The following is a 140,541-nucleotide window of genomic DNA, read 5'->3' as shown; positions in this document are numbered from 1 at the left end:
TTAGATGGGATGATGGGACCGAGGGAGAAAGTTAAAGCTGGGTAATCCCCCTGAGAGGTGAAACTTTCACTCAACCTGCAACTGTCACTCCCTGATTGGAGTGATTTGTGTGTGAGGTGTCTTGTCTACACTTAATGCAATGTCACTTGGAGCCTTTGACGACTAGTTCAAGAATTGATATTGTCCTCTAAATCTCTTAAAGTCCTCTGCGAACTAGTGACAAGTAAATTTGTGCCCATTTCAGTGTGTACAGTAATTATCCCAAAAAATATTCTGTCGTTTCACAAAAACATCCTGTTTCAGTTTGTGAACAGAACAATGATACTTTTTCACTAATCCTTAAGAAAAACCTGAAGAGGCAGCAGTAATGTTGAATGACAAAAAGGAAACCTCATAGTTTACTAGTCTGCACCACTCATGAACTAGATTCTACTGGCAGCATGTTAGAGCTTCAGTAGATAGCTGCTAAACTGCATGAACCTTTCTACTGAATGTTAAAGGAGCAGTGTGTAAAATTTGGCCTGATTTACCATTTCTATATTGGTAAAAACGTAATATTCTGCCCATAAATACATTAATACATGTGTATACTCACAGTACAATAAAAGTCATTTGGTTTTCCTACCTATAGAACCGCTCTTATTTATATATAAGAATATATTTAGAGCAACAGTCTTACTCCCAGTTAGCTGCCGTCTTGTACCACCATATTTCTAAGGAAGCCTGACGTGGACAATTCAGCTGCCTCAGTGCGTTTCGTATTTAGGGTGAACGGTGGCATCCAAAGAAGGAGGTGGACGTGGTATCCAGGTTTGTGTGTGCAGGCCACCGTAGTTCACTGGCAAGTTTGGGAGAAGGAGGGTAAGTGAATAAGTGCTTCTCCTTTTAAGACAAACGGGTGAATTAGGTCCTGTTTTTAGTTTACAATGAAGCATAAACAGCTCAGTCTTTACTGATAAAAATCTTTTTATTTATTACAAAATATACTCGAAATATTCACCAGTTGTTGGAACAACAGAAAGACTCACTGTGACTGGATTCATTAACCACATCCCATGCAAACTGGGCATTAGATAACATTACAAAAACATCAAAAAAATAAATGGGAAAGTGATTTAAACTGCAGCCCGGCACATTAAAACCCCATAAAATGATGGATTACAGCACCTGATTTGAATTTCAAGTTTGTCCTCACGCACAACCACACAATGACATCTGTAGTTGATGAGCATCGAAACACATTGGTGTTCAGAGTCAATTCTGCTGCAGTGCAGTTCTCAAGACGGCAGTACAGGCACTTTGTGCTTCCTGTGCATGCAGGAGATCAGCTCAGCCTCTATGAGAGGGTTACAATTTTTCCAGTGCCACTGGGGGGGGGTTGATTCATTTTCATTCATTGTGTCATTTTGTTTTTTCCTCTTGGTCAGTCATGGGGAACCTTTCTGCCATGGCTTGGTGAAACCAGAACTCAAGTATGCTTTGCAACAATAATGAAAAGGATACCGATTGACAAGCATGGCACTATGGGCTCCAGTCAGCTCAATCCTCACCCTGACAGAGACCAAAAGATGCAAGCTCTGTGTGTGGTGGTACCTTTCAGAAATCATTTTAAGGTCGTAGATGTTTCATTTGAGCCTGAAATGTGTTTTGACATTATTGAATATGTAAATATAGTTAGCAGTAGTTTTTTTTTTTATGCATAATAATGAACAGAATTAGTCTGTATGGCTCCTTTACTTAACCGGAAGAGGCATAAAAGGATCCCATGTGTCTATTTGATGGCACATGAAAGACTTCAGTGTTTCTTGTTTTGTTTTTTTCCATTAAGAAAAAGTGATTAGTCTCTTTGAAGGTCTTTCTCTGGGGTTCCTTCTTCAGGCTGTGATTCACACTCAAGCACACTGCTGCTCAGGAGGCTTTCTTGGTGCACGTTCCTGGGGTTTCCTGTAGGTTCACCTTTGATCTGCAAACAGAACAGTTTGGTGAATGGTTAGTCATAGACACAGTTTCCATAAAATGTCAAGCCATTTTTAGCAAACGTTGGAAAGTTTACTTTAAGAAAGAAGAACTGTAATATAATAAATTAAGCATCGCTGGATGATCATATGTGGCTACTGGAAGAGGCAGAGATAAAGAAAACCATCAGAAGGTTGGAGGAAGGTGTTTATAGCAATTACACACACAAAACGCAGGTTAACTATACTTGTGCTAGGACATCGTCCAGATTTCTTCGTAAGAGTAGTGGAAACGGCTCATCGTTATATATATACATTAGATATATGTTAGAGTTAAAAGTTAAGTGTGTAATATTTCGATATTTTGAAGAAGACACAGCGACATCAAGTGGTTACGTTTTACATTGCAGCATCTTTCATTCTCCCTCCCTCTCCTGAGCTTGCCAATGAGCTACGGTGACCTGGGCACTCAAACCTGGACACCTCGTCCACCTTCTTCTTCTGTTGGTTTGTTTGAAGGTGCAAACAGTCACCCTTATTATGAAACCCACTGTGAGGCAGCTGGATTGTCCAATCCAGGCTTCCATAGAAATATGACGGTGCAAGATGGCAGCTAACTGGGAGTAAAACCCTTGCTCTATGTATATTCTTATAAATGTATAAGAACCGTTCTAAGGTTAGGAAAACCACATGATTTTTATTGTATTGCGATTATGCACTTTTATTAATGTATTTTTTTTTTATCATTTATGGGCTCCAAGCTTTCATGAATATAAAAATCGTAAATCAAACCAAATATGACACAAGGGACCTTTAAGTGAAGGCAGTATCTTTACGGTCATGCAAGTCATTTGCTGTGTACTCCAGGATTATCTATACCTGTTGTGTGTCATGTGACTCTTGACCAGGTGGCCGGCTGCGAGAGCGGCCATGAGCGAGAGCTCTCCGGCCATGACGGTGGAGCAGACGACGCGGGCCAGTTGCCGAGCGTTTTCCCCGGGGCAGTCCTGACTGGCTCCCTGCACACCCAGCATCTGCAAACACACACACACACACACAGGAACGCCTTCAATATTTGTGGGTGCGTGTGCGGGTCCGAACGCACAGATACACGATGCACATACCTGAAGGCAGGCTTGCTGGGGAGGCAGGTTGGTGCCCCCTCCCACAGTGCCCAGCTCGATAGAAGGCATGGTGCAGGTGATGTAGAGGTCCTCGCCTGTTGGCCCTGAGGCCTCCATCAAGGTGATGCAGTTGCTGCTGCCCACCGACTGCGCTGGATCCTTCGAGACACAAGCAAGAAAACAAAATGAGATGACTGAAAATTAATGACTGCAACCACGCTTCAACTATCTGTCTTCTATCTATCTATCTATCTATCTATCTATCTATCTGTCTATCTGTCTATCTGTCACTTTTACCTAGCTACCTGTCTGTAGCTTCATTTCCATTACCCTTAGAATTGCGCAAAACCTAAATATTGCAACAATAAACTGGTAATAGAAACACCTACATTTTGAAAAACCTTTCACATATGGCCGTTCTTTACAGCACACAAACGTGAACAAACAAAAGCAAACGTAATTCTCGTAAATCTCGCTGGAGAATTTCATCCTGCGAGAGTTACAAGAATTTTCACAGGACGAGATATTCTCACCTTTCAATGGAAACACCTGGAAATTGCAACTGTACTTTGTTGTAATTTTAGAAATATCACTTTTATTTTGCAAAAAACTGTAATGGAAACGCAGCTTTTCTCTCTGTCTGTCTGCCTGTCTGTCTGTCTGTCTTGTTACACCAGAAAGCACTCGTCAACCTGTTCTGATGCAACTCTTGTTATATCAAGCCACTTCCTCTTATTTGCTGTGTCTGATGCATGTTTTCCAGACACAAAAGAGGAAACATGGGACAATCCGTGATCACACTCGTGTCACCATGGAAACTGCTGCATTAAGTGCATTTACAGTACGTGAATTACATCTCCTCTCACTCACAATGTGTTTTTTTTTTGCGTACGAATCAGAGGCAGTAGCTCAACGGAAATACTTGATTATCTTACACACAGGGCTCAAACAAAGTAATGCAATGTAAATGGAGCTCATGCGAGGTAACCGAAGCCAACGTGGGGATGAAACTGAAGACGAAGTGAGCTTTCGGAATCTGATCCTAACAGCGTGATGTTGATTGAGCGAGGCAACGCTGACGACAGCTAACTTGAGCAGAAGACGACAAACTTAAGGTTATAGGAGCAAAGTGAAGCTAGCATTGACTTACCTGTCCGCAGGCTATGTAAATAGCAGCCACCAGGTTAGCTGCGTGTGCGTTGTATCCTCCAATGCTGCCGGCCATGGCTGAACCCACCAGGTTTTTACTGATGTTCACCTCCACCAGAGCTTCTGTGGACGTCTTTAAAATCTGCAGAAACAACACAGGCAATGTTCTTTTATTTTCCAAAGGTTTAACGTGCAAAAAGGTCGTAACAATACACCGGTAGAGGCAGTACAGGCCGCTGGCTGAGCTCCCAGTTCAAACTCTTCCTACCTCTCGGACTACTTTTGCAGGGATGGTGGCTTCACAGACGGCTGACTTGCCCCGTCCCTCAATCCAGTTGATTGCAGCAGGTTTCTTGTCGGTGCAGTAATTCCCACTAACAGCCACAACCTGCAGCTCTGGGAAGTGCTGCTTCAGTATGCACAGGGCCTGCTCTGTACCCTGTAAGCACAGATGGGGGTCACGTCAGTTAAGCGATACACAACAGCCAGAACTTTTGGATTGGTGACTGTGAAATTAATATCAAAGTGCACATCATTTTTGGCTAATTTCTGTCATTTCTGTAACACCTTGATTGGGGGGAACTGCCCATTGAGTCACAACCCAATCAGAGCAGCGCCATGACCCACTTTTGGGTTGCGACCCACCAGTTGAGGAAAGCTGCAGTAAAGCATAGCTACCTTCGAGATCATGTTCATTCCCATGGCATCGCCAGTCTTGGAGTGGAAGCGAATGTAGAGATTCCTGCCAGCGAGTCCAACCAGGAGCTTCTGCAGCCGAGCAAACCTGCCAACAACAACAGTGGCGGACCCTTCAACACACACATCACCAACAAGGTGTAGAGCAACTAACAGGGCAGAGGCAGGGCTACAGAGGTCGCGTTAAACAAATATTTTCCGTCATTGACGGGGTTTTTTTCAACGTTGATGGCAAAATCTGTCATTTGATTGTAATTTACACCCCTGACCACTTGGTGGTAACTGAAGTGACTCGGAACAACATAAAAACAGCCACAAGGAGTGTCAGAAGCAAAAGTCATATTTCATTGTGTTCATATGTCACAGTCTTTGTTGTCACTGTGAGCAGAGAAAAAGTTAGATATTCATCTGCTTGATACAGTTTGGATTTTCTGTTCAGCTAACTTTGGACTGAATATTAATTAAAAATGAATGAAAATAAAATGCTTTCAAAAAAGGACAGTGATTGTTAAAAACTGATTATGACAGGATTTTTATGACCCTGTCAGTCAAAATGACAGACAACGGGAAAAAGTCTAGAGTGACCTTTGCAGGGCTCCTCCTACCCTGGCTCTGACTTCAGGCGTTGGCTTTTACCTGCTTGTGTTATTGAAAGCCTCTTTGATAGCTTGAAAACCGTCGGTGCTCTCCAGCCAGGCCTTGACCTCAGCAGCCTGGCAGGCAGAGGGCAGCCTCACCACAGGTCCTCGAGTCATGCTGTCGGCCAAGATGCGACTGTTGGCTCCACCTCCCAGCTAGAGAGCGCACGGGACGGGGACATGGGTCAGACGCAATGTGTGTTGCAGCACGAGCCAGAATAAGGGCAAAAAAAGTACATAAAAAAGTACATAAAATGACCACAAAAACAAAATTTCAAGCCCAGATTAGAAATTAGGCCAAAATGTAGTGCGACACTGCACAATGATAATTATGTGACACAAAAGTGTTGATGAAAGAAATACCTTACAACAAAGCGCTAGATGTGTGATTTTGCTTCCTGCACCTACAGCTACTAATTATGTGAAACCTTTTTGTGCAGAAAAGTTTTATCTTAATTACGACAAACGTCCAGAGTAAACTGTAGTGTCCATCATAACAATAGAAATAATAGTGCTGTCAAACAATTCATCGCAGAATCCTTATAGTTAACCGCGATTAATCGCGGTTTGAATTGCATGTGTAAAATTCTGTTATTTTGAATTTCGAGGCTTCCGGTGTGAACCAGGACTCGCGTTTGAAATCCGATTTAAAAAAATTTACGCTTTAACGCGTTAAGGATTGCATTTAATTAATCACGATTAATGCGTTATTGCTGACAGCCCTAAACAATAATGATAATTTGTCATGTAGCTTTTTATTTGCACACCCTTCAAGGAACCCAAGGACGTGCGCAACAAAGTGCCTCAGTGAATCGGTCCTAAAAGGACGACAGCGTTCAAAGAATCACTCACAGCAATTGCGCGACACCCACGGTTGGTACTGGCGACCAAGCAGCCCTCCGTGGTCGCCAGCGGAACCTGGAACTGCTTGCCGTCTAGGAGCAGCGGTCCGGCCACGCCCACTGGAACTGGCATGTAGCCAATCACATTCTCGCAGCACGCACCCATCACCTGAGAGGATGGAACCACAGGTGAACTTCCAGAGACACACAGCATGTGCGTGTGTGTGTGTACAGCAGTCAGTGCATGCGCACACTTACCTTCGAGTAGTCATAGTCGGTGTAAGGCAGGGAGGAGAGTGCAGTCGGAGAGGGGAGCTTGGCAGAGATCATCTGTCTGCGTATGGCCACTCCCCGCTCAGGCCTCTCCATCAGCGCCTCCAGCTTGTAGGCGGGAATGTGTTTGGAGTTGACCAGCAGCATCACCTCGGCATCGCTCAGGAAACGAGGCCCCATCTGCAGGGACAGTTTGACGCATCGACTGAATGTTCATCGACAATACTGGTTCGACTGGCTTTTTGCACGATGAATGCAGGAGATGAAAACATCGTGAAAGTGTGTGCAAGAAAAAAGACAAGGAAATGAAGAGAAACTCTGTTCCTAAAATAATGCATGCAAGTTAATAACTTCAAGGTCCAGTCTGTAAAATTTTCCTGAATTATGCCTGATATGGTGTTTGGTATTTAGGGGACTATCTATCAGGCGGCTTCCTTAGAAATATGGTGGTGCAAGATGGCAGCTACCTGGGAGCAAGACCCTTATTGCTCTATGTATATTCTTATATACTCTACTGAATGTAGTGAAAGTATACACTTTTATTAATGTATTTATGGGCATTGTATTAAGCTTTTACCAATACAAAAATCAGAAATCAAGCCAAATTTTACAACCTGGACCTTTAAGTCAATGATAAAAAAGCCAGGCTAAAACATGCTGGTCATAGCATGTTTACATGTGGCTGTGAATGTCATTTTATATTCCATGCCTCACTGACTTTCTAGAAGCATCTCACTGGCATAATGTCCAGCGAAGAGTTATTGTTTCTTTACTCATAATGTTTTTATGCTATGACAGTTGAACAGTCCAGCTTTCATGCTAGCTGTTTTAGCTGTTTGCTATATAATAATTATGAACTACAAAACTGCAAGATCTTTTTTTTTTGTTGCATTAAGCGTCGCCTTTCTAATGATCGGACTTTTTCTGCCGAGAATTTTTTTCATTGCTGTGTGGGAGAAATTCATCCCAGCTTATCCAGCAAGTCTGAAAGGGTGCAAAGGTGAACTAAGTGGATGTGAGGACACAGCGTAACCAGCGCAAGTGTCTTTCCTACTGGCGTCACCATCTAATTGGTTCAGCCACTGAGCGATATTACCGTGACTAAGCTCATTATGCTGTAGTTAAATCTCACAACCGCTCCAAACCCTGCAGCTCTATTGGTGGAGGCAGAATGGCGGCCAGAAACACCTCGGGAGGGCGGGAATTAGGCCAGCATGGCATGACAGTTTGGTTAACGGCACTCCTTCAGTATCGTGTCTCACCTCGGGGTTGTTGAAGATCGACACACAGTCGTTGAGGCCTCTGGGCTGCACAGGGAGGCTCGCCTCAACCGCCTTTGGACAGGTTTTGGCATCCAGCTCGTCATCCCCGACCACAAACAGACTCTTTGGCGGGAGTTCATCAGCTGGGACAGACTGAGGCCGAATAACTTCATCTGGGGAAACGAGACACGGTTACAAGTCAGCTTGCTATGCCAGTCGGTCTACTTCACTCGCCAGTCGCTAGCAAGGTCCCCGCTGGCTTGTTGACATTCCCCTTAAATTTCCATTTGTGTCTTGGAGGTGTTTTTTTTAATAATTTTTTTTTTTAGCTTGCTTGAGATCGCTTTAGAGCCATTTAGCAAAAATTTGTAAAAAATGTTAAACTAAGAGCCGGAACAAAAGTGAGTAATTTGAGATAATTTAACACTGATGTCTATTAACTATTATCATTATTTTTTTGATTTTTATTTAAACACAACGTAGCTGGTGTCAGCAGTGAACAATAGCTATTTCCTGATGTCAAGACTGTGTGGACTTATAATTATTAATTGTTCAAGTTGTACAGTGTCGTGCAAACCACTTGTTTCACCACCTCGTACCACATCTACTCCTTCTGTAATTCCTGATAATAATTTTCTAGTGCATCGCTTGTACCCTCGACCTAAAACAGAAATACTGTATTTTTTCTGCTGCTTTTTTCGGCAGAAGTTTGAGTCGAAATAGAAACCAGAAACACACCCGTGCGTCCCTTGCTGACAGCGTCGAGGGCCGCCTCGGGCTGAGCGGGAGCCAGGGGCCGCGGGGCGCACGGCTCCGTCCTGCAGCAGGCCTCCATTGGCCGACGTGGCGTCAGGGCCGACGCTGACATGGTGATGGGGTTCTTCAGGGACAGCGTGGACTCCATTTCAACCTGCTCAAAGAAGATGTACTTGATGGCGAGCAGCAGAGCCAGCGCCAGACAGATGACTTGCTCGATGTCCATGGTGATCATCCTGGAGGAGAGGAGAGAGAGAAAGATATGAGGCATGATTTTTGATATCAGGAGTCATTAACAATCTTTTTGGGTTTTTTTTAGATTTGAGGCTCTTATTCTACGGTAGTGCAATGAAAAGATTATTCAGCCACATGAAACGTAAACTGCTTGCTCATAACCTGCATTTTACATTCAGCCAACTTCACTGTCAATACTTTCAAAAGTATCTACATAACAAAAATGCAGTCATCTTAGATTTGCGATATTATTTAAGTGTTATATGGAAAGTTCACTATGTATATATCAATATATTTATGTTGAGTTCAAATACAATGTGAGGTTTGGTCCATGTGGAAGACCTCAAAGTCAAGCTGGCGTATCTAATGTCTCACATTCCTCCTATGTAAAAGCAGATAACCATTCAATTGTTGTATGAAATTATCTCATTCGCGGTAGACTGCAAGAATTTGCCAGATATAGAAAAACGCCTCTGTGACACGTTGCTACGGTAGATCCAATAGACATGTCATTAAACATTAACCATGGTGACACATTCTTGTTGCAAAATACAAAAGGCGGCACCGCGTGGCACTCGCTGCTTTAAGGAACAGTATTCCTGACTGATAAATTTGCACCTAGACCCCTTTTACTGGATACATGCAGTGGTGCAGCGAGGTTTACTGTCACTGGCATAGCGCACAGCAAACACTTCAAACTCATATCTTTTATCATTTATCATTTTAACCAAAAGCCTGCATGTGAATAGACTCCATGCGGACTAATGCTCTGTTAAAAATTCACCGTTAGAAAAAAGCAAAACATGGATGTGTCTCTGATGCATGCATTTGTTCCTTATTGTTCAGCAATAACAATAATGAAAGTTGGAAACATCCTCTGCGTTGCGCATATAGTTTAAAAATATCGATGTATCTCAGCTGCATAGCAACACAGAGAAGCCACGTCGGTGTTCCATCCGTGGAAGCCTTCCGCCTCACCTTGTCAGATAGAAGTGCCACAGCGGTTTCTCCGGTTCGATCCTCCTGGGTGAGAGGTGGTCCAACCCAATGCCAACATCTGGGATGCCCATGGTTGTGTTGATAGACGAAGGCTCTGCGATCCAGCGACTGTGGGCGTGAACCATCACCAATCCCAAAGACTGCAACACAGAGGGTCGGGTCGGGTCACAATCGCATCCAAACCATAAAGAAAACTCCCTAAATGAAGAGAGGAAATGAGTTTTACCATGATCATCTTAACCCTCTGGGTGACAGGGTTGGGCTTGTTATCCTCCTCCTCCTCCATCACTCTGGAGAAGTGGCTCAACTGCCAGATTGGGTGGCCCTCCTGGCTCTCCCGGGATAGCTGGGTGGGAGGAGCACAACATGACAAGATGAGCGCGATGTTTGCACTAAAACTGCACACAGTCGGTTAAACGCGACTCTCTCACCTCCAGCACCAGTGACACGCACGCCGGGAAGAAGGTCATAAACACAAAGTAGTTGGCCAAGACGGACATGCAACCGAAGCAGCACATGATTTCCAGCTGCCGCACACCTGGAAGACCAAGGAGGACACGTTCACAAGATCAAATAATCCTCTGGGTGAATTCACTGAACGACTGGCCGTCGTTTACTGACCAGATCTGCATATTTTTATTCATTTATTTAAAAGGGACAGTGCATATTAATGAACACGTAAATGTAAATATGCCAGAATTAGCCAAAGGCTGCTTTCCATCTGCATCCCCTGGCAGGTCAGAAGAAATAACAATTCAATGAAAAATACAAAAAATGAACAATACCATGGAATAATTGGAGAACTGGCACTAACAAAGTAATAAAGACCACTAAGCTGATGCCTAAAAACTTAAATTTAAAATTAGTGCTGACAGGCCTGGTTTCTGAAACCAGGCCTGTCCACTTTTTTTTTTAGATTGACTTTAAAAGTGTTAAACACCTGATTACTGAAGGTTGTTTATTCTCCCACTGGTGCTGGATCTTATCATAATGAACTCCACCCAAATGTGGTGGAGCAGGTCTACGCAGGACCTTACATAAGCAGCAAGCAAGTTTCAACTTTTTTTAAAATGAGTGTGTGTACCTGACATCGTCCCCACTCCGATCACCAAGCACTCCACCAGAGCATCCAAAGTGAAGGTGGGCCCCAGTACTGCCATGCCACGTGAAATGTTATCCCTCACTTCATCCTGCAAGGCGGTTGCATGACAAACCGGTCAGGGCGGCGGCTTCAAACGTCGCGACACATAATGAGCGAGCATTTTTGTCGTACCTGAGAACTGGAGCTCAAGGCAAACTTGGCGAGGGCGCAGGCTTTCGAGAGATCGATGAGCAGCAGGAAGAAGGGCAGAGCCTCGCTAGAAAGCAAGAGAATCATTCTTTGTTGGTTGTGATCGTTTAAAGAATTGGGAGAAAAGATGGTGAAATAGGTGGACTTTTCCATACTTGAGACCCGTGAGCTCTTTGCCAAGGAAGTGGATGACCACCGTGCTGAATACAAAGCTCGAGAATATTGTAAACAGGCCTGCAATGCCTGCAAGAGAGCAGAGAAGGGACATTTACAGGGTGCATACTGAAAAACACGACTAAACATTAAATAAATATATATACATCACAAGTTAGTTAACTATATATATATATATATTATTATTTTTTTTACCCAGGATGTATTTGGATCCCAGCTGTCTCAAGTTCTGGAATTGGAAGTAAATATAGACGATGGCGATGCATCGTGTGATGGTCAGGATGATGATGTCACTGCTTAAAATTTGCTGCAATGACACAAAGGGAAAAAGCACAGACTTGATCAAACATTTTGCCTGGACAAATGTTGGATGCTGCTCAAGTTAAAGCAATCTCACAATTTAACTTGTCAAATCAAAATGTTTTATTTATAGAATTAAAACCAAGGGAAATCTGCAAAGGGAATCAGGGCAATACATAATCTCCCTTAACTCGAGAGGCCAGTCCTTAGTCTCTTTAAGTCAGTCAGGGATCTACTCTCCACAAGTGCAATAGGTAGACCTCCGACTTACCTCTTCCGTTTTAGGGCAGTCAAAGTTCCAACCACAGATCTGGTCGTTGCCGGTGAACATGTTCATGGACATCATACAGATGGTGAGGGTCACTGTACCCACGATCACCTCCCAGGGGTGAGAGGCCACCAGGAGGCCGTGCATACGGAAGAGACGAGACAGCATGGTGGGGCAGAGCTAGGGACAGACATCAATAGAGCTCCATTAGCTTTAGAGAGCAGCGCTGAAAGAGCTGACCCAGACTAGTGAAATACAACAACGAGGTTTAAAATAAATACAACCAAAATCCAACAGAAGTTTTTTTTTATTATTATTATTTTTATTTTTTTTTAATTAAAAAAAAAAAGAAAAAAAAAGAAGAAGAAGCAAGAACTACATCATGGGATCAAATTGTAAAACATTGCACATATATTGTTTAACATATCCACTTATCACCATAGATTTCTGTCTTTCTATGACTTTCTATGACTGTGTGAGAGAATCAAGTTGGTATCTGACGACAAGCTCTGCCCTAAGTGCACAATACCTGCTACTACAACATCACAACACCTCTTTAAACTTGTATTTTAATGCTTGAAATCTTTGTTACACTTAGTTACACTTCCATTCAATCTGATGGATATCTAAATAATCATTAACTCTCTCTCTCTCTCTCTCTCTCTCTCTCTCTCTCCTCTCTCACCAGAAAGTGGCGAAAAATGTATTTAAATGGCTGTCAGAAAGGGATTTCGCTATTTCGACACTGTTGTTAAGATACACAATAAACTATCGCTGGAATAAAACGCTTTGATATCACACGCACTTGTTAATCAAAAATCAATTAAAAAAAAATACTCGAGCTCTGATTTTTAAAGCTACCTTCTTAAAACTATCGCCAGGCTAGAATCACTGGCACGGCACGCGCTTGTTCATAATGAATAATTTATAAACGGTCGAGTAATTTTTCTTCCTCCTTTTTCTAATCTACGTCATTAGTGAGGTAATTTAAACCGTCGAGCGTACAGCTCGTCATCATGACGTTTTTGAAACTTTTAAGTATCGGATTAAATTTTTGCTTAGCTATGAGCTATGATGTTTTAAACAGAGAAACACAGATATCCCAAAAAAAAAAAATAATAATTAAAAAAAAAAAAAAAATACATTGAAAGAAACGTACCTACGGGTAGGTGTAGTGAACAGCGGTTGGTGAGCGCTCGCCAGCCTCCCGAGCCCAGTCAGTGGCAGTGCAGAGAAGCCGCCGATTCGCTGACTGGTCCTTCCGCAGCCGACTGCGAGGAAGGATGGAACGATGGCACGCTACTACATCTTCCGACACGGCAGCCAATCACACGGCGAGCCGGCTTCACCAGTGCATTGGCCACGCCTCGTTTCCTAGGCGACGGTAATAACTGGGCGTATCCGAAGCGAGGACGCCTCATCTCACCACCCTGCAGCCGCACAGGTTGGGCCGTCTGTGTGGCTGCTGCGCGGAATTGATTTTTGTGACGCCGATTGGGCAGAAGTTCGAACAGTTTCGTCATGGTTGTTGGTGTTTTTCTTTCCAGACGAGAAGTTCAGTTAGATCTTTCCCAGGTTGACTAATGTTTCAAAATATTATAAATGAATACGTCCTAAATCAAACAAATTCTAATAAAGATCGCCATGGACAAGAACATCAATGTTGATGTTAAGGCTCATATAGAATTTGTCAAATAAATTTTACTAGGAACTGTGGAAATATGTTGTCTTGCACTCATCTATCTATCTATCTATCTATCTATCTATCTATCTATCTATCTATCTATCATGCTTCGGCAGTGTGACCATGAGGTATGAATGGTGCATGTTAAGTTCAAGGCTCAACCAGTCATTCAGTAACCAGCTTATCCACCAAGGTCAAAAGAAAAAGTTGCTCTTTTGTTCAGATCATTCTGCTGTCACAAAGACCCCCACTGTACATGTATTTAAACAAAGGTATTATAAAGAAACATTTGTGTCTGATGAGATGAGACATAATGATTTCATATGTTTAATACAAGGACACAAAATCTCCCCTTCTGGGGAAAAAAAACAACTCAGTGTTTGAATTATGTTTCTTTGCTGAAAGTTGCAAAAGTGTTTACCTGCAAGAAGAAGAAAAAAATACACGCCCACATAGACACACATTGTCACCACAGTCCAGGCCATATGCTGTTCTGAGCAGATGGTAGAGAACTATGGTCTCAGATATGCACGATAAGCTGCCTGTTTAAAGGAGGCCAACAAAACAACATCAATTCTGAGGCCCCTCAGGTTTTGCATACATCTTGAGATCCTGCCCAGGGAACCCAGGAGGAGGACAGGAGACAGAGGGAAGCCTTGCTCGGGTCCAACACACTGTGAAAAAAAACAAAAACGCTCTGCTCCATAGCGAAAATGCAAACACAGTGCTCTCTGTGTTACTCGGGCTGAATGGTCACAGTGGGCCGACGAGATGAAATTTCTGCAGTGTCCTGGTCCACCAATCAATGGACAGGGTGATGGTCACCCCAGCATCGCCCTGGCACCTTGCCACTTGGGAGCTTTTGGCCTACATCAGTGACGTGCATCTGGGACATGAATGACTCTTTCCTTCAAGTCTGAAGACGTTGCCTTTTCTCAAGAGGGTCTCTTAGACAGGTTCAGAAGCTTCTCACTGTTCCTAAAAGTGACAACTCTGGACTGGGCTGGACCCTGCTTCCATTTTCTGGATCCATAGAATGCCAGTACGCTGCAGGTAGATGGCCCTCTTAAGCTGTAGTGTGAGAATGAGCAAAGTAGGTAATGGATGTCACTTTGTTTATACAAAAAATAGTGCAACAGTTCCATCCCTCTCTACTGATAGGGAAAAAACAATCATCATCATCAGCTGATCACGTTGCTTTAACCAACAATTTATGGTTGTTTTTCAAAATGATCTTCAATTATTAAATGTTGTCTACCTTTTGGATGCTTAAACCTCAAATAGCAATCAGTAAAAGGGCATTCCAGTCCAGTGCAGCAGGTATCAGAATTCATCTTGGCCTGAAGTGTGATTTTCATGTGGACGAATAGCATATTTGTAAGATTGTTGATCATTCATCACATTGTTGAAGACAGACATGCAAAGGCATGCTGTGGAATCAGTCTCCGTTCCAGTATTACTTTGAAGTTTTATAAGGGTATTTCTTGAATTAACTTCAGTGCATTTAGAATGTACTTTAGTATTGAATATATTTTGCAAATTTTACATTCCTTTCTTTTGCATATCGGTCCAGTCCTGCTGTCTGTAATCATTTAAAGTATTTACTTTTCTTGGGAAATGCATCTACCCCGGGACCCTGAGTGCAGCAATAAGCAGGTATAGAAAAATGGATGGATGGATGGGTGGGTAGAAAGTTCATGTTTATGTTACTTCGGTGCTTTCTTTAACAACTATTTGAATCTGTTTATGCCGCACACTTAAAAAGAAAAAGAAAAGATTCAAATTCTTGCACAACCACTGTAGACCTTGGAGTTTTTCTCTGAGGGCAAACACTTTGAATACTTTGGCACAATGAAACCTATTTCTTCATTTTGCTACAAAGAAAATTATTTTACATGCAAAAGGCAATCCCTCTACAGTCTGTACTTTTCTTATTTCCATAATATATGATTGACCTCTGTACGTAAATTAGTGGCTTTTATTTTATTTTTTAATTTTTTTTATTTAATTTTATTTTTGGGGGGGTTGGTAGTACCATGGACTCTCCAGCAGGGGGAGCTAAGTTCTCCTGTCAATTGGAAGCAGACATCCTGGCTGTGTTCTCTTCTAACGGGCCCCGTTCAGGTAATTACTGTACACGACACTCCGCAAAACCTTTATCGTGTATTAATAATTAATTAATCTGTTTATAGTGTTTAAGTTACATTTCATGCAGGCCAAATACACGTAATCTGCTGATGTTTCAAGAATATGATCCCGGTAACTCATCATAGTCTAAGCTAACATGGGGCCCGAGTAAACAACGACGACATTTTATGTGCGCACCTAGCATTGAGGTCAAACCCACGGCAGTTAACATAATGCTGGACGAAGACATCAAATTAAGTCGTCTTATTTGCTCCGAGAAGATACACTTCGAAACATTTTCAGAATTTAGTCGAAACAGCGATGCAATAAAGGACTATGGCAAAATTAAAAATCGAAACTTGAGTTGAAATTTGTTAAACTTTCAATAACGTGTGTCAAAGAAACATATCATATTATCTTATCAATTCATCTCTTTGTCTCTGCTGCATACAGAACTATTTTAGATGATTTGTGTTGGCACATTATGGTTGACAACTTGACATAGCAGGCATCAACATACTGTGTGACACAACCAATTTGACCATTCCCAGCGACTTTATGCCACACAAGGTTACTTTCAGATTTACCCCCAAACAAATTTAACAGTTAGTCATTCAGTATTCCTCGTATTCACTTTACCACTGCTCAGCAGTTCATTCTGTCTATGTCTCAATCTCACAGTTAAACCCTGCAGAAGACCAAATACAAACATGGCACATGAGATGAACGGAGATGTTTCCTCATCAGACGATGACTCCGTTAGCTTGTTGTCCGGTCTCGATGCCAGGCGTACAACAGGAGTAGCTGAGGAAATTGTGGAAGCTGAGTTGGACCCCGGAAAAGTCCCCGAGTCAGCCAGCTGTACTGCGGAAGACACACATTGTTCCAATTCAGCACCTAAATCAGGTAATTGTACAAGTGAAATTCCTGAAAATTCAAATGATTTGCTCCATTTAGACAAACATATGTATGTAAATATATATGTTGGGATTTTACGTTTACTTTGATTCATTTTCTGTCCTTTGTGTCCTGCCTAAGCTAACCCAAACCTTAATGACAACATTGTTGACCCTAACATTCATACATTGCCACTAAGATTGAGTCATCACAATAAGATCTGATCATGAGCATAATAAAGTTTCTGTGAATCAGCAAATCCTGATAAAAGTGTCTTAACACTTGGTCAGCTTTGTCAAAGGTTGGCCCACACATGAACAGAAAAAACAGACACACACACACACACACACACACACACACACACACACACACACACACACACACAGAATCATCTCAGTTATTCTGGATTGCTGGAGTTATTTGGTTATGTGCCACAACATCTTACTGCTGTAAAATAATACTATTTGTCCAAGCTGAACAAAGCGTGTCGTTTGATGTTTGCGTTAATGCAGTGTCATGTCTTTTGCAAGAACGGTGGCTCATTTAAACTCAGATGTTCAACTGTTTTGCCCTTGATTTCCCCACGTGGTCTTTTAATGTATCCTGTCAGGGCTCAAAGCGCTTCAAAATGTGAAAATTCCCCCAAACTCACTGTTTAACAAGAGAAATGGTTACGGAGAGACTCTTTTGCACAAGGCCTGTCGAAGAGACAATCGAGCACAAGTCAAGGCGCTCTTACAGGCCGGGATCAACATCAACATCCAGGACTATGCAGGTGGGTCCTGGTGGAAACTCTCTCTACGTATCACCTGTTAGTCATACATGTGATTGCGAACAAAGTGAATGACGTAGATTTGAAATGTCAGGATGGACGGCCCTGCACGAGGCTTCCGCTGGTGGTGATTCGGAACTGGTCAGGGAGCTGTTAGAAGCTGGAGCTAATGTACATGCTAGAAGTAATGAGGGTATCACACCACTCCATGATGCTGTCCACGATGGACACTATGAGGTGAGTAAAGAAATTTTGAACTGGACTTGATAATGTTGCCAAAAATGTATTAAAATTCTAAAAAAAAAAAAAAAAAAAAAAAAATGCTGACACTTTGCAGCCTCAATAGAAACAGCTGTTCCACTGTTTCTTCATGAGGAGAGTCGAGTGTTAAACAACATTAATAAATTATCGCCCGGTTTGTTGTTTTAGTGCTTAATCTGTGTATAATAATGTTATCACTTTGTGAGCAAAGCTATTCATTTTATTTTATTTTTTAGGAAATCTACATGTTCTACTGCCAAGACATTTTTTGATTTGTTAGAAAATGTAGATTGTGCAAATTTGAAATTTAAATTGGCAAAATTGAAGTCAGCATAAATTTGAAAGATGGAACTTGTGTTTGAATCCATTGATTCCTTAAAGGTCCAGTGTGTTATATTTGGCTTCATTTATAATTTTTATATTCGTAAAAATCTCCGTAAACTGCCCCTAGATACTTTAATTAAAGTGTATCATCGCTGTAAAATAAAAGTATTTTGGTTCAGTTCAGCCTGCCGTTTCGCATTTAGGGTGAACGCAATCTTAAATGTAACCACTTGATGTCGCTGTTTCTTCAAAAGCTTCAAATATTAGGCGGAGCTTCTCGGTTCAAAACGGCGGCCAATGCAGAAGTGAATAAAACCTGTAGTCTCTTGTTTTCGCCGAAGTTGATTGCAACAGGACGAAAAATGACTGGCTGGCTAAATTTATAACTTATTGAAACTGGTTATGTTTTTTGTTCAAAAGTAAAAATCAAAGGTAAATAGAAAATCACCAAATTGGCTCTAATATAAATTTTGTCAGATTTGATCTAAATTTGTGTAAAAAATGGCCATAATGTTATGGGCCCAGCTAAAGTCACTCGCTCACATTCCAGTTATGGCTCACCGTCAGTTCCACCCACACATGACATATACAGTCTGTCCTGCAAGGGAACTTACCTGAGTTATTACAGTGAGAACATACAATTGACAAAAAAATTTTTTAAAAAAATGAAATGGATTTGAGTTGCCTGTTTGTGTGGTGCAGGTAGTGAAGCTCCTCCTCCAGTATGGCTCATATGTAAGTGCCAAGACCCTCAGGGGCCTCAGTGCCATGGATCTGGCTGAGGAGGAGAACATCAAAATGCTCCTCCAAGCTTCTCTTGCACAGGAGCAGTCAGGTAATGCACAGAACAGACAAGCAGGTCAGGAAACCAGTTTCTTTGCAGACTGTCTTCTGTGTAAAGTTGTGACTCTTGTTGCAAAAACATTAATGTGGTCTTAGCTGAGTGCATGGGCAAACTACGGCCCGGGGGCCATCTGTGGCCCATTGAGCTTTTTAATCTGACCCACTGAACTTGAATAAATTATATTAATAGTAAGTAAGTGATAAAAATAGCTGTTTTTCATGAATTTTTTCAGTGTTCTAAGAGTAAATTCAATAAAGAGCTAAACACCGTGGGGCTTTGAAGACACATTTATTTTATTTTATTTTTTTCCCAGTTTCAATAGACATTAAAGCACATGTTTTCTGGACATCCTATCATATATATTTTTTCTCCTATGAGGTGGGCCACCAAAACACTCCTCCTGCTCCAGCCCCCTCTGTCAAATTTTAGAACTCATTGTGGCCCGCCACTCAAAATGTTTGTCCGTCCCTGTCTGTCTTTTCAAAACATGTATTTTTTTAGAGAACACCTGGAAAATCTGCAAACCTCTGTGCTTTTCGGTTTCTGCTCGTTAACTATATAATTTTCACAGAATCTCAGGGTGCGTCGCAGCTGCCTATCCAGATCAGCCGCAGCCACAGCGAGCAAGCTAATGCAAACTCAGGAGAATCAGGTGGCACGGATGGAGCCACAAAGGCCGGTGACTCTCAGCTAAAAAGGAAGGCAATCGCCGACGCTAATGACGTGAGAGTGCTTTTTTCTACTTCCAGGACTCTCAGACCCTTGTCTCTAAAGTATCAGTCCACGTTTAATGAAATTTGCTTCTCATGAAAGCCTTCCCAACCCATTTGTGCCACAGACATCTGTCAGTGGCCATCTCTGGAACATAGCATCAGCTGTCGAGTGTGTTTTCTTTGTTGTTGTTGTTGTCTTTTTGTCGTCGAGATGCTTTGCTGGCGAGCTGAAATGTGATGATGCTTTTTGAAGCAATCTTGTGTTTTACAGCCGAGTCATCCAAAGGAGATCCAAGCACTCCTGGAGGAGGCGAGGAGGAGACAGGCAGAAATAGCCGTCTGGCCTCTGGCAGGTTCAGGAGACGCAGGTCTTACCCAATCGGCCTGTTATGACAATATCCATTTTCTCTTTTAACACTGTTAAAATTTTGCACAGGACCCAGCATCATGTGTTCATAACAATTTAATGAATTGTTTCATCATTTCCCATGATAAGAGATCCTCACAAGCGCAGCAGTTTTGAGTTCAGATGGAAAATGTTGGAATGCAGTTGACGGTTGATGTGCTGTTTTTAGACAGATTGCATGCTGCGCTAACGCAAACACAGAATGTGCTGATTGAGGCACTTGCTAAACAGCAGTTGGCGAAGGACGCTGTTGCCCAGAAATTCAGGTTAGTTCAAAAGTCTCTTTCACCCCTGTGCATCCAAATTCTAGTGCTGCAGAATGCTCCCATTGTGCAGCATTAGGATTAAATTGTCTTTTCACTCTAAGAAGTGTTAATATTAAAAAAGCAACAAAAATATATGCATTTATATGTTTAAATGCATGTGTGTATATATATATATATGTATATATATATATATATATATATACATATATATATACATATATATATATATATATATATATATATATATATATATATATGTATATATACATATATATTTATATATATCTTTGCATTTTCAATACCCGCTTCTTACTTAACTCAGGGTTGCAGGGGTCGTAGGCTGGTTGACAACATTTGATCTCACACAGTCACCTGCAGACAATTCAGAGTTTCCAATTCACCTCACATGCATGTTTTTGGACTGCGGCAGGAAGCCAGAGAACCTGCAAAGAAGCCACGCAGACACAGGGAGAACAGGCAAGCTCCACACAGAAAGGCCCCAGATTTGGGAATCGAACCCACAACCTTCTTGCTGTGAGGCAGCAGCGCTAACCACTATACTGGGTCTGGGTTCTTTCTGTATGGAGTTTTGATGGTCTCCCTGTGTCTGAGTGACAAAGAAACAAAAGCATTAATAGCAATAAAAAAAAATAGATAAATGAAAGGCAAACAATAAGACAAAGGCCCTGCGATGAACTGGCGACTTGTCCAGGGTGTCACCCTGCCTTCGCCCTAAGACAGCTGGGATAGGCTCCAGCAGACCCCCGTGACCCTGAATAGGAATAAGCGGGTATAGAAGATGAATGAATGAATGAATAAGACAAAGAGAAAAAAAACACAAAAAAAACAAAAAAACAAAAGGGCCAGGGATGCAGAGCAATTAGCTAAAGATAAAGATGTTAAAGTGGGAGCATAAATTCACAGTCTTCAATGCTTTCTTATTCTTAGCAACAGCTATTGACTGGAAATATATCTGTAGTTCCTTCATAAAGACACAAAAAACAGGTTTTGACTTGCAACTTGCATTTATGAGTATAGAACTTTGCAAGGGGTTGTGTGTCTTTCTATGTGGCCCTGCGATGAACTGGTGACTGTCACCCTGCCTTCGCCCCATGACAGCTGGGATTGGCTCTAGCTGATCCCTGCAGCCCTGAGTGCAGGAGGAAGCGGGTGTTGAAGATGGATAGATGGAAACATGACTGACAGTGTTTCAAACAACAGTGGGAAGGCACGGCTTAGCACAGTAATGGTACTTTTATTGAGTTTATTTTACCCCAGTTTCTACTAGAAACTTTCTCGTCAGCCCTCCTCGGTCTACCTGTGTGTGTCTCCATTGAGCCGTTCCGCTAAGAGCACCCCCTGCACTTTTGCATCGCTTCTCTGTTTGCAGCACATTTGATGATTAAGTCGATGTTTTTATGTATTGCAGCGCGAACAACTAAGAGAAAGATAAGAAAAAAAATTTAAAACGAAAAAGAAAACAAAACCTGACCCTCCCACACACTTACATGCACACACACACACACACACACTCACATCCGCATACAGACTGTCGCTGAGGAGACATTATACTAGGTTTTATAGGCTTATACAAACATGCACACATATTCATATTATTTGCAGGTGTTCTGAAGTTGCTCTGCAGACCAAACCACTTCAACAAAATGTGTTGTTTTTTTCTTTTTGTAAAATGTTGCACTGTCATTCTAGCACATTGCTATTTCCCCCAGAACATGTTGACATATCTTGAGTAGTTTTTACATCCAGGAAGTTCTCTGGATTGACAGCGGTGTCTGTGGCGCGGCTGTGGAGCTAGCCTGTGACTTAACCTGATTCCTTGCTGCTCCGCAGGAACGTCCCCAACCACTTTCAGCAACATGTGCTCAAGAGTCACATTGTCTCCCTGGCTTTACGTCAGAGGACCTTGGTGAAGATGGTCCTGGAGCACATGGGCTCGGTCACCAAATACATAAAGATGAAGGAAACATCTTCCATTGTCGTCCGTTACCCTCTAAATTGCACGTACGAGACACAGCAGGCACCTCAGTCCTCGCCGGCCGGCAAACCAACGTCTTGTCACGCCGCCACCGGCAGCGACGACCAAGCGGGTCAAGGGGAGACCGGCGAAGTGACACAGCTCAGTCATTGGAGTTCGCTGCCGACGGAAAGTGTCAAGGAGCTCAAAGAGGCCACAGCTTCTACTCGGTCGCTGAAGGTGAGAACAGGGACCCCCACTGACTTGCCACGCGGGCATCGTCAGAGCAGCGCGCCGCGTTCAGGACAAACTTCACAACACAACGACGTTGAGATGAAGCAGAACCACGCACTGACTCTGCCAACATCTGAGGACAACCACAGGCATCTTTCTGAACTCATTAAGGCAGGAGCCATGGCGCGCAGAAGTACCCTGAAGTTGTCTTTCAAGGTTCGGCTAATGTCTTTATGCTTAAACTGCAATGTGTATGTGTTACCTTAGTTCTCAGAAGTCAATCAAATAGCCCGAAACAACAGTGTTAAAAAAAAATACACTGCTGTCATAGGAAACAAAACAAGGCTTTGTGTCACCCTGCAGGGTCAGGTGCACGTTGCTCGCGTCATGTCTAAGGGCTCCATAAAGGACAGCGGAGGCAAACTGTTCCTCACTACGACAGACTGGTTCCAGTCTGTCCTGGGAAACAACGCCCCTGTCAGCTCAGCAAGTGTCTGGGACAAGGTAAGATCACATCAGGTCGAGCGTGTCAGCTTCTTCCCACAGTGCAGACTGGCAGCTCTAAATCGCCGCTATTCTCTCTGTCCTTTGTTTTTGTTTTTTTACCTTTAGAAGGAATTGAGTTATTAAGTTAATGTTAACATGGACTTTTATTGGTACCCATTTAAGGCCAAAGGGCCAGTGTGAAATTTCTATTTATGGAAAAACCACTGGAATGACTTGTGGCTCTCTGCATGGGCAGGCCACATGTCTAATGTCAAGAGATAAAAGGGAAAACTGGAAGAAGCCTTAACTTTTCAGTCATGATGCTTGTGGACATATTGGCCCTCAGTGTCGCCCCCTTCAGTGCGAAACTGGAGTGTTCATCAATGCGACAATTGAGTTCCTGACACCCACTTCATAAGTGGCAGAGGTAGCAGAAGCCACAAGGCAGCATTGCTGCACTAACACATTGAGAACTGTTTGATGTGTTTGCATCAATTCAAATACAGTTGTAGTTGTAGGTCCCACATCATCTGTAGTTCCATCAGATACCAACCTCTGTTCTGGAGACACTGGTACAGCTGCCTCTTTTTTAGCTTCAAGAATTTCTATTTTTGATAACAAATGCGTAAAGGTTTATTTTTATGCTTTTAGTTTTATATTCTTTTATTCTATGTGTCATATGTTTGCCGTTTTCACGTCCGTCTATGTCTCACTATGGACCCTGAAGTCTGAAATAAAGAATAAAGAAAGAATTATAGGTCAAAATAGGATTGTAGGCGGAGGTCGTAGGCGACTTGACTTCTGTCTTGGTTCCACGGTTACTTGGAAAGTGACAAAGTCAAATGGAGTTGCAGTGTCACAGGGACCCAGGATGCAATACAGGTGGTCAACAAGCTCAACACAACATGGAAAAATTGTGCTGGGTTTTAAAATAGCAACACAGTCTCACTTGTAGGCAGCGACCCTGATATGTTTCATTCAAGTTATGCCCCACAGAGTGCTTTCAATTATTCAGCGGAAAAACTCAACCTTTTTGCTCCCAGCCGCCGACTAGAGCCAAGATCAGGTGCTCCACGGGCACCAGGTGGCCGCCAAGGACTACATGAGTCGCCCCCTGCAGGCCTGTTCGAAAAATAGCACAACTTGTTGAATCTTGTTTTTCATTGCTGATAATTATTGAGAACTCATTAACGTGATTAGTGTCATAACATGGATCAGTATAATTATTATTGATGATAAAATAATAATAATAATAATAATAATAATAATAATAATAATAATAATAACATGTAACTGAGAAAGTTTCTCTTATTCCAGTGTAGAGTAGCAAACTGGTTGCCCTTCCTATGACTCAGGATCCATGAAGTTGGTGACCCCTGACCTAGACTAGCCGTTCCCAGATGCCATTTGTGTGGAGGAGCAGCACAGGTGTGCCTTTCCAATTTCAATAGCAACTCTGACACACACGATAACACAAAATGTAGACACAGTGACTGGCTTTTTCATTCACTTCTTTATTTTTAGACTTATTCAGCTTGTGACCGTCAAGCTTGTGACAAGTTAAAGCATGAAGTGATTCAATAACACAATTTAGTCTAGAAGGGGGGAAGGTTTCATTTTTGCTGCAGGTCACTTGAATAGAACCTCTTGAGTCTAATTCTGCGTACTTGTGAAGCAGCTCTTTGCACTTTGAAATGAGTTTGGTAAAGAAGAAGAAAACTCGTAAAGGCAGAAAGGAAAACAAAAAATCCATTGCATGTAACTTAGAAGTGAGGTCGTATTGAACATTTCTTGCAGCATTCTCTTTTCTACCAGTGTCCTTTCATAATGTTGCAATGAAATACTGATTTATTTATTCATTTTTAGCAAATGTCGTGAAAGAAATGACTTTTTTTTATTTATGGCGCATTAGCTGAAAGGCAACCAACGACCAGGATCTTTGTCATAGATCTCTTCCTTCTACTGGGTGTCATTGTTTGCCTAGTTTGACAAACAGCACAGTATCTATTTGACATCCATGTATACTTTTAAATATCTTTTTGTATCACCTTTTTTTATTAGCTGTGTGTAGCCAAAGCTAAACGTTTATTTGAGCTAATTCTCACTTGCGCCTTTTAGCTACACGCTAGGCACGCGACTTAAAAAAAACAAAACAACTGCAAATATTTTACATACACTCAGAAGTTCTCTGGTTGGTTTTCTGGTTTGGTTGAATGTTTATGATATAGATTTCAAATAAAACACAGGGCACACACACCCAGGTTGCCCATGTAATAAAGTTTTATTCACATGAAATAAAGATTGAGACTGAGATTACAGCCTTTTGAGTTGAAAGATGACACGTGCATACATTTTCTTTGAGTTTTTTTCCTCCCGGGTGGTGACGCGGAGTCAGACATCAGCTCCCACATACTGTTCTCCCTCCTCTCCTCTGTTGATGTAAAAAGTTCAGCATCCCAGCTGTTTCTTGCCTGCCAGCAAAGGGTCTGTTGAGACAGGGCGCAGCATTAGGCTGTAAATTATTGAACACTCTCTTTGGATCTGCACACCAGGACAGATACCCCCCCACCCTTCCTCTTTATGTTTTCCACAGAAATAAAGAGAGAATATACACTCTGGGGTCGGAGTTCACTGGGAGGGCAGCTGAAAGAGATTCAATCGGCACCACCAACAGCATCTGTGATACCGTCATGGTATCAGGCATGTCCACTGTATAGGAATATTGTGTTTCTGATTGGCTTCTCTCCACTGCTTGCCCAGGTGACATACAGAGGCAGGCCTTTGTCTTATTACTTATTGAACGCGGAGGCTGCAGGAAACGCAGCACAGCCACGCGCTGAGGACGCCGCTCCACACGGCAGGACCAGATATCCTCAGGAGGAGGAACTTACAGGTCTCTGGAAATTTTGTTTTGTACAGCACGTTGGAACCGCTTACATGCACACAGTGTTGCACTTAAATAAATGACATTAACTGTATTTGAGCGCAAACTGGCGACTTGTCCAGGATGTCACCCTGCCTTCGCCCTATGACAGCTGGGAGAGGCTCCAGCAGACATGGGAGGAAGCGGGTATAGAAGACGGATGGATGGATCATTTAAAGCATTAAATAATTAATATGCATATACATATAGATGTATGCATATTAACATTTTTACTTTACATTTTCCATGGTCAGGCATATATGTCTGCCGACTAATCTTGCCCTTGCTCTACCCCAAACTTTCATCCTTTGACATTACGTTTGGCGCAAGCCAAACAACCCACTGGTTTCCTCTTCTTTTTAATATGTACTTGCATGCAATCTCCATCCCTTAGTCGAAGCTTTTCTGACAGCCGTTGCACATGCTCGAATATATTAGGGTGGTTGCCTTTACTTTAAAGATCATGACATGGTTTGATGCATTAGTTATCAAAACTTTTGCAATTTGATTCAGCAAGTCACTTGGAGCACACTCGTAGAGGAGGTAATGTTATGCAGTTGTGACTGTTGTTGTATTAAATGCTCTCTGTTGACAAAGATTATTGTCCATAAATGCAACACTGTCATGTCTGCCTGCCTCCTGGAAGTTTTTCCAGATACATTGATAATGGCTGACTATGGGAGACCATTAGTACTCTCCTCCCCACCTCCCATAAATACATTTCACTCTTCATAATGAATATGCACACATTCAAGACACTGCCTTAAACATGCTCAAGTAATCATTTGATAACAAGACAATCCCATGTGGTTCAGAATGTGTCTGAGTGCCTTTCTGTGTCTGTGCAGAGGCCGCCGCCCTGAAGCGTCTTATGAATATCAGAATAATCCATTTGGTGAACGATGTGGAACTGATGCCAATCTCTGTCCTGGACTCCCACTGGGAGAGGGCTTTGTCTGAAGACTGGTGAATTGGGCTGCAGTTGCCAACAGGTTACAACGTTGCTCATCTTTTCACACTTGAGGGTTCGTGGACTGTAACTGTTCAATTGTTTGCTTGTGAAGCCTTATGGCTCGGTTTGTTTTGAACGGCAACAACTACTGTCCTCAAACCGCCTGATGTGCTGTGACCTCCAGAGTGTGCACCAATAAAGCTAAAGTTCAATTATGAGCAGTAGTAGTGCTTTTATTGTGCCCATGGAAGATAAGACCGCCCTCAGAGCACTTTGGGGCAAGGCCAGAGCTGCCCCGCCTTGGTTTTTGTTTTGTTTTTTAATGTTTTTAAATGTTCTGGTTGGTTTTTGAAGACGTAATCTACGAAAGAGGATTAGGGCCACAGAATCGCGAAATGTCAACTTTATTTTGACATTTCAACTTTATTCTCAAAATCGGAACAGGAAAAAGTCTACAGTCATTTTTTTTCTCTCTCTCTTATCGTGGCCCTAATCCTCTTCCGTAGTAATCTAATTAGCGTAGTTGCGTGGGGGTTAAAGAAAAAAAAAAAGTCTCGGGTGGCGGTGATGGGCAAGTGGGCGGACGGACTGCGGCGCGTCGGCACTCCCCTCTCCGACGCTCCCTGAAGTGGCCAGCGGCGGCGGCAGTAGCTGCCCAGTGTGTGCGATAGAAACCAGCAGCAGCAGCAGCAGCAGCAGACAGCGCCTGCCTTCACGCTGCCCCTCTCTCACTCGAACCTCTGAGGTGAGTTGACTTTACCTCCTCCTTCGCCATTCACTCGCCTCTCCGCCAGTACATCCACACAGTGAGATACAGAGAAAGAGGTCCGGCCAAAGATTTGGGGAGGCGGCATCGTGACAACACGTGACTGGCTTTGAGGAAACAGCCGCACAGAGAGACAGAAGACGCGGACACCGTCGGTGGGAAGTGTCCCGTGTGTTGTCCCAGTGAAGTGAGCCAAGGTGCTGGCTGTACAGCAACACCAAGGGGAGGGGAGGAGAAGTATTTCAGAATAACTTGCTAAACGTTCTGACGCCATAATTGGATTCACGAATAAACGGGAAGGCTAAACGTTGCGTGTTTTCAGATGTATCGTCTCGTTTTTTAGGTCGCGGTCCTTAATGAATTAATTAACTAAGTTCAGTCAGGAAATCGGTCTGTCTGAGAAGACTGCGGTATGTCCGGTTGTTTTTTTTTGTTTGTTTTTTTTAAATGGAGTGATTTCCCTCTCGGAATAGGGAGATTTTCTTCACTCCAGGTTCACATCATGACGAAGTGAACTTGGTCATGGAAAAGTTACGTTTTACGGGGAGCGGACGTTGGGGAAACTTTCACTACCTCGTGTTTCTCAGGTTTTCTTCCCCCCTAGGATGCCACCAAGTGTGACTTTAATTTTGGCACTCCTGTGATTCCATATGGCTGATCTGTGTTCCGCTGGTGTTGCTTTGATATAATTAAAAGGGGGTTGTCTTTTTTTTTTTTAATGTCATTTCTGGGTTCGTCTGAGTGCTTCATAACTCGTTTTTGTTTCGTATTTGACTTAATTTCCGTGTTTTATCTGTCCCACTCCTCCCCATTGAAGGGATGTCCTTCATGCTAATGTTCTAATGTGGAAGTGGAAAATCTTTGCGCGACAGGAGAGCCTCTTGAAAACAACTCTTTGAGCAAGGTAATTCACTCTCAGTCTCATTCGTCTAATTTTAACTGCTTCCCATGCAATTTGGTCAGAAGAAGAAGAATTCCTTTATTGATCCCACGGTGGGGAAATTTGCATAATTACAGCAGCAGCAACAACAACAACAAAAGGCTACAGTGCAAAAGGTCAAGAATTATATTAACTGAAGATATAGACAAAAATAAAATATCTGTAAGTATATACAGAAAGTATGTTAACAATTGGCTTTAATACCTTAAGTTTTGTTGATATAAAGTTGAATTGCTGCCAAAACAAAGCAATTAAAAGAGCACAAAAAGTAAAAGGTGGCGGATTTTGTTTTTCCTTATTGGTAACTCAAAATCCGAAATCATAAAACCCTGCCTAAATAAAGCATAACACATGCCTAATATTTATGGTAGCACACAAATTGGAAGTTGAAATAGCTACTAGTCGAACTCTAGTTAATCAGTTTGACAAACTTTACATGACTGTGATTTACAGTGACATACACAAATGTAAATTTTAGCAGGATTTTGCAGAATAAGTGACAAATGCTTATGTCTGTCTCTTTTGTTTCTAGAATGAAAATAAGATGTGCCCACTACATACATAGATTGAGATACAGGTGTTTCCTGTTTCCTCTGTCTCTGTTGCTGGTCTTCCTGCTCAAACTTGCCTATATCAAAGTGACTGTAAGGGACAGCATCTACATTGAACCCTACGGAATCACGTTGGGTTTATCCAGAACCCACACCCACAGGTATGACGTCAACTGCACAGCCATCTACGAGCTGGACCCGGTGGAGGTAGGCAAAGCCCTGGAAATAAAGCGGAAAGTAATTGTTGACGTGGACGACGTGAGTACTGTGAGTTGGACGTCGGACTGCCCGGCGTTTGTCAAAACAAGGGGTTACAATGACGTGCCAGTGTCAGAGGTCGAGACGAGCTTTCCACTGGCTTATTCCTTGGTGGTTCATAGGAATGCACCTATGGTGGAACGCATTCTTCATGCCATCTATGCACCTCACAACATATATTGTATTCACTATGACCAGAAGTCCCCGCCAGCATTTAAGAAGGCAATCGAGAACCTAGCTCGCTGTATTAAAAACGTGTTCATTGCCTCGAAACTAGAGTCTGTGGAATATGCCCATATCAGCAGACTGAATGCTGACTTAAACTGCCTCTCGGACCTGCTCAAGTCAGAAGTCAAGTGGAAGTATGTTATCAACCTTTGTGGCCAAGACTTTCCTCTGAAAACGAACTATGAGCTTGTAATGGAGCTAAAGGAACTAAATGGGAGCAACATGCTGGAAACCAGTCGACCAAGTGAGCTAAAGAAGCAACGCTTTAGCTTCCATCACGAACTGAAAAATGTGCCTTACGAGTATCACCATCTTCCTGTCAAAACCACAGTTGCCAAAGACGTTCCTCCACACAACATCCAAGTGTTCATTGGAAGCGCATATTTTGTCCTGTCCAGGGCATTTGTTGATCACATTAGCAGGAGCCAGGTTGCAGAGGACTTTCTGAAATGGTCAGTTGACACTTACTCTCCGGACGAACACTTCTGGGCCACCGCAGTAAGGATCCCGGGAGTACCTGGGCACATTCCCAGGTCTGAGCCGGATATTACAGACCTGAAAAGCAAGACGCGGCTCGTTAAATGGAACTATTTGGAAGGAAGCCTCTACCCAGCCTGCACTGGTTCACACATGCGAAGTGTGTGCATCTATGGAGCCGCTGAGCTCCGCTGGCTCCTCCACTATGGCCACTGGTTTGCCAACAAATTTGACCCCAAAGTAGATCCTATTCTGATCAAGTGTCTGGAGGAGAAGCTGATGGAAAAACGTCATCATGTGCATTTATGATCCAAAGGTGTGAAATTCTTTGACCCATCATTGTACTCGCAGAGTACAGAGTTTACCACAGTCGCAGTGGTAAACTCTGTCTCCTCAGCTACAGGTTCAATGCCTGGGGCCAGGGCTTTGTTTTGTAAGCAAAAAAAACGCCAAAGTGAGTGGCGACTGGTAAGTAAGGGGGAGTTGAGGGACTGGGCAGTTTAAATAGAGAGCCAAGTCACGAGGGTACATGTGATAGGTAGTATCGGGGAGTGAAGCATGTCACTTGTATGTCAGATCTGCTCGAATTGGCTGCCTAAACTTGCTCTCAGGTTTGCCTCCTTTTGTCACTAAATGGTGACGGTCCATATTTCCTCAATGGATGTTCATTGGTGCCTTACGCGACTGGTCACTGAGGACATGCCTGTGCTGGTTTGTCGTGATACGCACGTTGTACATAGGTACAACTTCTACAGTTCAAATTGTTTTGTACGTACATTACCTGCTCAAAATGATCATTTGACACAGAAATAAAACAATCACATTATCTGTCTATGGACATTCGTTATGTCCATAGACATAACGAATGGAAACCTAGTATCAATATACGTACATTCGGTATATTGATACTAGGTTTTTTTAATTTTCTTCAATGAGACAAGTTCATTTTTCTCTTTACTCCGTTTCAATCTGTCGTCCATCGTCCACAGAAGCCTCACCAGGTGTCAGAGGTGACATCAGCTGGTAAACCGCGTCACCTCTGTCATGTGGTGATGCTTTTGCATGAAGACGAATATGAGCCATTGAAACACGTTAAGGTAAAGAATAAAAGCAAACATGTCTCATATATAATAATGCCTTTAACAGTATCTATTCACTTGTTAAACACTCTGAAACTCAAAAGGAATCTGTGGCGCCTTTGCTGTGAAGCCACACAGATATTACGTGGCTGTGGAATCTCCACAGGTTTTTCCATCAGCATGGGTTGTGAAGAGACTGCATCAGAGCATTGTTTTTTCTGTTATACTGAACTGTCACGACAATATTTCCTTCAATGTTGTTATGTGTATTTTGAAATCTGAAAATAATTGCAGTCACTGACTATAAAACGAAAATATCGAAGTGCCTTTATGTCAAAAAATGTTAAACAATGACACTATATTGCGTTGACAAGAAATGTGTCCACATTGATTTTGCTGTCCTTTCACATTGAGAAGAGACATTTCAAAGACTCATGCCGTTGTTTGTTTTTGTTATCAAGATATGCATTGCTGTGACGGAGGGTTCGTGTGAAAGCCCCTGATCTTTGACGAGTTATTTATTTATAAATAAAAGTACATGGCTGTCACGTCTTGTTTGGGTTTTTACTGTAGTTTGCAACTATCAACTGCAATTGCTGCTTATGTTTCATTTTTAATGCTAATTAACCCTTTGACTTACCAGACCCACTCAAAGTAGGACAAGACTACTGCTCATGTTGAGCTAATAAGTTTGTCAAGAAAAGCTCCTGTGGTCATTGCTGTTTTGACCTGAGATTTCACTGTCTCTATTTCAAGCTGGATGTGTGCTGCAGCGGATAATTCATATGCGCCCTTTGTGTTGTTGTTCCAACAGGAACGACCATTAAACATAGTCAAGCAAAGTATTTTTTTGCGGCGACCGCTGCCGATTGTGGAACATTGAGCGCAAGTGATTCCTCTGTCGCTTAACCGCAAGCAGTGCTTGGTCTGCTTCTGGTTGTCAGGTTTTCTCTCCTATGAATTTCTTTTAGCGCTTTGAAGTATGGGGTTTGGTGCTTCACTTGCCTCTGTGTGGTTTCCATCCTCTCAGGACTATATGTGACTGATATAAAGTATTAATTAGAGAAGATGAAAGCTTGCAAATCACAATCACTCAGGGTGCTTAGGCAACAACTCCCTATTATCAGTCTGACACAACAAACAGAAGTGGTTATGGCCTTAGAAGCTCCTGCACTTTATCTCACCAGACTGCCATTTATAATCAAAGTCTTCATCCTTCTGATTATAAATAGACAGGTAGACCGAGAGATAGAAATGTCAGTTCCAAAACAATTTTGTTTTCTGAGGTACTCAGACAGCAAATTAACAGTTAGCAGTGAAGAGTGTTCACTGTCACAAACAGTGGCTCTGGTCCATCTGGGCCCACTCAACAAAATTCTCAGTGAGTCATTATATGCTAATTGAAGTCTCTAAAGGTTCCGTTTTTTTGTTTTTGTTTTTTATTTGACCGCAGATGTTTGGTGTACAGTGGTGTGCAATATGTTTCAAAAATAAAGTATGAAGCAACACTGCATCAGAGCAGCCACATTTCTGTGACAATCCTTTTGCTTGCACATATAACACACAACACAAACAACGTCCTTATCTCGTCATCTGTCTGCGTGTCTGTGATCACGCGGCCAAGATATTTCACCTGACTACAGACATTTAAAAACCTTAAACTTGGGTAAACAACATACAATATACATATATTTTTAGTCTTAATTTGTTCTGGAGATCATCATAACACTCTTTGCATCATTCTATTTTTTGTCATGTTTCTCACCATACCTAGAAAAACACGTTGAGGAGTTGCTGCAGGCCAGCCGAGCTCAAACTAAACAACACACCATCATCAGCGTACATTAGGTGATTCACCATACTACCAACCATACAGCTATTGTTACTCACTACCTTTAACAATTTAGACAGACCATTCATGTACAAAGTGAAATTGTATATTTATGTGTGAATAAATCAAATTCAAAAGTGTTCCAGCCGTCCAAGCTGAAAGCGACACAACCGACAGGCTACTTCGTTACAGCCTATAAGCTCAGGTATTAGAGTTCCATGTAAGAAAAGTGGTGTTTTTTATCTCTTACTACCCACGTTTTTTCATCTTCATTTCTAGAAATGTCTCAGAGAAGGAAGACCCATGAGTCATAGCAAGAGTAGATTTGTGCTGTTTGTCTTGCACTCGTCTAGTGTGAAGAGTTTTTTTTCATTGCAGGTAACAGCTTGCAGGTTAAAAAAAAACCCTGCAAGCTGTTTTGTTCCTGTTTTGTTTGATTTTAAAGATTAAATGACAGTAACATAAAAACATATCTCCAGAGGCAGGTCCGGATGTCCTAAGCAACTTCTTCGTGAAGGAAAAAGGATTCCTCCAGAATTTCCAGGTCAAAATTTGGTGCATTCATAGTGTGTGCGTGTGCCAGTTATTGGGCAGGCTGAAATGCTATCAAGTTGTTATATAGACAAAGGTAATACAAGAAGAAGCTGCATTACAGCAGCAGCAGGTGGTGGGTGAGAGCCAGGAGCTCCTGTTTCTGTCTTTGTAACGGTCACATCATCGCATCAAAGTCTGTGCACAGTTTGCTTTTCTTTTTAAAAAAAAATAAATGTCAGAGGGTGCCTTCTGCTTTGTTGTTCCTTTCTAAGCAATCATAATGATTTAGTTATTTAAAAAAAAAACACACACACACAGATGAATTTAACATACTGTATTAATTCTAAGTACTTTTTCTAAAAAAAATAATTTGTGACTAAACTCTACAGTTACGATTGTCCCTGTTATTGCATATTATCAGAGACCTGAGCCTTCAGAATGCTGAGGTCCCTTCTTGCTGTGTACTTGCAAGGAGCAGACTTCAGGTGTATTGCAGTGTTGTCTGTCTGACAGAAACTGTTGTCAGACTGCTAACTATGGTGTTTTCGGTATGGGAAAAAAAAAAACCTCTGTAACTGCTGCAACATAGCACCCACATCTTGTGTGGAAACTGTAGACTGAAAAACAACAACAACCTGTGGATCGTTTGCTTATGTGTTTATTTTGGTGAACTGTACACTCATCGTATTTTTTTCTGACTTTCAGTCATGTGTTTTCTACGTTACCCTTTAATTTAAACTAACTGCTACTTCTTCACTCCAGAGAAATGAACCCCGCTGAGTACTATTATCATTCCTATTTGGCAAGTTGCCACACAGTAGTCTTGTTTGGTAGTTCTGAGCGTACTCCAGTGTGGAAAAGGGAGGTCATTTCTCTTAAGAATGTCCTTATTAATGTGAACTTCATTCATTCAATACATGGACATTATTGTAAACTGTTTCATGTTGGGTTAATTTCCCTTCCATATGTGCACAGAAGAAATCCACCTCCCTACGAGGAAGAGGCTGTACGGGCTAACAGAAGAAGACTGTTAAATCAACGCTTTAATTAGAATCAGGTATCTGGAGAAAAATAAAACTTTATGGCCACCAAATGGAAAGTAAGACACATAACAAAGATAAAAACAGGCTATAGACTTGGCAAATTCAGTGAGATTTGTTATTTTTAGTGTAACTTCTCAAAGTTGCAACTTTCAGAATTGCTAATTAAAGTCAAATAACATTTTTGACAATTGAATAAAAGTAAAGAAGTGAAGTGGTTGTTGATATAAACTTGAGTGAGATGAGTCCCAAATCGTTGGCACATCTACTGTACAAAAGGAAGTAATTTGGGGGATCTTTTTATCAACTACATTTCATTTCCTACGGAAAGTTGTACGCCAACATAACACATTTTATGACCTTATGACATCATTACAAGCGTGTTTCTGGCTGTTGTAAGTTAAACAGGGCTCACAAACTCAGTCCGGGCACTGGAGTGGCTACTGGCAGCAGTCGCCTCATTGTGGCCCCTCCCCATCTGCACCGGCCTGCTCCTCAATAAACTCGATTCATGACTGCCCCTCAGCACGCAGTGGTTGAAGGGGACAGGTGAAATTTGAACACCTCTAACCCTCCCCACCCCCGTCCCCTCAGCCCCCCAAACCCTCCTCTCCCTGCAAACCCATGCATGAGTCTATCTGCAGGTATACAAAGAACAATGAGTTCCATTCTTCTTGGGAGGTATGGTATTTCCACTGGGCTGGCTACTTAAAAAAAAAAAAGAAGAAGAAGAAGAAGAAGAAAGAAGAAAGAAATACTTTCTGTTTCTGTTTTTTTTTTTCTCTTTTTCATGTGTTCATTGTGAAGCCAGGCTTTTGGCCCTTCAGTGAGATCCTCTTTAATTTGTGGGTTGTTCATTGGATTTCAACGTCTTCTAGAGTGACACCAAGGACCTATGTTTTCATACTGCAAAATGCAGACATGCCCCGCTGCAGTCGGCCCTGTCCGGTCTGTGTACATTTGCTCATGAATACCTCCCAGTGAAACAACCTGCCTTTGTCTCAGTGGAGGAGTGGTAACATTAAGAATGCAGTGGGGAAATGGGGAGATGGGAAATAAATCCCACATTTTGCTCCTGCAGATGAATGCCCCCTGGTTAGCAGAGTTTTCTGTGTTTCTTTTTTTTTTTTTTTTTGATTTTTTTAATATACCTTAACAACATCCATCCATTCCATTTTCTATTGCTGCTTATCCTACAGTCCAGGTCATGGAGGTCATGGAGGCGCTGAAGTCCATCCCAGCTGTCTTGAGGCAAAGACGAGGCTACACCCTGAACAAGTTGCCAGTTTATTGCATGGCCACATGGAGACTAACAACCATCCACGCACACATTCAGCCCTACAGCCAATGTAGAGGTGCCAGGTCGCCTTTGGACTGTGCAAGGAAACAACAAGTTCCGAGAGAAGCCTCTCAGACACAGGGAGAACATGCAAACTCTCCAAAAAAAAAAAAAAAAAAGGCCTTGATCGGAATTGGACCTGCAAGACTGAACACGGTGTTGTTCCCTTAATAACATACAGCCTTGAAAAAGAAAATCACATTTATTTTTTTATTTTTTTTTAGCAAGATTGCTGTCTGCCAAATGTTGGAGTGCCTCCTCTGTTCTGCACTTTGACTGCATTTCCAGGATGAAAATATACTCAGGCTGTTTTTCCTCTGGAGCTCACTGTTGTGCTCATTTTCACGTCATCTGAACTCAGATATATGCCAGGTCACCCAGCTAGAGCTGACAAGCAATCTTTGTCTTGTGAATGTCAAAGAACGGCAACTAAAACAACATCTTTATTTCACTGAGAGTGAGTCACTTATCGCTCAATAGTCCTGATAGATGTGACTCTCGAGCATGAAAAGCCAGGCTTATTACGAAGGACCAACGTAAAGGCTGTCCATAGAGGCTAGTTCTCTCAGCACAAAAGAAGCCTTGTCTGCAACTGACAGCCACTGGTTACGGCCAACACCTCACCACATGAGGTAATTGCCTGTAAATAACTGAGTAGACTGTATGTGATAGCTTTTCTCACACACTCCTTTTTAAAGTGCTTAGCTGTGAGAGACTTCAAAGAGAAAGAAACTCATAAGATGTCGATTTTCTTGGATAGGTAAAGTTTAACAAGCATTTAAAAAAAAAAAAAAAAAGTAAGACAATTTATCAAGAGAAAGAGATGTGAAATACTTCAATTCTATTGCATCTCTTTTGTATTCTAATGCCATGCAGTTTGTCCAGCTGACCAAATAGTGGTGTCAATGGTTTTAGAGCTACAAGCTGTAAAAGTTTGTGCTTGAAGATTGTGTTCAGATTTCAGAGCCGAGCTGAGCCTTTGCACTTCATTGTTTTTTTTTCTACATAGCTTGCATTATATTAAAGGTTCTATTTTATTAAAATCCACTTTACCTCACTGTATGTTTGTTTCTATCTGTCCTACCCAACAAGTTGATAAGTAAGGAAGAATAATCTGACAATTACTTACAAAGGTGGAGTTTCGGCCAGAGGACGTGAACAGGCATTAGTCGTCTATATTTTGCCAATAAATAAATAATCAAACCCAACACGTTAATACCTGTCCAATTGCTTGTTCTGTTGCCAATGACAGGGCAGCAGCTGAATCCATTTGGGCATGTAGACGCGCTGGAGTTCCAACTGAGCTACAAAATGGTGAAGAGAGACGATTGAAGTGAACGTGGTTTGGTTGTTGGTGGCCAGACGGGCTGGCCTGAGTATTTCAAAAATTAATGATGTACTGATATTTTCACGTATACCATCTCCAGGGTTTACAGAGAATGGTCCGAAAAAGAAAAGGCTTTGAGCCTTACATGCTGCACCAGCAGAAGACCACACCAGGTGCCACTCCTGTCAGTTAAGAACACACACACACACACACACACACACACACACACACACACACACACACACACACACACACACACACACACACACATCTTAGAGACCAATTTTCTAATGGTCAAATTAGTTTGAGTAATAATACTTGTGCCTCCAATACTGATGTAAGGCACCTTGGAGTAATTTTGGATCCGAATCTGTCCTTCAACTCCTCTTCAACAACAAAGTGCAGGAAAGATTATACCCACGCCTTTGTAACTTCTAGATTAGATTACAGTAATTCCATAGTATCAGGATGTCCAAGCTCTTCTCTTAGGACTCTACAATTCCTTCAGTATGCTGCTGCACGTCTGACTTGAACTGGGAGGAGACAACACATCTCACCAGTGTCTCTTCACATAAGTGTCTCGTTAAAATCCAGAATTGAATTTAAGATTCTCCTGATTACTTATAAAGATCTTCACTCTCAGGTTCCATCCGATATTGAGGAGCTCATTGAGAGAACCCAGCCCTGAAAGTCTTGGTACCATTACCCAGGACTTAAATTAAGGGCTGAGGTTATGCCATCGCGGACTAATAATTTCTATATGGACATCAGTGTAAACAGTACACACATACATGAATGTATCTGCTCTAGGTTTTCTCCGAGAGCAGCCTGCTTGCTCTGAAGGGATCAGTTGGTTTTCTCTTGAATGTGAAAGCGCCTTGAGATGCCTTTGGTTGGCAAACACACACTGCTGGACCACAGGTGCTAATGGCTGGAAATGGTTTTATCTTTAATCCTTCTAAACCTTCAGAAGAACCTCCGTGAAACAATGAGATATTTAAAAAATAAAGTCCTAGAGTGTCAGTGGTAGATGGGGATTCATGATTGACTATATAAAAAAAAAATAAGGTACTCAGTTAGTTATGCTAGATATGCGAAAGAAAGTAAAGAGGGTTTCCATACAGATTATTTATGTTGTAATTTAATAACAGGACAGCATTCACTCTTGGAGACATTCACTTTACAGAGAGTGATCCGTATATATATATATATATATATATATATATATATATATATATATATATATATATATATATATATATATATATATATATATATATACATATATATATATATATATATACATATATTTAATAAAAGCTTCAAAAATAAGAATAGACAGAAAAGCAGACAGCCTTGACGGTTTCCATGTGAGAGAGAGAAAAAAATGATTGTATGCCTTTGTATACATACTAAGTGGTGGAGAAGTGTACAGAAGACGTACCCACGAAATGAACACATCTCCAAGTTTTTTTTTAAATGTGAAGTAAAAAAGAATGATCAAAACATTAATTTCATTTTGGAAATTAGGACATTAGTCACAAGGAACTTCTCATTAAATTCAGACAGTTCATGATAAAAAAAAAAAAAAATGACTTCAGCAAGTCACTGTATGGAACCAAGAAATAAATTGACTGACACCCCCTCATGTAACCAGCAAAACACTCCATGTTATCTGGACATGGACTGCTTGTTGTGTGTTAAAAAAACAACAACAACATACCTCTGGAATTGACCAGAAATGGTTCCTCGCCCTGTTAAGGGTTAATCTGTAACTCTTGCTATCACCTTCCAACATGCTGGTTGAGGTGATGAGCCACTGTTTGAAAGTTGCTGCTGCCAATAAAATTGGGTGTGATGTAGCAGAAAGAAAGGTCTGTTTTATGTTTTTAAGCATTCATCTGCTTTGTGTGGCACTGTTGGACATTAAGATGAGACTGACTCAGACATGAGCCTTACTGGCCTGATTGATGGTAAAGATGGAGAACACTGCCACCTACTGGTATTACACACAGCCCCAACATTTAGCATATAAACATAAGACAGCTGGCATGAAATACGTTGCATGGAGCATCATTCCATGTTTATTAAAATGGATATTTTAGCCTAAATTGTACTTTTATTCAGTTTTTCAAATCCAGATTAGTGTCCCACAATGGAATTCTATATGCAGGTATACCAAGCTATGACTAGAATGAAGCATACAAATATTTAAAACATTTTTAATCAAAATTACATAAATTTGTTTGAAATGCAAGCTCTTATTGTGAACTGCTTTTTTTAAAATCTTTTTGTAAACTAGATTTCTGTTTTCCTTTTGCTACTAATATGCAGCTTTTAATCCACTGAAAAATCACAACTGCTTCTCTTAAATTCTAATTCGGACTTTTAGTGTTCATATTTGCTTTGGTACAGTGTCATTTATATTTTGTTTTTTATCTAGATTATTGCATTTGTAGTCCATACTTAGAGAATTCGATTTGTAAAGTCTAATGAATGATGACAAAGTGGATGGACAAAGATGAACTCATCTATCTTCACAAACTGACAAAGCAATAATGGCTCCTGCATAATTGATGAAGAAACAGGAGTCCTTAGCTGGACACAGTTCAACAAGTCTGGGCAAGTTGAGAGGAAGCAACAAGCAGAGAAAGTAAGAATTTTCTTTAAATGCAACATCACATGAGAACAAAAGGGCTCCTGTATTCATTTCGGATTTAAGAGACAGTTATAACTTGCTCAGATTTAATGTGTAAATTCTGGGCTGCTGTGTATCTACCAATTTCATCCACAAATGTCTGATAGATATCAAGTCGACTTGGATGGAGATTTAAAATGACCTAGGAGTGTGGATTGTGATATGATCATTATTCCTGTCTGGAAGATGCTGGAATGATGTTGTCCTGGTCTTGAACATCTGCAAAAGCTGGTAAATAAGAGAGCACTTGTGGCCTTGCACTGTGTGTAGCCACAGCGCAGATCCGAACTACGAGAGGAAGTCACTGACTCAACCATTGTTTCTACTCCTCAATCCAGTTTGTAAACTCAAAACAAAAACAAAAACAAAAAACATTTCCTGCTTTTGTTTTAAGGTTCTTTCAATAAGGAAAGTGCAAATTAATGACAGAGGCACTGATAAACAAATGAATACTTCTGATATGCCATAAAAGCAGTCTGGAGCACAAAGCACACGTGGCTGCCCACAAAGATTCTGAGTAGCATTTGGAAAGATAATAGCCGGACAACAGAAGTGAAAGCACAGTATTGGAGACTGAGAAGAGGCCCTGGAGACATGTCCTGACTCACTTTACCATTGTGTGGTGTAGTGTGATCTTCAGGCCAGGTTGACCCATATTCGCGCACACATACACACGCTCACCATCTTCATTGGCAGTCGAGTACGACTGTCATTCTTGTGGGTCCTTGTGGGTCTTCAAGTGGGAGAAGAGGCCAATCCTGAGGCAGCATTGCTCAGTGGGCTGAGGTGTGAGGGACGGTGGTAGGAGGTTTGGGTTGGTGGAGCTTCTCTCCTGCGTTTGTCTTCTGGGTGTGGTGAAGATTTGGTGCCAGAGAGAATACCTTACATCTGGGCTAAGGTAGCGAGTATGAGATCCAATACGATCTGCGTTTCGTAGTGCCAGAGAACTGACATTATGAGCAATGCAGAGGACTTTCCCTGTGCTTGTAGCACACCAGCAACTTCTCAGACAGCGAAGGAAGTACAGCTTTGAGTTATTTATCTTAAATGTGGATGCAGATAAACTTAGTAGAACACAATTATTGTGACAGCTTGATTTAAAAAAAAAAATTTTTTAAAAAGGGTAACACGTTCAACTCCCATTGAACACCCGTTGAATCGAAAATGATTTTGAAGAGCATACCACGCTTACAATGATGCAACTAAAAGTGATGTAATATTCTAGAAACATCTGGAACCGAAACAAATTAAATTAAATCAGTTGGATGTTTGCTATTTTCTTTTCTATTCTATTTATAAAGCTGAGAAATATTTTTGTATTACTTAATGTCGTTTTCAAAGTATTTGTGCTTCCATCTATACATTCAAAATTGGGGTGGGGTTGAGGGGGTGTTAAGAGGGTCGACGTACTTTTTTGTACAGCAGCGATTTGCGTCTTTTTTTTTTTTTTTTTTTTTGTTAGGCTATTGAGGATTAAATGTGAGTTATGTAAGAGAGGGAGCGCGGGATTGGTGGCCGGCGCTGGACATGCGCAGTTGCGCGAGTCTCATCAAAATAAACCATACGCATGCAGGAGAGATTTAAAATCGGACGGTGCTAGTTTTCGACGCTCGCGGAGGTTGTCTGCAGAAAGTCACGGTAAGTTTGCGCGCGCGAGCACAATCACAAAATGTGCTTTGAAAAAAATAACTTCATTATTATTATTATTGAGAACAGAATGTTCCGAGTTCGAACCTTCTGTGCTATATCCAAAACAAGTTGCACTTTATTACGCATTTTCGCATCGATTAATTACACAATGCGTTGTGTTTTCAACATGGTGTAGTTTACCACCACTTTCATCCTTTCTTTTCTTTTTTTAATGTGTGTGTGTGTGTGTGTGTGTGTGTGTGTGTGTGTGTGTGTGTGTGTGTGTGTGTGTGTGTGTGTGCGCGCGCGCGCGCGCGCTATCAAACATTTGTGTCGTGAATTAATGTTTCCACAAATTCAACAGTAAAAGCACTCAAATGTGTGCGATGTGTTGATGACATTGTCGTGTTTATCTAGCAGAGTGGAAGTTTGTTGTTGCTGTGTTGTTGCTGCTGTCGTCTTCATCCCAGTCAGTCAGGAGCTCACACCCCCCTCGCGCACCGTCCCCGACTACCCGACACACCTTCTCCACAATCACTTCCCACCGTCTTTTTCAAAACTCCGTGTCCCTTTGACTCCTCACGCTTATCAACGCTGCTCTCTCTGCGCAGTTGTCTCACTTCGACGCGATTCTAAAAACCCAATTACGGTCACTCGGTTGCCGCGAATTCATCAAAAGTCAAAGTGCGCGCCCAGGTTCACGAGGTAAGCGCGCTTAACATGTTTGTTTTATATCCTTATTAACATCCACTTCTGGAAATGAACAAAATAGTTATGGTAATAACAACATGCCATGGTTACATTAACTCTAACATGGCAGCAGAGTAGTGGTATCTGCCCCCCGTGCATCGTCGGAACATTATGTTCCCAATTGAGTGACTTTATTTTGGAGGGGGTGGGGGACAAACTTAATCACTTATAAAAGTAAGAATATTTTCCACTAAGTTTATTCACAGCGTAGTGTATATTCCAAAGTAGTAAGTATCAGTTACAAGTTGCAAACACTGTGTTGTTACTGGTAATTGTATTTTTATTTTATTTTGGGGGGATTTTCTGGATTACATATAATGCTTTTTGTCAGTTCAGTGTGTATGAATGTGTGTGTGTGTGTGTGTGTGTGTGTGTGTGTGTGTGTGTGTGTGTGTGTGTGTTACATATCTGTGTACAGTGGGCTGTGCAGCGTGCTGCAGTGTCTGATTGGCTGATGGATTGATTTGTGGTATTCGTACTCCCTGGCCTAAGGGAGAGCTGGCTCGTAAAACCTCACACATGCGTGCATGCACAAATACAACACAAACTGGACTTTCTGCCTGGGTGCTCGCGCTCAGTCCTCATGGCCGTGTTGTGGGGGGGGGATGGTGATGGGGTGGTACAGTGGAAAGAGAGGCACAGAAGGAAACTTGCATTGAACAATTCATGTTCTTATTGCCTATCGTGAATATTGATATGTACTCGTGACATATAAAATTACAGTTATTGAAAAAAAGGTGGCTCCCTTTCGCCAGGTGGAAGCAGTTATGCAAAAAGAGAGGGCTTGTTTGGCTCATGTTGTTTGGATGGGCTCAGCTTCAACATGCAGATTTTGCCCACGGGGGAAATTGACAAAGGTAAACTGGTCCAGCGGGTCGTTGTTTGTAAACCACGTAACTTTTACAGTCGTATTTTTCTTTCCACGACTGTGTGTATGTCTTGCATAATTTGTGGTAGTGTAATGACTGCTTCAAGCTTTTTTTTTCTTCTTCTTTTTAAATACTTTACAAGAAATTCCTCAGTTTTCGGTCTCAGTCGGTGAAAGACTCACTATAATGTATTTACGAACACCATTCTGTTGCAAATGAAATTGTTCTTGTGGTGCTTTTGGTGGATAATGTGCACACTCGGCTTTTTTTCCGGCAGCCCGTTCCCTTTTTTTTTTTCCCTCTCCTCGGAGCCAGTCAGTTAACACTCTGTAACAGGAGCCGGGTATCATACTGCTAAGCGTAGTAACACACAGTGTGACATCCTCCAACCACACGTGCAGCCGCCCGGATATAATCCTAAGCGAGCTTCTTCCAATGCCACAGGAGGCAGTGAGTTCATGGAAGCCTGGCCACTGCCATGCAGTCTGCTGGGGAACGTTAAACGGGTTAAAAGAACCATGTTCAGTGCGGAGGGCAGAAAGTTCAGCACTGGGGGTTACAGTCAGGGACCGAAAACGAAGGTGTGATTTAGAGCCTAAAAAACTGTCACACAAGCATTTCTGTCAAGCTTGTGTGAGCGGACAGCTGTTGAGGCTGTGCAAATGGGCATGTATGGGGGTAGTGGGTGTGTGCACGGTAACTTATGAACTATCTCATTTAAATAGTTTAACACAGTCTTGCAGTCATGGATGCAAATTTTGTGCAGGGGGGAAAATGTGGTCTAGCTGGTTTGGTTTTTATAATGGGAGCTGCAGCTGTGATATTTGCTCTGATGTTCATGTTTTTCGCACAGGGGAGAGCATGGAACACAAACTAAAGCTACGCACGTAAATGCACTGATGACCAAATGTATGTGGGGTTTTAGTTGTTTTGTCGAATTGCCAGAAAGGAACTCCATATCATACCTGTATTTCACATTTCACTGCACATCCCGTGAGTGGAATCTTGAATCTGTTTGACTTAACTCCATTTTGGTGGACATTGTGCTCAGTGCAACCATTTGAGGGTCTCATCAATATTATGAAATGATGTGTTTGAACCAGAAAAGGTCAAAATATAATCAAAAATAAGTGCAAATCACGTGTGTATCCCAAAAAACAAAAGGAATTTAAACTTTGTGTTTGGTTCACATTGAAGTAGGTAGCATCAACAACTGTAACGATTTAAAATCAAACACTGGAAGTATGGAGAAAGAATCATTGTAATCTTTTTACACAAGGTATTTGTTAAAATAAAGATACTTTAAGGTATGTTACAAAACAAAGCCTGCATTATTACTTTACTCTGTCCTTAACAAACAGCCTGAAATCACTTGTGCACCAAGACTTGGAATGTTGTTGTTTTTGTTGTTGCTGTTGGGGCTGGGAAGCTCATTATCATAGGTCACGATTTTAAGATAAAAGAGAAAGTGGTCAACTTTTCAACTGCAATGGAAAAATGTGGTGCGGCAAAACAGGGGAGTGTTAGCAGTACTCCCTGCAGAACTGTGTGATTCACTACTCAGAAACAGTTGAGGATATTTGACATTTTGGCGAATTTATAAATATAGAAAATGTAATTGTCACATTGCAGGAATTATTATATCATGAAAGCACAGCATTTATTGTAAAGCATGCAGTGGTATTTTGTTCACCTCTAGCAATTCATTTGACTAATTCTAACAATTTATTGAAGGAAAGCTATCAATAGTGGTGAGTATGCCACAAAAAATGTCTCAATAACTCGTCATGTGTCCTAATTGGGGTGCTCTTGTTCCCATGAGGCCAAAATGCAAATTGCCATGATGAAATGGGCTGTTCAAATATAAACCGTCTATGAACCAGAACCATCAGTGGTCCTGGATCGGGCAATTGGGTTTGATGAAGAAGGGTTGTGGGTTGGATTCGGGGGCCTGGGACCTTTCTGCGTGGAGTTTGCATGCTCTCCCTGTTTCTGCGTGGGTTGTCTCCGGGTTCTCCGGCTTCCTCCCACAGTCGAAGAACATGCATTTGTCTGTCTTTGTTTGTCTCTATGTGGCCCTGTAATGAACTGGCGACTTGTCCAGGGTGTCACCCTGCCTCTGCCCCATGACAGCTGGGATTGGCTCCAGCAGGCCCTCGTGACCCTGAGCTCAGGAATGAATGGGTATCGAAAACGGGTGGATGGATGGATGGGTGAATTTTTGCCAAGAGTTACTTTGTTATGCAATAAGTACTCAAACAACATCTGAGCAGTTGAAAATATGTGTTCAGAAGATAAGAGAACGTCAAATTAACTTCACCTCTAAAAGTTACAGTGCATTTAAGACGCATTCTTAAATTTTACGCCAAAGTGTTTTAAGTGCAACGAGCATTTGCCCAGCAACTCTAAATGAGGAAAATGTATGTTTATTAGTTATTATTTTGCTCTCCGATAAACTGAAAAAAGAAATGTTGATTTCCGCTGGATAAAAGACAGACTTTCATTTTCACCTGTTTTGAATTTCAAAGCAGTTCGACATGAACGCTGGCCTCATCCTTTCAGTCTGTTTGTGATTGTGCAACGTAACAGCATGAAACAAGGTTTTGCGGCTCAAACCCGATCTGCATCTGGCTGCCTGTTGTGAGTCTCTCGCGAGGGCTTTAGCCTGGTTTTTTACAGATAGACGCTGTCTCAGAGGAGGTGGTTTAACAGGTTGTCCATGTTGGAGTTTGGTACTCATTTCCTGTCACAAAGACCACATGGATGCCAAGCCTGCATGAAAACAGCTGCTCCGACGGAAGAGAACCTTCTTTAGACCGCCCTTTTTAATTAGCTCAGGCATTAACCCTGACCATTAAGCTGGAGGCCTGGAAAGCTCAGGAGTGTTTTTGCCGCGAGTGGTAGTGGCCAATGATCAGTATCCCAAAATGATTGCTGTATAGGAGCCCCCCCATTTTCATTCCAAGCTCTACCTGAAGATAATTGATCATGAGTCGCAGTTTTGTTTGTTTAAAAAAAAAAGCTACTTGTTTCATTTTAACATGGCGAAGGACATGAACCTCACAAGCGTAATGTGCTGCGCACAGTTCTGCCATCGAGCAGGTTTGTTTTCTACGCAGCGGAGGTTAAGTCATTAAAAAAACCATCTAAGGGAAACGTTTCTGAAGAGTCTGTTCTCATATGAAGGATAATAAATAAATAAAAAAGAAGGGTTCAGACAAGTTAAAGCCAAACTTAAGTGAATTTTGTGCAAATGTATTGAAAAAAAAGAAAAGTCAAAATCAAGTAGGCGAAGAGACCAAAACATAAGAAGTGTGGTGTCCTTTTCCCATTAAGGCTGATGGGACAAGGAAACTATCACAGTTTATTAGTGTCGGAAGAGATCACTAAGGATTATCTGGGATCTGTTGTGTCAGCTGACCTGTGCCATGTTATACCATGTGGCAATGGCACAGTCAGCACACTCTTAGACTTCAACACCCTGTGTGTTTGTTTCACATTCTTCTTTGCGTTTAAAACTAAATTAACAACATAGGTTTGTGTTTGCTAATGTGTTATTCATTCTGTTTATTCATAATTAATATTGCTGAAGAAAATATGAGGTGTATTCAAATCTAACTAAATTGTGTTAAAATGGACCTATATCTACCAGCCGTGCCACTATATTAACCTGTGGCTCAGAATTTCACCAATACATACAAAACGACAACACAAAAAAGACGTTTTTTTGTTCTGTTGTCTGAAAGCTTTATTACACATTGCCAGCTTGAAATGTGAAAAGTCTCTTTTGTCGGGGGTTTAGTAATATAGCTTCCTGAGGTACTTAAAATAGCCCAAGATACAATACTTGATTCGTCAGCCTTTCAAATACTGCTGGAGTCCTGTTGGGGGAACTGAACGCTAATGCTGCTTTCTCTTCTTCTTCTTCTTCTTCTTCTTCTTCTTCTTCTTCTTCTTCTTCTTCTTCTTCTTCTTCTTCTTCTTCTTCTCGTTTTTCTTTCATGTGCTATGTAGGGATGAAGTTCCCTGTGGATCTCCTGGCTGATGTCAACCAGGGAGAGCTGGAGCAGTCAGCTCGAACCTACATGACAAACCTCCTGTTCAGCGACCCTTATTCCCCTGAACAGCTCACCCTCTCTGATTCCACACAGGTATGATGCACCACATAGTGGACGGCTGTCGTAATAACAGCCTTCCTACTAGTGTCGTGCCCTAAAGGCTTTTCAAGTCAGTGTGCTATAACTTGGCATTGTAAACATGGTATTTAAGAGTGTCTTTAAATAAAGGTATGTTAATTTATATGTGTGAATTGTGTATTGTAAATTTAGAAAATATGCTTGACTAAGATTCTGAGACATAGGCTTATTAATGATAAATGTTTTGTCAAACTATACAAATAAGAACCAACATGACATTGTAATCTTACACTCATTTTTGATCACATAAATTCTCTCCCACATTCAAGATAGATATTGAAATAAGCATGAAAAGGACAGATTGCATGTGAAAAAAGATCGATTGAAACTGCTGGACTTTGTTGTGTCCAAAATGTTGTACTGACAATTCCTTGTTTGGCATAAGGTTGTCTCACATATACACAGTTCCATTTTGTCATTTGCGTGTCTCTTTGTCCTAGACTCCAATAGACAGTGCCAGGGTCAGCTTTGCCCCTCTGTATGGATCCAGTGGTAAACAGAAGATCCTGGCATTGTTCTCTCCCTCTGACCCCTTAACTGCTGTGGCTCTACACCTGCTGGACCGTTGGTGGACAGTGGATGATGTCCTTAAGACAGGAGACCCTTCGCGTGATGGAGTTGTAGAGGTCGGAGATTCCTTTTTTTTTTTTTCTTCTTTTATGTTTTTAGCCAATTGTGCTGAGGTGTTGCATGATTTTAAGTGAAACCAATCTCTTGTTATTGTTTGTTTTTGTGGGCCAACACACTCAACAATATAATTGATCTTTCTACTGTCTCGTGTTTCTCAATGCAGCTGAAAAACCTTTTTTTGGATCAGGAATTTTCTAGGGTCCTGGTGAAAACCACCCCCTCTGTTATCTGTAGGAAAGCAACTGAGAAGTAAAGTGTGCTCTTTGCAGGTGAAGACAATCGGCGAGAGAATCGTTTTGTACCTCCTTAACCGAGTCATCTACAGAGCCAAAGAGATGAACTCTGATGAGCTGCCCTTCCTCTGCCATGGAGAAAACGACTATGCAAAAATCCTCTGGAAGGAGGGAGAGGCTGTTGGCTTCTACTCAGTCAAAGCTGCTGGTAATTATTAGGATTGTAAAGTTTTAAATTTTCACGTTACATGTCAAGTGTCTTTGGTGTTATATTCTAGATAAATCAGCCCACAAATGATGATTCTGGAAAATCATTTTATTTGCTATATTCGTAGTTGATATTTTGTAACAAAACAAATATTTAACATTTGTGTTACATTGTGATACCTTTGCAACGCTCGGGATAACAAGCTACCAATTCTTGTAATTACTACGTTATTTTTTTCGTAATTCACATACAGGTTGTTTGTATATTTTGTCGTCCTCCTTCAGGTACCTTATGGAACATGGCTTCAACCAGACGTTATCAGATACCTGTATTGGACTCCGTCTTTGTCAGAAAGAGCCAGCGCGGTCAGGGCTTAGGGCTCAAGATGCTGCAGGACTATGTACTTAGTTTCAAAGAGAATTCTCTTGGACTGAGATACCCTCTCCCAACTTCCATGTATAAAGGTACATGGGTTCAAATTGCTGACAAATATCAGTCATCAGTATCTGTCACTCTATTGACATCGCCAGGCCGGTATTCCATATGATAATAAACAGTGTATCTTTGTAAGCGTAATGGTGTTATTTTTACTCCCAGTGTGCAAAAAGTACCTATGTCAGTATCCTGGAGGCGCAGATCTGCTTTGGGAGGTAGAGAGTGTAGGTGAACCCCACCAGAGGACCAATCTGTCCAGCAAGATTCATTCAATGGACCTGAGTGGTAAGACAAATAAAACAACGTTTATAAACTGCGTAAAGCAATTCCTAATACAATACAAATAAAATGCGTCAGTATGTCTAATTTACGGCATACCTTTTTTTTTTGTTCCGACCAGCTGTATCCAAAAGTCTGTCATTTACAGAGGAGTCACTGGCGATCACGCAGATAGCTGAAACTGATGTGGTGATGGACGCAAGCGCGACACAAATCAAGCAAGATGGAGTGGAAAGCACTGGCGAAATTGTGGTACATAATTTCATTTATCCAATCAGAGAAATGATTAAAAAAAAAAAAAAAAAGACAAGTTGTCAAAATAGTGCCTCCTTTTTATTTGTAGGAGGAAGTGACAGTGTCTCAAACTGCCAATGGTGAGCATTTATTCATGTATATCAAATTTCAATTTAAAAAAAAAAAAAATTCAAAACATATATATTTATTTTAAACACAAACTATAATCATGACATTTGTAACTGTTTCAGAAACAGAGCCTCCTGTCAAACCTCAAGGGAGAAGTTGTGGCATCAGGTAGGTGTTGACAAATGCAGTCATTAAAGTAGGCTAAATTATTTCAATGACCACAAGGTGTGGACTAAGGATTTGAACACTGGAAAGGTAACAAGAGTATATTTGTGTGTTTTATGTTCTCATCCTAGCAAATGAAAAAGTGGTGTAAAGTTGAGTTTAAATATCAGTTAACACATATTTTCAGTTATGAGACCTCGGAGGACTTTACATTAGATCCAGATAATGATTAAGCTCCAACGCTTTGGTGTATCTGTCAGCTGAAGAGTCCATAGTAAAGTATGGTTTTAGCATGAATTAGTTCTGCAAAGCACTTTTAGTTAATGACTTTATGAACTTTTACAGAATCGAGGACATTGAAGCGGAAACGCCCCATGAGAAACAGGATCTTTCACAGCAGATGTCGCAAATGCCGGATGTGTCTGATATCGTACGGACTGAGGTTTGCTTCTGAAAGATTTTGAGTGTCTCTCTCCGTATCCTGCTGTGCAAAGTGTTTCTTGCAATCAGCTTGACTTTTTTTTTTTTTTTTCATGTTGTAGGACGTTTTCAGTTTGGTTTCTAAAATAAATGGAGAGGGTGTCATTGACGCCACAGCCGAAGCAGAAGCAACGACCACCGTGGCCACAGAAGACAAATATGATGTTACAGCACCAGTCGCTGAGCAGCCACAAACAGAAGATGATACCAAACAGAGTCTTAACGCCCCCCACGACTCACAGATCATAGTTGAGAATGTAGCATCAGAAATTGAGGAAACAAATGATGATCTGAAGCAAAGCAATGCAGAGCTGGGGTTCTCTGAAGAGACCGCAGAGCAACCGGAGGAAACGCAAACTCTGAGCAATGTCGGAGAAGGAATAGTATTAGAAAGCACTGTAACGACGACCACCACCACATACACAAGGCACTATCGGAAACAATGTGACAAATCTGATGAAGTAGATGAAGTTACTGAGGAGAAAGGAGTCTCTGCAGCTGAAGTAGTGGAGGAATTGGATGGAAATACGGCAGAAGAACCAAAAGAATCTGCAGCAGTTAAAGGGGATGTGGTATCTGTTGAAGATTCAACAGAGGGAAATCAACAGGAACTGGAAAATGAACCCCTAACAAATGAAATACAAAGTGATAAACAAGAGGAGTCTGTACTGAAGGAGAGTGTCTCTGTGCTTTCAGACACAACAGATGATGTTGGTACAGAGGGAACTGGAGTTGAGCAGGGAGAAGATAAATCTGAGGAAAAACAAGGCGAGGAAGATGTTACGCCAGATCTCGATGATGAGCAGGATGTACCCCCAGTTGTACAGAGGAGAAGTTTAAGAGGCAGATATATAGTTGTGTCAAAAGCTGTATCCACAAAACGGCACAAAGGGGAAAAGGCTGATGAGCCCAATGTGGAAATTGAAAAGTCTGTCACCAATGAAAAAGTAGTGGAACAGATGAAGGAACATCCTGTGGTGGATGAAAACATACCTATTGACAAAACAGAACAAGATGTGACTCCAGAAAAAATAAATATAGAAGATTGTGTTCCAATTGCAGAGGAAGCAACAGAAAACATCACAACTGTAACTGAAGTCTGCACAGAAGAGTGCAAGGTAGTCCTGGAACATGCAAAGCCAGAGACTGTGTCACTGTTGGAGGACAGGGCTGACGATGTGGTCCAAGAGTCTCTCACAGTGGCTGCTGATTCAGGTACAGTGATGGATACGGTCTCACCAGTAGCTGAAGAGCTGCAGGGCTCAAAGGACACGGTCTGTGAAGTACCAAAGCTGCACCAAGCAACTGTCATCTTGGTAGATTTTAAATTAGCCGGCCCTAAGTTTGCTGAAAATAATGCAATTGAAACTCCAGCTCAGGGAGAGTGTCCTGCTCTAGACAAAGACCAAGCGAAGCTGATGACATCAGAAGAGGAACAAACTCTTAGGCCAGACATGATGGTGGTGGAAGAGCTAGATGATGGGAAAATGGTAAACAGTGAAGAAATATCTGGAGATGTTGCTACAGAGGGAGAAACTGATGACAAGGAGTGTCATCATGAAGACACTGCAGATACAGAAAAAAGTACAGAGGCAGAAGTCCCATTTGTGAACACAAGAGTTCTAAGGAGTGGCAGAAAAATGGCGAAAGCCAACAAAGTGGTTCAAAAGTATGAGGAGGATGACACAGGCAATTTTACTGCTGAGGAAAAGTGTAGTGCAGCAAATACAGATAATGATATGGATAAAAAAGAGATGGAAGCTATGAAAATGGATTCTGCCACATCGGCTGTCCCAGTGGAGGAAGAAGAAGTTTGCAAACAATTAGAGGCGGACTCAACTGTGGCAGATGTGAAAGGGAATCTCTCACCAACTGAGACAGATGAGGACACAAGCCAGGAACAGGCACAAGTATCTACTAGAGCTTTAAGAAGTAAAACAAAGTCAACCACAGCTTCACCGGCATATACAAAAACAAGGAGTCACGTGCACAAACAAGGAGAAAGCGACCAAGAAGAACCAACGACAACAATAACTTTGAGGAGCAAAAGAAGAACTTCTACCGACACACCTCGAAGAACGCGCAAACAAAATCAAAACAAAGAGGTAAAAGTGTCTACTGGTGTTCTGGGAACAGAAGAGAAACCAGAGGAGGTTATGGAAGAAGCTGCACAGCATGTACATTTGGAAAGTGAGGAAACAATAGAGCAGCCAGATGACAGGGATGATGTTGTCTCTGAGGGAGAAGCAGCAGATGAAACAATGGACTTGAAAAAAGGTGAGGAGAAAGAGGTGATAGAGGTGGATGGACCGAACGCAACTGAGGAGCAGCCCGAAGCTCGGTCAGAAACGGAGGCCATCACCCCAGTTGAAGAAGGTGACGAAGGGAACGCAGTCACAACCGACGAAGAAATTGAAAACACTCCAGTTATTGTTACTAGATCTCTAAGAAGTGGTACAAAGACATCCAGCGTTAGCCCATCAAGCAGATTCAGAAGACAAAATAAAGAGAAAGCAGAGCCACCAACAGAATCATTTGAGGAACAGAATATAGAGGTTGAAAACGAGGCCGGAGTCGAGTTGAAATCCTCATCTCCTGCTGCTGTAGAAGGTACGCAAGATTTAGGGACAGTTATTAAAGAAGTGGAGAATGAAGCTGTTGATGGTGTTCAACTACAGGCTCAGGCTGACACAGCAGGGTCCATACCTGAAGGTAGCTTAGGAGAACATGTGAGTGAGAGCATGCTTCCTCCACTTTCTGATCCCCAAAGTATGAATGAGGTTTTAGTGGACCTGAAAAGCACCAGTCATGATCTTCAAGATGAGGCAGCAGATGCTGAAGAGTCTGCCCCAGAAACTGTACTTGCTACTGATGCAGACAAGGCCGACAAAAAAGAAATTGTTGAAGATGTAGATGTTCCTGTTCCTGACTCTGCAGCATCTGAGCTGGATGACCAACCATGCACATCAAAAATAACCTCAGAGCTGCACCAGGAGGAAGCAGTTGAAGAAGCAGGACATGTGTGTGTGGAAAAACAAGAACCTGTGGTTCTGCTAGAGGAGCAATGCACAAGCATTGTTGACTCAGTTCCAGGGGAGGACACAGAGGTTTTAGTTCAACAGGATGTAGATGGACTTGCAAGGGTAGAGGAAACACCTGTTGAAGACTCGGGAATCCTGAGAAGTGACGACGATACAGTGACAACAACGGATGAAGGTAAACCCATGCAGACAGATGAAGATGAAGGTACAGCTGGAGAAGAGGGTGTCAAGGATGAGCTGACAGTTGGAACACGGAAGCGAAGAAGGTCTGCCACCACCACACCTCGGCGGAAATCCAAAAGGGCCTGCAGACAGTCCAAGAAAGAAGAAAAAGAGGGCAGTACTTCAGCCGAAGAATCTCAAGAAGAGGGCCCCAAAGCAGAGCTGGAAGACATCAAAGAGGAAAATGAAGGAGAGAAGACAGAAGACAATGATGAGAACAAAGCTGAAGTTCTGACAGAAGATGGTACAGTGACAAAAGAAGACCAAGAACAAGGGAAAGAAGTCTCTGAAGACAGAAACACCATAGACGAACCAACAGTAGAAACAAGGGTGTTGAGGAAGAGAAGGTCTGCTGCTGCAGCCACACCTCGGCGCACATCTAAAAGAGTTCGCTCAGAGTTAAAGGAAGCTCCTGAAATCACGAAGGAGAGCTCAGAGCCAGAAGACGAGTCGACAACAACAGAAGCTTTCACAGAGGAATCGCTTATCGTGCCCCTGAGGGAACAGGAAGCACAGCCTGTTCTCTTAGTAACAAGTGATAATGAACAGAAAGAGACCAGTGATGGAGAAAATTCTGGAAAGGAGACTGCATCAGATGAGGGAAAAGCTACGGATGATGAAGCCCCTTCTAGTACTGAGACCAAAGAAGACAAAGAGGAGGAAACTCAAGATATGTCTACAGCTGAGCCAGACGTTGTACCTGACCGTGCCTGTATCGAGGAGGAGTCTCCAGTTCCAGATACGTCTGAGGTGACGGAGGACCATGTGCCGACTAGAACATCCAGATCGCTACGTAGCAAAACAAGGACATCACTAGCCAAGCCTTCACACAGCCCCAGCAATGTGGAAGAACAAGAAGGGCATCAGCTGAATGAGGATTTGGTCGAGCCTGGAAAACTAGATTTTCAGGGTCAAGCGGAACCCAAGGAAGCACCTCTTGTTGAGCTTCCAGCCGGAGACGACACTGAAGACCAAGCTGAAGAAACAGTTGATCTGGCAGGCGAGAGCATTGCAGACATTGCTGAAGATCCAGAGGAAAACCTGGATTCAGGGGAAGAGACGTCAGGCTCGGCTGATGAGGAGGAGGACGAAGATGAGTGGAGTATGTCAGAGGAAGAGGCTATCATCATCGGAAGCAGAGTTTTGAGAGGAAGAACGGTTCCTTCGCTAGTAATCACGCCTAACTCTACACCCAGACGCCACAGCACCAAAGTTCAGGTGTCAGAGGAGAACCGTTCCCCAGTTGACAAGAGCAGCAAGAGAAAAAGTGCTGGGCTAACTCCTGCTTCCAGTTTGAAGCGCCGCAGCAAAGTTTAGCAAGTTCTGATAACAAAGTACACATGTTGCGCATTCATCAAAAACCGGGTCCTTTTTGTGTAAATGGATATATTACTGCACACATTTCATTAGGGTAGAAAGTGAGAGGTCTTTGACATCATTACCTTGTTGGGAGACACAGGATGAAATAATTGTCTACTCTCCCGAGAGATGATGGTATACCCTACCTGCACAGTAGCAGATTATAATAGGGCCATCATCAACACTCCAAAAAGCCATAATTTGCAATTATGCGGCACAAATTTTGATCAATTTCTATTTTTGTATTGTAAGTATTTCTGTTGTTTTTTAAAATTTGAATGTAGAGTTGTTGTAGGTGGCTGAATATAAAGTTAATTCAGCTGAATGTCCTCATTTTCAAACAGATATATGCAACAAGTGTACACATCAGGAGAAGTTTCTTATTTTGTAAAAGTCAACAAAATTCAGGTCTAAACATTATAATGCTGTCTTTTTTATATATACTGTAACACTGTATGTGTTTTTTTTTTTAGAGAAGTAGCAGTATGAAATAGCAGTATGTAAAATGAAATTTCCCCTTATATATTATGCTATGGGTGACAAAGTAGCGTAGTGATTAGCACTCTCGCCTCACCACCAAAGGAAAGGTGGAAGGTTCGAGTTCAACCTGCATTGTCGTGGGTTCTCTTCAGGAACACTCTTTTCTTCCTCCCAGTCCAAAAGGCACTGGAGATTTGACTCTCTACAGGCCCCGAGTGCAGGCGAGGACGTGATTTGAAAGATAAATATTCTGTTACTGTTTACCAACTCTGTGAAATTGAGCATTATTCCCTGTGATCATTGACCATCATGTTATTTCCGACCTGACGTAAACGTTTTACCGATGTCAGCTCTTTTTTTCCCCGTTTCTTTTAGTGCTGTTTTTTGTCTTTATTAAGAAAAAGTCATTAATCACATTTCTTTTTGTATTCGTCTTCATTTTTTCCTTTCTTGACATTGTAGACTAACCTTTCCTGGTAGCATTGTATATGGATTTTTTTGTGGCAAATAAAGTTGTTTGGGTAGTTGACAACTTCTTGTTTAATGTTGTTTCTCTAGCTGTTTTATTGAAAGTTTGCACACATCAACCCCACCCAGCACTCTATCCCCTGCAAACTCCTGACCTTTGGTTCCCAAGTCAGTACCACAGGACACAGTATCCACCCTTGTATTATAAGATCATCTCTCAAAACAACAAACAAACAATAACTACTTGAAGAAATGATGATTCAATTAAATCATGGCAATAGATCTATTGTGTAGAACTATATGTTGATAAATTACATGAGTGCTTGAGGCACTAATGTGACGGGGGCCAGAATAGGTGTTGATATCCCCTGTTGTATGCTGTTTGGGGTGCAAACTGGACTCTGTGGGAGGGTCAGGTGTTTCACTCATAGGCCCACTTAAGGTCCAGTCTGGTTTCGTGGTTGTTGGGGTACTGTTCAGGATTTATAGAGGTCCCTTTTTTCGGTTGTTAGTCGATCTGAATCAATAGGGGCAGAACCAAGGAGGGACATCTAGGCCCTATTTGCACCAGGTCCCTTGCAACTGTTTTTTGGGGATCGGATCACGAAGAACGCATCTCGAAGCATCTGTTCGCACTTAGCATTAACATGAGTCTGGAGCGTGCCACTTGTGACGCTTGTGAGCACATTACACCTACAGTATTCTGACTGAGCCCTGCCCGCGCCGGATCGGACCATATGTTCTACCTCCCCATCATCACCCCCCCTCCGAGGACGGAAGGAGAAGACATTTTTGGTGTTTCGTTTTGCTTATGGAAAAGGAAAACAAAAAGAGTACATATCTATATATCTATATATAAGTGTAGCAAGAAAATGTGAATCTTGTCTTTGCCTTTCATTTGTAACAGTCCATCTGTCATGTCATCAAAGATATGGCTTTACAAAAAAAAACAATTCAATAGTGATTGTTCACAAGTTTATTCAATAGGCTCGGGAGTTACATGAGAAACTTGTGTCACCGCTTCAGTTACCACTAAAACGATCTAGACAACATCTTTGACATACGTCTGTGACACTCATTGCTGTTGGTGGAAAGCAGCGGGCCAAGTATGTGGCTTTGAGAAAAAGTTTCTCAAATGCAAAGATTTTTGAGCCGCGACTCTCAGCCAAGGGTGAACGAGTAGTGAAGGGTGCCACCTTTCTCCAGGTAGCAGTTAATGTCGAAGCTTCCTTTCTTCAGTTGTCTCTGGCAGACCCCGAGCAGGTCATCCACGAGGACGTCGCTGTCGAGGAGCTCCAGCTTCAGAGTGTCGCCTTCCTGAGCGTCGAAGTACATGAACTCCTCCTCCCACCAGGGGTTTTTGTTGTTGTTGCGAACAGCTGTTTTACCCAGACCGATGGAACCAAGGAGGACTTTGACGTAGCCATCAGTCTTTCCAAGGAGACTAGAGGGAAGGTCGCTGGCTCTCAGGTTAAACACCCTTATCTGTCCTTCAGTCATGCTCAGACTGCACAGGACCAGGAGGAGGAAGGGCAGACGGTAGGCCATGGTGCGGGGAAGAAAGCTGCGCAAGAGGAGCAGCGGATTATTTTAGAGGCCAAACCAGCGGCTGGCCTCAAAGCCTCAGCCCAAATGCTCAACATTTGTTTGCACTGAACAACAGACAATATCAATAAAAGAATAATGAAGCACGAGATGGCAATGATAAAATAGTTAAGAATTAGATTAAGCCAAAATGTTGGGTAAACAGGTACATTTTCTTGAATCGGTAACTAGCACACGCATAATAGTGGTAGTAAAAAGTTTTTGGACACCTCATGCATTTGTGACGTGCTAAGAATCAGAGTCTTAAGTCTCCAAGTGCACTCTATGTAGTACATAGTACAGTTACCAACATTTACCCACATGCTGCACGTGCACTGTTCGGTCCAGCTCACAACTGGATGTTTCAGCAAGATGACGTCCCTTGTAACACATTCAGATTAACAGAACTACACAAATTTTGTCTTATTATTTTTGTCTCATTAACAATAAACAACAGCATAATTTCCATTAGTTTTTGAAATGCACAAAAAAATAGAGTAAGAGTAAAATTTTAAGAATGTCCAAAAACTTTTTTCTGTCACAGATGTAGTACATTTGCCCACTCAATAAAAGATTGAGTCCTACCTGTTGTGCCACTGGCGTCTTCTCACAACACTATTTGCTCTTCCGTTTCTATTTAAAGGCTGATAGTCTCATATCTGCTCCGCGTCATCGCCCCACACAGAGAGAAAAACCTGCTCGACTCTCAGCATTACTTAATGCTGCAGGGATACAGGGTCACTTTGAGCATACCTCAAAGTACATACCTTTGACTGTACCTATAGCTATTTTGACTGATGCATTACGTTGAAGTCAAGGTTAGGTTCTTTTTTTGTTGTATTTTCAAAAAAAGTGACTAAGATTGGAAACACACTGAACAAATAATGTGTTAGGCACATTTTTCCTGCACATTGCAGTTTCTGTCAATGACAAGACAGCAATGTGCAGGAATGTTGTCACTTTCTAGTGCGAGTGTTCAAATGAATTACTTTGAGGGTTCAGCGTCTGTCTGTTTGCATTAGTAATGTGGATTGGTTTAGCCAACAACGGTAATGGGGATCCTGAAGTGCATTTTATTTCTTTATTCATCATTTCCACTTGTAATTGTCTCTTAATCTGGATGGCAGTTTTAAGGTGTCTAATGCAAGTGACTTAGACTTGGAATGTTTAAGTCTAATGCAAGCAGCTTTGGTTATGCCATCTGAAAGTTTGCTAATTTACCTGGTAAACCCATTTAAATCCAATATCATTGTGACATTAGTTTTCCACATCACATTGTTTTTCACTTCTTATTGTGAAGACGGCTGCACCAGCATGTCAGTTCAATATTAGTCAAGTGGGACTTACTCTCATGCGTTTGGTTCAATTTCACAATCAACAAAATGTCAAAACCATAAAGAGGAGAATTTTCTTGTTGCACCAAATTTTATTTCACATGTACAACCTTGGAAGTTGTAGCAAATTGTGGTCATCAACAGGTGAGAGAATGCCCAAGCCAACGCTCTCCCAGAAATGAAATCACTGATTCAGCTGGAGAAGGTATGAAGACAGCAGGCCAGATTCACCCTAACCTCACTTCTGCGTGCTTCTTAGCCCAGGCTGTAGGAATAATGAAGAGTGCCTCCTTCCGCCAAGTAGCAGTCGATGTCGTAGGATCCCACCCTCAACTCTCTTGTGCATCTCCCCACCAAATCGTCGAAGATGACATCTTCATCGAACACTTCAAGCGTCAAAACGGAACCATCCGTGGCGGGGTAGTAAGTGAACTCCTCGTCCCACCAGGGATTCTTGTTGTTGTGACGGACAGCGGTGGTCCCCAGGTGGGTCGAACCACTGAAAACCTTGATGTAGGCGTCTGTGATCCCGAAGATGTCAGAGGGAAGACCGGAGGCGTGCAGGTTAAACAGCCTCAGCTGGGCTTGAGCCACAGCCAGACTGCACACGACCAGCAGGAAGAGAGAAAGACGGGAGGCCATGGTTCCTCGGGATGCTGTGGGGGAGGGAGAGCAGGAGATGCAGTTTGGTAAGACATCGGCAAAATGTCTTTTTCTATTTATTCTTTTTTCTTTTTTCATACATATAATTAAAATTCAATTAATTAATTCAATTTTTTTTCTGTGCAAATTTTTCTGAGATTATATGAACAGCAAACAAATTGAATAAGTGTATAACCACAAAAATTGCAATAGAGAAATTAAGCAATTTTGCTGTCTTATTTATTCTGTTGTTTTCTTTCTTCTGTTGTTTGTTTTTAAATGTGCATTCGTGCGCTGTGAAACCTCCATCTGGCACAGGCTGCTTCGCCTATTGCATTTGAACACAAAACATGTTGAGTTAAATATTAAAGACATGTTGCAACATCCTGCAGGAGGCCTGAGTGAGGATTTTTCTCGGCAACAGCTGAAGTAGTGAAATGGTTTCACAAATTACAATATAAAATGCAACGTTTAGGTTCTGTGCATTAATTCTGTGACACCATCTGACCTTAATTAAATCAAATTGAATTATTACTTTCTTGTTGATTTTTTAAATTGAGTTGTTTTTTCTTCAAAAGGTTTGATTCTGATGGCGAATTTTAGATTTCATCTGTATATTTCTTGAAATTTAACTTCTAAATAGAGATTCCTGGATGTAAGTTCTGTTCATATTTCAAGTTGTTTGTTAACTGTGGGTTATATTCCGATGTGGCACAAACCCCAAATCACACCACCAATACTTTTTCAAGGTTGTGAGATTAATTTGACATGTGGTCAGTTATCTAAGCTTAAAGCAAACAGTGGCACTTTTACACAAACAACAGCTCAAAGTAAAGACTATGATACCTTTGAAAGACAGCATTTAAAAACAATTATTCTTCTGCATTTACCTGGTTAGATCAGTTCAGCAGAAAAGAAGAGGTTTTAGATTTTAATACTACAAAAAGACCTGAAACTAAAAGTGGACTTCTTTCATTTAGTTGAAAAAAGTGGTATTTTCTTACCTGTGATCTTGCAATCCTTCTACCCAACACTTGATTTGCTCACAGGTCTTATAAAGTCCCACAGGACCTGTATCAGCTGTATCAAACACCTCCCAAAAAGTGATCACCGAAAAACAATCTGTTCCATTCTCAGCATTACACAATGTAAAAAAAAAAAAAAAAAAAAAAACTGAAAGAAATTTCAGCGCAGCACACAGTGAGTGATCAGTGTCTTTCTGTCAACATTAGAAACGTGGATTTTCGGAGCCAACAACAGTCATGAGGTTCCTGAAGTGCATTTTATTTCACTGTTTGTCATTTTTGATTGCAATTGTCTCTTGATCTCAAAAGTAGTCCTGACTTTAAAGCCTCTTTTATTTTTCTGAGTAAGTAACATTAATTAATACGAGCAGCTTTGGTTGTGCCAGCCAAATTTTTTGCAAGCTTATCTGGGAAACATTTTGGGCATACTTGCTCTGTTTGAAAAGGGGCAAACTTCACCTGAAGTGAATGTACAATGACAACTTTTAAGCTAATTAGAGGATGTTCTCCTTTATTGTCTTTATTTTCCCACATTACTTTGAAATCTCTTCTTACTATGAGACAGTGTCACCGTTATCAACCAAGTGGAATTATTATCAATCCAGTATCTATTGACAATTTTTATTTCATTCATAGTTTTTTTTTTAATTTTATTTATTGTTCTTGATGCCACATATTGTGTTTGGGTTGTCCTGTTTAATGTAGATGTATAATACATGGTACTAATGTACTGTATGTGTTGATAATGACGCTGATGACCTAAAGTCCTGCAGGCTGAACTAGTCTATGCCATTGTATGTGAAGCAAGAGAGATTTCTATTGATTTATGTCAAAGTGTTCAGTGTTGTTGTAGTTTCATAAACCAGACTAACGCTCTGTGTGCATGTTTCAGATGTAATTTCCAAACTATTAATAATTGCCTCTTCCTTTTTTTTTTTTTTTACCTTGGTTTAAAATGGGCACTTAATTTAACTAAAACAGAAGAATTTACCAAATAACCACTGACAAAGTTTAAAAACCAACTGTAAAAGTGATCGACATTTTTACATACAATAAACTTAGAATTTTAATTTTCCTCATTCTTTTGGTTCAATATTTAATTTCACATTTGAAACATTGAAACAAACCATTAAAAAAAAAACGTTTTCTGGTTGAAACAAATTTTATTTCACATTTACAACCTTGGAAGTTGTGGCAAAATGTGGTCATCACACACACGAGAGAATGCCCAAGCCAACGCTCTCCCAGAAATGAAATCATTGATTCAGGTGGAGAAGATATTGAGACAGCAGGCCAGATTCACCCTAACCTCACTTCTGTGCTTCCTAGCTCAGGCTGTAGGAATAACGGAGAACGCCTCCCTTCTCCAAGATGCATTCCGCGTCGTGGCGTCCCGCCGTTAACGCACTTGTGCATCTCCCGACAAAATCGTCGAAGAAGACGTCCTCGTCTAACACCTCAAGCGTCAAAACGTCACCTACGTTTGCAGTGTTGGAAGCAAACTCCTCCGCCCACCAGGGATTCACATTGTTGTGACTGACAGCGGTGGTCCCCAGGGGTGTGGAACCGCAGGTAACCTTAATGTAGGCGTCTGTCTTCCCGAAGAAGTCAGAGGGAAGACCAGAGGCACGCAGGTTAAACAGCTTCAGGTCGGCTTGGGCAGCAGCCAGACTGCACACGACCAGCAGGATGAGAGAAAGACGGGAGGCCATGGTTCCTTGGGATGCTGTGGGGGAGGGAGAGCAGGAAATATAAATATATATATATATATATATATATATAATACTAAAAAAAAACTCTGAATGAAAAAAGCAATTTAAAGTACAAATGTTTCCTAGAGTGTGTCACCATATATACCATATATACGTAAGGTTTGTTAACCTCTTTAGTTGCAAGTGGAAGGGAGATGTGTATTATTGCACTGTGAAACCTCCATCTGGCTCAGGCTGCTTTGCCATTACATAGAGATAACGGTGCTATTGCATTTGAGCACAAAACATTTTGAGTTAAATATTAAAGACATGTTGCAACTTCCTGCAGGAGGCCTGAGTGAGGATTTTTCTCTCGCTAACAGCTGAAGTAGTAGTAAAATACAAAACACATTAGGTTCTGTGCATTAATTCTGTCTCATTAAATGTGACTTAATTAAATCAAATTGAATTTGTGCTTTCTTGTGAATTGTTCGAGTAAATTGTTTTTTTTTCCCATGATGGTTTGATTGTGAGAATGGATTTTAAATAAGTTCTACATATATTGGTTGCAATTTTAATTCTAAAAAAAGAGATCCCTGGATGTAAGTTCTGTTCATATTTCAAGTTGTTTATTAATTGTGACAATATTCTGATGTAGCACAAACCTCAAATTACCCAAGACATTTTTTAATAATGACAGAATGAACTACAGTACATTTGATTACTACAATGCAAAGGAAACAGGCTTGAGATTTATTTGACATATGGACTTTAGGTTATTTAAACTTAAAGTAAACAGTGCCTCCTTAACACAAACAACAGCTCCAAGACTATGATATCTTTGAAAGACAGTTTTTAAATCTTAAATCGTTTCAGCAGAAAACAGCTGTTTTGATTTTAATTCTATTCATCATCTTCTATACCCGCTTATTCCTATTCAGGGTCACGGGGGTCTGCTGGAGCCTATCCCAGCTGTCTTAGGGCGAAGGCAGGGTGACAATTAATTCTATTTAAAAAAAATAAAAATAAAATAAGAAAAAAAACTAAAAGTACAAGTACAGCTAAATGAATTGAAAAAGGTGTGATTTCCTTACCTGTGATCTTGCAATCCTGCCCAATGCTTGCTTTGCTGCCACAGGTCTTATAAAGTCCCACAGGAATTTCATCAACTGGATTAAACACCTCCCAAAAAGTGATCACTGAAAAACAATCTGTTCCATTCTCAGCATTAAACAAACAGACCTGAAATAAATTTACGTATAGCACAGTGATCAGGGTCATTTGTTTGTCATTTTTAGTTGTAATTGTCACTTGATCTCAAAAGCAGTGCTAACTTTGAAGTCTATTTCTTTTTTTCTGAGTAACATTAATCTAATACGAGCAGCTTTGGTTGTGCCAGTGGAATTTTTGCCGGTTTATCTGTCCCAGTTTGTGCATTAGCTCTGTTGGAAAAGGAGCAAACTTCACCTCGATTGAATGAACAATGCCAACTTTTATTTTTCACTGCACCAACATGTCACAGTTATCAATCAAGTGAAATTATTAATCATCCATCATCTATCGACATTTTATTGATTTATTTTTTCATTGTTCACATTGTTATTATGCCTGATGTTGTGTTTGGGTTGTCCTGTTTTATGCAGACGCGCTGCACTGCAAAACATCCAAGGACATTCTCTTGAATGGAACACACCCTTGTACATAAACTATGTAGATTTCAAGAAAGCCTTTGGCACATGGCTATTACCCTGGAGTCTACGTTACAGACATGAGGAGACTGGAGGTCTTCCATAACCGATGTTTCAGACATATATGTCCGTTCTTTTGGCCCAACAAAATATCCAATGACAACTCCACAAGAAAACCACCAGTCAACGCATTACTAAGGGCATCATACTAGACGCTTAAGATGGCTTGGACATGTGTTCAGAATGACCGAATCCCAGAACTTGCTTTGAGATGGACACCAACCGGTAAAAGAAAACCTTGGAGACCCAAAGCGCTGTGGTACGGGAGCATCGAAAGAACATGTCATAGGGAGAAGCACAACATATTGCCACGGGCTGAATACAATGGAGAGAGCTCATTGAAGCCTTATGTCCCATTGGGGATGAAGAGGAATCAGTAAGTATGTTTAATGTACAATGTATGATGCATGGCACTAATGTACTTACTGTAAGTAATGATAACGTCCCTAATGTCCTAGGTATGTGAGGCAAAAGAGATTTTAACCCTTTTGGGGTTTTTTTTGAAGTGTTTGTAGTTTTGTGAACCCGGTCAACACTCAACACTGAGTGCATGCTCCAGATTTAATTTCCAATCCATTAGTGACTGCCATTTTCTATTACCTTGGTTTAGAATGGCCAATCAATTGAATAAAAACTACATTTCCAAAACTGTTGCAATAAAATAACAAACAGAAGAAATGACCAACTGACTAAAAAGGTTTTATGGCGGTTATAAAAGTTATTAAAATTTATATACAATGAACTAAAGCTCAGACTGTAGGGATAACAGAGAGTGCCTCAAAGAAGCAGTCTGGAACATCTTCATCAAACACTACAAATGTCAAAACGTCACCTTCCAGTGTATTACTGCCCTGTGAAACCTCCAGCTGGCACAAGCTGCTTTGCTGTTAGATAAAGATAACCGCACCATGCACAAAACATGTTGAGTTACATATTAGAGAGCCACCCTGCTGGAGTCCTGAGTGAAGATTTTTCTCGCCAACAGCTGAAGTAGTTAAATGGTTTCACAAATTACAAGATAAAATGCAACATTTAGGTTCTGTGCAATATTTCCGTCTCATCAAACGTGACAACATTTGACTTACCAAAAAGCAGTAATTGAAAAACGATGTGAGTTTGATCTTCAGCCTTACACAGTGTAACAAAACAGACCTACTTTTTGAAAAAAACAAAAAAAACAACACGTACCACAATTCTTACCCTAAGGATAATTTGTAATAACAATATTTACTATCTGACAGTAGAATTGGTTGTGTAAAAGGTGGCTTGGATAAGTTTAATAGCAGAGATGACATTGATATATGTAGATAACACATTTGAATGTTTTAGTAAACAATATCCAACAATAATAAAGAGCTGATAATATTTTTAATAGAAAGTGAATTTGAAAATATAGTGAATAACGTCATTAAACACATCTGGAATCCAAGAAACATGAAAGAAAGATGACTTAGCTGACAAGGCTGAAACCCCAAAGTTGCCAAACACATGCTTGGAACAGCCTGTAGATTTAAGTGTGTGGAAAACCGTGTGAAATTCACCATGTGAATGTGAAACTGCCAGCTGCCAACATCAAAGATGTGGACACAACACAAAGTGTTATGAGAACAGGGGGCTTCAGAAATGAAGTACAATGAAATTGCATTCGATTTTGTTGTTTTCACAAAAAGTGTACATAAATTCACTATGACGGCTCGAGAATATGAGTTTCCCCACACAGGTATGGGGAAAGTAGGAAAACGGAGAACATGCTCGCTGTCTTGACCCTGGAACTGAAACCCAGGACATTCTTTCTCGAGTCAGATGTACGGACCACAGCACCACAAAGGATTATCGTGCTTATGTAACACCAAAGCTTTTATGGTAAGAGATGTAGTCCTTCCTGTCGTGGCAGTGCCGTGTTTACCACTACAGTATTTGCTTTTCCATTTCTATTTGAAGTCTAGAAAATCTCATATCGGCTCCACCTCCTCTTCACACACACACACTAAGAGAGGACAACCTGTCCTAATTCACCAGTGAAATCATCCATCCATCCATCCATCCATCCATCCATCCATCTCTGTCATCTTCTTATTCTGCATTCAGGGCCACAGACGTTGTTGAAACTAAGTTCCAACTATCTTGGGGTGATGGCAGGGTATATCCTTGACAAGTTGCCAGAGAAAGACAACCATCCACACTCACAGTAGCACCTAAATAGATTTTTGAGATGTCAGTCAAGATCTGGGAGGAAGCACACAGTACACAGTTCACATGCAAACTCACACAGGAAGGCCTCGGTGAAAATCAACCCTGCAACCTTCTTGTATAAAACGACAGTGCTTATCACTGTCGTCATTGCGCTCATCTTTATCGATAACAAGCAGGACATGTTTTCACACAGGAGTTACTATTTATCCGATATCTACCATGATTTTGTCAATGGTAAATGATAGATGTTTATGTTGATTGTTGTTGATGTTGCTCGGGCTCCTGTGAATTGAGTTAGAAGTGCTCTTTGGTCCATTTTAAGTTCAACATTTTGGCAAATTCGCCCATTGGCACATTGCCTGCAGTCATATGAGTTGGTACATTACCTTGAATTATCAGTGCCTGTTGTTTTGAGATCCAAGGGACAGAGATGCAAACTTCTCACCAACTCCAAAACGCTCATGTCGGCAAGTTGTTACCTTCACATTCACCACACTATGAAATCATAATAACGTAACATCACAAGACAGTCGCTTCAAGTCAAATGCGAAGCCGGAACAACATTCCAGACAAAGTGTTTTCTTTAAAGTCCGCTACCAAAATGAAGGTGTTTTGATGGTTATAGAGTGCCCTACAGTTTTTTCCCCTAGATTGCCTGACATAAGTCTCTTTTTATCCTTATCTCCATTGTCATGAAGCAACTTTGTCACACCACACTGGAAGCCTGCTGGTGGCATATGTCAAGCTGTCAACAAGATAGCCCAAAAATCCACCCATTGCAGGTGCAGGTATGCAAAAGTGCCTAACACCTCCTTTTTTTTTTGGGGGGGGGGGGTACAAGATAATAGTTCAGTCCTTTTTTTTCTTGGTTCAGGTTGAACAAGCAATACCCTTTCCAAATGTGGCAATAAGATAAGCAATACAATGCCAGGATGTACTAAACTGAAATGGATATCCAACAAAATGAATACCAAATTAAATGTAAATAGATTGAACAAAATGTATTTAATTTACATGTAAAATGGCAAAGCCAAAAGAAGGAACATTTGCTTTTTTGCTGCATTTTTTATTTCATATTTACAACCTTGGATGCTGTTGCAAATTGTGGTCATCAAACCCGTTTGACTGCTCTAATCAAACCTCTCTCAGCTGATCCATTCAAATCACTGTTTCAGGTGCAGCAGATTCACCATAGTCTCGCTATTGCCCTTCCCAGCCAAGGGTGTAGGAGTAATGGAGAGTGCCTCCTTTCTCCAAGAAGCAGTTGATATTATAGGTTCCGAAAATCATTTGCCTCGCGCATGTTCCGATCAAGTCGTCAAAGAGAAAGTCACTGTCATGGACTTCGAGCTTCAGAGTATCACCCTCCTCGGCAAGGAACCAGGTGAACTCCTCCTCCCACCAGGGATTCTTGTCGTTATTGCGAACAGCCGTTTTCCCCAGGAGGGTCGAACCACTGAAAACCGTAACGTAGCCGTCTGTGACTGCCAAGAGGCCAGAGGGAAGATCTGAGGCACGCAGGTTAAACACCCTCAACTGGGCTTGAGCCACAGCCAGACTGCACACAACCAGCAAGAAGAGAGATAGACGGGAGGCCATGGTTCCTTGGGATGCTGTGTGGGGGGTGGGGGGGTAGGGGGGGGGAGCAGGAAATCGAGATCTAAAATACACTCTTGAAACGTCTTGAAGTACTTTAAGAACTTTTTATTAAAGTACTGTTGAAGTTTCTATTGAAAACAGTTTAATCACTTTTTCAAGTGTGATCACTTTGTCATCAGAACCGTGCACTAATCTCCAGCAGTCAATAAATCTTGATGTTCACTAATATCGGATGAATGTGACTTAAAATGGTGATCCCTGTTTTATTTGCGCACAAATTGTATTGAATGAAACATTAACATTATGTTGTAATATCTTCACTGATAGCCAGTGTGAAAATGTTGCTCCCTTGCAGCTGAATAAATACAATGTGTTATGTAATTAATATTTAATCAATATAATTACTTACTAAATCACTTTAGTCTCTTTTACACAAACAAACACAAACACAAACCTCCCTTGAAAGATAGTGTGGCAAAGATAATTTGCTTACTCACACGTCCTATTTTACTTTTACTTAACTTTACTTAATGCGCTTACTTACTTAAAACAAATGTGCAGATCATCACTGTTTTTATTTTTAATACTATAAAATGTTGGGGGAAAAAAACTCAATCAAGATCAAGTAATTATGCCTAAAAAATAGTAGTAATAAAATATTGTCTCATCTGGGGTTTTCTTACCTGTAATCTCGATACCTTTCTGCTCATTGCTGGCTGTCCTGCCACATGTTATATACACCCCTAAAGAACTCATATCAGCTTGATTAAACACCCCCCAAAAAGTGATTACTGGTCAACAATCTGTTGCACTCTCAGGATTACACAATGTAACAGAAACAGACCTAAATTTTGGAAAAGCAACCGGACCTCAATACATCCCCAAATAAAACTCTATTTGCTCTCAATTAAAGTTAATGAATGTACTTATCTTCAAGTATATGTACATTATATGTTTTGTTTTGTTTTTTGTAGTGGTGATTTTTTTTTTTAAGTGAAGCTTGTGAATCAAACAAAAGATAACATAATTAATATAACATATTAGTCATAATGATGAACTTTTTTTTTTTTTAACGATAAAGGTTGTAAATAGACAGTAAGCAATTAGTTAAATGTTCAACAAAATTCTGGATGACGAACGTAATAGAAGCTCACACGTAACCGCTTATACTCCTGTTCAGGAGGGGGCGCTGTGGTATCTAAATAAAAAAAAAAAAAATAGCCAGCAACGGGAACCAACATGGGGAGAACGCGAGCTGTCTTCTGTCGTATGGCTTTATTTGTGCTTGGACTCTCCACACTATTTATATACTTTACTTGGAGTTATAACGGTAAAACAATATAGCGGAACTGTGTTTTTACACAGTCAGTCATATTACATTTCAGAATCCAAGCTATTTGTAGCTGTTGTTTCTTCGCCGCAGCCCAGATGGAGGACCAGACTATGGAGTACTTCTTCCGTCAGCGGCAGATAAACCAGAAAGACGCCGCTGAGGTCACGTGGTCGCACGCTGTCAACAGTCGAAGCCGGCTGACAGAAGCCCTCGCAGGTACCAACCGAACAAGTTCCACTCAACGGGTTTGATGGACAAACACCAAGTTTGCTCACCCGGAAACTTGCTAACTGTAGCCCGTTTCACGGAGAGAGAGCTCCCTTTGACTCAGAGTGTGTTGCTGCGCAGTGGCTGTGAAATGAACCTGGTCGACGCAGGTTTTGTTATTCAACAAACCCAATGTTCCGCTATCTTTCTTTCTTACCTCATTGAAACGCCTCCGCATCACTGCCTCGAACAACATGCTGTGTTGCCCTCTGGTGGAATAGAATTAGAGCTGGGTTGGTTGGTTTGTTGTTTGTTTGTTTGTTTTGTTTTGTTTTTGGTGGACATATAAAAAGTTTTTTATTCAGTATGATTCCAATCGTTTCCACTTAAAGTTTCACCTTAGTGTGTATATTTATTTAAATATTAAACATTTTGCTTCCAGGCCACCTCTCTCTTTTGCTATTGTGGCAGTGTTTTTAAATTTGAAATTGGCAAAAGTGTTTTCAAATAACAATGACAAGGTTTCTGTGTTTCAATTCATATCTTCGAGCAGGGGTGTCAAACTCAAATACAGTGGACCAAACTGTACAAGTTGGACAAAGTCGCGGGCCAACATTGATATTTATTGAAAAAGTCTGCCTCCGGATATAACGGTGAACTTTTTTCATATGGACCCAAACAAGATTTGCTCCAATACTGAATATGGAACAAGCAAAGCTTAATACTATATAATAAATAACTTCACATTGCACACATGCAAAATCAAATTTCATATTAAATATAAAAGAAAATCAAAATAAAACTTCTCGTTTAAATTTCAACAGTAACCCTTTTCCACAGGCTAATAATAAATGTAAAAATTATAAAAAAGCAATAATAAACCAATTAACTAATACTAATATCCTTCAATCAGTGTCCAAGCCCATGCATTGGAGTAGCAAGAAAAGGTGCAGTAAGAAAAAATTACTTAATACTGTAAGAGTCTGTAATCTGCCAGAATACCAGCAGAGCATTCTGGGATTTGTAGTATTAGCAGAACGTGTGTTGTATAATACCAGCGGGCCAGCTCTAGTAGTTTTGTATTGCCTCGTGGACCAAATATAATAACACTGCGGGCCAAACTTGACCCGCGGGCCAGAGTTTGACACATATGTGTTAGGGGATCACCCAATGTGTCAGGATTCCCTCCCGTTTTAGTGTTTTTGTCTCCCTCTGTCCGTCGGGGCTCACAACATCCTATTGCCCTTATTTGGTCAACTTCCCGTTGAAGAGATTTCCCGCCACTTTTTTCCCACTCACCTGTTCCTCATGTGCAGCAATCAGCCAGTCTGTTTGAACCCGGTCATGACAGACCTGCTTTGTCTGATCGTCAGCTCCAGTCCCCCCGTGTTCCTGACCTGCCGTGCAGGTGCAGGATTCTCATTCTGCCTGCTGAAACTAAAGAGCCATAAATAAAGGAATCTGTTTGCTGAAATCTGCTCGTGTTTCCTGAGTCGTACCCTGACGCAATGACAAATGCCGTCCACTGCGACTCAGGTCCGTGCCATATGATCGAGGCTGACGTCATCATGAGAGGCGCTGACCCGCGAGAGCCAGTAATGGCACACCCTCCTCAGACGGACAGCGACATCACGTTGAGGGAGTGGCTGGCAGCAGCAGCAGCGAAGGATCGCACCAAAGGAATAAAACTGGACTTCAAGAGGTGAGACGTCGCTAATGCAGCAACCTGCTCTCCAGTGATGCATGGCTCCCTGTGGCAGCCGCTGACTCTGAGTTGGTTCTCCTCGCAGCCTGGATGCAGTGTCTCCGTCTTTGGTTCTGCTGGAGGAGGTTCCTACCGAGGCAGGACGTCCCGTGTGGATCAATGCAGACGTCCTCACCGGTCCCGGGGGCCACGCCAAGCCACTCGACCCGCACGGCTTCCTCTCTGCTGTGAGCGCTCTGCCCACCAGCACTGTTCTCTCTCTCGGCTGGACCACAGGATGGAGCGCTGGGGTGGATAACCCAGGTGAGCAGGCCTCATCCCCTGCTGCTGCGTTTGTTTACACTCTGCCGTTTGCTTTGTTGACGTGTTAAATCAGCTGAGTTGAGTTGAAATGTGTTAATGATGTCTTGTTGGGTTTTATTTATTTATTTATTTTAAATAATATTTACAAATTGATTAAAACTTTGAAAAATAATCAATGTTTGGGCATTGTGGTAACCAGTTAGAATACAGTCCTGGTGTTTTTTTATTGCCTATCCAAATATAGAATTATAACAGAATTTTACACATACAATTCAAACCGCGATTAATCGCAGTTAACTGTGAAGATTCTGTGATTAATTGTGATTGTGTGTGTCTTCGATGGCACCAGCAGCAGAAATGCAATGGTCTAACGAGGAAGTAGCGTACCAGGCCTCACTTGTGTTCTGACACTATGCAGGTTACAGCTGGGATAATGTGCATGAGATGGAGGAGCTCTGTAGAAGACTTAAACATCCAGTCACCTTCCCAGTGCGAGCGTCGCTGATGGCCCAGTCCCTTCCCCAGCTCAGCTGGCTGCTGCAGCAGTCAGACAGGTGATCATTAACACGGAAGTTATTCATTGACGACGTCTTCCGCGCACAATTTTACTGAAATCTACTCGCCTTTTTTTCTCTTAAAGATGCTTTAATCGAGAAGATTGAAGGTTATTTTTTATTCAAACAAAGTAGCGTTTTCTTGTGGTGAATGTGAGTGCGCTCACGCTCTCTGTTGTCGTTCACAGGTACACGCTAACTGTGTGGACTGGCCACAATGAGGACTTGACCCTCAAGGATATGCTCCTTTATAGAAAAGAATTTGAAATGAGAAGGATATATTATGACCTACCAGACTCCATAAGAGCTGAGATTGTGGTGCACGGCGGCACCTGAAAGTCTGCCAGTGAAGCTGCGCTGCCCTCTGCCTCAGGCTGCAGCGGAACTTGGCTTGCAGACTTTGTCTGTAGTTAAGCGATGTTGGCAAGCATCATAATGTGCTGCCACTTGACTTGGGACCAGGATCACCAAAGTTCATGTTTGAAGGTAGACAACAGTACTGTGTGTAGTGAGGTTCCTCTCCTTGTGAATGGCCTCTAATAAGCATTAGAGAGTTGTTGGGGTTTTTTTTTTCCCCCAATATTTATTTTATTATTGTTATTATTAGAGAAGCGAAAACGGTACCACATCTCATCATGTATTGTTGCTTCAATCCACTGGCTACCTCTGAAGTACAGGATTAATTTTAAAAGTTCATTTAGAAGACCTTGTTTTAATCCAACTTGTTGTACCATGTTTTATTTAAGTGTATTTCACTGTGGTAAATCTGACTGTTTTTATTGTTATTCTAATTGTGTGAATTTTATTTGAATATGTTAAAAATGCTTTATTTATTTTTCTTGTCACCGTTCCTTTAAGATGTAACATGCACTCCTTTTTAAAAGTGACACTTTTCTTTTTTTTTTTTTACATAGTAGCATCCTTCATAAATGCATAAATATTTCATAAATACGACGGAGCAGTCCGAGGGTTTGTGTACCTTTTAGAGTGTTGCCACTGGCAACTCTGCGGGTGAAAAACATTCCGAGACTGAAATTTTCAAGGATCCAGGCTTTTTAGAAACGAGGCTTTCTGAAAGGGAGGCCGTTTCTTTGCCTGCACTCTGTTCAGCTTCTGTTGATGAATTCTGATCTGTTCCAGCATCTACAATGTAAAGTGCTCCTTGATCCAAAAACACTTGATTTTTTTTTTATGTTATCATATGTAACTCACAGGCCTTGCAGATAATCAACATTAACTATTTTTGTAGTACTGCTGTAATAATTAAATTGTTTAGCATATATTTTCCTGTTATTACCAGATGTCAGTTTTTTTAAGGTTTGAAATAAATTAAAATGTCTTTTAGGGCGCAAAGTACCTTCAGGTTGTGGCTGTTACACCACAGTCAGTCAGATATGTTCTGGTTGTTGCCTCAATTATGAATCATTAGGTACATTTTTGTTGTCCTCATTGCGTATTACATATGCATAAACTAAAAGCGCGTCTCCTCCAGAGCAGTCATGTTCTCGGAGTTGAAAGGTCCATTGTGGTAATCAAAACCAGCATAAAGTAGATCATGAAGATTATTGTGTTAAGATTACCACTGGCAAAAGTCGCACGTACGTCTGTCGTTCCTACGTCGCATGGCTTTGGTTACACAAAGTCCATTTTTAAAACCAATTTTTCAAAAGCAGTCCAAGCAAACAAAACGAAATAGAAAGCACTATTGTCACTACTTACACGTCTTTGCATTGCTGTTATAAAACACACGACTTCCTGTAAATTTCCTGCTTTTTATTGGTCAAGTTGTCCACACAACTAGTCCACTTGTTGCCTCTCCTTTGTGCAATTTTCATGGCCATGAATCTCAAACTCATTCGAACTTAGTTAAGAGAAGATACAGGCAGGCTCGAGGGGCCAGCATCATCGGCGGTATCCTATGTACACACGGGGCATTTGTTTTTTTTTATTTTGTAAAACCACATTCATTCTTCAGATAGATGTAATGTTCCGCTAGTTGCCGATACTCTAGTGGCCAAAACATTCTTTAAAGTCCACCAGCTGCTTTATTTGCTCGCTCTGCATCGAGTGGCGTCTCCACATCATTTTCGACCCCTTCAGGTCCCTCAGAATGTTGGCTGCGCTTGGCGGAACGGGCTTTGAGCCTGCGAAACCGCTGTTGAGCGTCTTGCTGATTTCGCTAAGCAGGTGTGAGGAGCTGGAGCTGACTCCAATGTCTGGTATAGGTGCGTGGGGATTCAGAGGTGGGAGGTATCCAGGACGAGTGTGGGCAATGTGGTCCAGGAGAAGCGCCCCGGATCCCCTCCGCTCCTGCCCGACGGCGCCTCGCCTCTGGTGAGAGCTCTCCAACGACTCCCTGGATTCTGACAGTGTGGAGGATGGGCTGTAGATCAGCCTGTGCCTCTCCGGTTCCATTTCGTGTCCGGCGCCGCCCTTGTTGCCGCTATCTGGTCTGCCAAACTGTGGCAACTGAGAGTCTGAGCTGTAGTGGTCAATTCCGATGTTCCGTCGACGTACCACGTTTTGCAAACTGGACACATTGAGATGCCGAAGAGAGTCGGGGGAGTCTTCATCCACAGGGCCGGGTTCGTGGGGGAATGGGAAACCGTCTTGGTGCAAGTTTGGGTGCGACACAGAGTGCAGTGCACTTGTGCTGCTGTCGTACGACATCTTCCTACCAAATCCTCTTTTCCCAGCTTTCCTCTCATTTTCATTCCCCGACCTGTTCTCAAGAGTCTTTAGCGATCCCGTTGTGTCTTTCACGTCGACGCTGTGGTGACGCGTAACGGGCGGAGGTCTACAGAGAAAGGTGTGACCGTTGACTCGGAGCGACAGCTCACCCTCAGTCATGACCTGCGGGGGTTCCTCGGTCAGCGAGGAAGCCTGGCTCTGCTGGAGCAAGAGAGAGGGACTTTTGGACCATTGTTCAGAGAGCAACCTTTGCAGATGATGTCGCTTACTCGATCCAAGACCGCACATGGGACCGGGGTGCTGGATTGGGGAAGCTGGCTGTGATGCGACTTGAGCGCAATCCCTGAGGCCTAGACGAGGGCTACCGGACTGTGGGGAGGCGCTTGCTGAGGAACTCCGTGCGGGAGCTTGTGCCTCGACCTCATTGAGCGGATTGCAACAAGGCGTCAGGTTAGAATGCAGGCGCTCCTCCAGGTCGGCCAGCGGAGGAACATTCAGATACTGTTTGGTGGTGTGGTGGCCAGTTGGAAGCTTGTTGGTGACGATGATGATGACTTCCTTCCCCTTGGCTTTGCAGGCGTCAAGCAGGACCCTGAGCACCTCCCTGTTGCTGGTATTGACGGCGTGAATCAACGCCGACAGGCCTGCGTGATCCTCGATGGTCGGGTCGGCTCCGCTGCTCAGCAGAATCGACACGACGTCAGTCCCGACCCGTTCAAGGCAAGCGTGCATCAGAGCCGTTTTTCCAGTCTTGTCCTGGATGTTCGGATCGGCGCCGCTTTCAAGGAGATACCTATTGAGAGAGGTAACCACACATATGACGACATAAAAACACCCACATTGTAACCTTTTTAATGAGAAAACATGCGTTGTCATGATTGAGAAACATGCATGTCACTTGGGAGGACATACCGAACCATCTTGGGTTTTGGCACACTTTGCGAGTCTGTGTGGTGACTCTTGCAGGCCACCATTAGTGGCGTCTCCCCATTTTCGTTACTTTCATTAATATAGGCCCCTCCCTCAAGGAGCAGCCGAGTCAGACGCAGGCGACTCAAATAGACGGCCTTTAGCAGTGAATTGCCATCAGTTCGGACCTCTGTTGTATCTTCCATGTTTAGGAATTTGGTCACCTAAATCTGCCTTTTAATTTAGCAGTTGAGCAGTCCTCACTTGGTGTCCAAACACATGCACCCCAGTCCCTAAAATAGAGGAATACAAGGGTAAGTCTTTATTTTAATCATATGGATTTTCTGGACATGTGTTTTTTTTTTTGTTTTGTTTTTTTTTTGGGGGGAGGGGGGTTTAAACAATTGGCAATGACACTTCTCCACAAATCTCACAACAATCTGGAACATTCGTGTTCCAGATTGCTGCAGGCATCTAGCCTCATGTTAACTTCAAAAAAGGCCTGGATGTATGTTGCCTTGAATTTCTTTTTATTTTTTTATGCAATTGTCCGTCTCTGACAGAGATGACGCACACACATTTCTGCATTCAGAGCGCGCAAGGTTCACTCCTTTTGTTGCCGGCTGAAACTGTGACTTATATTTTACAAGGTTACACAGTTGCTGCAAGTTAAGGCGCAGCTTTGCCAACCGGATGTATTGTTCTGGCATCACTGTTTGCAGCCTTTTCAGCGCTGTGACATTTAAACCCTGTTGGTGTTTCTTTGAGGGTACAGGCTTGGCCTTCAAAAGCAACAGCCAGACGGAATAGCTGATGAAAGAATACAACAGAGACAACGTCATTCTATAACATTTCATCAAATAAAGGACCGATATTAGTCATCGTTCTTGTGAGTGATGCTTTTACATAAATGTGCATGCGTCTATCATGATGTCAATGCATTGAACTATTACAAAGAAATGTGTGCTCTCGTCTGCAGACAAGGTCCACATTTTGGAAAAGACCCTCAATGCCTCACGGCATGTGTACAAGAGAACGGTTTAAAAAAAAAGAGAGAGAAAAATCACAATGAAAAAAAATGTACCAGACCACCCACACAACGTGTGCAATACATAAAATAAGACAAAAGACGACAAAAAAAAAGTAAAATGCATGGTGAGACAAATGGTGAGGGAGAGGGGATGCCAGTTAAATGTGCAAACACAAACAAAACATTAAATATTGTGAATATTATTATGTACTTAGTTGTTTTTTTTTATCCTGTATCTTTTGAAATGTTTTATTTTGATTAGTTGGATGGATATGCAGGGTCTCCTTGCACACACACATAAACATAAACTTAGAAAACAAATTCAATCTCCTCTCATTCATATATATATTTTTTTTTAATTCTGCTGGCTTGCTTACTTCTGTTATGTTAAAACAACAATTCTCAAAGACATATACATATATATATATATATATATATATATATATATATATATATATATTTAAACATCTAGTATACCTGAAGAGGGAACATGGAAAAACAGGAAAAAATTGCCTGAATAAATTTAGGGCACTAAGAGACTGTGGAAACATTAAATTTCACAATTAAGTACAATTTGAAGTGCAAATTGTTCAAATTAATGATCGAATGATGACTCACTTACCTGCTTTTTCCTCATTATTGTAAAAGATGCTAAATAAAAAAAAATTAAAAATTAAAAAAAAGGCACGCCCTTCAATTCATAGTTCGCAGCCATGCAGACTGAGAAGAAAGCAGCCTCAGGAGCAGACATCCACGCAGGAGAACGCTGAGCAGGAGAAGCGAGAGAAGACTCATATGTCAGATAAAAGTGAGGAGCTGGCCAATGGCAGCCGACGAGCAGGAGGCAGACAGCCAATGGCAGCGCATTCTATTATGTGCAGCCACACTACAGACACAAGTCTTTAGCAAAGTGTTTGCGCAGGTAGGACTCTGTTAAGTGACAACAGTGCTGACGTCACTGGAACGTTCAAGGCTGCAGACAGACTAATTCTGGCAAAGATTGCACAACACAGAATTTCATTGACGTAATATTCATAATAGAATGAAAAATCACTCGCAATCCCCCCACAAATCCATAAATTGATTTCACATCAGTCAGTGGCCCGTATAATACATCTGCAAAAAGGGAGGGGCCAACATACTGTATGTATATGTGATTAAATAATAATGATTGCTAGGACTCAGCATGTTTTGGGTAAGGGAAGTGAGATAAGAACAAGTTGGTAAATGGTGAGTGATTAAAAAAAAACAACCGTTAACAGAGGAGGTGAGGCAAAACTACAATGTAAAAGGTGCTATTTATCAAAGAAGTAAAAACAGAAATAACATAAATGGACCTGGAATGCACCTACTCTAGCAGATAAACACGAACTCCAGATAAACAGCACTGCTGAACCATAGTATGTCTCACATGAGACATTCTGAACAATTGGAACGCAAAACGGTGAGGAGAGACAAAACTGATCAGCCGTGTCTAACCTTGGTCTCTTACCAGTCGTCACTTCTTTCAAAGATAAGCACGTTTTGCGGCTACAAGGCAGGACGAACAAGGAAGGTTCTAATGACTGCTGGTTTCATACTGGGCCCATCAGGAAGCCAAACGAAGGCAAGAGTCAGTGACGAGAAGACAGAGCTGGGGGTCAAACAGGAAGCGGAGATGTCACATCTGAGTGAACATGCTAGCAGAGAATATCCATCTATCCATCTATCCATCCATCCATCCATTTTCAACACTCGCTTCCTCCAGAGCTCAGTGTTGCAGGGGTCTCCTGGAACCCAACTGTCATAGGGCAAAGGTAGGGTGACACCTCAGTCACAAATGACTTAGATGTTGTTTTAATTTGTCCAAACTGTCCAGATTAGCCTCATCGGTAGGTTTATTTCCAGAAGGAATAATTAAACTTTGACACCAGTTAACAAAAAAATGCCATGCCAATGATTTTTTTTTTTTTTTATGAAAAAGATCAGTTTTAACCACATTTGTTCATAAATGTAAATAAAGGCAATGTTTAAAAAAAATAAATCAGTATTTATTACTCTTTTTATTTTTATTTTTTAATTATTACTCGCACAGGTTTACAACATAATAGTTACAAAACACTTGGAAAAAGAACCAACCCTGCCCCCCTCAATGATGCTCGATGCTCTCATACACTTCAAACTTGTACTGGATGCCGTTTTCCTCCTGCAGCTCTTGTGGAACTCCTGGAAACCTGTGGACGCAACAAAGCGATTCATCGATTCCATCTGACCTGCGCAAAATCCACAGCTTTCGCAATATCAGAACTGACTGACTTCATTTCTCCCATTTTTAATTGAGAATATCTGAATCGCTGCAGGCTTGTCAAGTGTATGTGAAGAAAGCATAAAAAGTGGAGAAGACGGTCACTGGTCCTCTCTGTGGAGGCTTTCAACGTTCTCCCTGGATCCAGTGTCATCGGAGGTTCTTTCGTACGTGTTCAAATGATTCATTTGTTGAATAAATAATATGGACTGAGTGATGTGTAATCATCTGAAAAAACGCCAACAGGCGTTATGTTCTTATGGCTGTGCTAAATCTTACTCTGGCAACAGGCGATACTTGTCTTTGCTGATTTCAGGCAGGAAGGTGTCGCACTCAAACTGCTTCAGGATCTGTGTGACAAACAGCCTCCTGGTCGCAGAGCTCGCCGCCATCATTTCCTGGGAACAAGAAACTAAAGTCAAACTAGGATTGTAGAGTTGTGTTGAAAAGACCTCATGCTGAGGCTTGCTGTTGTCTGACTGCCCTCGTGTGGCTAAAGTTCAACTGTAATTGGATGGTTGGGTGCCAAATGCTGTTCAGTTGATTTATTCCTGAGTTTGGTGGTTTTTTTTTGGAGAGGGAAAAGAGCAGGGGAAAAGGTTACGGATAAGCAGTGAAACAAGCCCGGGTGTTCAGTGTTCCTCACCTTGTAGAGTGAGGAACCTCCTAGAACCCAGATCTGGTCAGCCTCTTCCGCCAGCTTCCTTTCAACCAGCTCAAGAGCCGAGTCAAAGTCGTTTGCCAGGTAGTGGGCTCCTGCAGGAGCATCTCTGGAGGAGAGGACGCAACAACAAAAATCAAACATGTCTTTGTCTTCAAGCACTTTACACTTTGTCACATGACTGTTGCCCACTAAAAAGCACCCAAACCAGTGGATTCAGAGGTTCTAATGAGAAAGTGTTGGTACCACTGGTTCCCTTCAGGAGGTGCATTTCTATCCAACTATATTTAGGTCAGTCAAACAAAGTGTTAACTATTGGTACATCTTGGCCAGTGACATTAAAGTGCCGTAGCCATATTGATTTTATGAGATTGCAGGGTCTTTGTCTGTCTCATATTCCCAGTAGAACATTGTAGTGTTTTTTCTTTTTGCATGGTTATTATAACATTGAGGATAATCACGACATCCAAAAAATGGTGTCATTATTTTGAAAGGCAGGTGATATGACAAGTAGGGATGTTAACAAAAAGTAAATTAAATTAGTCGCAATTAATTGAACTTTTTTTTTTTTACACAGGTAGTTAACATCATTATAGCAGTGCAATGGCAGGAAAGGGCAATTCACCTACAAGTTACTTTTTTATTTTTATTTTTTTAAGTTGAAATGTGACCCATGAGAAGTCAACTTAAAGTCAGAGATAAATGTTTAGAGTGTTTTTACTGTTCTCTCATGTAAAAATGGGTCACATTGGACCCTCAACATTTATTAAGGGTTAAATAAGTCTTCTTCCTTACAGTTTTCATTGTGAAATTCAGGTTCTCAGGAAAAATCGCCACTTATCAATTAATTGTTAATCCATCGATAGGGTCAATCAACTGTCGATTAATGAATTAATCAATAGATAATTTGCATCCCTAATGATTTATTTTGTCTCTTCTAAATATCAGCAGCATATCAGGCCAAGAGAACGTAGCCTCTTTTTTTTTTTTTTTTTTTTTAACACATTTAGGGGATTCAGTATACAGTACATGTATGAATGACACGGATACATACATTAAATTCCTGCTGAGGACGATGTTAATTCGGTTATTGAGAGGTCTGTTCTTTTTTGGGATGGAAAACCAGGTTTTTCTACCCATGATCACCACATTCTTCTTGCCTGCAGGGCAGAAAGGTCAGGATTAAGGAATCTCTCCGCTGGCCTACACGGTTCATCAACTGTCAGTTCATCAGTCGATCTTTTTCTCTCCAGATACTTTGCTTCCTTCCTTCCCTACAAAAACATGTATGCTGGGTTTAAAGGACTCTGAACTATTGGTAGGTGTAAATGCAAATGTGGATGATGGTTTTGACTTAACATTACAATAGACTGGTGCTCTGGGTCTCCAGTCCAGGCTCAACAGTCTTAGAAAACGGACGGATGGGGGAAAATAATTCAGATAGTGAATAAATATATGAAATTAAACAGAAGCAAATAAACACAAATGAAAACAAAAGAAATGTCAGTCTATGTTTATCGTCTAATGGGGATTGAATGTGGACTTTCGATCTTGCTCCATTGATTGGCATCACTCAGTGCTGTCAAACTCGCTGTTAGACAGAGAAGGTGGCTTCCCTGCGAGGACTTTGCTCTACACCCAGGTCTCTGGGAGACGAGTGGTCGCTTGTTAAATCGCTGCACTCATAACTTTCTGCTCTGTGCGCTGAAAGAACAACGACCTCTGGACTGAGACAAACTCGTGACATTTCCCAAACGACACACACACACACACACACACACACACACACACACACACACACACACACACACACACACACACACACACACACACACACACGCGAAGAAACGAGAACCTCACCTTCTACAGACGGAGTCGACGTCATCTTTCGGAAGTGTTTAAATTCGTTACTGCAAGAGAGCAAAACGATAGTTAAAACGTGCAGAGTATTAACAAAGGATTTGTTTGTCTGAGCAGTTCTAGTTGTATTTATGTGTGTAATATATTCCACTAAATGCACCGAAGGTATGCCACCCTGTCTTACTTGAGTCGGACAGGGTGCCAGGGCAGGTCGCCATCCTTCCCGATCCCACCGTTGGGACACACCGCCACGATAGCGTTGAGTGCACGAGTCATTGTCTCACAGACAGGCAGCTGTCTCAGCAGCAGCATGCGTTCATTACCCCGCCGATTTAAGAAGCCGACTCCCGCCGGCCCCTGTAAAAGCCGTCGTTGCGGAAATTACGTCACGTGGCAGTCATTGATTGGACGGGAATAGAGACAGCGCACGATGCCGCATCCTGGTATCTTTTTTGACTCGCTTTCGTTCCTTCTTCAACAAACTACAAACTGGTGAATTACCGGCACCAACTGATTAGGAGTATGGATCATTCTGACTTACTTTTCTGAAACTACATGAAATTAATTTAACTATTAAAAAAAAAAAAAAAAAAAAAAAAAAAAGAATTTAAATCAATAAAAATAGATGAATCACTAAATAAACATTCAAGCTTCTATATTCTTCTAAACAACCCTGTTGCTTTTACAACCCCCCCCCCCAAAAAAAAACAAACAAACAAAAAAAAAAAACTCTCACCTCGTGCTTCTCCCCTCAGTATATTAATTACATTGACCCTTTCCTTTTGTCTATTGAGTTTTTGTATCATCTGTCTCCTTTGTGTGTTATACTTCTTACATTTTACTAGAACATGTTCTACTGTTTCCTCCTCACCACAGTAGTCACAACCCCCCCGTGTTTTGCTTCCCTGTCTTGTGCAATGTGCTATTTAACCCTGTACACCCAAACCTCATTAGTGAGAATATTATCTCCTCCCTCCTACTTCTTCCTGTACTCCTTGCTTCTCCAACTTCCTTCTGGATTCTGTAACACCACCTCCCCTTCTTTTCTTTCTCCCATTGTTTCTGCCGTCTCTCCTTTAGTTTCCCTTTTATTATGTTCTTGACTTCTTTCCGACAAATACCAACATTTATTTCGATATTTCCCTTCTTTGTCGCTCCCTTTGCAATCTTATCCGCCATTTCATGCTGTTTGATGCTGTTTGATGCACCTGTGTATATCTGTATGTAACTGTAATACCTGTCAATATATGCTTGTACTGTCTGTGCTGTAAGAATAAAATTCTTGTCTTTCCTTTTATCTAATATTGATAGATCCACAGTAAACTCTGGAAATAACAATGGCTGTATAAGTGGAACGGGCACTGTTGGGCTGATCTGTAACTGATCTATCTGCTGTTGTTTTGCTTTTTCTGTCACTGTCCATCCAAAGCTCTTTGTTCTCCTCCTCTCCTTCTCCCAGCATGGTTTTAAAGTAACTTGCGCTGGATGATCCTGACTATGACCCTGTAAATGAACCCAATAAAAACAGCTTTTTACATTTGTCAATCATTTTCTGAATGTGCACTGTCCACGTGAGTCTTTCATCAAACCATATCCCTAGTAGTTTAAAGTGCTTAACCCTATCCAAATCCTAATTATATAATTTTAACTTTACCTCCTTCACAAGTCTTTTCCTTGTAAAAATCATTGCTTTTGTTTTATCAACTGAAAATCTAAATCCCCAACTATTTGCCTATTTCTCTACTTTTAAAATATCTTCTTGCATTTTTTTGTACAATAAACCCCACATTTCGTCCCCTCTTCCAGATTGCCCCATCATCTGCAAACAAAGAACACCCCTCTTTCTTTCTTTCTTTCTTTCTTTCTTTCTTTCAGAAGATTAGTCTGTCATTCCAAGAGGGAAATGCTGTCGGAACTCTGCTAATATGAACTTGGGCTTGTAGAAGAACATGGTTGTTACCCCACAAATATTGTCCTGTCTTCAAAAAGTTCAGGGCAGCTATAAATTCACACTTTCCCCCAAATTTTAAGACAGCCCTCTCTTTCAATTTGAAATACTTTTTTTTTTTTTTTCCATTTTAGTTTTCCATTATGCCTTAAATTTCTTATAATTTTTTTTTTATATATAATTTTGTGCACAACATTTTTTATCCACAAAGCCCGAACCTTGCACACTTTTCGTTGGAATTCGAATCGCTTATTAGATCTTTAAAACTCATCAAAAGTCAGAAAAAGAAAAATTGGTCGGTAACTATAACATCTTATTCCCTGAATCCTCTTCAGTATTTTTGTCTCTTGTCCTCAAGTCTTTGTTTTCATTTTTCATTGAAAACAACAATTTTCATTGTTATGTAATTAGTGTATGTGTTTAGGTGCGTACCTAAAATCACAAAATCACAGGTGCAATCTAACATTATATGTCCACATGTGTGTGCACGATATCTATTAATATATATAAAATATATTTAATATTTATCATAAATATTTATTTTTCTGTGAGGATTTATATTTATTTAAGTTTCATGACATATTTTAAGCAAGAATGTATTTAATGTAAGTAATGTATTTTTTATAAATGATGGACAACAGAATTGACAATGTAATACTAGGCATTACTGTTTTAGTACAAATAGACTGCTTTGCAGTTGTACAAAAAAAGTTTAGAAAAAAAAATCTACATTTTTTTTTTTTATTATACCTGCCATGTGGTAAAACAGAACTGTACAAACGAGTATATAAACAATGCAGTGAGTTTCTGGAAAAACCCAACAGGAGTCGTGGCCTTGTTGGTCAGCCTCGCAGAATTAGGAGGCACTTTGACTGTGAATGCAGCAGGGGCAGCAGTGGAGAGAGTCGTGGATGAAGAGGTCACATTCCAGGCAGAACTCACTGTGACATGTTGGACAGGTGAGTATCTACAAACACAGAGAAAAAGAAAAAAAAAAGTCCCGTTTGACAGTGAAACAAATAAAGCCGGTGCACAAATTTCCACCTTAGTATTGTACAATGTTGCTTTTTGAAAAAACAAAAACATTTCCAGGGCTCACTGCTGCCCCATGTATAGTCGGATGGCTAAAAGTCCATCCTTGGATAGAATAGAAGAAGAATTGAGTCATCTTTTAAAAGTAATGGCATTTTTGAGCAGTATCCTGAAGGTTCTCCATGGTTTCAAAGCAACCGCTCAACCACTGTACTTACACTTTTATCTTTCAGCCGTCTTTGACAAGCTTGACAAAACCTAAAACCACAAAAAAAGGATAATTTCCGTGAACAAAGATTGATGACATATTTTTTTCTGAAAAACAAACAAACAAAAGCCAACGTAGCCAGGATATGTCCGCTGCCTGGCATTTGGGCTTTAGTACAAATTGTTGTGTTTTGAACACATCGAGTAACAGCAACAAACTGAGTCACCTGTCTTCTTGAATCTCTGCCACTGTCGTTTCTGTGAAGACTTGCAGAGGGAACAGGTGGTGGAAGGATCGGGCCAAATGGGGGGCCAATACCAGAGTCAAACCTTTGAGACAACACATCCCACAAACATGAGTCAGAGCTCATGATTTTGTTGTAAACGCAGAATTATTTGGGGGAAATAAAAATGTAATGGGACCAGTCGACCAGACCTACCGCACACTTTGCACTCGACGGGCAACTCTGTGTATTTGCCGCGACACTGTGGACAGAAGTATCCCCCAAGAGACAAACCTGGACCGCCGCTGCCGTCCTCGTGACTGGGAGACACACACAGTGGCCGAGTGAGAGAAACCCCCTCTACTGCACTCCCCTGCTGCCCAGACGCAGCCCAGTCTGCTACTTACGCCATACTGAACGAAGGTTTGGTGTCCTGGTCTGTCACAGAGGCGCTGCTGTGCTGGGGGAAGCCTGAGCAGACACGCAAATCAAAATGAGGTTGAGCAGTCATTGGGAAAATGTTGTGTGTTTTGTAAGAGCGGAGCTGCAAACGCTGTTTGTTGTTTTAGCAAAAGACAGACAGACAGACAGACAGACGGACAGGTGGACAGACAGACAGACAGGTAGATAGACAGACAGGCAGACGGATGGACGGACAGACAGACAGACAGGTAGTTGGACAGACAGACAGTTGGACAGACAGATAGATAGGTGGACAGACAGACAGACATGTAGATAAACAGACGGACGGACGGACAGACAGACAGACAGGTAGTTGGACAGACAGACAGTTAGACAGAGATAAACAGACAGACAGACGGACGGACGGACAGAGACAGTTGGACAGATAGTTGGACAGACTGATAGATGGTTAGTTGGACAGGCAGATTGGTGGACGGATGGACAGATAGATAGGACCAGTAACCACACATCAAGTAAAAAGTAAAATCAGGTGAGTGACACTCAATCACCTGTCTTCCTGAGTCACAGTGCAACGTATGTTTGCAAGACACTTGCATCCTATTGTGTTCTATGTAGGGCTTCATAATGGAAAACCAGCTGATAATGACACGACAGTTCCGACGTGTGCGCAGCCACAGTGGCTGCATACTGACCCATGCGTATCAGGGAGCATTCGGACGACGAACTGGCCGGAGGAGGTTTGACGTGCAGCATCAGCAGCTCTTTGAAGTGACCCTCGTCCAGGATGACGTGGTAAGAGCCGCTCGTCTCCCTCGTCAACACTGTGCACACGCGCACCTCCGCTGACAGGCCGATGACGGACACCCGCACCTTCAGAGATTTCAGCGTCTGTCGGAGGAACAAATGATCCACACAGAGTATGAACAGCGCGCGCTGGCGAGCACAGAAGCGAGGATGAGGCAAGTGAACGCCGTCTTTCCTTGATCAGCTCGTAGATGTTGGCTGGGTCACATGTGGTCAGACTGCTGAGGATGATCAGGATCTCCCGGCTTGTGTGCCCAGGCATGTGCCTTCAGGAAAACAATGTAAAATGGTTGAGGTGGTGATACGTACGAAAGAGGATGAGGGCCACAAGAAGAGAAAAAAATATTACAGGAAGGAGATTTTCGTATAAGATTTCAGTTTTACGTTGAAATTTCGGGAATAAAGTCAAATTTTTGTGGAAAAAAGTTGATGTATAAAAGTGAAAATTTTGTGAATAAAGTCAAAATTTTGCGAATGAAGTCAACGTTAAAAAAGACAAAATTTTGTGAATAAAGTAGAAATTTCATGAACAGTGTCGAAGTGTCGAAAGTCAAAGCAATTGAAGTGGAAATTGGCGAGTGGACTGGATGGATGGTGAATTAACCCAGTTACCCACAGTTAAAAGTAAAGTGCCGAAAACAGGTGTATCCCTCTAGGTTCACCCATAGTAATCAGGATACTGGCGAAAACGGAAGTACTCCACTAGACTTGTTCGCAGAGCCTTTTGACTTTATTCATGACATTTTGACTTACTTAACGTTGACATTCATTGCGACATTTAGTCTTTTTCACGTCAGCTCTCATATTGAAATCTTTTTCTTCTTGTAGCTCCAATCCTCTTCCGCAGATACAGCACAGTAAACTGTGCATTCAATAAACAAAAAAAAAACTGTGAGAACTGACTTGAGAGTCTGTATGGCCAGGTTGAGAGAGTTGTAGAGGGACGGCTCTCCTAAACACACGGTGTCCACGGCTTTCTTCAGAGCTGCAATGTGCTTCTTTGGGTTTCCTGATCGGGGGAAGAATCAAACCTCGTAATATGAGACTCAGGTATTATACTGTACACATGTGGATAAACTGCAGGCTGAATCATTTAACAGTTCAGTCTGTAAAATTTGGCCTCAATTATGATTTCTATATTGGTAAAAGCTTAACATACTGCCCATAAATACATTAATAAAAGTGTATACTCGCAGTGCAATAAAAGTCATTTGGTTTTCCTGCCCTTAGAACTTTAAACTGTGATAGGTGAGGGAAGAATTGCCATTTACTCCCCCAATAAATACTGATAAATATAAGGACTTTCAGTGAGTACTCACCGAGTATTTTTATATCTTTACGTGAGGTCACGCATTAAAAAATATCCAAATAAAGTAAGCGAGCAGAACAAAAGAAATACATGTGGGACTGTGAATTGATTCCTCACCTGCCAGGTCAGTCAGCTTCTCTGCCCTTTTATTCTTGGTGGTGATTATGCCGACCTAAAAGTACACAGAGCACCCACTGACACATAAAGAACTTGCGAAAAACTGCAACAGTCAAAGATGTCCAGAGCTACACAAATTTACAGACAGCAACAGATGATCGGTGTTCAGTTTGAAAGCCTATGTCCAAAAAAAAAAAACTGAACTAAAAAAACAATATCAACATACCTGACTGATGGGGTTTTGGTAAAAATATTCATCTATGAAGCCCTCTAGCAGCTGCAGAGAGGAATGTGAGATGGGAAATTACATTACAATTACATTTTGTTTGAGCAGACAAATGCTGGCTCAAAGTGGGATGGCAGCGTAGTGCAGTTTACCTTCAGGGTCGAGGTCAGTCTGTTTGGTTTCAAATCCTGGTCCTCCATACTCCTTGAACAGTCAACCACCACATAGAGGTGGCGCATCTAGAGAAGACCTTGCCAGTTTTACACATCTAAAACATATCATTTCTGCTCATATTTTCAAAATCATTGTTTAATATTGTTCCGGTGTAACTGTGAGGGGCGCTCAAAATTGTCACTATTGTGTTGTGATGACAAAAATTGGTCAAATGCTGCATGTAACCAGTGATGACTCAAGCAAATAACAATAATAATAATAAAATCAAAAAATATAAGAGATCCTGAGGAACCATGGCAACCACTGCAAAAATAATATATGGCAGAGGTAATTTTCTAGTGAATTAAAAGTAGCTACTCTGTGGTGTCCACTGAAGTCTTTGTAGTTGATCAGGAAAAACTACAAAATTTGGACAGGTAACCAAAACAGATGTGCCTATAAAATACAATTCCACCTTATTGGATCTTAAAAAAGACTTAATGTTTTTTTTTTGTTGTTGTTGTTTTTTAAAGTAAAACGCAATACTGAAAAGTCTGTGAAAAAAATCTTTGACTTACCATTCCAAGCCTCACTTGTCCATAGCTCTCTATAATCCTATGAAATTTTGAAAAGCAGACATGCCAAAGACTTAGAACATCTGTATGGCAAAGCTGCCACAGAGAACGGAATTAAAAAAAAAACTCAACAGCACATAAGGGGAAACTTTCAGTGCTGCAGTAAAACCATGTCTCAACTCTTTGCATGTATAAACATACTCACCTTTTCCTTTTGGATTGGAAAAGAATCTCCTCAACGGAGGCTTTGAGGGAGCCGGATTCATCCTCCTTCAGAACCTCCCTGCAGGAAAAAAAAACCACAACCTTCTCAATAACAGGTAACGTGAGGGGGAAAACAGCATTTAAATGTGAATGAGAATGCAGAAAATATGCTAACACAGTTACCATGTTCTCTCGTAGCCTCCTTCCCATCGCTTGGCTCTCTCTGGTTCTTCATCCATGATGTGTTTCGACCAACGACTCGTCTAACTGTCCAAAAGGTGTAGAGAAAAATAATAATCTCTCTTTGCATTGCATGATGTGGCCTGCCTGTTGGGTTCAGGAATCGAACTCCACTTCAAGCAGAAATAAACAAATACATCAATAATTGGCTGAATTTAACAAATAACTGAATTTTTCTGAGGCAGTATAGTTTAGTACGGCCCATAAAGCGTTATGAACAGAACAATAGCTTCTTTAAAATACCTGACAAAAGCGCTCAGACTGGGCTGTTCGTTTCTTACTGTGCTCTTTACATTCACATACACCTGCACACTTGCGTTGCCATGTAAAACGGGAGTTGGATGTATTGTTGTGGCGATGTACAACAATGTGAAACGAAACGGATATATGTAATTAAAGCAATTTTGACACTTTAGGAATATTCACAAGCAACGTGGTCTATAAGAGTTCAGTGTGTTGAGGGGGAAGACACATTTTCACATTGAAGCAGCTCGGTCAGCAGCTAAAAGGTTGACTTGATGCTCCAAAGAAACATGGTTCAGATTTGACTGCCCTCAAATAAGCACTTGCTTTGGTTTCCCTTGTGAACACCGACATGGAACTTTACTCTGAGCAGTAACTTTTATTTTATTTTATTTTATTTTCAAAATTGAAAGAAAGGGCTTACCTGAAAGTGGTTATGGACGCTGCCACAACAATAAAACAACAGTCTATCGACATTAAACGCGACTAAATGCAAATTGTTGTTAGTAAACTCCCACCAGGCATTTAAACTTGGAGCGGCGCTAAACAAATGTCTATGGATGTTTCGGTTTCAGCTACCCGGTTAACGGTTTATGCCCCCCAAAAAAAGGTTCAACAGAGGCCTGGCTTTGGGCGATTCATGAGTCGGACAGTGAACCCAATTCAGAAAATAGTCTGTTTTGTGCAGTATGACTGACTAAACTGATCAAGGTAACAGTAGATGTTTGCTGTACCTGCGATGCTCATGGACAACTCAACGTGTGCGACGGAGTTCCCGTCCGTATGGAAACACGCACTCAAGAGAAATGATCCGCCCGGTGTCATTCCGAGTTCTGCCGAGATAATGCATGTAACAGAGAGACATCATTGAGTGCGATATCGTTTATTTATTTGCCATAGATTATATACATGCATTAAAATAGCATATTGTGCTCTTATAATGCATGTATATACAGGTACTACCCGAAAAATTAGAATATCAAGTAAAAGTTGCTTTATTTTGGCAATTTAACATAAAAGATGAAACCAACAAATTTTATTGAGCCATTACACGCAAATTGACATATCTCAGTTCCTTGTTGTAACTTTGCTGATTAAGATTTTCAGCTTATTAAAACCACAAACCCACAAACTAATTTTTCTGAGTTTTTGAATTGGAGGGTTTTTTTTTTTTTTTTTTTTTAAGCTGCAAGACCTGGTAAGCAAAATCCAAAGAAATAAAAACTTGAAATATATTGATTTGCATATTATTCGTTTATATAATATGTCAAATTCACCTTCTAAGTTGAATTGCAGAAATTATTTTAAGAAAAATTCGAGCTCATTGATTGGGAGGGTTTCTTGTCACTTTATCGTTAAAACAAACAAACAAAAAAAACAGTGTGTGGCTAATCTGGCTTGGCTTTGTTGACAATTTCTGGTCACCACCACGGATCGCCCTGACTGCAACAGTCCACTGCTGCTAGTATGTAGAGTTAGAGTCAACTACAAATAATATGGGAGAAATGCAATGAAACAGCTTCACAGAGGGGATTAATGAAGTTAAAGAACTTCTTGGTGGTGGAAAGCATGTTTCTGTCTTGACACACAAAGTTTTATACTCATCTAAATCCACCATAAACACTCTGGGCATTTCAAATAAAAATAACGGATACACATACAAAGAAGTAATCAGCATGTTTATTTTGATGACAGATCATATTTGAAACATCAAAGTCACCTTTGTGTATTTAAAAACACAAGCCACCCTCAGAAACATAATTTTTTTCAGGTCACCGTGATTAGCCAAGTGCTTCTGAGTTTAATGAAACACTGATGATTGAATATTGTGACATTGTGTTAAATGTTTAGCGACTAACAAAGAAATAAACAATATATATATATATATTTTAACTATGGCTCTTAGGTTTCTGATGCTGGAAGTGAGAAGTCACAAATCTTGCTGTAGACTCAGAACTCGGCATGACACCTGTCTACTCGTTACTCAGTACCGCTGCTATAATAAACACAACCATTTTTACATAAAATTTCAAACAGAAAAATGTCAAGCAATTTTTTTTTTTATTTGAAAATTCCTTCCCTTTCTAAAACATACTTATATGCACAAAGTTGTTCAGTTTGAAGACTTAGGTCTTCTTGCTCTGCATGAATCACCTGCACAAGCCTGATAAAAAATAAATATATGATGAGATCCTGGTAAAAAGGGAGACTTGTTCATTTGCTTTTGGAAACGATAAATGGCTAAACACACATGAATCAAAGGTCAGACACAAACCAAAGGTTTGTGTATCCTTTTCCGTGTATCCTTTAAGTAAAATTTCAACTTCTCTGTCGACCACCGACACGCTCCGTGGAATAAAATACTACAAGACAACCTTCAGCATTGACGCAAAAACACTCGCAGAAGAAAATTATCACAAAAAATGTATAATATTTACAAGAGTGCAGAATGACGCAAATTCACAGCTTGCTTTAGCTGTACCTTCATTACACATGGGAATAAAAACTATACATTTAAAAACTGTAATAAAAGAAAAGTACTTAATCAAATATCTCCCAAATCACATTTTGGAATATCACAATAGTCTGAATCTAAAGGTGATACAAATAATATACAATGTATACACCTACATTAAAGTCGCATAGGTATTGGCGTGTAAGATGACAATAATTTTGCCTGGTAATAGTTCAAGGTCGTCTGTCGTACTCGCTGATCTTCCTCTTGATGTGCGACAGCTTGGACCGCAGGTATTTGCACCTCTTCTTTTTAATCTCGTAGTTGGAGGACTGCAGGGTGCAGGAGAGAGGAAAAAAACTATTAAGTTGATGTCCAAACATGATTTCTACAAATTTGATGATCAATGCCTTACTTTTTTTAGATTCTTTAGTCTTGTGAAATCATCCATGGCATCCTGAGAAAAGAAAGATGGACAGAAATGTTCAAAGCAAAAGGTGCCAACGCTGAACATATTTGTTTTTGAATGACTGAATTCCTAAACCAAAGCATGATTTTTGATAAAAACAAAATGTGTGTTGCAACGTCTATTAAATCCTTACACCAACTTCAAATTGTGTTTTTTTTTTTACTTCAAATCAAGATTTAAATTAAACATAGTGTTATCAAAGTTCATCCCAATGTACACATCATTCTTAACACTCTCATAAATCTTTATGCAAGCATGTTTCATGTATAAAGCCACATATATTAGACAAAAACACCTGTTGTATTTTTCACTCCCGCCACACTCACCAGGAACTGAGGACTACCCTCAGGGTGTCGGTTCAGCTCCTTGTCCAGGGCAACCAGGCTGAGGTTGATGTCGTCCAGCTCAGCCTGCAGGCTCTTGTACTCCTGGTGGTCACGCTCAAAATCTCGTTTGTAGCTCAAACGCGCCTGTTCATCCACAATGGCGGGAAACATACTTTGGATGGGGGGAAAAAAAGGGAAAGTAATTAAGTGATAAATCAAGTGAAATTGTACATTTCTTTGCAGCACAAATAAGGTATAGTGGTAGATGATATAGTTACAAAATGGTCAAATATATTTTTTTTCTTCTATCATTTGACATGTGCTTACACGCTGAAGTCCTCTTCTTCCAAGTCATCTCCAGACTCCATCCCAGGGTCGTAGTCTCTCAGCCTGGGTTTCAGACCTCCTATTGAGCTGCTGATTTCAGAGTCCCTGCAAATACAAATATTAATTCATACTCTGTGGTCATGGTCTTGTAGAGTTACCATTGCAGGCATTCTGATCTAGAAACATTTTTAAAATTAGTCTGCAGAATTACAAATGTGATGATATAGTGAATGCCATCTCTCCAACCATCTTTTACCACAGAAAACTACAGCTTGGTAATGTGCAACATCAACTCTCAATTAAACACCATGATTCTCTCCTGCAACAGCACATAATCTGACTTCTAGAACTTCCTGTCTGACAGGAAAACACAGTCACTCCCTCAATGATCAGCACTCCAGTTGCATTATCTGATTCAAAATATTGACGGTCTAATATAACACATTGGAAATGCGTTTAAAATACCAGACCATTCTTGTTACTGTTGTAGTCGTTATCTTTCTACGACTCATTCCATTTGGTCAATCACATCCTATCGTCTTTGCATGTGATTTAGCACTTTACAAATAAAAGTTGACTGATTGATTGATATCTAGGATGTCCCAGCTAACCCAATGTAGGACAGAGACAACACACATTTGCAATACCAAATAGTCTGCAACTATTGCAACTAATCTTTTCAGTCATGTGTGTCTAGAATAGGAGTCAGCGATCTTTACCACCCAAAGAGCCGTTTGGAGCCGTTTCCCACGGAAAAGCCTTTTGACATTTAAAATGAAATGACAACATTAAACATTAGTGTTTTCTTCAGACACTTTGCTTCTCTTAGAATTCTTCACAGTTTTTCTACCTGGGTTTGAAAAGTTCAATACAGGTGTCAAACATTAGCGATTGGGACGCATAATAAGAGCGTCAACATTTTTTTTTTTTAACATGTTATGCTTAGATTTTACAAGATCACCATAACCTTTACATTTAGAGTTACATTTTAGAAATTAACGCATTAACACAAAACACATTTTAATTAATACTTATAAATATGAATAATTATATATATTTGTATAATATATAAATGATTTGTTTAATTCCCAAAGCCACAGGGAGCTGCATCAGAGGGATAAAAGCAGCCACGAGCTGCCGACTGCTGGTCTAGAACAACATAGAAAAGTCTCATTTTCAACCTCTTCTTGCCTTTATAAACAATGCGGCACCAAACGAAACTGCACCTTCTTTAAATCTTCTGAGTCCATCATTTCAATGAGTATGCAGTGGGTGTGGCTGCAAAGTTTTAAATTGCAGATGACATGACGGGAAGCGGGGCGCATGGGGGTGGGGGGGTTGCAGTGCAGTCCAACACAAAGCATGGCATCTGGTTACCCTTAATTACATCTTGTCAATGTAGCTTACATAAATTACATTCAAAGCAGGGTCAGAATATTAATTGACCAAAAACCTGGACCTGTGAATGTGTTGAAAAATATGAGTGACATTTTACCCTGGCAGGTAAAGAGGCTTGTTGTGGTCTAGGTCATCCAGGTATTCCCTGGACCCGCCGACAAAGGGATTGGGATCATTCAACAGGACATCTGGCTCACCAGACACGTTTTTCACCTGAAGGAAGAAACAAAGTCAAACATGTCAGTGAAAGTACAATATGCTGATAGCTAACATACACGCAAAATAAATAGATTTTTTTTTAACTATGTCTATAACAACATGTTAGTCAAACCAAATGTCTGAGGTTTCGGTGAGCTGATCAGGTTTCTATTCTTACGCTTGACCCTATTGTAGAGCATATGCTAAACGTTCTGGTTGTATAAGCCATTCAGCAGGACCGACTGGTTCTGTGACTTCTTCCTGCAAGCCTGAATACCAGTGGTACCACTGCTCGCAACAACATGATGAACAAAACATTGTCTCTTTGCCAGCCAACTGAGAGAGAGAGAGAGTGTTCTTGGAAAAGTCCGCCTACCTCAAATGAAACCAACAATGGTATGCAAGCGATTTTGGTGAGCACCAACTGCACTCCTGAAGAAAGCAAATCCTTTCACCTCCTTGTACTCGTCACGGTAGTTATTCAGACCGAATGTACTGTATATGTGCTGTCTTGTAAATCATAAAGTTGTAGGAGTTTAAAATGTTGTTTTTTTTAGGTTTTGAGGTCTGATGGCTTTCGGCCCTGTGAGAGAATCCTATTAACTTCTGCAAATACAGAAGGCTTCAAAAACCACACCCAGAAACTGCAAACGAAACCAAGACACACACACACACACACACACACACACACACACACACACACACACACACACACACACACACACACACACACACACACACACACACACACACACACACACACACACGATCGGCAAGATTTTACAGTGTTTTTTTTCCTGCTTTCCTTCCTTCCACCTGATTAGCCAAACAAAAAGGGTAGATGTGCAATTTAGGCGACAGGACCAGCTTTCTTAACTTAATGTGCCCAGCTAAAATGTCCATTCTATCAGTAAAGACAATTGGTTAAAAAAATAATAATAAAAGAAAACTTGATTGTTGTAAATGGTATACCCCAATTTAAATGTATACTGATGCATATACCTAAAAACAAACAAACATGTATACACACCCATTCGCCGACGCTGTTGTGCGTCCCCTCGTAGATGACCTTTACTTCCTCCCAGAGAATGCGGTCTCGGCCCCAGGTTCTGATCTTGGAGCGAGTCCTTACAGCAAATACCAGCAAGATGATGAGGGCAACAAACACCAGGAAGCCCAGGACAATTGCAATGGCCTGCAAGAAACACATGACTCAGCAAACTCACATGAAAACAGAACAGAGACAACAGAAACTGGACACATTTTCTTTGATCTGTGTCCACTGTCCTGCTTGTCTAGCTAAATGTAAACTGTAAAAGTTTGATGACATAAGACTGCTGCAGGGTTTAATTAAAAAACAAACAAAAAAAACAAAACAGTTCAGTTGAATTCAGCAAAAACTTAAAAGGACGTTCAAAAGAAGTTTCAAACATCGTCTTAGATCAGCGATTCTCAACTGGTAGGTTGCGACCAAAACATGGGTTGCGCAGCTGTTTTGATTGGGTTGCAGCTTCGTGGGCAGTTTCCTTTTTTTTTTTTTTTAAAAGGTAAAAAATATGTATATCAATATGTAGATAAAATGTTGGACTTTTATTTTGCAGGACAGACAATTCAATTCACTAATTTCAACAATTTATTGATTAGACATGATAGAAAGTGCGCTAGCATTTTTTGTTTTTGTAGAATAAATTTGAATTTGAATTTGGGTCGCGACTTCATGATGAGGGGAAAAAAAATGCAGTTCCTGAAACTCCACCAGTTGAGAACCGCTGTCTTGGATTATTCAATCACCAGACTAACTTTCTGATTGCTTTACTGTAGCTCTAGACCAGGCGTGGGCAATCTACGGCCGTGGGCCATATGCAGCCCATTAAGCTTTTTAATCCAGCCCGACAAATCTGAAGAAAATATATTAATAGAAAGTAAGTCATAAAATTGCTTCTTCAGTGTTTTAAGAGTAATTTCAATGAAAAGCTAAATACCCTGGGGCTTTAAAGACACATTGTTCATTTTCAATTGACTCTTAGGGACATGTTTTCAATGTGTCCCATGATATATTTTTTCGGCCCCTCTGTCAAATTTTACAACCCAATGTGGCCCCACCAGTCAAAAAGTTTGCCAACCCCTGCACTAGAGAGAAGCCACGATGGAGGATATCCGATCCCTCCTGCCACACTCTTACCTCCTGGGGCTCCACCACACAATAGTGGTACAAGTACTGGTTGAGGAAGATGCCTTGGGCCTGGGTTTGGGTCTGGTACTGGGCACACAGCTGGCGGATTTGGCTGTAGTACACGGAGCCCGTGGACTGGGCCGTTGGATTGACCGCCACCAGGTACACGATGGTGGCGATGATCATGAGGAAGGCGAGGATGGCGCAGATGATGATGGTCGCCAGGTAGAACTTGGGCGAGCGGGCGGCGTTTTGCCGCGAGACCACCAGCACAAATATGATGAGCACGGCGATGAAGGTGATGGCCGCGATGGCGATGATGAAGCCCTTGCCAGCTTTGGGGTCCATTTGCGTGCCGCCGTAGCCCCCGTAGCTGCCGCCGCCGATGCCGCCCCCGTAGGAGCCGCCGCCGTAGGTGCCGCCTCCGTAGCTGCCGCCACCGTAGCTTCCGCCGCCGTAGCTGCCGCCGCCGTAGCCAGGCAGCAAGCCCGCCCCGCCACCCATGCCCATGAGGCTCATGTCGTAATCCCAGGCCAGTGTGGAGGCCACGCAGGCAAACACAGCCACACACATGACGATGATGATGATGCACAGGATCTTCATCACACCGGGCGGTGAGGTCCAGCGATAAAAATGGAGCATCTGATCCCCGGGGTAGTAGGAGTAGGCCGGGTTGGACATGGGCTCGCTGTGTTTGTGTCTGCTGCTGTGACTGCAACAGAAGAGCGCGGTCAGGAGCGTGTCGCGTGATCATTTCGACGTAGAACATTCAGGAATAAAGCAGACATGACAAGATGATTCCTTTTTCAAAGTTGCCACAAAGACAAACTCAAATTAGTCTCACTTAGCCTCCATCTCATTCACTGCAGGGACAAGAGAGTCAATCTGATAAAACTGTAACAAGAGAGTCAATCTATGGCTAGTAGCTAAAGGTATATGAGTCAATGATATCAGTGTATTTTGTTGGCGGGAGTGCTTGTCAACTTACTTTTTACTACCACTGGAGTGGTGGGGCTTGTGTTTGTCTCTTGGCATACTGAAATCCCACTTGGATCAACCTGAAAAACATTGAGAATGAAATTATCGAAACACGGTTGTTAGCAAGATGCGAGCATCTGCAATGTTGGATAACATTGAGAGCAGTGGTACCATTTCACTTTGCCAAAAGCATTTTATATACACCATAAAAAGTAAAGTAGAAATACTTTTCACAGTTTTTTTTTGTTTTTTTTTTAAGGAAGCCCGCTTGACAGTGTGTTTTGTATTCAGGACACTGTCATGCGGGCTTCCTTAAATACCGGGTTTAAAAATGGCAGCGCAAGATGGCAGCCAAATAGGAGGAAGACCCTTATTGCTCCATTTCTATTCTCTTTGAGAACCATTCTGAGGGCAGGGAAACCAAATTAGTTTTACTGTACTGCGAGTATACACTTTTATTCATGTATTTGTGGCCAGTATGTTTTTAAAAAAAAACTTCTTTTTTTTTTACAAATATAAAAATCATAAATCAATCTAAATTCTACACACTGGACCTAAAAAGGAAACTCTCCAGATCACATTGTAGTAATGGGCATCACAGCAAGAGCATCAGGTATCTGTCGCATTCATGTTTTACTTTGCAGGCCGAGTCTAAAGAAACTCGAGGCAGACTCAAACATGCTGTTAAATGTGCAAATGCGTGTACAGCTGAAAGGCGAAAGCAGCATTTATCTGACTAATCGAACCGATTCAGTTGAAGAACTTGCTCCGCAATATCCACTAGTTGATCGATTGACTGTGAGTATATGCGTATAACAACATGACATGAATCTGGGGGCCCTGAAATAAACATTCAATATAGGTCACGTTAAACGTGTCATAAGTTCCTCTTGCTTTCCCAAGGTGACTTCAGAGTTTGCTGCATCGCACCTGTGTGAACGCATTCCATCTATTCTTTGCGCCACTGACTTATTCATGTTGTTCCTGCATTGTATCGTCTGTCAGTATGTGCTGGAAGTCGAGCACTTCAAGTGTTTGCTTATGTGGCGCATGACGGAAGGTCCTGCTCCTTCAAAACAGGCAAGTCTCTGAATGTCGGCCAACAGCAGCCGCGACTCACTTTGTTTGTGGAGAAACAAAGCAGCAGTCAGCGGGCGGCCATATGCTGGTAGGCTCCACAAACGCAGACTGTCATTTTCTCCCCATAAACCAGCAATTTCAAAATTAAAACTGAGGGACGTTGTCTAAATTAACGACGTGCTTAAACTATATTAAAGTATATTGTCGCCATTTTTTACTCTTTTTTTTTTTTTTTTTTTTTTAATTATTATTATTATTTATTTATTTTTAGAAAAAAAAAAGACAACAGTTTTTGGCAGCGTCAGTGAGCGACAGTGAAGACAAACAACAATCAATTTACTTAACAGGTGCAGCGAGTCATGAGATGAGCGATGAGCCATTCACGTCTTCTAAAATGGCGCGTTGACAATTTTGTTCGTTTACTCACCAGTAGCGCAACACTTTTTCAGCCACCTTGTCGTTATCAGAGGAAAATGTTTGTGTTTTTAAGAGATTCAACCCAACGCAAAAACAAATAACAATAATAATTTGAACGAATCAGACTCACCCGTAGCTCAGAAAAAAACACTCGTGCCGATGGCAACGAACGACGGAGACGCCGAGCTATTTTAACGCGCACACTGGGAGCGCGAACGCATCATAGGCGAATCTTCACGCTCGCAATCAGGCTAAACAAAGGGACGCACCCACAGGTGTATGAGCTGGTCACGTGGTTTCGCCTGGTCACACAGGACTAACCTGTCCCCATTCCTCCCATCCACCTGTGGCTGCAAGGACACGACCGCCGAGTTTCTGTTTGGCTGCTCGGCTGCTTTCTGGCCGTCAATAGTGCTGGACATAATAATAATAATAATAATAATAATAATAATAATAATAATAATAATAATAATAATAATTAAAATGACATTTTTGGAGTACATGATTAATCCTTCAATAGTGTTGCTCAGTTGAATTAATAAAAACAACTGCCACATCCTATTAAAAAAAGAAAAACAATTGAAAGACTGTCATCAAAACCTTCCCCCACAGAAAAATGCCTCCAGTGTCGGAAAATCCCGATATAGGAAACAAGCTGACACGCACACACAGCATCTCAGTCATACCAGTCCTTCCTGCTGTGAATCCCAGGCAGTAAACTCACTCATCTGTTCCATAGACAAAGAGAGCCACAGTGGTTATTAAATCACTGTTTACAGCATGATGATTTTTAAAATATCTATTCATTTGAGTTTGATTACAAAAGGCAACTCATTAATTATGTAATAGCAGTAGTAGAATTAAGTAAGCAAAACACTTACTTTTTTAATTTAGTTGGATATTTGAAGACTATTATTATATCATCCTTAAACCTCATTTATGACTGAACAAGCAACATATATATACACATACAAATATCCATATACATATATATACGTACACTTATATACTTTGTGTGTGTATATATGTATATACACACACACACACACACACACACACCTTTAAATCTGATGTGTTTTTGAAGTGTACCTAATACTTTTGTGTATATATCTATGTGCAAATAGGGAGAGACAGAGAGGTTATAATTAACTTTTTAATAGCAATATTCACCAAGGAGAAAACTGCTGTCATACCAAAGCTAAATCAATTTGGTTAAAGATGAAAAAGAAATTTCAGCACACAAGTGGAAAAGTACTTAACTGAATAAGTCTAAAGAAAACATCCAATATACAATAAACACATACTGTGTATTCATAGTATCTATATTTAAAAATAATAATAAAAAAAAAATATTAAAAAAAAGGGGACTACATTAATGTTAACAGTGTGGTGCAGCTTTTAGTGACTGTCCACACGATCACAGTGGATCACAGGGATCTGCGCATAAAAAAAATGTTACATGTCAAAATAAATAATACAAAATTCCAGTTTGATGTGAAGCTTCTCTTAGGAAAAGGAGGAGAAAACATCCATGTGCAACACAACACCATATCATACCTCCAACTATATAAATTTGTGGCATTTTCTGATCTTACAACTTCACACATTTCAGAATCTTTGCATCCTTGAGGTTCCGGTGCTTTGCCGACTAATGACTATCAAGCTACAGTTCAAGAGTTTCAGACTTTACCACACAGTTTAATGACAACACATCGTTGCAGTACTTTTAAAATAAAAAAAAGAATAAGAAAGAAATGCTCTCTGGGTCGCACCTCTTCTCTCTTTTACCTTTAGTTTCTCTTGTTGACGTAAAGCTTCTCATGTTACATTTACAGTCGTCTTCCAATGTTAAAAGTGTGCAATTAAACTAAGTTTACTTAATTAGTGTCGTTCTCATATATTAAAAAGAGGCGCTTGTCATCTCAGCTACGCAGTCAGTACACAGCAGTGCAATAAAGCAATAAAAATGATATGCCTTTGAAACTCTATCGGCACCTTTTAAGTCTGGTGTTATGATATCACCCAACAGCATGCATAAACACACATAGCACGTGTACTTGCTGTAGCTTAGCTAATACAGTTCTATCCACAATCAACAGTTTTCAGGTTTCTCAGATGACACTGGGCTTCAGTTCCCACATTAGAGACACTACTCAGTGTGGCGCCCAACACAACATGGGTTCTTAGATAGTTCCAAGATATTTGCTGGTACGTTGAAGGCAGTGTCAAACTGCACTGTTAAGTGGGGATTAGTTCACTCTACGCCCTTGTTGTATTCCTGAATCTTCTGTTTGATGTGGGAGAGCTTGTTCTTCAGGTACTCGCATCTCTCCCTTTTTTCCAAATATGTCGGATCCTGGATACAAAATAAAAGAAAAACAGTCAATTCCACATCTTGCCGTCCTACGTTAACTCGGCCCTATTATGAAAATGAATGTCTCTTTAATATTTTTGCATTGTTTGCATTCCAACTAACAAACCAAGTATGAAAAATTACACCCTGCGCATTACTTGATGGGTGAGCTTTTTCCATGTTTTCAGATTTTGCTTGACTTTCTATGTCACACATTGATCTGATTGGGATTATCGGAGTATCCAAAACAGACTCTCTTAAACTTATACCAATTTTCCATTTTCATTGATTTAGTCAAAATGCTCAAGAAATACCTATTTTTAAATTTAAAGGAAATATCTGCAATTATATTAAATTTACCCCACAAGCTGCCTTATTTATATTCCTAAGTAAAAGAACTGATGCATGGTATGAATGCAGAGTGAGGGAGCGTATAAAGAGATAAATACTTCCCTGCATAGTAAATACTTACAGCTTTCTTCCTCTGATATTCCATTAAGATGTTATTGATCCGTTCCTTCTCCTAAAACAACAGCAGCAAATTCATGGGCTGAGTTACTGTCTGTGTGCATGATCTTATTTCTCTGTCTGAGTGTCTGCAGACTGTACCAGTTGACTGGAGGGCCTTGGAGGAAGGCTGTTCATCATTTCGTCCATCTCCTCAAACTTCTTGGCCATGGCCAGAACTTCTGCATGCAGCTCCTTGTACTCAGCATACTGGTCATTGAACACGGCCTTGTACTGGTCCCTTTCCTCATCAGAGCGGATACTTGGGTATTTTCTGTGGGAACAAAATTGCACAACACTTATTTTTCAGACGTTAATGTGATGCTACTAAGAGTCTTCAGTAAAAGTCTAGCGACAAGAACTTTTGTTTTCAAAATAGAGTAACCTGAATCCCATCTTTAAAAAAAATTGTAGGGTCATTTGTTCAATTTTCTTTTTTAATTGTTCATCTAACATTTCCTCTTCCCATGTTTTTAATTCAGTTTTCAAGAAATTTAAATTTATTTTGAAGCTGGTAGTAAGAAGTTGTTTCAATTGCAAGCATGTTGAATACAGGAAGGTTTTTTTGTTCAGGCTGATAATGAAGATGGTTTTCATATTGCTGCAGATGAGATTACATCTCTCTAAAGCAATTTATAGTCAAATTCCCCTGTGTCTCACTAAAAGCTCAATCACAAAGTAAGATTATTTCTCCTAGACAATTTTAAATACTGCCCCTAGAGTTTAATATTGATACTTGACAAAATGATTTTTTTTTTTTAATGTGCCAGTGTTGCCTGTTTAATATATTTTTTCTTTCTGTCCTGTTGTATCATATAAAATACATAATGAAGAGTTCCAATGTTAAAAGAGAGATTAATGTTTAACAAAATATTTTACACAAGTTGCTACCAGCTGCAGTCTTGGGAAAAAGAGGAGAAAAGTTAAATCTCACCCCTTGACTTGACTCTGATGTAATCAGTGTTTCTGATCCACATTTGTTTTGACGTAACCCATGTACATTATTATTGCTGTTTTTTCTTATTTACCGTAACTTTGTTAGAGCTGTACTAGCTGATTCTTTGTATGTTTGTTGATGAAAAGTCAATAAAATATGTTTGAAAAAAAATATTTGCGTTTGATGGGCTAAGAATGATTCTACTCACGCCACATAGTCAGCTATGACGACAGGCTTGGGGATGTGTCCGGCCGGTATATGACCCCGGAGGATCTCTGGCTCCATCTTCATCACTGCACCTTCTGCAGAGCTGGACGCATGCATGATGTCTGGCTGGATGGTGGGCGGAGGAGTTGGCACTGACGACCTGGAAGATGGGCCCAGCTGCAACACAAAGTCGAGTGGTCACTTCATGTCTACTAGGAGCAATGTGCTAACCTGAAGAGGTTAAGATAAGTCAAGATACTCTAAACTTACGAAGGACAGAGGGACAGATGACCCTGTAGTCTTCATCTGGGGTTGATTGGAGAGAGAAAAAAGAAGAAATAATAGTTTAATTGGTTTTATTTAGGTTTTTTTCTAAGTTCGCTAAGTGTATTGGGGGCATTGAATCTAATAACATATATTATAAAGCAAATTACACTTAAATACACTAACAGCCAAAAGTTTGGACACACCCTCTCATGCATTTTTTTTTTTTTTTGCTTTACTTTCTACCATGCAGATAGATACTGAAGACATCAAATATATGAGCAAGATACAGGTCATTATGCAACAAAGAATAACATGTTAAATAACTCTGAATATGCTTTTTATGAAAGGTGGCTATTTGGACGAATTTAAATATAAAATTTGTTTGAATTATTTTACACTTTTATTGTTTCCTACATAATTCCATGCGTGTTTATAGGTAGTTTTGATGCCTTCAGTGAGAAACTGCAATGTCAATCGTCATGAGAATGAAAGGAAAGACATTAAATTCATAAGGAGTGTCCAAACTTTTGACTGGTAGCGTATATTTTTCTCACTCCTAAGCAAGGATACAGCTAAATATAAAGTTTTTAATTTTCAGGGGGTTGAGGCTTCTTTTTGCTTTAAATGCCCTTTTTTTTTTTTTAAGTGTAACGTTTTTAACATTACACGTTTGGTTTCAGTAGATTTTTGCACAGGCTCTGCATGTCAGACCTCTTGTTCCAGTGCCTCTCTTCTCATCCTGGCTGCTTCGTGCCTCCACAGCTTGAGACAGACTCCGGCGCTGATTAAGTACAGGACCATGTTGATGAAGAGGAAGACGATCGCTGCCGTCTGGCCGGCCTCTGTGCGACAGAACGCTGCGTTGACTCCATTGCTGAAGACTGGTATGTTGCACAGCCCTCCTCGGATGGTGTCCCTCACGTACACAATCCCCGCGGCCATGTAGAGCACCGCCAAGACCAGGTTGATGGAGCACTCTGTGAACGGCCACCAAGAGGAGTCCAGAAGGATGGCTCTGTAGTAGAGGGTCATTCCAAGAACCAACAGGATGACAGTCACTATCCAGGCCAGACCGGCGACCACCAGCACAAAGGGCGTCTTTGGGCCTGTGTAATAGCTGCCTCCCATGTTGCCGCCGAGCCCGCCGTAGAGCTGCGGCTGGGAGTATCCGTACATGTTGAACCACTCGTTGTCCTTGTGGACGTAAGCGCAGACGCAGGCAAACACGGCGCCTCCCAGCAGCAGCTGCACGCAGGCCAGTATCCTCAGCAGGCCGGCCCAGGACTTCATGTAGGCGTAGCGCTGGTGGTACTCCTCCACCCTCTCCTGGTAGGTCAGGGCCGAGAGGTTGGTGTGTGCGGCCGACGCGGAGCTGAGCGCCTCGTCGCCGAGCAGCAGCCCGTCCCGCTCCTTCTCGGAGTTGTAGCTGCCCCCCGAGCCGCCGTAAGGGTCCCGGTAGGAGCCCGGAAGGGACGGGGACGGGGGAGCGGAGTGGGGAGGAGAGCACGGGACTCCAGATGTGGTGTGGCCGTTGGCGCTCTTCTTGGATGAGGGAGCCGGGGAGGGAGAGTAAGGTTCATGGGACGAGGGCTGGGGGTTGGACCACCCCTTGCTGCCGTGGTTGCTGCCGCTGCCACGGAAGAAGTTCTTGACAGAGTCGGGGATGAAGCGGTGCACCGGCTTGATGTCCATGGCGTCGCAGTCCGCCTCCATGGGCTCGTCATCGCTGGGCGGGTAGTAAGCGCCGGGCCCAACAGCTGGCTGCCCGGGTAGAGGGGGAGGGGGAAGAGGGTCCAAGCTCAGGGTGGGTAGTGTGTCGTGCAGGGGTGCCGGGGGTGGAGGGAAATCCAAGTCCCGAGGCAGGGAACCCACCGGGACATGGTCATAATGCGGAATCTCCCGCACCCGGTCAAACCTGCCGACAGAAGACATCTGGACCCAGAGTGTGTGCTCACTGCAGAGAGAAGGACACGGGCTCAGACTCCACTCTGTTTCCACATGATATGTTTGCTAAGAAAGTAAACCAAAAATACATGCATCCATACATACATGCAGACATAGTGCCATTTGTTAAATGTTCAAGCAAATAAGAATAAAATTCATTCTACTGAATGACTAAGATTATTTTTTTTATTTATCCATTTATTCATTCATTTTACAACAATTATCAACACCTGACTCTTGAATGCAACCCAACTCATTTCTGTTGTTAGCCAATATACAGACCCTACAATCATGCATAACAAAGCAGCATTGTGAGTAAAACGCCTGTTAGTTTCCCATTCAGCATTCATCATCCTCATTGCGATCAAATAGGTTGGTTACCATTGGATTACTTTACGAGGTTAACTATTATATGGTCGCGGCCAGAGCCATAGGACGAAAAATGTTTACACATGGGCCGAAACTCTGATGAACACACGCAACTATTGCTAAAGCAAGACAGGTAAGTCGGTCTAAGTGTCAACATGCTTAACGATAAGGTGAAGCTGTACTGAACAAGGCAACAGGTGTCTTTAAGCATCCCAGGTTAGCTACGCGAGGAAAATCTATAACATATTAAACGGACAACAGAAAAGGCGCTCCGATGACCAAAACCTCATTTCGAACGCTAAAAAATGAAGAAATTGGGGCAGATATTTCAGATATTTTGATGCTGACCTACCTTCTGACGCTCCTTTCTCGCCGTGCAACTGGCAGGCGCCGTCTTGTTTGTCATTCTCCCTTTGTTCGAGGCACTCTACTACTGCTTTCAGGTCAGGTAACCCTACAACATTAGCATCGCTAAAAGCAATCGGCGGCAGAGGAAACTGATCCCAGATCACGGCCGCGGTGAAACTCACCTGGCCAGTCAGACCAGCCCAGCGATGCATTCACTGTCTTCCTCAGTCTTCGGATTTTTCACACCTCAGCCGATGTGTCTGACAATTTGTAAGGTACCAGGGGAGTTGCGAGATGTAATGGGGATCGATTGAAACTTAGGTCATTGTTAAGTAGGCCTACAGCAGTACATTACGTTTCTTTTATCGGTGAAATGCGACACTGAACACATCAGGAAACCATGTGTCGTCGCTGAGTACGTTGCAGCAGTGTTTTTCAACCTTTTTTGAGCTAAGGCAATTTTTTACTTTTACTTTACAAAAAAATCCCATGGCACACCACCAACCAAAAATATTATCAAATTACCTTATAATGTCAATATAGTTTCCTAATTTATTTATACTCACTCTGTGTGAAACCTGGGCCTGTTTACATGCAAACAAAGCTGATATCCTGGGAGGAATTGAGGAGGAAAACAGGCTGACATTCCTTTTAATGCACAGTCACTCAACATTGGACTGTTATTACTTTTTTTTTTTTTTTTTAGACCACTTAAATGAAATTGTAGAATTTGTTACGCACACCTGACATTTTCTCACAGAACTGTACATGTATACAACTACTACGGTGAACTTACAGCTGTGCAGTGTTTCAGTTTGCATAATGCTGTTCCCTAACAGAGTGATTATGAGTTCATACATGTATGATCCCCAAATCAGCCACAAAACGTTCTGGTTCAATGGTCATTTGGATTCAGGCAGTCATTCATCTTCATCATACTGTGCACATTTTGACATGACCAGAGTGCAAGCTCATATTTTAATAAATACTTCTAAGCCCCTGATTCACGGCAATTTTTTAGTTTTTTTATATTTTCCATAAATGTCACCCCAAAGTCAAATATCTTTGTTTGAGTAGTAGTGTAATCAACCAATCGCATGGCACCATAACTTTTGGCGCAACTTTAGCAGGTCATGATGACCTGCTAAAGTTCAAACTGAGTATGGAAAGGAGTTAGAGATGTGATTTGATAGATGACAAAACCTTTCTTTATATTTGGACATTCACATACAGAGGTAAACAGGTCCAGGTTAAGGAAATCCCAATCAAATTTTGCATGTTTGAGATTCACATAAAATCATTATACTTCTGACTGCTACAGACTAGAGGGTGCGTTCATTGAGTTCTAAGATTAAATGTGTCTTGAAGGTAGGTGACTGCAGAGTTAAAAGGCTGCAATTAAGATGTTTGAAAGCAAGTCCTTTGTACCTTAAACAAGTAAAGGAGCCTCATGAAGACACAACAGTCAATTGACACACTACATCTGATGGAAGTGCAGAAACTCACAAATAAACTAAACTCACAACTGCTCAAAGAGTTTGTGTGTAAAATGCAGTATCTTAAAACCGACTTGTTAACTAACCAAAGAAAAGCTTATTTATTATTCAATATATTGCCTTAATGGAATGTCTCCATCTTTGATAATATTTTAGGGATTTATTATAAAAAAAAGAAAAGAAAAGAGGGCTACATTGTATAATGAGTGTGATTTTATTTTTGACTTATTTGGATGAATCACTCTCAACCCACCAGACAGATATCACGTATAACATATTTAAACGTGAAACATGAAACAGATGTAATGGGTGCTCTTGATAGTCTACTTTTTGTTGTTATATTATTTTTCTTCTATATATATTTTTTAATTATTGTTGGTTAAATAAGAGTAGTTAACAGGAGATTTTTCTATAATTATTCTTTAGGGCACATTTAAAAAATAAAAATAAAAAAAAATGTTAACGAGCCCGACGTACGCTCACGTATCACGGACCAATCACGGGTTGACATTTAGTTCCGTGTTTTAGGACTTGTCAAGCTGCGATTGGCTGAAGCCAACAGTAGCGTTTGAAAGTGACAGATTTTTGCTATTCACGTTGTCGGCGTCTGCTGGTTATGAAGACAGAGGGACAGAGATGGAGATACTTCGAACCGTCCATATTTTTGTCAAATCCTTATTTGTGCTGCTGCTGTGTTCAGTCGGTGACGGCAGAGAGTCGGAGCTCAATTATGTGACCTGCGGCTCTCTTGTCAAACTGCTCAACACCAAACACAATGTCCGCCTGCACTCCCACGATGTCAAATACGGATCAGGTAACTTCACTTTTACAATATACATCCGCAGTATTACACCCACACGCGCTAAAGATAGTTCTCCAACCCAGGACATCATATAGCATATTTCTGGAGAAATTCCTCTTTTCAGATCGTTATATCAGATTTCATTGAACGAAAAAGAAACATACGCTCAGCATACACCAAATGGGACGCTTTCCTTCTTTTGTTTCTTTTTCTTTTCTTTTTTGTGTGTGTGTCGTTAATCATTCGGCGTGATAAGGCTTCTGGTAATTTAACACGTAATCTTCCATCTGTGAAAATGTCAACCTGAAGACACCTGCTTAGGACTGCCTGTGCGTTTTCTAGCAATAGAGCAGCAATAGCCCGAAAAAAAACATAACAAAAAAAAGTTTATTCCACGACGAATTCTAGTAGAAATACTGTTCGTTATCAGAATTTGATTTAAATACTTCCAGCAGGTTTTTCTATTGCAATGTAAGACACTGAAAGTAAAATGGCCTTTTCTGTAAACGTAATTCGGCACATTCTCATCGTTAGGATACGAGACATCCATCCATAGCTCAGCTATTACAACATGTAAAACCTGACTTGCAAGCGACGTGTAACCTTCCTCCCTGCCATTTATTAAAAACCATTTTGGTCATTGTGGTGTGTTGCTGTGTTTTAACGTGTTCATTCATTATTTCACGGTATCCGCTCCTTAAAAGTATTAGCCACTAGCTGAACGGTACTTCCGGTTTGGTGAACCACGGCTAAGTTGCACTGAGGAACCCTGCCGGACGGCAAATGCAACTATCATGATCGACATCGCCTTGATCATGATGATGATTATCGTGATGATCACCTCCTTGGTCAGGTTTTTTTTTTGTTTGTTTGTTTGTTGACAAACTGCTCATACTACACCAGGAGGGAAAGATCGCAGATCTTTTATCTGCGATCTTTCCATTTATTTCTGCGATATGATTTCCAATCAATGTGTTGTGAAAGTACTTGTATAAATAGACCAGAGTGATTGGTGCGTTAATTGCCGGCTTGGGCTCACCAAAGACCTTAATGTCAAACCATTTCCTCAGTCGTCCTCACATCAAGGACACATTAGTTATTGTTGCAAAACTGTTCAACAACAACGGCTGTGTCATCCAAAACTGTTATGATGTAATCCTCTGGGCGAAGTGCTGCATGCAGTTGGTGTACAATGTGAAGCGGACAGTGAAGTTGATACTCTGCTGTAGGCATTAGTGCTGAACAATCTTATAACATGTTGAGAAGTGGTTACTATAAATAATATATACTAATTTAAAATATAAGGAACAACAGTCTTGTCTTGCTTTTGATCTATGTTGATGGTGGCAAGATAACAACACATCCGCTTGTGGTCACATACTTTATTATATTAAGCTATGAACTGTTGCTATTATTCTCTGTATGTAGATCTTCTGTAGTTGGTTTAATGAATCAAATGAAGTAATTCTCGTATCCCTTCTGGCTGCACCTGGTTAGTCTATTTTGATCAGTCTTTAACTGTCCGGGCAGCCGGTCTGGCTATCAACAGATAGAGAGGATTGATGCTCTACCACAGAAAAAATATAACACAATTTTTTTTCTTTTCTTACAATATATTTAACAAATATTTAAATTGCATATTGCCCCTTTAACGTGACCATTTTAAATCATACGATCTCTTATTTTTCCAGACTCATAGGTTCCAGAAATCATATGATTAAACGCACATGTTAACATTTTTGTCCATTTACTTCTTGTCCAAATCCCAAACCTGTATTTATTATACATTTTACTCAGGAATGAGCAAGGTATTTTGACTTGGGATTAGTTCTTCTGCACTTCATCTGTTTGCAGCGTTAAAGGTGTTTCTTCTTCTTTTCTTCTTCATCTATTCGCTTCTGAAGCTTCATCAACCTTGGTTTGAGTTGTTCTGTCTACCACATGAAATCATTGTTTTGTTTTGTTTTTTCCCCCTCTCACTCTTTGCGCCGGCCTGTGCAGGCAGCGGACAGCAGTCTGTGACCGGCGTAGAGAATGCAGATGATGCCAACAGTTACTGGCAGATTCGTGGGAAGCCCAACCATCCGTGTCAGCGCGGGGTGGCCATCAAGTGTAGTCAGAGCATCCGCATCACACACATGAAGACTGGGAGAAACCTCCACTCGCACCACTTCACCTCGCCCCTGTCCAACAACCAGGTCAGTCAGTGGCAAGTTCTCTCTGCTGTGTTGAAGGTTAAGGGTGCAATATTTGGAGATTTCGAAGAAGAAACGGCGACATCAAGTGGCTGCTTTTCAGATTGCAGCGTCTCTCCTCTTCCAGTGAACTACGGTGGCCTGCGCACACAAATCTGCATATCTGCTCGTCTAAATTCTTCTCTGTTGGTTTATTTGAAGCCTTGAGCGTTCACCCTAAATACAAAACACACTGTCAAGCAGCTGGATTGTCCACACCAGGCTTCCTTTCCACCAAATATGGCGGTGCAAGATGGCAGCTAACTGAGCAAGGCCCTTCATATATGTATATTCTTATATATAAATAAGACCTGTTCTATTGGTAGGAAAGCCAAATTACTTTTAGTGTAGTGTGCTTGTACTATACACTTTTATTAACATATATATATATGTGGGCAATAAATGAAGTTTTTACCAATATAAAAATCATAAATCAAGAGAAATATTACACACTGACACTTCAAGACTTTGGGAACTTTCAGCATTCCTCACAGCCTGCCCCCATAAACCACACTGTACAAATTGTGTCGGTTTCCTCTACCTTGTTTGTCAACAGGAGGTTAGTGCGTTCGGAGACAACGGCGAGGGGGACGACCTTGACGTATGGGCGGTGCAGTGTGACGGCAATTACTGGGAGCGGGACGAAGACGTGCGTTTCAAACACGTGGGCACCGGCGTTTATCTGAGTGTGACAGGGGAGCAGTATGGACACCCCATCAGGGGTCAACGTGAAGTGCACGCCATGAGATCTGCCAACCAACACAACTGGTGGCGCTCCATGGAGGGCGTGTTCATCCAGCCGAGCCAGGAGCCGATGCGCCACGACGAGCTCTGATCTCCACCAGCCGAGCCAAAAGCATTCGGAGCCCCGTTTGATTGCTCACCTGGACCAAAGGTGTGAATGATGTAGGATATTTCATTGACTCAACTCTGTGGATATGAAACACTCAGGGTGTTTTGGAGTTTGATATTTGTAGCGTAACGCTTTCCACTGACCTGTTTCCACCATAGGCAGACATTCGGTTCAAGTCAAATGAGGCACAACAGGCCCACATTGGCTCAAGGAACTTTAAAGAGGTTAGAAATCACAGTTCCAATTAGGTTGATTTCTGTACAGCAATGTGTACACCAAAAAGAAAGAAAAAAAATACAACTTAAATTGTTGAGTGGCCCTTGCCAAACACAATTTGTATATTGGTTTTTATTGCCGACCAACCATTGTCACACACAGTTTGTCACACTTTTTTTTTTTTTTTCCTTTTGCCATTTTTAAGGTATGGTATGATAATCGGTCCATTAATTATCTTTGTTGCAGCTCGATATACATAAACAAAGATGTACAGCCTCTCTCGAATTCCACCCAGTGAACAAAAGTAAAGACAGAACAATATCCTGAACTTGAGCCCTCCAGTTGCATTCTGTGCTAGAGTGATCAGAGGTTATGCAGCTCCTGCCCCTGCACCTAGTTTTCTAAGTGAGCAGGACTCAGCTGTCAGTTATGACGTCTCGTCATGGCCATCTTTATTTTTATTTTATTTTTTTAAGCCCGCTTTCTTTTTGATAAGATCGAGGTTCTGCAATACTATAGCTCACCACTAGGGATCAATCCAGTTCTGTAATTTCAACTATGGTTTTCATTGGAAAAATATCAATACATTATAAAATCTGTAATGATCTTTCCTATTAATAGTAATTGCCATAAAAGTCAAGCAAATGAAATAAGGACATGTTGAGGTAGTGGCCTGTTTTCCTATTAAACTTTGAAACCACTGCCAAGATGACAATAAAATATGAATTCTGCCTGGTTTTTGACTATACAGCCCCGTAAAGAAGACTTGTCCCGAGTGGTCCTGGGTTATAATTTCCTCCTAGATTGAGTTGTCATTGCTGTGTCTTTAAACCACTGTACTTTACCTCTGTCTGGAAATGATACCTTTTATTTATTCAATGGTGACTGCTCTCAAGCTCTCTGGCTCCTTTTTGTTTTTAGGTTTTTAGAAGGGTTTGTACTTTATTTGTTTGTTTTGTTTTGTTTGGGGAGGATGGGCAGTCTGACGGCCTTTCTGAAGCTAAAGATTGCAACCAATATTCAGGCTCTAGGTGAGTTTGAAGGAGTCTGAACTTGAAAAGCACATGAATATCAATAATTGTCTTCATGTTTTTAATATTAAAATAACATAGGTGTTTTATTATGGTCCCAAAGGAAATAAAATACCATTTTAATAAAAGTACTTCCATGTTGCAACACAATCATTTTCATCTTGTGAATATTAGGATTTGTGAGTGCTTACGGATACTTATGTTAAACAATCATACAAGTGATGCCCTGTGAGATAGACCAAACCAATCTTAACAAAGCTCAGGAAATAAAATAAAAGTCCAGCCATCTCAATTATTTAACTGTGATAGCAGTGTTTAAGTAAAAGGAAAATCCTCTGTTAAGTGAGACACACAGGAAGCATTGGGAGACATATTTGGAGAACCATGTTAGAAGTTTAATTTGCACATGTAGATATTGCTGACTTACGGACTGACTGACTGACTATTTCCTAATAAAGATGAGAAAATTCCTGTACAGTTTTATTGGAATTATCATGACACTATATTCCATTATACATAAAAACAAAAAAATAAAAAAAAAGTACACAATTCTGAAACGCATTTGTTGTAGACACTGTAGGAAAGGTTTTTGTTGCCAGGTAGAACATCATGAATCCAGGCAAATTAGCCATGGATTGATTAACGGTTTATCACAGTGGTGGTGGTTATACAACAAACCAACGCCATGTGAGACTTGGCTCACATGGCGTGTAAACCAAACAACTGATGCTTAAACATTAACTGATCTCTTCTTTTATCAATATTTTAACAAGACAAAGGATAACTGAAATCAAACGTCACAAAAAGAGAACAGATCGCGTCCGTGTGCGTGCAGGCCAGGATTCAAAACCTATAGCCGCACCAGAGGGGTTACGATTCAAAACCTGACAGTGCACTTCTATTTCAAGCGGCACAGCTTTTCCAGTCTTTACGGTCGTGAGTTGGCGACTGGCCAAGCACACAGACCAATTACATGCGAGTTAAGCTATCCCACGTGATACAACTCAGCCAATTAAGTCTGTGCATTCCAGGCGGTAAATGCCGCGATATTACATTTCAGACGCGGCGGAAGGAGATTGAAACATCTTCGCTGGTTAAAGTTGAGTAAAAACGCGAAGAAATGGAGAGATGAAGACTAAAGCGCAGGATAAAGTTGAGAAAATGACTGTGAAGGGGAGAGAGACTATTGCACAGGAACAAAAAAAAGTGGACCGCGAAAATAGAGCGGTTAATGTGGAGTGAACAGACTCGCTTCTGTTCATGCTTCACACTGAGATCACCGGAACAGTCTCGTTTGCTCAGTAACTGTGGCTCTTATTAGATGTGCAAACGTTTAAACCGAATTATGAGACGAAACAAAGGTTTATGATCAAACATATCCACTCAATTCTGAAGTGAGCTCTTTGAAAATCCACCAGGATCCTTATCTTACCTCAGCCATAAACTCACTGCCCAACAACTATATACTGGTGGGGAAATAAGGAGAACCTCTAAAACTATTCATTAAAAAAAAAAAAAAAAGTGTCGAGAATTATAACGTGTGAAATTGGTTGAGACTATTGAGATGTTAAAATAGAAAAGGGGAATTCCAAGCTTTTCCTTCCTTTATTTTTTCTCAAGTTAAGCACTTTAACCGATCGTGCACTATTTTCACAATTTTATTTACTTCCTCTACTTTGAAACGCACCCCTGTCTTTGTTTAAGTGAGAGAACATATCCATCGGGAGCCACACACATTCACTCCGCTCTGTGTGAAATGACAATACAAAATTGTCTGGTGTGGATACAGCTATTAGGTTACTTAAATATATATCACACTAAATAGTTGCTTCAATTGATTTGCAGTAATTGGGCTTTGTTGCTGAGCAAACGACAAAGTTAAGCTAGGTGAATGAAAAAGGCAGAGCATTTAATTTCACAAGAGGAACATGAGCAGTGGTCGAAACAGCATTCGCGCTGGAATGTTCAGCACATACAAGGATGGACAAAGTTTTTATACAAGTGAATCAACATGAGACTCTAATGAGATATGCACGTTCCCTCCCCTGGAGTGTCTCTTCCTCTCCTAAGGTAAGATAATAGACAGAGGCCTGCAAGAGGATGTAGCCCTCTCAAGGTCTTAGCACATCTTCCCCTGGGAGAAACAGACACTTACCAGGCCAAAACATAGCAAGTCGCAAGGCCTGTCGAAGAACACGATGAGACACAATAAGATATACATAAACGATCTGGCACTAGGGTCATTGTTCAAGTGCAAATTCACAGAGGAAGACATGAAGATTGTTAAGTTGTCACAGTAAACATGAGAAACAACATGAACATAACCTCTTTAAATTTCAGTTGAATACCCCTGCCATTGGGGGATGCGGTCAGTGATAAATTAGCATCATGTATTTTATGTCTCCAGTGTCCCTATTTTTATATAATATGACCCTTGTGTCCTTTTTATGTTTTTTTAATGGTTCTTAACATCAGGCCAAAGGACTGCAGTTGAAAACTAGCCTCTGGCTAACACCGGCACATTGACAGGAATGTAACAGGAATGTATATTAATGTGCATTGTCCTCTTCAAATAAAGTAATAAACACAAATAAATATACAGGAAAAACAATACAATACCTGCTATTCATATTTTGTCCAGCAGGTGGCCGCAGATTACTACCAAAAACAACTTGAGGTGGGGGTTATTTATTTATTTATTTATTTATTTAGCCATCGTTGTAATGAACGGCAAGACCGTTTCTTGCACACCACGCCGCATCTGTTGCGGGTCTGCAGTCCGCCACATGTGCGATGCGCTGCGGAGCGCTCGTCCAGTTCCGATGGAGCCGAGACGGTCGAGTCGGCAGGAAGCAGCTGCTGCGTCACTGACTCACGGTGAGGATGTGGGTTTGGATGTGGCCACTGCGCCTCTGTGTGACTGACACTTTACTGGGAGCTGTGAGATGGAGGGAACGCCTGCGGGGCTGCGTATGGATTTATGGCGTCTGTGTAACATGTCAGGCCGCTTGTCGCAGTTGCTCTTGTTGATTCTGCTTCGGCTCACATGGCCAAAGGTAAAAATAAATAAATAAATTAATTAATAAAATAAACGTGTCCGCGGGACTAGTTTTCGGTCCGCTAAAACCCCTCCTTTAGTTTTCCTTCTACATTTTGTCAATATAGGCTATATATTTCTTTGAGAATATAATAATGCATACCATTTTTTATTTTAAATCCACTTGAATCCAGTCGTCTTTGCATGTCGCAGTTTATTGATTGTTAATCAGAGGGGGTTTTACCCTTAGACTCCGTGTGGGAAACAGGAATTAGCTACTGAAAATTTTAATGACAAGGAAAGTCACATTTCACTGCTTCTTGAGAACCCAGGGGAAGTGGGAAGGACCGGGAATTAATTCGAATAATCAGTTTCCAAATGCTGATTTTTCTGTTGTTTCAAAGAGAGGATTTACCTCATCATATTTAGCATTAACTGGTTACTTAATTTCGTTTTATTTCATTTTTCTTTTAAATAAATCCAACACAACTAAAGTATCACTTGACTTAATAGGCAATGATGGCTATAAAGACGTCAATTCTAATTTATGTTTCTAACAGACTTAACCATCGACCATGTCTCAAAACAAATTCCTGGCGCAGTCTCAGTCATAACCGGAGAATGGGTTTGAGAGAGAAACTAATATTCCGTCTCCCAAAGCAGAACGTTTGCTGAATTGTGCCTCCCTTCAAAGGAGGCTTTTCCTCCTTTTACTCGGGTGAAAGGTGCACTGCAGCTGACCTTTAATGAGGGGGGCTTTCATAGTAGTGGTGGGTGGGGGTGGGGAAGTGCATGGGCGGGGTGGAAGGGGGAGCTTCTCAGACCCTCCATGCATGAGCCCCAACTGGCAAAACGGAGGAAATGTAAATGTGACCACCCACCTCTGAGGAGGAAATGTTGTGCTGCGCTATTACCTCGCCTGCTTTTTCTGCTGCTATTTCAGCACTTGAGGACTGAGCAGCATAGAAGACTGCTGCTGCTGCTGCTGCTGCTGCTACTGACTCACACGTGTAGCTCTCACAGCTCACCATGTTCACATGTCGAGGCTGGGGGACATTTAAGAGATGGACTGACACAGCAGTTAAGAATCCATTTGCCCAAATTGCCCCCCTCCCCCCCTCGCTTGTCTTTATGCCTAGTTACATTCTCTGTTTGTTTGGGTCTTCTTTTGTTCTTTTTTTTTTTTTTTTTCAAGCGATGGTTTCAGGACAAGCAGCCAAAGAATTTGAGTGAACAACAATGGCTTTATTTATGCACCACTTATTTGAACCTTGCTGCTTAAATGGCTTTTGTTAAAGACTCAAAACTCTCCAGGTAAATTAGCAAGAAATAATCTGTGCCCGGAAAAGATATTGTTTAAAGAATCCTCACAAATAAGCAAGATACAAACAACCAAGTAGTTGCAGATGCACGATAGAAAGCAGTATGGAGGGCCAATTTAAATACATTTACATAAAAATTTTGAACATTTGGACTGAGCAGAATCTCACATTTATTAGTAGGATAACCCTGTGAGATGATCCCATTTTTAAGGAGGATCTTTTTTTCTTTTTTTTTTACAGGGTTATTAAATTTCTTATGAACCTAATTAGTAAGCTGCACTCCCGTTTAAAAATAAATAAATAATTAAAATGGGAAGGGGGGGATTATATAGACATTGGAAACAGTTAACCAGCAAGAGAAAAAAAGAAAGCAAAAAATAGGGAATGTTTCCACGAAAAGGATTGTTGCCATCCACCAATTGACAACTTTCCCCTCGGGCACATTCAGCTTAAACCACACCTATGAGGACGCTCACTTTGTAAAAACAGATAAGCTCATGCGTGGCATATCTACGAGAGTTTGTACTCGTGGAAAACAATTAAAACTACTAATTTGTTTGGCGATTATGCAGTTTTCCATGCACAATCACCATGAAATTTAAGATGATCCTATTTTTTTTTGTTTTGTTGAATGCAACTACTGCAAAGCTTGACCTCCCAGAAGCAACCACTTATTGAAATTAAAGTAAATTATCATGTGATTTCTACTTGTACTATGGGACAATAAAACATTTGGAAACAGTAAGTTTTATGTTATATATATGTTATATATATTCAAATTACACTGAAATCTGTTGCAATGTGCATGGAACGACTCCAACAATGGTTTTTAATACAGGATTTTTTTTTTGCTGTAACTTAGACTTTTCCACAGGTGACCTCACATGGATGTCGGTAGTATATGAAGTCATTGTACTCTTATGCAGTGAATAAGTTGAACCTGGGAGACAAAACACAGCTTCTTCTTCTTCACATACGTAGCTTCACCTGAACTTTAATGAATGAATGTTCTCAATGACAGGCTGAAGGGTGTCAGTCTCACGACCGGGCCACACGGATGCAACAAGAAAGGGCACAGAACCACAATGGGAATCAGATTTGAAAATGTTTTATTTCTGGAATAATTCATCGATTAAAGCAAATGGACAATGGTTTGTGCAATTAATCATCAGTGGTGTGGGTGGATGTGCATGTGTGTCACATTGTTGAGTGCATTAACCAAAGCCAGACCGAGCCAGGCAGAGAGAGAAAGAAAGAGAAGAGTACACGAGTGAGGCTTTTCAGATCAACCAACAGGTTTGCCATTAGCCCCGCCCCCAACAGGTAAACCAAGGAGGGGGAAGGAGGGAGAGTCGTCACATCGGAGTCGGCGGTGCCTGGCTGGGCGAAGGTTGCGGGCTCAAGGCTGGGCCCAGCTGACCGATGCCCTTTCATTATTGCACTGCTCGTTGCAGCTGCCACAGTAGTGCAACAGGGAAAGAGTGTCAGGCAGAGAGCTCCCTGCAGCCGCCAGCCCCGTCTGTTCCCAGCAGACAGAGCAGAGTCGCGTTGGCTGAATTCATGGGATTATAAATCATCAGGACTAATCACACGTTAAAGGCATAGGGGAATTCATTAGGACAGTGACTTTTGTGACATAAACAGAGTGCAATAAAAAAAAAAAAAGATGGTTTCATTACATGTACAGGTCGCAACACCGATGCAGTACGATGGCACTTTTTGAACAGACTGAATCTCTATTGACTCGAGGCGAGAACATCGAGATAGTAAAAGAACATGTTTATACAATGATATCAATTATTTATTCACTACAATAGGGCAAAAAAAAAAAATGAGTTTAGCAGATAACTAGTAAGCTCTGTGTTCTGAGTTTGTGATGGCCAGCATTTAAACTTTGACTTGGTCTTATGTATCAGAGAGGAGCTGTCAACACTTATGGTCTACTATTTGACAAGCTCTGCCAAATTCTGTCCTTGGTCTCAGCTGAGAGTGAGGCTCACTTTAAAACCTCATAAAAACTGTATGGTATTGACATTAGAAACCTGTTCCTGCTTTTGGTTTTGACAGACTAGGTCAGTTCTCAATAAGGGTGTTGGTGTGACTTGCTAAAAAAAAAAAATAGCTGTGAATGTTTATTACAAATCACGCGGACTTGTTGGGCAGATGTGCTCAACAAAAATGTGACATATTTCTCACATCTGATCGCATGCGCAGGCGGACGCCCCAAGTCAGTTTATCAACAAGGAGCCTCCTGAAAATAAAGTTGCGCTACATAAACTCATCTACTTTAAAATAGTAAGATGGGCTCATTTTTGCTACTTGGCGCCAAAAAAACAAGAGAAACAGATTTTTTTAAATATTTTTTTGTTTTTAAGGCTCAGTTCAACCAGCAAACATGTTGTAAACATCACCACAGCGCGATTGGAGGACGTAGAGGAGGAGGAGGAGGAGGAGGGGTAGCAGGTGGCGACAGCATCAGCTGTTCAGCAACGATCATCCCTTAAAGTCAAGACCCTATAAGCAATATTGCACTACTGTGTTTATTCTATTGAAAGCAGAGGCAACACTGATAGGGTCTTGCCCACAAGGGGGAGGCTCAGGGGACCGGGGACCACCACAGGTCATCGGAGGAAGCGCAGGGGACGGAGCGGAGAGGCGCACTTACCGTCGGCTGATTGGCTGCGAGAACAAACCAGTCTGGCGAAGCTCTCGGCGATACAGAGTCACTATAAAGATTAAAAACATGTCACACGACAGCCACCCTGCAGAGTCAACCAGATCTAAGAACAACATGTGACGCAGCAAGACAACTGAAATTGGTTTTTCATTTCTTTCGTAATGAAACAGGAAAAAAAAATTATATTCTTCTAAAAGGGAGAGATTTACTCTTCTGACACCTCTCCAGACTGCCGACGTGTGAACATTAGGAAGAATCTAAAATGTTGACCAAAGCGACGGCGATACCGTCTGCGATTACCCTTAAATTCATCCCCATTACTTGACCTACATACAACTTACACTGACTGTACCATTAGTCACGGATCAGGAATTCAATGTCTACGTGAGGTAGGTGTAGCGCAAACTGGCGGTAATGTTTGTCTGTGCCGCTAGCGTGTCTCCGCTGATCACCTTGCGTCCAGTTCTGGGGGCGGTGAGACGGTTTCCTCGAGTTTTTGAGGGGCCCCCATTCATTTTTGCGGGCAGAGGAGCTGCACTCTGACCCGCGGTCAAATCAAACACTTTGGAGAAGGACAACAGACGGGATAAATTCCGCCCGACAACTGTTTCTCGCCTCTTCGAGAAAGAAAACGGTCGGAGGCCTCAGCACGTGGAACTTATGTAGTGACGCATTTTACAAGCATGCGTGCATGGCCTCAGTTCACGTCGTGTCTTCGTCATCAAACCTGCCATAGTGCCATAATAAAGGAAATTGCTCATCTATAAGTCATTGCGCTGCTGGAGGAATTCCTAAAAAAAAAAAAACAACCCACAACTCTTACAATGAAAAGCACATTTAAAAATTCAAACCAGCCCAACCTTCCATCCCACTCAGCATTAAACACTTTATGACTAAAGAAACTACAATAGTTCAGATTTGCCATCACGCCGCTTTATTTCCATATAGCTTAGAATGACCGTGGTTTGAATTCCAGAGTGTCTCTTAAAAGGTTTCTCGGGCAATTATTTTGTCACAACAATTTGAGCTCAGTCCTCCTTTGTCAGCAACACTTCCAACACCAGCAGCTCAAACATCAGCTCGCTCCACTTCTATTTCTCATTCAACAGTGCAGTTTAATCCCTCCGAAACACGGCAACTTGTATTTTCCATGTCGAGTTTCTATCCTAGCGACCGGAGTACATCTGTGCCACCATGTATCAGCCTGTTATTGCTCATTAGAAAGTGCTGCTGGCAGCAGTCAGGCCCCTGCTTTCGAGATATTACAATTAAATTCAGCCAAGAAAAAAACAACAAAAAAAAAACCAACCCTCCTCTTTATCAAAGGGAATTCCCTCCCTGGTTTTATTTGGCATCTGTCGTCCAGTTAGACGCGCAGGCGAAAACAGTGAGGAGCAGATACCTGCAAGGTTGCGTTACCTTTTAAGCGTAGAGCAAAATTCCACGCTAAACCTGTCTGACTGCACGCGTGCACGTACACACACACACACACAGAAAAATATTAAGTTTAAAAGACTCTTGTTGATCTTTCAGCAAAGTGGTTCAAAGACCTAAGTTGGAATTATTTTTCTTAACTCTAAAAAAAATTAAGTTAAAGCTTTGTGAAGGAGGAAAAAGCTGGTAAAAGTATTCTCTCATTACACGTTTCATCGAATATTCCACTGGATGGACCGCCTGACTGGATGGGACAATAAGGACTTGAGAGGACAGACAGTAGAGTGGAAAGAGGTGAACTGAGGTCCGCTTGTGGAAATCGCAGAATTGGTGTTAGCATCTCATTTTTTTTTTTATATTGCGTACAACAAACACGTCTTTCTATCGAAGAGACGCGTCTCAAAAACATATTTGAAAGACACTGAACATTTACCGTCTTTGCCAAATCCTTTTCCTGTTTTAAGCAGTAAAGTGATCCACCACTGACGACACCAGCCACTGTGCATTTCCAAGCAATAGCCCCGGAGCCGTTGCCGCAACGCCTAGTCCTTTACGACGACGGAATTATATTTTGCACCAAACAAAAGCTGAAGCGAGTCGCCTCGTTTTCCGGCACAGCGACGCAAACGCGTGGCGGGAGGACCGTGTGGGCGACTGGAGGGACCGTCAAGGGAAGGGTGCGTTTCAAGACCTCCGAAAACGACACCTCTGCAGGTGGTCGGAGCGACGGGGTGGGGGGTGGGGTGGTCGCGGGCGGCGACGAGATCGCTGGGAAATGGCGGCGACCTGCTGGTGGCTGCATATGGTCCCCATCAGCTAGGTGTTCATATAGACCCCGGCCTCGTCTGGTATTTGCCTGCTGGCGCGGCGACAGAGGCAAGCTTCTACACGCTGCTCACCCACGCTGGCCTATCCTCTCCCACGATGAAGCGGGTTTGATCCCAGGGCGCGTTCTCATTGGATGGCGCGGCCGCGAACATCTGATAGAGGCTTTTGATCGTCTCCGTGAGGAGCAGCGAGGCCAAGTATCCAGGGCCTGCTGAGCAAATGAAAATAATCGGGACTGAAATCCCTCTTGTTTCATGTATGACTCCTGCATGCATCAAGTATGCATCATACACTTCCTGCCGTTAGCAGATTTTTTTGTTCATTAGCACATGCAGCTGAATCCTGTACCAATCATGCAACGCTGGTATAGGCAAACTACGGCCCGGGGCCCATATGCGGTCCGTTAAGCTTTGTAATCCAACCCGTCAAAGTTGTAGAAATTATATTAATGGTAAGTAAGTCAGAAAACAGCTGTATTTCACCTTTTTTTTGTTTCAGTATTTTAAGAGTCATTTCAATAAAGAGCTAAAAACTGGGGCTTCGCAGACACATTTTGTTGGAACACTTTTGCTAATTTTCAATTAAAATTAAAGCACTCCATATCCAATGAATGATTACCCCCCCTCCCCCTCCAATGAGGTTGGTCACCACCCACTCCATCCATCTGCTCCTGCTCCAGCCCCCTCTGTCACATTTTAGAACCCATTGCGGCCCACCAGTCAAAAAGTTTGCCCACCCCTGCAGTAATGCATTACAAGCACTAAACATGTTTGGTCCCCCCCCCATCTTTAGAGAAATGTATTGTGAACTTTAAACCAGTGATTCAAAAACTTTGGGAGAGTAGTTGTGCTATTCACTTGCTACGACGCTTCCCCCCCCTAAAGACACACAACAGCAAATTCCACTGTGGCTTTCAGACAGTGGCTAAATATGACGCTACAGGCTCCAGTGCTCCAAGGCGTCTGTGTGAGTGTGTGAGCACACACACACACACACACACACACACACACACACACACACACACACACACACAGATGAAACACTCACCACCGCCGCCCCAACCCCCTCACTCAAAGCAGCCCTGCCCTCCACATTCCTCAAAAGGAGCTCCATCCCACCCCAACCCCCCTCCTCCGACCTGCCCCAAATAGGAAACTTACCCCATTTTTCCCACCCACACCGTGACTTCTTAAAGGCTGCACATTCAAATTATGCCTTCAAAAGCCAACTGAATGAGAGAGTAAGAGAGAGCGCACACACACACACACACACACACGCACACACACACACAGAAAAAACTGAGCGAGAGAGAGAGAGAGAGAGAGTTTGGTCATGACAAAATGACTGCAGTGCTAACCAGCAGAAAAGTTTACATGTTCCTTCTCCCTTTGAATATATGGATTTATAAATAGCTAGAACACACAGTATGGCTTGACACAAACAGAATCAAATGTAATTAATGGAAAGATAATGTTTCCATTTTAATTACATTTCCAAATAATTTAACCAGAGTCTAAGGCTTAAGAAAAGAAATGAAAATTACCATGAATTAATGATGATTCATAATAGACAGTTAGCAAATACTAAAACTGTAGATTTAACATAATTCAATTTTCATTATCCTAACAAAAAATAATGACAGTAGAAAGAAAATGTTTTTTTTTAATGAAGAGTTTTTGACAATATTGTGTAATGATTTACATCAGATCAAAAAGTTATTTTGTTTTCCACAAATTAAAGAACTGACTTAAAAGCTTTAAAAATGTTTATCCTACTGCAGGTCAGGCATTTAATACAGCACAACATTACATAAACAGTTTTGGAAAAATTAAGGAGGTGAAATTAAAACATAATTACTCTACATGTATTGTGAAAATGTAAACTTTCAAAGTTTTGTGAATAAAATAACATCTTATTTGCAAATAAGGGAATGGCTCAGGCCTTCATCCCTCTGGATAAAATTCAGACTAATAATGTGGCATAGCGGAAGAGGTGAACTGCAGATTCCTTCCATTAATAAGGACATCTAGGCTGAGCTACTGGTTTCTAAGTTACATACTGGGGACCCCCAGTGGTCCTTGAGGAGGATTTGTTTGTTTGTTTGTTTTTGGTGTTTGTTTGTTTTTTAAGGATCTCAATATTTTGTGGTTTTTAAATAAATACATTCGATTAATAGTTTGCCTAAAATTACAGTATATAGTTTTAATCAGAAAATCTACAAAAACAATATCTAAATTGTGGAAAAACTTCTGAGAAGCAGGGGAATTCATAAAACTTCATAAAAACACCTTATTAAAATTGTCACAAGACTAGTAAAAAAAAAAAAACATTTTGAAAATCTGATTTAAAAAAATAATTTATGATCTCTCAGAATTTACACATTTTGTGTTAGCATGAAGGCTGAAATATTAACTCTAGCTCTGGCAGAATGGTCTGCAATCTACTCCCAACCTGTGGTCTGTGTCATATGACTAGTGCTGTTGAACGTATCTGTGTGAATGTGTGTGTGTGTGTGTGTGTGTGTGTGTGTGTGTGTGTGTGTGTGTGTGTGTGTGTGTGTGTGCCTGTGAGTGTCTGCGGGGAAGGGGTGGAGCTGCCTTACGAGGACCTACAGAGGCTTGTTCAGGCTTCCTATTTTCTCATCTATTCTCCCCCACCCCTCCTCCCCAATCAGCAACATTCGTCCATTTCCTGCAGGGCTACTGCTTCTGTAGAGTAGAGCGAAGGCCGAATGCTATGACAATACTATTGCACTGCTTTAGCGGATGGTACAGTAGTGCAACATCGTCAAAGCAGCTGACCTCTGCATGCTGGGAGACACACACACACACACACAGGACAAGACGAACCCATACCACACACATTTCACAAGTGAGACCTGGGGATGAATTTACCATTTTACCACTTTTGTACATGCACAAATCTTTGCATACTGCCTGTCTTTCAGTCCATTTATGGCCAGCGGAGGAGGAGCAGAGTCCATATTGCCTTCTCGTGTTCAAAAGGACTAGTGAGTAGAGGAAGTGGAGGGTAAAGGAGGGGTGGGGGGGTGGAGTGTGAGCATGCATGTATGTATGTGGGGGGTTGGGGGGGGGGGGTCGTGTTGTCAGCCAATGCCCTTTTAATATTGCACTGCTCATCTGATTTCACAGTAGTACAACAGAAAAAGGGCTTTGGACAACAAAGCTGCTCTTCAAATCTGTTCAAATTCTATTGAAGAGGCACCATGGAGGCCGTCAGCTCCAACGTTACTAAACTATGTAGACAGTAGTGATCCCCTCCCAATACGTGAGAATAGCAGCAAACAGCTATTAACATGTTGGGAGCAACATGCAGACCAGCAGCCGTGAAATACAGCCAAATAGGCTTAATAGGGTCACAATACAACGACGCCTATGTGGAAATAGGAAAGCCTTTTATCTAGTTCAATAGAAAGAAAAAAAAAAAGAAAACAGGAAGCTTTGGCACTATTAACTTATGACAATAAAATTATAGCTGCCAAATGCAATCCTCTCTGCAAGCCTGTCCCCTTTTTCCTGTATGGTGGCAGCGAGTAGGAAAAGGGTGTGCAGGCCTACACATCAAACCAAGCTATTCCTATAGGCTGTGGCCTCTTAACACAGGCAGCGGAGGGGACTTTGCCGGGAGGAAACGAGGGTGGAGAAAACATATATAGGGCAAAGAGCACATTCCGCCATACAATACCAGAAAGCTTCATTTAATACCTACTATTTCTGTCCCTTTAGCCAAAGTGGCCATTTGAAACCGTCTTCATTTACGAAGCCGGATGGTTGGAGGGGGGGTGGGGGTGGGGGGTGAGGAGGCGAGGGGAGTGAGAAAGGCTTTGTTACTTCGAATGTGTGTGTATGTGGAGGGGGTTACTATCACACAAATGGGCAAATTTATTTACGACAGAAACACACGCGTGCAAAAACAGCTTCCGCGACCATGCGTTCGGCTAGCAAAAAACAACTTTTTCGTTTTACTCCCCCCCCGCCCCCACCAGAACGACAGCTTAATGTGTGATAAATGCCCCCACTCATCACAGAAGAAAAAAACAACAACAAAAAAACACACGCACACATACATTTACAACCTTAGAGCACCGAGGTACCTTTTCCTCCTCGGGATTTATTCACTCCATATGCTACTAGCGCGCCATGTTAAAAAATAAATAAATAAATAAATATATATATATGTATATGTGTGTGTGTGTGTGTGCGCGCGCGCGTATATATATATATATATATATATATATATATATATATATATATATATATATATATATATATATTGGGGTATTTTGGAAAAACGCCGCAGCCATACTTAAGACACATTCCACTGGTAACTAGGGCAGCTTTAACCGCATCTCTTTCAAACATACGGAAACGTTGGGCTTGAGGAGAAGGAGCCCCACAGTTGTACCGTTTTCCTTCGACAAGCCGTGTCGAAATTGTACATTTTCAAACGGCGCTTCACGCCAACGAAAACGTTTTTCCACAAAAGCTAGCTAAGATCGATGTACGGTCGCTAACAGCTCCTGGTGTTTCAACCCCAACTTGCATGTCTCTGACATATAACGCGACTTTATGAAAAACCACAGCTCCATAAACCGCGGACCCAAATTCCCGTATAAAATTCTTTTTAAACGCGGGTCTTTAACCGGAGGGAGGGGGAAACGACCCCCGAGAAGGAAAAGGAAACGACGACTGTTTATACAAATATTAGCAAACCAAATTTATTTTTCTTAAAAATAAATAAATAAATAAATAAATAAAAAACAAAATTGTTGCTAATGACATATTTGTCCAATATTTGGGAGCCACAGGCAGCCCTCATGACGGCTTGGCCCCGGTTCTCTCACTTTGCAGCGTGAGGAAGGATTAGCTGCTTTGGTTGTATCGCAGCCCACCTGGTTCTCGCACAAGCAGCAGACCGCGGCACAGGCAATAATCAGTGACACACACACACACACACACACACACACACACACACACACACACACACACACACACACACACACACACACACACACACACACACACACACACACCTGTCAATCAATCTCTTTATCAAGCTTGCCCTCACGTGTACGCGCTCTCTCTCTCCGTATCACATACACAAATGCGCGTGCACGCAAGCACACGCGCACCCGTATGCACACAATAGCCGCTAACATTTTTTTTTTTTTTTTTTTTTTCCTTAAGCGACGAGACCCTCGAAGAAGAACAACATCTCCCGGAAAAAAAAAATCGAATTCGGACCCACCGACATCATGCTCGTCTGATCCAACGGCCACCTCTGTCTGGAGGAACTGGAGCAGCAGCGGCAGCTCCCTGCGCTGAAGGCGGCACACGGAGGGAGTCTTGTGGAGAGCGGCGGAGGCAGCAGAGGCAGGGCCGGTCCGTGCAGCTCAACGCTCAACCCAGGGAGTAACAACCACGGAGACAAGTTGGCCACTTTTCGCGGGAGAAGCGACCCCTTACCTCCCCACCCTCCGACGGTCCTTCTCCCGCTTAAAGCCGCGAGAGACAGCGCGCAAGGGCGTACGTGCTCCTCGCGTAGGGAAGAAAGAAAAAAAAAAAAAAACCCGCTCATTTGGTTTATTGGCAACCTCACGGCCTCCCAGCTCCGGACTCCATCTTTGACTAGTTGACATTCAGCTCTTGCCGAGACAAATTCCTTATTTGCATGCCAGCCCGCCATTGGTCCCCTTCCGCACTCGCCTGGGCCCTCATTGGTGGGAAATTTATCTCATCACATTCGGGATTGGCCACATACCAACGGGACGTCAGTGTATAGTTTAATTTTAACAATGAACACAAATTCTGTCTTCCATTCACAAATTTTTCTCATTACCCGCGTTTGAGACGCTCGGCGTTAATGTGGATCCAGTTGGAACGAAAATGAAAATAAACCCTGAAGTCGCCACTGACAGGAGTCCTCACATCAAAACTGACCAGCCAATCACACGCACAGTGGACTATCCTGGTTTGGAGTGCATTGCAATATATATCGCAATAAATGTGATTACAATTGACATTGATTCAATGCGTGTAGTTACAGCCCGGATGTAGTTTTAGGCCGTCTTTCTCAAGAAATTTTCAACAGACGACTACGGCCATTTGCCTCGTGCAGGATGCAAAAATGACTGTCTAGAGCAGGGTTGGGCAAACTTTTTCACTGGTCAGCCACAATAGGTTCTAAAATTTGACAGAGGGGCTGGAGCAGGAGCAGATGGATGGAGTGTTTTGGTGACCCACCTCATAGGAGGAAAAAAATATATAATGGGATATGTAGAAAACCTGTACTTTAATGTCTATTGGAAATGAACAAAAGCCAAGCTACAACAAAAATTATGACATTTTTACAACATTAATTTAATTTCTTCAAGTTTGGTTGGCCGGATAAAAAATCTTTAGGGGCCAATATGGCCCCCCGAGTTGTAGTTTGCCCATGCCTGGGCTACATATTTTACAAGAAGCTTTGAACAAATGACTACGGGCCATTTGCCTCTTGCAAAAATAACTGTTGAGAGCCATAGAATAGACCATGCTCATTGAAACTTAGTCGGTGGTGGGAGTTGGATGCGGAGGAAGGGCAGGCAGGCACGGTGGCCTACAGGTATCAGTGGCCAAGCAGGTGCAGAGAGGGTCGAGGGCCGACGGGATGAGGAAAAGGTTGAAGGCAAGCACACCCGCTGGAGGTGCTGCGATCGACGCTCTGAGGAGGGCAGCGGCCTGTGAAATCTGGCATTCCTGACCAATGGAGCCGAAATAATTGCATTGTCCGTCGGAAAAGAGCCGCTTCTACACCAGCCACCCCTCTCTCCTTCTCTCCCCTCAATGTTCGGCTTCAGGGCCAAAGGCGTGGAGCTACGCTCAGTGTAGGAGAGCGCACCCGGAGAACGTCTCTGGCAGCGTTGAGGACTCACAATTGCATCATCACATTTTCCACCAGTGAAGAGCTTCAAGTTTATTAGCGTACCCCATCGATCTGTTGGAACAACTACACACCGGTTGAGTCCATGAGGTTAAAGTTTTTTGGTTTTTTTCCAACAAAACCTGAATAATTTGACCCCATCAAAAAACAGTTGGTGTGGTCTTTTCCATCACCAACATCTAACTATCACTATCAAGTAGGCTCATGTAATTAACATAGAGCTAAAAAAAAAATATATATATACATATATATATATATATGTATATATATGTTATTTTAAGAAACCAACTCAACATTTCAGCTTTTCATCATCAATAAAATGTGCAAATGCACATATATATGTTGTTAAAGCTACTGTTCCTTTCCCCTCCCATCTCTCCCTCTCCTTGCGTCCTTCTCCCCCTTTTACTTTCTCCACTTTGCCCCTGAGTTTTGAGAAGAAACCTGTGTGCCATGACGTGCTTTAGCTGCTATGTAAGGAATGCGCGCTCACACTCGCCTCCTCTTACATGTGTCGTGCTGTGTGCACGCGTGTGCTTGTGCATAAAGTAGCGGTGCCGAGCAAAGTATGTGGGGCCGCAGGAAGCACCATGCCCATATTTAGCCGCGACGGCTGACTGATCATTTTGACATGCTGCCCACACTAAAGATCCGAGTTCTCCACTCCAGCTCTTCTTAAAGTGAACCGTTTGTGACTCGGTTGAGGTGGCAGAGGAGGGACACGAGGGCGATGCAGAAGGAAAACATTCCTGTGCCGCTGTATAATTGTAGAAACATACAGAAACTATGTTTTTGAGACACTAGAAAACACGATCACAGCTCATAGCTGAGTGTGTGAACTGGTCACTTTAAAAACAGGCATTGATTAGTGCAAGAAGAAAGGTCATAATTGATCTAATTTGCAATAAAAACTAAATGTGAGGTGAAAAAAGAGAAGATAAAGATAAGAGTAATTATTCATAATGTAAGTAGAACAATTAATTAAAAAAAAAAGAAAGTGAACTTTCTTGTATGGACAAGAAAGTTCACGTCCACTTGAACCGATTTTAGATAAACTTTTATAAAATTTCAAAAACATTGACAAGTCTTTAAAGTGTCATGTAAATTATGAACCGACATTTGAATTTCATGACAATGTTCAAGCGTTGAAAATAACTCTGTTGCGGCATAAGACACAGAACTATATAAAGCAGCAAACCGTAACAACGTTAGCATTATTGCCATTCGTGTCATTAGCCTTAACGATTTAGCCTAAAGCGTCGACACGGGATTCCCTCTCAAATTAATCTAGCATTTACCTACAATTTATCCCGAGTGCACTCTCACACACATCTGTTTACCATTTGTCAAATAACACTGCAGTGTTGCAACACATCTGTGACGAATGACGAGTAAGCTGACTTAAATAAGTTAGATGTAGATGTGCTGCATTTTTCTGTGAGAGCAGTCTGTGTTGAACCAGAGTCCAAACTTGTTTTTCAGTGCAGACAGCGTGTAGGTTAATTTTTACTGAGGATTGTGCAAGACACGCGGCAGGCGAAATCAACAACAGCATCAACATAGTAACTTTCTAACAGGGCACATTAGATATTTTTAAACTATCAATGTTTTTTGCTCAGAGAGTGGAGTATTTACGCTCAGCACCTTCAGGTTTAAAATAAAGGGGAATAAAGGTCTTACATGTAATTATACATGTAACTCTGAAATTATGGCTATGATAGGCATTTAGAGTAACGGCAATGTGTTTCAGAATGATTTTTTTTAGATTTACATCATGTTTTGTAAAAGCAGAGAGCTGTAAGATACAAGCACAGTATTCAGCAGTGAATTCATGCAACCAGAGCATATATGTTCATTCAATTAAGGTGTAAAAATGATGGTGAAAACCGGAATGCACTATGTGTTTTAATGGATCGGCGTGTTCAGCATGCACAGACCAAAACACTGTATTTCACCTACTGGATGACCTTGAAAGAGAGTAGTTTTTTCCCCCCGAAACGAAACACTTTACAACTTCAACAGGTCGAGGAGCCAGTGGTGTGTCACTTTGTGACTCAGAGCCAATCAATGTTGAAATAATTCAAACAGGCTGTGCATGTCTGCCCCAGGCCTGCCCCTGAAGCAAGTCATGTGACCAGTCTGCAGAAGAACACACCTCCAGCTCTTACCGAGGAAAAAAAAAATGAAAAACAGCACCCATATTTATCTGGGCCTGCTGCAGCTGGAAGTTCTGTTTTAACTTGGATGTTTTCAACTGTATTTATGTGTACATGTGTACATATATGTATATATATATATATATATATATATATATACATACATATACATATATATATATATATATATATATATATATATATATATATATATATATATATATATATATATATATATATATGTATATATATATATATATTTATATGTATATATGAAGCCGAAACTAATGCCGCAACTTGACAAAGCGCATCTAGAGCTGTTTCCAAAAAGTTGATCATTTACCACACAACAGCTTCAGGGATTACAATATTTAATTCCAATATTGTAATCACGGTGTCAAACTAAACCTGTTTCACTGTGACATCATTTAGCAGAATTCAAATCTCTATCCAGGTAGTACTTGTGTGAACAATTTGTTCACACGTTCACATTTTATTTGTTTCATTATTCCTTTATTTCTCACTCCCAAAATAAACTTTTTTTTAAAGGTACAGGCATACAGTTTCAAAGATTGTAGGGTTGCTGTGGTGAGCTGTGATGATACAAATATTGTATCATTTGCAATAAGATAAAATATTAATCGTTTTTATACTAGATATTCCATACAAAATAACTGGTCTTATGTGCAGTGTAATTGTGTTGAATTGAGTACCTAACATACCTAAATTACATTGTTGATGTGGGATTGTTTATCTAAAGCCACTAATTATTTTTCAGACTCTCACAAACGGCTAATTGCATCATCCGCATTGAAAAACAATTTCCTCCAATATTTGTTGAAGGGAAAGAGCAGCCACAAACCAAACATATGAAAAGTAAAGACGAAAAAACAACAAAACAAAGTGCCATTTAGAGAATTGCACTACTCCAAAAAGTACGATGGGCAAAGACTAGACATTTATCAAATTATACAATTAAAACTATGGCTGGAGTTACATCATCAAGTCAAATCATCAAATAAACTTCTTAAGTGTTGCAAATGAAATATAAATAATCAATGTCAATTTCGCATTTGCATTTTTGATTGTAATTTTTTAAAAAAAGACTCTCTCGCTATGTGTTGTGCTGAAAAATCAGAACTTCATTGCATCACTTACACAACTTAATACAAATGTATAAATGCAGCTGCAGCTTTCATGTGTGATCTTGTCCGTTGGGGAAATCTTGAAACTATACATGTATGTTAAATCTGGACTGGTGATATTTCCTTAGAAATACCATTTGTGCGTGCGCACACACACACACAAACAGACAGGTGGTGTGATGGTAAAAGAGGATGTAGTTATTCAAAGATCATTGAAATAAATACACCAAGATGTAAACTAAACAATGTGAGGTAAGATTCATAAATATATCAAGCATGGAGGCAGAGTAAGATGGAAATGCGCTGTCGCATAAGGAAGATGTGGGTATATTTACCTTTATCGCTGAGCAATTCAGTCAAACACAGCCTATTTAAAGACCACATTTTCACCTGTGTCCAAGTCCAAAGCGTGTGCTTGGGTTGATCTTTTATTACGTTAAGTGCTTGACATTCCCACCGACTAGTATTGTCTAACTAATGATGCGCAGAAATAAGAACTGTGGTTAGACAACCTAGTCTTCATCTGCTGTTGTCACTCAGTCGGTTACTTCAGATAGGTCAAACCAAAGATCATAAAGCTTCAGAAAATCATCTATCTTGTGATACAACCTCTCCACCACAGAAGTGAGAAGGTTGCAGACGTTCTTTTTTCAAATTTCTAAAACAGATGAAAATAAGTCATTTGTTTGTAAGCAAACCCCATTTTCAATATTGCGTAGATGAGCAACTAGTACATTTTTTCCGGGCGGTTTTGTTCTGTTGCTCCTATTCTCTCCAAATCGTGGCGACCATAATGTTTTGATATATTTCTGTGAGAACAGTAGTGCTTTTCTTTGTTGCTCTGTGGATGTGCCTAAGCAGTAAAGTGTTTCTAAGGCATCCTAAGAATTTCAAAAATGTAAAAGACAAGTCATTATCTGTAACAATAGCATCAGTGGTTCTCAGAGCACTTCCAGGCGTATTGCAATAAATCTGGCAATAGGTGTAGAATTAGCTGGGGGTTTTTTTGTTTTTTTTTTAGCAGTAGTAGCAAGTTTAAGAGAACCTGTAGGTGTTGTACTAAGTGTCAGTCAGGAGAGCAGGCAGACCAGAGCTTTGGCATCCAGCAGCAGCAGCAGCATCTTCTGCTGCGAAACCCCGGCATTCCTGTCACCCATCTTCATAAACCTCTCAGTGGCACTAAAAGGAAACTGCTAGCCATCACCTCCCCCCAACCCATCTGACCTGCGACCTCCAGCTAGGCAGGAGGTGGAGGGTGGGGAGCGGTGGGGGTCAGCAGTCGCAAAGAAGCCAGATGTCAGGGATGGTGGGGGGGAACCGGTGCTCAGTGACTGACTGAAGTGGGCGTTCGGCCACTCGAGTTACTCTCGGCTGATCGGCGCCAGCCCACAGAGGAAGAGGAGGGAGTCGTGGGAGTAGATCATGAATGTGTGTGTGTGCGCGCACGCACATGCACGTGAGCGACTGTCTTGCGTGTTGGGTTTGGGAGAGGGGGGCATGGAGGCGATCAATTTTTAAAGCAGAAGAAGATGGTGAGCGCGCTTCAGATTGAAGGATGTGAAAATGACACTGGCTCCCCTTCCACTTCCTTCCCCTCTCCATGACGAGCTCCCGGGGTAAAGCTTTCACACCAGAGAATCAGTTTAAAGTCAGATGATAAGTAGCTTTTTGGAAAGATGGAGATTGCGCCGACTTTTGTCATTGTTGGGTTCTTTCGGCCGTGACGTTTTTCCCTCATCTGATCCTTCCTCCGTCTGTCACAGTCACAACTTAATTGGTCTTAGGAAAACACATCCCAACATGTTTCCATGTTTTGAAGGATATGCCTTTGTAGCCTTTACAGAGCAATCACAATTAAATAAGGTTCATTTTTGTGCACTGCACACGGGTGTTAAGGGCCACCTACATAGACATGGTGTAGTATTTGTGAAGAGGCACTGCCTCTGAAGTGTCACCCTCAATGATTTACCTGCTTATAGTCAGATCCTGCATTCCGCTCCTCAACCCCACCCTGTAAAAAGTGGGAGTGCACAGTTCACTGGCAGCCTCCCTATGAGAGGCTCACTCAGCCACTCTTTAAAGCGATGCCAGGCTTCCGTATAGTGAAGTTATCCTTTTCCGCTGAAAACCCGCCCCCAACTGGCTGGGTCAGACCAATCTCATCCTCTGTGACTCCTCACTTATGCATCATTTTGTGAGCAAATGTCTGCCTTTGGTCTGTTTTTCATTTATCTTCAGGAAGTTTCTTTTAACAACTTCTGTTAACTGAAACATGTAATGCTGTTAAAATGTTCTAGATCGTTTAGATCCAGTGCAGTGACGACATCACATTGTATATATGAATTCTTTATTTATTGTGCTATTAATAGTAGTATTATCATTATATAAAATAGGGAAACATCATAGAGTTATGGGCCCTCAGAGTCTCTAGAAACCAGTCAGAAAAGTTTGTGATTGCAGATGCAAAAGGAGCGTTCAAAAATAATGTCCAACACCATTATTGCTTTGGGGAAAAATGAACAGTTTTCATCAGTTTTCTTCATTTTTTAATTTATTTTTTCAATAGACATACATTTACTAAAAAAACAAACAGATGCAGGTCAAATTAAGAAAATACCTATTTACATCCCAGCAATGTAGTTATTCTGTTGTTCAAATCTAAAGGTACAAACAGAAATTGTAATGTGATAAAGTTTTAGCATAATTTGTCTATTCAATACTGAACTTTATCTACTACTTCATCTACTTCAATGAGTAAAAATGTACCTGAATTGCTTTGTATTTGTGTTGTTGTTTTTTTTAACACAGGCATTTAAAAAATATATAATGTGGAATAGTTATTCCATTTCCCTTTTACAAAATTCTGAAAATGTCTTATGAAAAGGATAAAATGCTATTTTGAAATATGCACCTAAATCTTAGGATAGATAGTTGTCAGTAAATAGCTTCTTCTTGCATGCATTTTTTCATTCCCATTGTGCAAAATCTGAGTTCCTGTATCTTCAATGAAAATTGAACACTTCACATAAAAAAAAGCAAGAAAGAAAGTAAACACAGAAGCACACAAACAATCATGTGTTTAACACATAGTCTCAAGTAAAGTTTGGTACACAACTGCCCATGAATTTTATGTGTCTCTATAGTCAAAAAGACAAAAGGCCAATAGCCCTAATTGCAATAGACATTGGTTAAAAAAAAACAACAAAAAAACAAAAACAAAATCATTTCGATGTGGATCACTGAGTGAGGTTGATCCTTGGAACAAAATAAAACATGCAGCTGCGCCTGACAGGAAACTGATTCTGCTGGAGTGCCCCTAATGTGCCCCCCTCAAATTCGTCGGCCCCTTTTTGTCGCCGTGTGTTTGAATGGTATGACTCCGGAGAGGCGGGGATCGGCCTGCTGGCATTCCGAGGGGCGGGCCTACTGATGGAGCCCCCTCCCCCCTCCCCCCCCGCCCGCCCCCCGTGCTGTGTTCACGTGATATTGGAAATCCCCGAGATTGAAAACAATACGGCTCAGCTCAGTTTCCATTCGCAGCCTCCGGGCTCAAAGGAAACATACGTCTCCCGTAACATACAACTGACAGTGTTTTTTTCTTCTTGTGCGACATTAATAACATCAATACCAATAATAATACTACTACTACTAATAAAAAAAAAAACAATTCCCAAAACGGCCCTGGGCATTCTACGCCTTTTATAATGGCAACAAAAACGGTCTTTCTCCGACTAAAACGGACATGTCTCGTTCTTTAAAGGATGGTGTGGCGACGCATTCAGTCGACAAAGCGCATTTGAGTCCACATATTTTAAACACATTCTCTATTTGAGAAATGCTGGTGCCCGTACGGTTTCCATTGACACGTAAGTTAGCCTCGTGTCAAATGACTACGCAGATTTAGAGCAGCAAAGATATCAGCCCGCGCTTTCGGTCATTTTCTCTCCAACCTATAGATTGTAACCTAGCAACCAATCGAAATGTGCCTGTGTACTATACCGCCGGGGCTCTATATATCGCGGCGGAGGGATACACTTGAAGAAACGCTAGGGTTTCGTAGCGCTGCAGGGTTTGGCTCAGCCACGGTTCGTGCTTGCACAGTCCATGTTGGTTGCATTTTATGATTTTTTTTTTTTTTTTTTTTTAAGAAGACAAACAAACTAGCGCTCGCCGTAAAGTCCAGCAGCGACTCAAAGGGTTAAACTGAGACGAGCAGGAGGACCACACAGGTCGGACTGAGCTGACCAAACCACTTTAGTTCAACCAGGGCTTCGTTTAGTCCGAGACAGGCCAAACTAATGGATTTGACAGGATTAGCGCCGTGAATAAAACTATATAAAGGTCGAAAAATAATTCCTCTCCAGCTTTTCCAGCAGGGGGTTTCAATGTCAATATGTCTTACTGAATTATCTTTAACGAATTTTAAAACGCCTCAGCCTGGCTCTTGTGACTTAGTCCAGATTTTTAATTTCTTAATAATAATAAGGCCTACTGCATATAATTCATCAAGGCTTATTTAAATTCTATTTATCTTCATTTATTCTTATCATGAAAACTGTGGTTTCATTTAATTACTTATTAATATCAACGTTATTATTGAGCTCTCTCGTTGCAAAGATGAAAAAATATTGTAAAAATAAAAAAAAAATAAGGTAGGCAACCTTATCTAGGCCTGTGTGACTAAACAGTTTATGAAAGGCCCACCACTATAGATAAAACGTGCTATTTATAGCATTTTTAATTTTTTTTAATTTTTTAAATACACTCACGATTTTATTTGTATTATAGTCAGCATATGATTAGCATATTTGCAGAAAAGTTCTGTCACACAATTTAAAACAAAACGTTTTTAAATACACTGTAGGTTTCTTGTTTATTATTAATTATGAAAAAGTGTATGGAATTGCATCGATCCTTCAAAAAGTCCTTCAATCACAAGCTAAATATTTATTCACATTCAAAAGTAATTAGACAAAAAAAACAATGCACATCTCTTGTGTGCCAATATTGTGATAAAAATGTTTTTTTTTTTCCAGCAGCAGTTTGCACCAGGTCACAGCAAGGTGAACTGTGGCAGACAACTGTCTGATAACCTTTGATTTGTCATCAAATTCTTTCCAAAAATCTTTTCCCAAGAACTGTCAACTGCAGGTAAAATACTAAGTTCAATAAAAATGCACAAGATGCTGCTCAAAATCTAACGTAGCACTAATGAGGATGATCCTATTATTTTCCTGGTCATTATCATGGAGTTGTTGAGAAAGCATTGAAAAGCTTCATTATAGCAATAAAATCCTCCAATGAAATGAAAAAGTATCTAAACAAACACTGTGGTTCCTTTGTGTGAAGTGTTATCATTTACTCATTGCAACTTCTAATTATCACTTTCACCTTGAATGTTTTACAAACTGGTTCATCTGTTTGATTTTTTTTTGTTTGATATTTATTTGTTTCTAATTGTATACTGTTTGGTTCCATATAGGTTTGCAAGTTATCTTGTGTTCAAGTTAAGTCAAAGCATATTGTTCGAGCAGCTTCACAGGTAAATAAATCACCCTCCTTTTTTTGTGTTTTTTAACTTCTTCTTCCTCAAAGCTCAGATGTGTAGAGAAGTGCAGGGCTTGGCCGTCACCTCTGCATACCTTCCTCACTGCAGGGCAAGGGGTCAAAGGTTGTCTGTAGGGGGAGAGGGACAGCTCTGTTCAAACAGCCCTGGAATTCCAGGTTGGGAGGAGGAAAAGGGGTACATGTGCTGGGGAAGGAAAAGATGATAAGTGTAGCTTTGGCCTGAGGGGGGTTATTTCAACACACACGTGCACATTATTTGCATGCACTTGCTTCTTGCCCGCTAACTGAAATCCTCATCATTACTTTGATGATCATGGCTGTTTTTGCTCTGTCAGGTTTCGGTTGTTGCTTCAGGTTCACTTGGTTGCTTCCTCCCTCTGGGAAATTTCACAGGGCAAAATAACACATCGCTCAAACAGGAATAACACATTTCAAACAAGATTTCCCAAAACATCTATTACAAGTCAATACAAACACATTATTTGTATTGACAAAGGGAGACAAAACAGTTTCATCATCATCTTCAAATTGCGGACAGGACCAAAACTGTCTTGTGGACAGTTATGAACGATTCCCCAAAACCTTTATCAGGATTCATTTATGGTTTTACTGATTTGAATTCAGAGTTCTTAAGAGATTAAGATAAAACGAAAATATTGCAAAGAGATATTGGGAAACAATATCAACATTCTCTTCATTTCTTCTTTTAAAACAACACTTTAGTGGAGTCAAGGTCTCAAAATTCAATACACAAATCTCTTTTTCTTCTCTCTTTCTTCGCTAGAATTTGTTTCCAATTTCTTTCATTCATTTCTTTTCACAATTTCACAGGAGGATCATAAAGTGCTGAATTTGTTTCAAATCTGCACTGACAAAGTTTATTATTGACATTGCCCGAAAAGCACAGCAGACTGACAATTAAAACAAACTATCTGACAGGTTACCTTGATTATTTAAGTCTTTTTATGATAAAGCGTTTCTCTGCTGAACATGTTATCATACACGTTTCTGCAGAGGTGGTCTTCTGTGTTTGTAAGTTACCCTCAAAGTTAGACCAGGTATTAAAAAAAGAACCAAAACATTTCAACAGTAACATTTTAGATGCAGCAAAAGTATTCTAAAACACCACTGAGGTGAGATGGAGAAGATCAGAGGGAGTTGTACAATTAACTGATGGACCAAGTGCCACCAAGAGTCATCTCTCTTCTTCTGTTGTTTTTTTTAAGATTTCTTACACAAAGCAGTCAAGAGAAGAAGGAAATACATTTTTCCAAAATTGTTATCCTAAAATTATTAGTATGCTTCCTGGTTTAATGAATTTACTCACAAGATTGTTTGTGAGTATTTAATTTACAAGCAGCAAAAACTCTCAAGGGATAAATCTGTTTTTCATATATGTGTAAAAAGGTAGTGCATCTTTTTGAATTCAATTTAAAGTTTTATTACATCCAAGTTCACTTTTGGTGACTTAAAACAACAATGGAACATAACTTAGTTGTTAAAGGTATCAATTGTATTGTGTACTACGGAAGTGACATGTAGTCACCTGATTTTAAAAGTACATTTTTCTACAGTTGACTGTCTATGAAGGAAATTTGTACTTATAGAAGAGAGAGGAAATTACATGTTAAATTGACTGTAACATTTAGTCAACCAAACCTTGTTACATCCCTTTTACAGAAATTAGTCAATCAAACATGAAGACAAAAATTGTGAGTAAACATTGTGATAATCAAAAACTTGTTATCGAAGTTTGATGACATGGAAGCATGAAAACAAACTTCTGCAAACTGAAGTTGTTCAAAAAACAAACAAACAAACAAAAAAACATAGACCATATTTATGAATACTTTTATTTGGTAAAGATTTTTGTTCTGACTCAGAACACATCACTTTCTTGCCTCTGTAATGATTTTAAGAACACTGTAAAATATTTCTTCAGAAAAAGAATGCAGATAAACACAGTTTTATCCAAACCTTTTGCAGGGAACATCCATCACAGTGAAGAAATACCAAGTGTTCATCTGGAGTATACCTTAGTGTAAAATTTAAGATAAGGTTTAATGAGCTGATAATTGCTTGCCAGTGTTTCCTTTTGGAAATTTGTTTGGTTTGTATTAGAATATGTTTAGGCCTCTGTTCTTAGGTCAGTTGGACCTAAGAACAGAACTACTGTGAAGTTTCTGTGAATCAATCAGTTTATCATTTTTAAAGTTTTTTTTTTTTAATTAATCAAAGGTGTAGAATAGCACAATAAGCACAGTAGCAGAGAGCTGCTTTTAAACGATAGATCTCTCTAAATGGGAAATAGACGTTGTTCTCTCACCTCCATCAGCTTTCATTTCTAAAGGTATTTAATGGTATTGCCTACTATGTTTGTCGGAAAAAATACATTGTTAGTATGCATCAAAAAGGAAACAAGAACAGACAACGTTTAGAAGAGTTTATCGTGGAATATTTATTTAATTGTGGTTAACTAGACCCCTTTAACCTTCTCCCTTCTCAACTCCCCTACAGTTGCAATTTTGTTCAATTTTGTTTTATTTTGAACATGATGAAGGTTAAGCAGTCTTTCCTCATCCTGAACACTGGAAGCATCCACTTGGAGCACGCCACATAGGAATAGATCCATTATTTACTCTCGTTTCACTTTATCTTTATTTGCTGCCTATCATAACTCACGCAAAGATTTGCTGTTGTTGCTGTTTTTGAAGTGCTCGTGGCATGAAGCAGTGGTGGAATGTGATTAATGGCTACGGTTGAAAAAGCAGGGTGGACCTGATTATTTTTAAAGCTGAAATTACATGTATGGAAAAAAGATATGATTATCATATGATTATATGACTTAGGCATGACTCTCGGGGGATGTGATGGTGGTTTCTCCTTCTTTCCCTGAGGAAATATACATGTTGTTTTTTTGTTTTGTTTTTTAATCTAGAAAAGAGGCCCAAATTTAACTGTTTGGCCGTCCGTTGTACTCACCTACCAGTACCTTGATAACCTGCTTTCTGGCTGCTGGTGAATTTGGTGTCTGGAATGACTGTTGCTGTCAGTCAGTCACACAGAGAGGTGTAATTGACTCTCTTCCAAAGAAGATCTTTTGGTTTTATAGCCAAGTCTCCGTGCATGTTCAAAGAAAATTAAAAATGAAAGAAAGTTTTGAAGCAAATTGTGTGTTTTTAATGAAAAAAATGCTTTGTGTCTGTCTCCTATAAAGGCCTAAAATGTACCCACAGACATCTGACATGTAGTCCTAACCTCCCAACCCCCCTCTCTGAGATCCTGTTTT

At 41.2% G+C, this 140,541-nt stretch overlaps 13 protein-coding genes across 15 annotated transcripts; 5 read left to right on the top strand and 8 right to left on the bottom strand.

Moving 5' to 3' along the window:
• Window positions 1–948: 948 nt before the first annotated feature.
• LOC142902210 (3-hydroxy-3-methylglutaryl-coenzyme A reductase-like) lies at window positions 949–13,274 on the bottom strand. 2 transcript variants are annotated; one of them, XM_076047085.1, is made up of 20 exons: window positions 13,121–13,274; window positions 11,965–12,141; window positions 11,589–11,700; window positions 11,375–11,462; window positions 11,202–11,286; window positions 11,013–11,118; window positions 10,360–10,466; window positions 10,155–10,274; window positions 9,908–10,068; window positions 8,678–8,931; window positions 7,940–8,112; window positions 6,663–6,857; window positions 6,415–6,573; window positions 5,561–5,718; window positions 4,907–5,012; window positions 4,497–4,667; window positions 4,230–4,370; window positions 3,080–3,238; window positions 2,835–2,989; window positions 949–1,963 (listed from the first exon to the last, which is right to left on the bottom strand). In XM_076047085.1, the coding sequence occupies exons 2-20, from the start codon at window positions 12,127–12,129 to the stop codon at window positions 1,909–1,911; spliced, it is 2,670 nt and encodes an 889-aa protein (XP_075903200.1). In that variant the 5' UTR covers window positions 12,130–12,141; window positions 13,121–13,274; the 3' UTR covers window positions 949–1,908. The 2 variants fall into 2 exon arrangements, with proteins under 2 accessions (XP_075903200.1, XP_075903201.1); XM_076047086.1 differs by having other exon boundaries at window positions 13,125–13,252.
• Window positions 13,275–16,456: 3,182 nt separating this feature from the next.
• On the top strand, window positions 16,457–27,043 carry LOC142902256 (uncharacterized). Its single transcript, XM_076047167.1, has 11 exons — window positions 16,457–16,678; window positions 17,280–17,444; window positions 17,536–17,678; window positions 18,729–18,861; window positions 19,442–19,593; window positions 19,855–19,951; window positions 20,159–20,255; window positions 22,107–22,680; window positions 22,828–22,968; window positions 25,711–25,843; window positions 26,722–27,043. Exons 1-11 carry the CDS (start codon window positions 16,483–16,485, stop codon window positions 26,841–26,843), a joined length of 1,953 nt encoding a protein of 650 aa, XP_075903282.1. The 5' UTR covers window positions 16,457–16,482; the 3' UTR covers window positions 26,844–27,043.
• Window positions 27,044–27,414: 371 nt separating this feature from the next.
• Window positions 27,415–31,672, top strand: gcnt4a (glucosaminyl (N-acetyl) transferase 4a). Its single transcript, XM_076047166.1, has 3 exons — window positions 27,415–27,570; window positions 28,409–28,495; window positions 29,064–31,672. The coding sequence occupies exon 3, from the start codon at window positions 29,065–29,067 to the stop codon at window positions 30,352–30,354; it is 1,290 nt and encodes a 429-aa protein (XP_075903281.1). The 5' UTR covers window positions 27,415–27,570; window positions 28,409–28,495; window position 29,064; the 3' UTR covers window positions 30,355–31,672.
• A 9,748-nt stretch (window positions 31,673–41,420) lies between these two features.
• On the top strand, window positions 41,421–55,623 carry LOC142902165 (uncharacterized). Of its 2 annotated transcripts, none has more exons than XM_076047020.1 (11): window positions 41,421–41,531; window positions 47,156–47,292; window positions 47,778–47,963; window positions 48,237–48,408; window positions 48,693–48,872; window positions 49,006–49,128; window positions 49,244–49,374; window positions 49,466–49,496; window positions 49,608–49,653; window positions 49,996–50,092; window positions 50,193–55,623. In XM_076047020.1, exons 2-11 carry the CDS (start codon window positions 47,158–47,160, stop codon window positions 54,708–54,710), a joined length of 5,619 nt encoding a protein of 1,872 aa, XP_075903135.1. In that variant the 5' UTR covers window positions 41,421–41,531; window positions 47,156–47,157; the 3' UTR covers window positions 54,711–55,623. The 2 variants fall into 2 exon arrangements, with proteins under 2 accessions (XP_075903135.1, XP_075903134.1); XM_076047019.1 differs by lacking the exon at window positions 41,421–41,531 and adding an exon at window positions 42,069–42,227.
• A 1,037-nt stretch (window positions 55,624–56,660) lies between these two features.
• LOC142902167 (perforin-1-like) lies at window positions 56,661–57,998 on the bottom strand. Its single transcript, XM_076047023.1, has 2 exons — window positions 57,870–57,998; window positions 56,661–57,264 (listed from the first exon to the last, which is right to left on the bottom strand). The coding sequence occupies exon 2, from the start codon at window positions 57,246–57,248 to the stop codon at window positions 56,862–56,864; it is 387 nt and encodes a 128-aa protein (XP_075903138.1). The 5' UTR covers window positions 57,249–57,264; window positions 57,870–57,998; the 3' UTR covers window positions 56,661–56,861.
• Window positions 57,999–58,690: 692 nt separating this feature from the next.
• Window positions 58,691–60,405, bottom strand: LOC142902166 (perforin-1-like). Its single transcript, XM_076047022.1, has 2 exons — window positions 60,265–60,405; window positions 58,691–59,274 (listed from the first exon to the last, which is right to left on the bottom strand). Exon 2 carries the CDS (start codon window positions 59,258–59,260, stop codon window positions 58,874–58,876), a length of 387 nt encoding a protein of 128 aa, XP_075903137.1. The 5' UTR covers window positions 59,261–59,274; window positions 60,265–60,405; the 3' UTR covers window positions 58,691–58,873.
• A 6,557-nt stretch (window positions 60,406–66,962) lies between these two features.
• On the bottom strand, window positions 66,963–68,287 carry LOC142902182 (perforin-1-like). The gene is made up of 2 exons (XM_076047049.1): window positions 68,200–68,287; window positions 66,963–67,530 (listed from the first exon to the last, which is right to left on the bottom strand). Exons 1-2 carry the CDS (start codon window positions 68,270–68,272, stop codon window positions 67,118–67,120), a joined length of 486 nt encoding a protein of 161 aa, XP_075903164.1. The 5' UTR covers window positions 68,273–68,287; the 3' UTR covers window positions 66,963–67,117.
• Window positions 68,288–68,746: 459 nt separating this feature from the next.
• On the top strand, window positions 68,747–73,109 carry fam151b (family with sequence similarity 151 member B). The gene is made up of 6 exons (XM_076047079.1): window positions 68,747–68,846; window positions 68,940–69,065; window positions 70,593–70,758; window positions 70,847–71,064; window positions 71,483–71,618; window positions 71,807–73,109. The coding sequence occupies exons 1-6, from the start codon at window positions 68,756–68,758 to the stop codon at window positions 71,952–71,954; spliced, it is 885 nt and encodes a 294-aa protein (XP_075903194.1). The 5' UTR covers window positions 68,747–68,755; the 3' UTR covers window positions 71,955–73,109.
• A 345-nt stretch (window positions 73,110–73,454) lies between these two features.
• ankrd34bb (ankyrin repeat domain 34Bb) lies at window positions 73,455–76,894 on the bottom strand. The gene is made up of 3 exons (XM_076047078.1): window positions 76,871–76,894; window positions 75,222–75,511; window positions 73,455–75,102 (listed from the first exon to the last, which is right to left on the bottom strand). Exons 2-3 carry the CDS (start codon window positions 75,422–75,424, stop codon window positions 73,626–73,628), a joined length of 1,680 nt encoding a protein of 559 aa, XP_075903193.1. The 5' UTR covers window positions 75,425–75,511; window positions 76,871–76,894; the 3' UTR covers window positions 73,455–73,625.
• Window positions 76,895–78,305: 1,411 nt separating this feature from the next.
• On the bottom strand, window positions 78,306–81,377 carry dhfr (dihydrofolate reductase). The gene is made up of 6 exons (XM_076047080.1): window positions 81,238–81,377; window positions 81,054–81,103; window positions 80,248–80,353; window positions 79,179–79,302; window positions 78,812–78,930; window positions 78,306–78,461 (listed from the first exon to the last, which is right to left on the bottom strand). The coding sequence occupies exons 1-6, from the start codon at window positions 81,363–81,365 to the stop codon at window positions 78,377–78,379; spliced, it is 612 nt and encodes a 203-aa protein (XP_075903195.1). The 5' UTR covers window positions 81,366–81,377; the 3' UTR covers window positions 78,306–78,376.
• Window positions 81,378–83,656: 2,279 nt separating this feature from the next.
• gtf2h2 (general transcription factor IIH, polypeptide 2) lies at window positions 83,657–89,579 on the bottom strand. The gene is made up of 15 exons (XM_076047213.1): window positions 89,493–89,579; window positions 88,459–88,542; window positions 88,277–88,354; window positions 88,075–88,111; window positions 87,496–87,582; window positions 87,344–87,394; window positions 87,118–87,172; window positions 86,595–86,700; window positions 85,869–85,957; window positions 85,580–85,777; window positions 84,872–84,935; window positions 84,681–84,784; window positions 84,468–84,570; window positions 84,252–84,291; window positions 83,657–83,968 (listed from the first exon to the last, which is right to left on the bottom strand). Exons 2-15 carry the CDS (start codon window positions 88,512–88,514, stop codon window positions 83,858–83,860), a joined length of 1,179 nt encoding a protein of 392 aa, XP_075903328.1. The 5' UTR covers window positions 88,515–88,542; window positions 89,493–89,579; the 3' UTR covers window positions 83,657–83,857.
• Window positions 89,580–90,420: 841 nt separating this feature from the next.
• LOC142902292 (uncharacterized) lies at window positions 90,421–105,738 on the bottom strand. The gene is made up of 16 exons (XM_076047217.1): window positions 105,512–105,738; window positions 103,562–104,804; window positions 102,854–102,889; window positions 102,585–102,760; window positions 101,542–101,713; window positions 101,405–101,455; window positions 100,843–100,935; window positions 99,566–99,588; window positions 98,122–98,148; window positions 96,114–96,810; window positions 94,962–95,126; window positions 93,831–93,946; window positions 92,336–92,440; window positions 92,009–92,180; window positions 91,629–91,670; window positions 90,421–91,545 (listed from the first exon to the last, which is right to left on the bottom strand). Exons 1-16 carry the CDS (start codon window positions 105,721–105,723, stop codon window positions 91,447–91,449), a joined length of 3,429 nt encoding a protein of 1,142 aa, XP_075903332.1. The 5' UTR covers window positions 105,724–105,738; the 3' UTR covers window positions 90,421–91,446.
• Window positions 105,739–107,564: 1,826 nt separating this feature from the next.
• sdf2l1 (stromal cell-derived factor 2-like 1) lies at window positions 107,565–111,843 on the top strand. The gene is made up of 3 exons (XM_076047214.1): window positions 107,565–107,821; window positions 109,811–110,007; window positions 110,600–111,843. The coding sequence occupies exons 1-3, from the start codon at window positions 107,644–107,646 to the stop codon at window positions 110,876–110,878; spliced, it is 654 nt and encodes a 217-aa protein (XP_075903329.1). The 5' UTR covers window positions 107,565–107,643; the 3' UTR covers window positions 110,879–111,843.
• Window positions 111,844–140,541: the final 28,698 nt, after the last annotated feature.

Source organism: Nelusetta ayraudi, unplaced genomic scaffold (assembly GCF_046127955.1).
Source record: "Nelusetta ayraudi isolate G7.1 ecotype Tasmania unplaced genomic scaffold, CSIRO-AGI_Nayr_v1 ptg000092l, whole genome shotgun sequence".
In the NCBI taxonomy this organism is placed as follows: domain Eukaryota; kingdom Metazoa; phylum Chordata; class Actinopteri; order Tetraodontiformes; family Monacanthidae; genus Nelusetta; species Nelusetta ayraudi.
This window is presented reverse-complemented; position numbering and strand designations above follow the sequence as displayed.

Excerpts from the sequence above, each read along its gene's own strand:
- dhfr (XM_076047080.1), bottom strand. The coding sequence starts at position 81,365 with ATGCTGCTGCTGAGACAGCTGCCTGTCTGTGAGACAATGACTCGTGCA. Across the intron at positions 80,354-81,053 it reads GTCGACTCCGTCTGTAGAAG|GCAAGAAGAATGTGGTGATC; the intron begins GTGAGGTTCTCG and ends TCTGCCCTGCAG. Across the intron at positions 78,462-78,811 it reads AAGTATCGCCTGTTGCCAGA|GTTTCCAGGAGTTCCACAAG; the intron begins GTAAGATTTAGC and ends TTGCGTCCACAG.
- LOC142902182 (XM_076047049.1), bottom strand. The coding sequence starts at position 68,272 with ATGAGTTCTTTAGGGGTGTATATAACATGTGGCAGGACAGCCAGCAAT. Across the intron at positions 67,531-68,199 it reads GAAAGGTATCGAGATTACAG|CATCCCAAGGAACCATGGCC; the intron begins GTAAGAAAACCC and ends CCCCCCACACAG.
- LOC142902292 (XM_076047217.1), bottom strand. The coding sequence starts at position 105,723 with ATGCATCGCTGGGCTGGTCTGACTGGCCAGGTGAGTTTCACCGCGGCC. Across the intron at positions 96,811-98,121 it reads TTCCGTCATGCGCCACATAA|CAGCAGACACAAACACAGCG; the intron begins GCAAACACTTGA and ends TTGCAGTCACAG. Across the intron at positions 92,441-93,830 it reads AAGCCTCTTTACCTGCCAGG|GGACTCTGAAATCAGCAGCT; the intron begins GTAAAATGTCAC and ends TTGTATTTGCAG.
- LOC142902167 (XM_076047023.1), bottom strand. The coding sequence starts at position 57,248 with ATGGCCTACCGTCTGCCCTTCCTCCTCCTGGTCCTGTGCAGTCTGAGC.
- gcnt4a (XM_076047166.1), top strand. The coding sequence starts at position 29,065 with ATGAAAATAAGATGTGCCCACTACATACATAGATTGAGATACAGGTGT.
- LOC142902256 (XM_076047167.1), top strand. The coding sequence starts at position 16,483 with ATGGCACATGAGATGAACGGAGATGTTTCCTCATCAGACGATGACTCC. Across the intron at positions 19,952-20,158 it reads GGCAGGTTCAGGAGACGCAG|ACAGATTGCATGCTGCGCTA; the intron begins GTCTTACCCAAT and ends TGCTGTTTTTAG. Across the intron at positions 25,844-26,721 it reads TCAGGAGGAGGAACTTACAG|AGGCCGCCGCCCTGAAGCGT; the intron begins GTCTCTGGAAAT and ends GTGTCTGTGCAG.
- LOC142902210 (XM_076047085.1), bottom strand. The coding sequence starts at position 12,129 with ATGCTGTCTCGTCTCTTCCGTATGCACGGCCTCCTGGTGGCCTCTCAC. Across the intron at positions 10,275-10,359 it reads GCGTGTCACTGGTGCTGGAG|CTATCCCGGGAGAGCCAGGA; the intron begins GTGAGAGAGTCG and ends CCTCCCACCCAG. Across the intron at positions 5,013-5,560 it reads GCTTTCAATAACACAAGCAG|GTTTGCTCGGCTGCAGAAGC; the intron begins GTAAAAGCCAAC and ends TGTTGTTGGCAG.
- LOC142902166 (XM_076047022.1), bottom strand. The coding sequence starts at position 59,260 with ATGGCCTCCCGTCTTTCTCTCTTCCTGCTGGTCGTGTGCAGTCTGGCT.
- gtf2h2 (XM_076047213.1), bottom strand. The coding sequence starts at position 88,514 with ATGGATGAAGAACCAGAGAGAGCCAAGCGATGGGAAGGAGGCTACGAG. Across the intron at positions 87,583-88,074 it reads GACAAGTGAGGCTTGGAATG|ATGCGCCACCTCTATGTGGT; the intron begins GTAAGTCAAAGA and ends GGTCTTCTCTAG. Across the intron at positions 85,778-85,868 it reads CAACATCTACGAGCTGATCA|AGACGCTGAAATCTCTGAAG; the intron begins AGGAAAGACGGC and ends TGTTCCTCCGAC.
- sdf2l1 (XM_076047214.1), top strand. The coding sequence starts at position 107,644 with ATGGAGATACTTCGAACCGTCCATATTTTTGTCAAATCCTTATTTGTG. Across the intron at positions 107,822-109,810 it reads CGATGTCAAATACGGATCAG|GCAGCGGACAGCAGTCTGTG; the intron begins GTAACTTCACTT and ends CGGCCTGTGCAG. Across the intron at positions 110,008-110,599 it reads CGCCCCTGTCCAACAACCAG|GAGGTTAGTGCGTTCGGAGA; the intron begins GTCAGTCAGTGG and ends GTTTGTCAACAG.
- fam151b (XM_076047079.1), top strand. The coding sequence starts at position 68,756 with ATGGGGAGAACGCGAGCTGTCTTCTGTCGTATGGCTTTATTTGTGCTT. Across the intron at positions 68,847-68,939 it reads CTTTACTTGGAGTTATAACG|CCCAGATGGAGGACCAGACT; the intron begins GTAAAACAATAT and ends TCTTCGCCGCAG. Across the intron at positions 71,619-71,806 it reads CTGCTGCAGCAGTCAGACAG|GTACACGCTAACTGTGTGGA; the intron begins GTGATCATTAAC and ends TGTCGTTCACAG.
- ankrd34bb (XM_076047078.1), bottom strand. The coding sequence starts at position 75,424 with ATGGAAGATACAACAGAGGTCCGAACTGATGGCAATTCACTGCTAAAG. Across the intron at positions 75,103-75,221 it reads CCAAAACCCAAGATGGTTCG|GTATCTCCTTGAAAGCGGCG; the intron begins GTATGTCCTCCC and ends CTCTCTCAATAG.
- LOC142902165 (XM_076047020.1), top strand. The coding sequence starts at position 47,158 with ATGAAGTTCCCTGTGGATCTCCTGGCTGATGTCAACCAGGGAGAGCTG. Across the intron at positions 47,964-48,236 it reads CGCGTGATGGAGTTGTAGAG|GTGAAGACAATCGGCGAGAG; the intron begins GTCGGAGATTCC and ends TGCTCTTTGCAG. Across the intron at positions 49,654-49,995 it reads GGGAGAAGTTGTGGCATCAG|AATCGAGGACATTGAAGCGG; the intron begins GTAGGTGTTGAC and ends GAACTTTTACAG.